The sequence below is a fragment of the Pyrgilauda ruficollis genome, unplaced genomic scaffold (genome assembly GCF_017590135.1).
Source record: "Pyrgilauda ruficollis isolate IOZ18807 unplaced genomic scaffold, ASM1759013v1 scaffold17, whole genome shotgun sequence".
NCBI classification, from domain to species: domain Eukaryota; kingdom Metazoa; phylum Chordata; class Aves; order Passeriformes; family Passeridae; genus Pyrgilauda; species Pyrgilauda ruficollis.
In genome coordinates this window covers 4,110,707-4,254,885 of record NW_024515875.1, presented here as the reverse complement: position 1 = coordinate 4,254,885, position 144,179 = coordinate 4,110,707, and the positions used below count along the sequence as shown (strand labels likewise).

At 40.5% G+C, this 144,179-nt stretch overlaps 4 protein-coding genes and 1 pseudogene across 11 annotated transcripts; all 5 read right to left on the bottom strand.

Moving 5' to 3' along the window:
* Nucleotides 1-19,220: 19,220 nt before the first annotated feature.
* Nucleotides 19,221-34,971, bottom strand: LOC121351588 (OX-2 membrane glycoprotein-like). 8 transcript variants are annotated; one of them, XR_005954804.1, is made up of 7 exons: nt 34,673-34,773; nt 34,417-34,521; nt 33,469-33,550; nt 32,374-32,700; nt 31,451-31,717; nt 29,515-29,680; nt 19,221-22,389 (listed from the first exon to the last, which is right to left on the bottom strand). XR_005954804.1 is itself a non-coding variant. In XM_041463861.1 (6 exons), exons 3-6 carry the CDS (start codon nt 33,524-33,526, stop codon nt 29,568-29,570), a joined length of 765 nt encoding a protein of 254 aa, XP_041319795.1. In that variant the 5' UTR covers nt 33,527-33,550; nt 34,417-34,521; nt 34,903-34,971; the 3' UTR covers nt 29,412-29,567. The 8 variants fall into 8 exon arrangements, 7 of the variants coding, with proteins under 7 accessions (XP_041319795.1, XP_041319799.1, XP_041319796.1 ...); XM_041463861.1 differs by lacking the exons at nt 19,221-22,389; nt 34,673-34,773 and adding an exon at nt 34,903-34,971 and having other exon boundaries at nt 29,412-29,680; XM_041463865.1 differs by lacking the exons at nt 19,221-22,389; nt 34,673-34,773 and adding an exon at nt 34,903-34,952 and having other exon boundaries at nt 29,412-29,680; nt 34,461-34,521.
* A 21,532-nt stretch (nt 34,972-56,503) lies between these two features.
* LOC121351526 (OX-2 membrane glycoprotein-like) lies at nt 56,504-64,561 on the bottom strand. The gene is given in 6 exon segments (XM_041463713.1): nt 56,504-56,532; nt 56,535-56,834; nt 57,390-57,701; nt 62,586-62,921; nt 64,416-64,495; nt 64,497-64,561. Coding segments are annotated over 6 exon segments (1,122 nt in total).
* Nucleotides 64,562-82,008: 17,447 nt separating this feature from the next.
* CUNH3orf52 (chromosome unknown C3orf52 homolog) lies at nt 82,009-91,331 on the bottom strand. The gene is made up of 6 exons (XM_041464107.1): nt 91,152-91,331; nt 86,958-87,081; nt 86,269-86,402; nt 85,373-85,443; nt 83,777-83,967; nt 82,009-82,136 (listed from the first exon to the last, which is right to left on the bottom strand). Exons 1-6 carry the CDS (start codon nt 91,329-91,331, stop codon nt 82,009-82,011), a joined length of 828 nt encoding a protein of 275 aa, XP_041320041.1.
* Nucleotides 91,332-94,708: 3,377 nt separating this feature from the next.
* On the bottom strand, nt 94,709-116,832 carry LOC121351602 (annotated as a pseudogene).
* Nucleotides 116,833-118,487: 1,655 nt separating this feature from the next.
* Nucleotides 118,488-143,717, bottom strand: TMPRSS7 (transmembrane serine protease 7). The gene is made up of 16 exons (XM_041463892.1): nt 143,691-143,717; nt 143,322-143,389; nt 142,131-142,324; nt 141,307-141,345; nt 137,466-137,694; nt 136,032-136,162; nt 134,706-134,818; nt 133,007-133,113; nt 128,158-128,294; nt 126,914-127,021; nt 126,193-126,303; nt 125,004-125,120; nt 122,913-123,090; nt 122,469-122,737; nt 121,203-121,339; nt 118,488-118,720 (listed from the first exon to the last, which is right to left on the bottom strand). The coding sequence occupies exons 1-16, from the start codon at nt 143,715-143,717 to the stop codon at nt 118,550-118,552; spliced, it is 2,136 nt and encodes a 711-aa protein (XP_041319826.1). The 3' UTR covers nt 118,488-118,549.
* Nucleotides 143,718-144,179: the final 462 nt, after the last annotated feature.

The following is a 144,179-nucleotide window of genomic DNA, read 5'->3' as shown; positions in this document are numbered from 1 at the left end:
GCACATCAAAACAATTTTACTGTAATTATCCATTTTCAAGTCTTTTCTCTAAGCTTAGGCTTCTTCATTACTCTGGTGTCAGTCAGAAGCCTTATCATCCAAAAAGTTATATTCCAAACAGAAACAGAATAATATTCTTATTAACAATGTCTCTGTTACTTCCTGTTTTTATGGACCCAGAAGAATTCCCTACAAGGATGAAAGTTGTCCCCTGCCCCATTCCTGCCTTGAGTCCTGGCTATGCCTGGCTACATAAAGCCAAGTCAGGGACCTTAACATCTTTTGTTTTGGTGAATCTCCAATTGCCAGAGGTCCCAATCCCTCCTTGCAACCTCCTAATAGGCTGCCTCATCTGCAGGGCTCACTTATACTTGGCTGTCCCAAACAAATGGTTAAACTAATTGACTTCTTTAGACTTTCTCAAAATAACATGTTTCTTTTGAATTTAATTTCTCTGTATTTTCTACTCCCAACCAGGTTTTTTTTCTGACAGATACAGTATTTCAAAACATATCTGTCTTTCCCTGTAGTTTCTTCTTCCTTCAGGAGGCAACTAATCCAATGTAAAAGACAGTATTGTTTGTCATATGGGATGTAACCAAGCCTCTTAAACCTGATCTTGTCATCTTCTCCCTGGAGCCCAGCTCTGGTGTGGGATTCATTCCACTCATTGCAGACAACTACACTGGTGTATTGTATCTGAGCAGGCACCAAAAGGCTCCACTGAGACTCATGGGAGAAAGATTAATCATATCTCAGAATCTGTGCACATCATAGTTACATGGACATTGGATAAATCACCACATCATCGTGATTAGCTGATTCACTCCTTGATTGGGAAGGAAGCCTTCCCATCCACAGAGTATGGATCCAGTGACTTTGCTATGAGCTTCACCAAGAGCACAAATTCCTTTCATCTGCTGTCATACATTTATTTTCTGTCTTCTGCAAGCCTCCTTTCCAACTGCTGTAAAAAACACCCACAAGGATCAATTAACGGCAGGTCTAGCACTGAGATCTGCTCACCTGATCTGTCTGCTGGGTCTGACATCCTTTGGATCTACATTCAGGACTGAAGATCCTCAACCCGTGTGAGTGTCCTACTACAACTGCCGACAAAAACTGAGCAGGAAGCAAAGCAACCATGAACCACAGCAGAAAGTATCTGTCAGCCCTTCAAACACAGAAGACTGGAAGCAACTGAAGCTACAGGGCTGATCTCAGGAGCTCAAAGCAGTGAGCAGGTAACACAAGGAAGGTCTCAGTGCAAGAGCTGGCACCCACTGCTCTGCAGTGCAGGTGAACAGAGCTGCTGCCTTCCTCCCTAACATCAAGGTGGCAGCAAAAAGAAATCCAACATTTGTGTGTACAAAAAATTTCAGGCCAGATCATAGGTGTCCTCTAATCCCTGTGGCATCTGAAGCAAGATACCAGATTTCTAAGTAAACATGGAAAAGTAGGGTGCTGCCTTCCCCTTCAGGGTAGGTCATTACAGGGTCTAACATTAGTTTTCATATCAAATGAAATGAGTATAAAGGCTAGTGGTGGCAAGAGGTTGAGTCCCAGTTTTCTGCTGCGCAGAAAAAATTGATTCTGTTTGTCCTGACCATTTTCTAGCATAAGCACCTTCTGAGGTTCTTGGTAAATGAGCCAGAAGGAAGAAAATTAATAATAATAGCAAGGAGTATTTTCATCATTTCATATTTGTCTAAGCAGAGAGCATTTGAGGGCAGCAGACATACCACGCAAGCTTTTGTATCCAGAATTAACCTCTTTCCATCATGGGACTTCCTTAAAATATCTGGGGGCAAGAATGTTAAATTTCATGGGATGATTTACTGTGAGACCAAGTCTGTTAAAATCACTGAAAGACAAACATTAGAAACCCTCATCCATCACTGTAGAGAGTAAAGGAAAAGTCAAGACTAAATCCGGAACTGCTACTTCTCCCCTTCTTCCTTAGATACATACAGGGCTGCTGGAAGAACCATCAAAGAGACATGTCTGTGAAGTCAGGAAAATACCAGGTCAGCCATTTAGGATATTCTCTCTTGCATGAATTGCAGAAATGAAGGAGGGCAGACAAGGAAGGAAGGGAATTTTACTCAAGTTTCACCCAGGAGATCAGTGCAAGCATGGAAAGAGCAGCTGTGTTAGTTTAATACAACCTGGCTTTTAGTGGGGGTGGAGAAAAAGCCACAGAGGCTGTTTCTGAGAGGGAAGCTCCTAGAAACTTCTCCTATGTCCAGCAGAGCCAGTCCCTGAAGGCTCTGACAATGGACATATTGGTTGGCCCAATCAGAGCAACACCTCTGTGAGCATGTATTTAAGAACGAAAAAATGTGTGCAAGCCCTCTTTCTTCCTCCGAGGAGAAGGGAGGAGGCCTCCAGGAGACCTTCTGGCACGGCTGGGAGGAGCCCATCCTGGCTCATCCCAGTGCCAGGAGCAGCCGTGTGGCCAGGGCGGCACAGCCAGGGCAGCTCAGCCAGAACTGCGCGGCTGCTGCCATCTCGGCATGACTTACAATGAACTTTATTTATTTAGCCACGTTTATCCAGAAAGGCAAGGGCAGCCAGTGCGGCCTGAGTGCGGCCAGCAGGGACCAGCAGTGATCAGCAGCGAAGGGCATGGCAATTCCCCAATGTAGAGCCCAGACGGGATCAACATTTCAGCACTGCAAAACTCCATATGAACTTTCCAATTGATAGAACTTGAGAACAAACGAACCTATGGACACCAATTCTCTCCCAAGTCAGAGAAAAGAAAAAGGTGAAGACATGTGAGGAGAACAATGTGGTGACGCTAAGGGCAAGGAAAAGGAGGGAGGAGGAGGTGCTCTGAGCATCAGAGCTGAGATTCTTCTGCAAGCTGTGGTGAGAACTACAGTACAACAAACAGTTTCACTGTAATTCATGAAGTGTGTGGGGAGATGTAGAGGTCTACCTGCAGCCTCTGACCATGACATAGCAGAAGAGACTCCTCTCCCTAAGCGAACAGAAGAAAGATTTTTAGAAGCGACTGTTGCAGCCGGAATAGCTGCTAGTTAAGTCCAGGGTAAGGAAGCAAAAAGAGCCTTTGCATAATATCCACACATGTTTAATTCAGCCACGTGGTAAGATGTTCAGGTCCAGGCGCACTCATGGGGAGGCTCCAGGTGTTTTCCTGCCCAGGGACCTGGGGGTTGACCTGGTCTCGGGGCAGTACAGATAAGGGTCAATCATGGAATAGGGAGGGGTGGCTCAGGGACATAGGAACAGGGTAAGGAACCAATGGGGTCTTAACAGCTTTTTGAGGGAAGCTTCTTGTGTCTCCTTAACTCAGGGGATGCCCCCCAGGGTCTCCACAGTGACAAACTGACGAAAAACCCTGCGTTTTTTGTCTCCCTGCGCTGTTGGTAAGAAAGAAAGGCTGGAGGGAGGGAGGGAAGGAAAGGTGTTCTAAAGGTTTATGTTAGATCTTATTATCCTCTTTTAATTCTAGTAATAAATTTTTCTTTCTGCCTTTTTAAGTTTTAAGCCTGTTTCGCCCTTAGAGTGTTTTCTCCTAATCCTTATCTCCCCCCATGAGTCTTTCAGATTTTTTCTTTCCCCTTCCTCTGCTCACCTATAGTAGAGGAGAATGAGTGAATGGTTTCTTGTGGGTGCCCACCTTCTAGCCAGTATCAAACCCCGACAGCAGCCAACTGTGTGTTTGCCAGTGTACACCTGGGATCTGAGCTGAGAAAGACTGCAGTGTGGAAACTTCCTCACTGTATTTACTATTCTAATCCTTATAAAATGCCTTATCCAAAGGACTGTCCCAGCAAGTACAGCTTTCCAGAGCCAGAAAAAACAGTTATTGCGCTTAAATATCACTTATGTCCCAAAGAACAGAAAACAAACATGACCTATTACAAGCCTCCAGAGAACTACAATTTGTCCAGATCTGGGGGAGGGAGACTATTCAAAATCAATTCTGATTTTTTTAAACAAGATATATACAATTAATCTCTGTAGAATTCTCACTTTTCTTTTTCTAAATATTTTTTTTTTCTTTTTGCTAGCTACTCCTTTTCCGTAAAAAGCTTTGCTTACTAGTTGTACAGGGTTAGATTTTCTTTAGGTTTTAATACTTTTTGTTTTGGTGTTATGAAAGAGTAGATACACTCTCTAGTAGCTTAGTCTGTTTCTTAAATACAGATAGACTTGTTTTAAAAATTGTCTATTATCATATGTACTCCCAGCATTATAGTTACCATGGAGAAAATTGCACATACTGAGAGGCTATCTTGACCTTTGAGTATTTTTCTTTCTTACAGAGCGTCATTCATTGGTGAGAGAAACTCAGACATCCACATTCCCACAGAAAAAGAGTGGCAGACAGTCAGAAACATTAATTGAGAGATGACCTTTGCAATCAGCCAAGCTAAAAATACTCATCCCTTATCCACACATTGCATTTGGGCCCCCTGAGCTTATGCTTGCTGGTTGTTAGGAAGCAAAGGCAGCAGTGTTTTATGGGGCTATCTCAGGCAGTGTCCCTGAGGTTAAGGACAGGTAAAGCTCACAGGAAGACTTGCAAGCTCTCATTAGGTTATCTGATCTGGCACACAGCTCTGGTGCAAGTTTTGATTTATTCCAAACTCATTCAGGGTTCACAAAACTCACAGAAACAAGTGAAGCTCTCTGCATTGGCAGCACTCAATGGGCACTCTTAGAGCAGATGGGAGCAATTGGCAGCTGGCAAGTCTTCCAATAAAAAACAGATCTAAATGATGAAGTTCTGATTTTCTTCTTAAAAATCAAGACTGTGTTGTGGCCCTCTCCAGAGAGGAAAGTCTACGATAAGGAGAAATAAACAATCTTAGTTACTTCTGAGACTGTCCAGAGCTTGCACAATTCTTTGGAATAATTAGCAGGCAGAGATGCCAAACAGAGGGCTTAATGTCCTTCCTTAAAAAAAAAAATTCTCCTACCATGTCATCTTGTTTTCCCTGAATTTGTTGAAATTTATTTATGTTTTTATTTATGTTTTGTTCCTGGCAGAAGGTTACGTTTGCAGTGGATGAAGGACTATTATCAGGGTTTGACACACAGAGAGCAATAACCTATAATTTTCACAAGCACATAGGTGTCTGTGTCACTCCATAATTTCTTTGCTATGTCCAGGCCACAGGCTCAGTCTCTGTCAACAGCCACAGAAAGAAAAGGGGAGTGCAGAAGGGCAAGTGGCCCCAGCAAGGCAGGAAGGGCATAGCCAGACCACAGTCACATGCCAACCTCTGGAATTCTGTTTGGACTGCCAATGTGCCAAACTGGCTCCAAGCACTTTAGGAGGGGGGAACAAAGATTTGAAAAGTATCAGGTGTATGAAAACAGCTATTTTATCTAAAGAAACACAAAAGGTGTTTGACAGCTCTGTTCAATAGTTTACACTGCAGCTCAGGTCAGTGGTACACGCCTGTAATGTTTAACGCAGTCATCTTAAATGATCCCTTTACTTTTTTCCATAGGAAAGCTTTACAAAGTTTGTCTCCTCTTAAGTTTCCCTAGAATGTTGATGGAAATGTTCAGGAAAAAAAATTACCCAATGAAAAATACCTTTTCTTTTCATATAAGTTGTTTTGATTTTAAAAGAATAAAACACATTTCTGCAAGACTGTAAAATGTCATTTCCTCTTTGTCTGAAGAGATGGTTTATTCTCTTCATTTGAAAATGCAGGTTTAATTCATGTGTGGCTTGATTTGACACCTACTAGAAATCAGCTAGCCCATTATCATATCAGTTGTTGCTTCATAAGTGGTTGTCTTGGTTAAGAAATGACAGGATGAGTTAAATAGTCCTTTTCTGACAGGCACAGAAATCTGCCGTCTTTATGCTGCCATCACTGTAAAATCATTGTCTATCTCCATGATGATTCATATTCCTTAAAGAAAGAGAACACAAAGGACCTGTTTGCAGGCTACTCATTTCCTGACTCTCTGCCAAGGCCCAACGCCCAGGGCCCCCAGGCTCCCATGTAACTCCAGAGGATTCTGCATATCCATGCCCTCTTCTTCTTCAGGAGAGATGAGAAGAACACAGGAAGAGATGGGCCTCTGAAACACAGAACACTCAGAGCAGTGAAAGTCACTGAAAAACACATCTTGAACATCAAAAGAGATGAGTCCTGTCCAGCCACCAGATGTGGGAGAGGCCCATGGAAAAATGCAGGTTGAGGCTATTGCTCATTCAGTCCACCCAAGGAGGCAAAGTTCAAACTACATGCATAAACTTTTCATTTTACAATTTCATGCCTTCTATTTACACATGGGGATAATGCTGGTTTCCCTGTTATTCATCCTGTTACCTGGGCAACACATTTCTTTTAGGATCTCATTTCCTCTTTTTAATTCAAGGGCAGATGGTGCTTCCTTTGGTTGTGTCTTTTTCATTCTTCATGCTTCAAACGGCCAATGCAGAAGAGGAATTCCTACACCCTTTGCCTGTGTTTTGCTTGATGCCCATTCCTCAGCAGGATCCTTGTTGCCAACGCCCATTAGGCTTGCCAGTAAAGTAACCAAAATCATAGTTCAAGAAATCACTTAGAAAAACATCACAGTCACTTAGAAAAAACATTGCCTTTCCTGATGCCCTCCATGAACTGCTTTGTAACAGCTCCCTGAGGGCAGCAGTCTTCCTCTTCAGCTCCCCAAATTATATTTTGGGCCTCACAGAGTATTTTGTGGCTTCACTGGTCCAAGCAAATCCAGGAAATGAAGTAAGTTGCAGCCAGAAGTGAAACGCATTTGCTTGCTACCTAACACCCAGGTTTGGATATTTTGAGCACAATTTTCAGGAAGTCCCCACTTCCCATGCAATTTAGCTACATACGCATTTTTGGGAATACAACGGAGTTTTGTCTTTAAAACAGTGGCTGCTTTAGATAGGATGTAGATAAGGGGATCTCTTTGTTGATTTCACTCAGCTTCAGACGAGGTCAGCCAAGAACTGCTACTCATATAATTATTTTTGGCCTTAAATTGATGCCAGTTGGCAAACTAGGACCTGGGGAGAACTAGCAGGGGTTTTGCTAAATACGTTAAAGTAAATAGAAATGAAGAATTTATCCTGGACTCTACTAATTCAGCAAAGAAAAGAATATAAAGGCTTGCAGAACATTTCAGAAAGTTTTGATACATAAATTTTGTTTCGTTTTAGTGAGGCTTTTCTATTTTCATGAAGAGCATTACATCCAGTTCTACATACTTTGTTGGTTATCTTTACTGGCACTGACATCTGTAAGATTGGATGGCCTCTTATCATGTCAAAATGGCAGGTTACACATGGGGCAGCCCAAATATGCATTCCCATAAAAAGAAGGATATTTTTTGTGGCTCTTCAAGATGGAACATATCACCAATCTCATCTGAACATCACACAGTAGTTTAATAACATGTTTGTTGCGGTGTGGTATCATGCCTTGCCTCAGTTACCCAGGTCCTTTCCCAGGTGTCAATCACCTTTCCTTTCCCCCACCCTGACTCCTGCTGGGCACTGTCTATCAACCCAGAAATTCCAGAGGACCGTCAAGTGATTGGCAGGTTCAAAGGATGCTCTCCACCCCCTGAGGGGCCATTGGCCCATCCAGGTGTCCCTCTCACCTGAGACCTGCCCGCCCTGTTCCTGGTTGGTGGTCCTTGGGTTCCTGCCCTCCCCTCTTCCCAGGGTAAAAGGACGAGCAGGCCACAAGGTCAAAGAGTTCTGTTGGAGCTGTTGCTACATTCAGGGCCATGTGGCCCAGAATAAAACCTCTGGATTAAAACCCTCCATCAGGACTGACTCCTTCCTTCACCATTTGCCTTAAAGCTTCTCCATCAGGGAAACCTGGGGAGCAGACCCTCTGCGAGAGGAGGTTCTGTCACGCCGCCACCGGAGCTCGGGCATGCCTGGACTTTTCCCCATGTGCTCAGCTGTGACTCATAGCTAGCCAAAGTGTCTCTGGGGTAAAAAACACCACAGTTGCCGCTATTTGGCTCAGCAGCAGGAGTCAAGGCACGTCCCCTTCAGTAATACTGGCACACTCCAATACATATTTCTGGCTAATAGGCAAGAAAATTCTCATGGGTAGCTGTGTAGAAGCAGAGGCAAAGAAATCATAGAACAGCTTGGGTTGGAAGAAACCCTATAGATAATCTTGTTCCAACCCCTCTGCCATGGGCACAGACACCTTCCACCAGACCAGGTTGGTATCCAGGTTGGTATACAGCCAGTCTTATAAAATTATTTATACTGGGCAAATTAATGAATACAGTCATGTAGGATCAACTTTGCACCTTTGAAGCCTGGTGCAAACTACACCACACACCTCTTCTGCAATACCACAGTGTAACACCCATCAGTGCCTACCACCCATCTTTGTATGAGCTGAACAATAGACCCAGGTAATGTAAAACCACAAAATGGACCATATGCAGCTATTTCACATGCCTGTAATTACTGAATATAATTCATGGCAGAAAAATTTACTCCATATCAAAGGTCTCAGAATTATCATTGAATAAGAAAGGAGACTTTGTGCCCTGCAACCACAGGCTCTACGTGAAATAGGCTATCAAGAAGGCTGAAGCTTGAATCCTCAAGCCTTTATCCCTTGAGCTAAGATGTGAATAGGTGATACATGCTATGCACGTGCTCTTACAGGAGCTACGGATGCATCCACAGGTTGGCCTAGAGAGTAAGATAACATCATTCAGCAAGAGAAGCAACACCCTCTGCCTCTTCCTCTCTGCTGACAGTAACAAATCTGGAGTCAGCCTGGGGACCCTGGCATTCTATTCTAACCTGCTGCAAGCCAAAGATACCAGGGTTTACATTTGCACTGGCAGATCTCTCTTCAATTAATATTCTATTTCACCAGCCCTCTAGGAGACTGTGTAGAGGGCACAAGGTATTCCAAACACAGACCAGTCCCTCTTTTTACTAAATACTACTTCTGGAAACAGAAGGCTGCCGGTTTGACAGCTATGTAAGTAGAATTAAGTTTACATTTTATTTAAATAAATACTTGCTGACAAGTATTTATGTAATAATAACAGCAGTAAATAATAACAGCAAGATGGTTACCAGTTGTAGAGACAGGTACATGCTTATAGCTAATTTTGGCAAAACACTGATATTCATGGATTTGGGACCTACTTAAGTGCAGACTTTCTCTGGAGTTTCCTGTAAGCTATCAATTTGACAATCTTTCCTGGAATATGTGTTTGATAATAGCAGCCCCATATGTATTGAGGTTGTCATTTTTCCTTTACTTTTGTTGGAGGAGAACTGAATGTAACTGCCCAAATTAGATGCTGACGTCCTTTGGGAATATGGATGTCGAACAACTTCCTGGACAGAAAATAGCAGAACAGTACAGTTCAGCTGGAAGGGATCTACAGTGATCATCTAGTCCAACTGCCTGACCAATTCAGCACTCATTGAAAAGCATGGTGTTAAGGACATTTTCCCAAATGCCTCAAACACTGCCAGGTTTGGTGCATCAACCACTACTCTAGGAAACCTGTTGCAGAGTTTGACCTCTTCATCAATAAAGAAGTACTTCCTAATGTCCAGTCTACATCTCCCCTGGAGCAGCTTTCAACCACTGTCCCGTGACTGAATATAAAGGAGAAGAGATCAGCACCCCTCTCTCCCCTCCCTCTCCTCAGGGAGGTGTAGAGAGCTATGAGGTCCCTTCTTAGCCTCCTTCCCTCCAAACTAGACAAAAACAAAAGTCTTAGCTGCTCCTTATAGGATGTATCTTCTTGCATCTCTGCCTCGCACATGAGACCTAACAAGGCACCACCCGGCTTACCCTGCAAAAGGTTTTCTAAAAGTCTGAGAATAGCTCAGCACTGTGCAGGAGCTTCGTATGAGGGAAGGGACTAGACCTAGTCAGATTCATTATCCCTGGAAAGAGGGATTTTCCACAGGTTTCTAACATATAGCCACTGTTCAGAGGCATCCCAGGGCATAAGTAAAATGAGATAACAGAGTACACACAGCATTGATGCTGCTCCAGGACTTCAGCACAGCTGCACTTATATAAGTGAAAGCAGAATGTGGTACTATACTACATGTCTGAAAACATTTCCCCTATTTTCCTAAAAACTGATTTATAATTATTTCCCGGAATGAACCTCATGAGTACTGGCACAAAACATTTCCTTCTTAATCTTCACAGCTTTTCAATTGTTCTCACTTAAAAAAGAAAATGGCAAAACATCTACATATCAGCAAAAAAACCAAACCAAAAAACCAAAAAAACCCAAAACCCAAAGTGAAACCAAAAGCAAACTGCAAAAAATAACAAGGAAAGTTACAGTTTATGACTTTTAATCACAGCTTCTCAATTCTGGAAGTGAAATGCTTTAATGCCATGTTTTTTTCTCTCATATGGACGGACTCATTCAGATAAAAGTCACTTGTGAAATACTAGGGAGTCTGCACTAGTTTCCTATATAATTATCTTTTCATCATGTTTACAGTAACAGGCTCTGGAAAAAATGGGGCTCAATCCCACTTTTTGGCCTTTTATTGTTAAAATAAATATTAAAACATTTCATATTTTAAATATTTAATATTGTACAAATATTGTAATTTTTTTTACAAATCCTCAGCTAAAGTGTTGATGGCATGCACTGGACTGACCACAACACTCACAGTATGATTGTTCATGGCTGAAAATAAATGGCATGAAGTCTTCCTTTGACCCATGTCTCCACACCCTTCTTCAGCTCAAAGCAAATATTTCCATTACAACCACACCAGCCTGAAACCCCCCATTAAAGATCTGCAGGCATCCGAGCAACACGTCCAAGACGTACGCAATCCACTGGGAGCCAAAATATGCACAGCTGGCTTATTCTCACTGCACTGTGTGTGGCCTTAGGGGACAACAAAAACAATAGCAAGTGAACAGTCAAAAGGGCCAACAAATTATAAAGTGGAAAAAAAAAATAGAGAGAGAATGTGAGTAGTGAAAAAAGTTAAGGCACAAGAACAGAGAATATACAGGATGGGGACAGAGAAAACCTGTCTTTGAATCTGAACCAGGAAAGTCACCACAGAAGTTCCTTTCCTACCCACATCAATGACCTGCTGCGGCTCTCACTCGCCCTTCCCTCCTAATCACTTCTTGCAACCTGAAACTCACATATGCACATTCTCTTCCACCTGGCAATTTTCAGACACCTTTTATGGATTCAAGTAGCGAAGGCTACAAAACAAGAAAATAGCTCAGTAAGCAACCCACACCCACATACACATCTGTCATCTGCCCTTCCTCAGCACTCTGCTTGTAGGAAATTAGTGGTAGCCACCAGAAACCTCTAGAAAAACAAAGGATGAGCATTAACCACTTCAAAAACTTTGCTGCAAGGCTGAGATGTTTCAGCCCTTCCTGTCTCTCTCTGGACTGGGTCATTGTATCAACAGCATTTCTCACAGGCAACAAGGCAAACTTGTGGTTGCACCCCTCCCTGCACAACTGCTTGGGAATGGAAAAATACTGTGAAGAAAGCAATCTAACCTTTCTCAGGATGTGGAAAAGCCAAGGTGTTGCTGGAAGCTAACTCCCCGGAGATTATGAATGAGAAAGAAAACACACACTCAAAATTAGGATTTAGTGAAAAATTGTAAGCACTACCCCCACAGGACAAAACAATTTTTCTTCCAAGTAAGGGCAGAAAAGTCATTCTTAGTACTTTTCTACACTACACTGCTTTATCATATGGAGAAAAAATAACATGAGAAACAAAATCTAAATCTCCACATTAATACCAAAAGATTTTTTTCCAGCATGAATTCACTGGATTTACTCAACTGGGTTATGTCACATCTCTTAGTATCACGTTTTCTATTTTCATATATTTTTCTCCCAGAAGACTCAGTGATCTGACTACTTCTCTAATGCCTACTAGGAAAGATTACCGGTGGAAGCTCTTGTCTAGGGAATAGGGCTATTTGAAGTCAAAGCTGGAGTCATCTCAGGATTTTATCACAGAAGTTGGCAAGGGCACAGTAAAGTACTAGTTGCATGCACGTATGTATGCATGTATGTTCATCTTGAAACAGAGGGCAATATATGACTACATGTACCCCAAGAAGAAATCTGGAGTATTCTTTAAGTTTTTCTGCAAGAATAAACCCCCAACATCTATATTTCCACATATTTCTATTTGATTCTATTAGCTAGAACTAATGACATATCTAGAACTAAAGTCATATAAACAGAAATTATCTTGTACACATGAGGATTTGTGTGGCTCTGGTTTGAGATGTTTTAGCACAGAAGCCATTAGCAAAACAACCTGGAAACAGGTGAGTTCACACAGGCAGCAAAAATCCTGTAGTCCTGTATCAGGTTTCTATAGGCATGTATTTTCCAGAGGGGCTCTCTCCTCCTGTACTTCAAATTGCAGCTGATCTCTGACTTGCACTCCCATCAAAATGTTCTCCATGACAGAAAGAGGTGGCCTCCTTCAACTCCTCTTCACAGAAGTAAACTCTCTCTCCCATACTCCTCTGTAATTCCCGTATTCATGTCTGCTGCCTGCTGTAGCTCCTCTCCTGCTCTACAGCCCAGTGCTGACGGCACCCCGTAGGACACAGGGCAGGCTCGGAGCCTCTCCTCTAAGCAGGGGCTTGGCTCCACCATCATGTGTCTGTCAGTGCTCACACTGGACACAGAGTCATGTGGAGATTGCTCTTGGCTCTTCCTTTAAGACAATTCTTCTTCAAGTCAGGTAAGAAGCAATTGCATTTCCACGTAGTTACTGGTTTGAGAATGCCACTGGGAAAAGAGATTAAAGCTTTTATGAATTCATATATTTGTTTTCTATTTTAATGAACCTCATTAACATTTATGATTCTTTCATATATTCATAATTTCATTTTTATATTCCATATTTTTATTAATCTCCCAGTGGCTTTGTCAAACCTCTACCTAAAGTCTCAGTGGCACTCTAAAACCTCTACCTAGTGTCTCAGAAAAGCTTACTTGGTTTGTTGCACATCTTAATCATTGCTCTCTATTCTCCCTCGACCGTAGTCTCTTATTTTCAACCAGAGCAGCAATTCAGAGTCTGAAGACATAGAATCTTACATTATTTAGGGTTGTTCACAAGCTATCTAACCCTCAGCATAAAAAATTTCACAGCAATTTATAAAGTTAAAATCAAACATTAAGGAACACTTTAACTAAAAGACTTATTAAACCTTGAAATACTTCTCTTGTAAGATATTTGTTTATTCCACAGAAAGAACTTCCCACCATTTCAGTGGGAACGGCAAAACCCCACAATTGTTTATACTTGCCCTATTTTTAGAAGCAAAAGTTCTGACAGTGAAGATGGTGAAGTAATACTTTCTTTTCTTAAGTCAACATTATTTACACTGTAATTACAAATACTGAATACACTCTTAATTTCAAAAATAGAATGCACCACATATATGTATGCCAGGAGAAAAAAATGCTTTCTAAGTAGCTAAATCATACCAAATCTGAACTAAAACAAACAGTGTTTTGGGAGTTATAAAAACAGACCCACTTTTCCAAATGTCTGCTTAGGGGAATTTGCTCTGAGAAACAGTCCAAGCCAATAACTTTCTCAAAAGGATGGATATAAATGCTTTTAAGTCTGAAACTCTCCCAAATATTTTGGCAGGAAAGGCTAACAAATGTCTACCAATATGACCAGTTAGAAATACAAAATTCTAACTACATGAAAGCTGTGCCTGCCCAAACCCACTCCATAATGGCAGGAATTGCGCACACACCATCCAAACAGCCACTATACACAGTGCAAGGAAACAAAGCAAGGATACTGAACTGAGCCTTCCTGTGCAACCCCAAGAGTGAAGTTAAACCATGGAGCAGAGAATTTACAGCTAATGTTAAATAATTTGTCATATTAATCACATAATGCAAATTAGGCCAATAGAAAGTAAGTTTATGCCTATGTTTTAGCACTTAACCCCTCAAATTGTCAGACTTTAAAAAGGTCATAACGAACAGAAGAAGCAATTGTGCAGTTTCCAGGAATGTCTTCCCTCTTATATTAAAGCATCAACCTTTCAACTAATACAGAAAAGTTTGAGAAGGGAAGATCTTGAAGCAGAAACCTCATTTTAAACACAAGGGAAAAACATCCTGACAATTGTTTTCAGGAAACCAGAAATCTCTTCCAGTTGATTCAATCAGCTGCTTACATAAAACATTTGTGATTTCCAAATATGATCTTTCTCAATGGCTCTGCCTTCCCTAGTTCTAGCATAAAAATTTTCCAAGGTGCCCATACAGTTTTCTAGGGTTATTTTTTACCCCAGGTTCTTCTGTTGGCTAGATTAACATGGAAAGCTGTGTAGAAGGGAGAGGGAAAATATCTGGGCTGCCAGCAGACACATTCCAAATTCCTACTGGGAATGAGATTATTCCCATAGATGGAAGTGCTACTCACATGACAAAAAATAAAAGCATAACAAGCCCTTTATATAGGCTGTGCGTAACAGCCTATATAAAGGGCTTATTATGCTTTTATCCCACAGCAGAGAGTTTAATCTTTCCCAAATTTAATATCAGATTAACATTTCTCACAGAAATTTGGTCTGCACAGCACAAACACAAATGTGTCCGAAGACTCAGAGTCCAGACCTCACATGATCCTGAACAGTCCCAAAAAGCACTTCACAGCAAATCCAACTGGGAGACCGTGGCAAAAACCTCAGCCTTGATAGTCAGACACGGCCATGCTGAGTAAGCTCTATGGCCTGATGCTGTATCCGTCACAGGGCTTTATGCCACCTCTGCTCCCTTACTGACTTGTAGGGGACAGGACCACACTGGAAGGATTTCCCCTCAATGCTTCTCATTCTTGGTAGACCATCAAATAGCTTCTATGTAAACCTTATGAAACCTTGTGTCTTTTCTCTTCCTTGACACTGGGATTTCTGCTCTTCCAGGGAAAACTCAACTTTTGCCTAGGAAGCAGCCAACTTAGTCAAGGAACTAAATTTCTTCAATTCCAATTTTTCAGTTGCTCATGTGGCCAGACTGACACTGTACAAACATTGCAGTTCTGACAGGCAGCCAAATCAAAGCGTGGCTGGGCAGTGCAGGCAGAGCAACAAGTCCTCTTTCCAGTGAAGCAAATAGGAAGAGGATTTCAGCTCATGATTACTACTAGAAGTTGAAATAAGATTTATCTCCTCTGGTGCCAAAATCAGTCTAGAAGGTAGGACTCTCAGCTGCAAATTAGGAAGAGATGGGAGTGAGAGAGGGGAACTGTTCACAACAAAAGAACCCTAGACAACAGCATACTTACCTGATGACAAATAACATTGTGACAAACTCCTTGAAAATTCTAAAATTAAAATATCAATCCCAGGAAGCACTAAATACCTAAGTGTAAAAATATTCCTGAATAATTAATCTGAGATGTTACTATCAACTCAGGCCAAACAGAACACATTTACCTTTGTTTGACTCAATTACAATCCTGTTCTTCCACACAGACAACAGCACAAGCAGCTACTTGACTCCAGGCGCATCACTTGGAGACAGAGCAGGACACATAAGCTCTCTCTCATCTCACCAGTGCAACCACTCTGTGCTGGGACACTCACAGCTGTCAGGGAAACACACCAGCTTTCTCTCACCCCAAGTCTTCTAATCTCTCATTCCCAACATTATGCCTTCCATGTTGTCCAAGAAAGTATTCTCTTGTGTTTCCATCAAAGCCTAATGAGTTCTCCTAGTTGCTGCTCTCATCATCACAGATTTCTCACTCCCACGTTAATTAGTCCAGAAAGGAAATAAGACTTACTAAGTGAATTTCAAAGTTATCACAGAATCACAGAACATTCTGAGTTGCAGGAAGCACCACACAAGGATCATCAAATCCAAGTCTCACGTGAACGGCCCATATGGGTATCGAGCCCTCCACCTTGGCTCCACTATCACCGTGCTCTAACTAACTGAGCCATGTTACCCCAGGCTGTGACACGATAAAGGACACCAGAGAATGCCAATATTTATTATCCCTAGATAGGATCAGTCAGCTGAAATAACCAGTTGCTTAACAAAAATCAAATTTAATGTATGCAACGGTTGTGAGAGTCTGCTTTCCTTTTACTCCATGATGAGACATTGACCATGTTACTCAGGCCCCCGGTTGCACATTTTCTTTTTCCGTACATTTTGATGGAATAATCATGCAGCCCAGCAAGGGAGGTGAACACGTCAGTGGGCTCCTCATGAGCTCCAGGCAGTGTGTGCCTAGGATCTGGGCTCTCTGGAGCTCCTGCAGACAGACAGGAGCAGGGACGTTCTCCCCAGGTCTGTATACTGGTGTCCATGTTGTCTTTCCTTGAGGGGCTGCCTCCTGGTTTGGAAACAAGTACAAGCTTTCACAGGAGCTATTTTCACTTTGTGGTTACTGTGAACCAGGAAGATGAAAACACCTTCCAGTGATGGAGAGACTGTTGTGAACACCTGAGTACCAGAGAGGGAAAGGGAAAATCAGATGGAGAGGGTATCCACATGAGCAAGAAAATAGCATGCTTCAGGCCAAGTCCTTTGCAAAGAAAAAGAATGATCAGGAAGGAACTTGTCTGGGACCAAGAGGAACAATAAATCAGGGAAGCCTAAAGAGCAAAGGGCAAAATCAGGAGGAAGTTGAAATCAAGATCACTTTAGGAGTGGATAAAATATAAATCATTTTCCCACTGTGTTTCCTTATCAAATTACATTAACAAACTCTTACAAAAACAGGCAACTTGTCTGATCCATACTTCATCAGCATACTTCATCAACCTGCTTAACCTCTCTTTTAAGTGAGAAGTGGGAAACTTTGTTTTGTCAACCACTACACCCAGATACACTGTTTTCCAGAAGTCATTTATCAGACTGCAATTAGTAAGGAAATATGTCTCCTCCTTTTCCTCTGCAGAAACCCAGATTAGTAAGGTTGGGCCTGCAATCCTGTTCTTTATTTTCCAGTTCTGTCTGTCCACTTCCTTCTCGCAAGGCAAAGTGACTCAAAGCACCAATTTCACTTTATTACCACCTCCCGGGATGCTCACTGAATATGGTCATCAAAAAACAATCAAAGTGCTTTCAACTTGAAGCTGCAAGACTTTTAAGCCTTTCTGGGTGAAAAAATACTGGTCATCAACATGCAAGTTCTTGTGCAGTGCGGATTCTGCCACTAAGTTCAATCCATCTTAAGGAAAAAAATCCAGACAAACCCCCACCATACATTCTCTTAGCTTCTAGCTTAACTTCTTTCCCTGACATCTTGTTATGCAACGGACTTTGAGTGCAGCTTTCACCATGCTTTCAAAGCAAACAGCATTTTAGTTAGCAGAGCAGCAGCTGGGAGACACAGAAGTGAAGCAGGCAGGCGCATGGCGTGAAATGATATGGAAAAGTCACCTAGAAGCATCCCAAGTCTACTTCTCAGACTTGGAAACTTGAAACAATGTGCAGAGGCAAAATTCATGGGTTGGTGAAGGATAAGGAAAAGATAAAGGATAAAAACACAAGCATGCATTCACTAGTTCAGAGGCAGCTGAAGCAGCTGCCTGACCTTGGGCTGGGTGGTCAGTGTGGCAAGGCAACAGGAAAACACTCAAAACATCCAAGGCAAAAAAGAAGTCATTCTCACAGTGTGATCAGAAGTGATTTTTTTTTTTCAAATTCTATCTTTTATAGGAACCAAGCTCTGCATATTGGAGGTTTGAAGACCCTCTCTGCATCCCTGTTACCTCTCACAGACACTTTACCTTCCTGTTCCTTATGTCAGCACAATTCAGAGTAATGACATCCTTGAGCACGTCAGGGATAAAATAACACAGACAGGAGACATCTGTAGGAACTAAACAATACACTGTGACTTGAAAACAAAAGCAAACATTTTGACAGGTTCTAAGGACCAGGCTGTTAGCCTAAAAAAGCAACCTTTTATCAATTTTACAGTGACTTTGAGGTTTCCCTGAGGAAACATGCTGTTTTGCGTATGTTTACATTTTGTGAAGTTAAGGGTGGCCAATCTACTCTTTCTAAGGCCACTTAACTGTGACACCGTACCTCAGCCCCAGCCTGAACCACCGCAGCCCAAACTGTTTGCTTGCTGCCCTGCTCTGTCAGCACAGCCCACCCTGCAGCTGGGGGCTTAAGGAGCAGTTGAGCCAGCTGTGCCAGGAGCTCCTGGGCCAGGCAAACAGCCCTCCTGCTCCTGCGCATGGAAAATGCTGCTCCTCTTCCTGTGGAAACCACAGCGTGCCCTGTACTGTGCTCAGGGCAGCAGCACTGCCGGCTCACTGCTTTCTGATCTGAGAGTGTCAGATTCTTAGAATCACAGAAGAATTTGGGTTGGAAGGGAGCTTTGAAGGCCATCCAGTCCAACCCCACCTGCAACGAGCAGGGACATCTTCCACTAGACCAGGATGCTCAGACCCCATCCAGCCTGACCTTGAATATTTCCAGGGATAGGGCATGCACCATCTCTCTTGGCAACTTGCTCCAGTGTTTTACCATTCTCATTATAAAATACTTCCTTATACATAATCTAAATTGACCCTCTTTTAGTTTAAAACTGTTATGCCTTGTTCTATAGCAATAAATTTCCAGGAGAAGGAACTACAATCTCCCATTGCTCAGGGTGAGTGAGGTATTGCAGCAACAAGACTTGCACCTTTGGCCAGCATCCAGGAGAAAGCTCCTCAGAAGCCACCACCAGCAACCATTTGTAACCTTGAGAAAATAAAAAATTCATGTTGCAATCTCTGGAAAACCTCTGGAAATCACCACCTATTGTATTTCACCAACAAATATAGCTCTGACAAGCACATCTAGGACACAGTCCCATGACATTCAGCTCCTCTAGGGATACAGTAGTATTGACACATCCTTTTAACTACACTCAAGTTTCTCATTCACACATTCACCACATCTTTTAAGAAGAAAAGTGCAAGTTGATGTCATGACAAACAAAAGTTATTGTGGCTTCACAATTGATCTCAAAAGGCCACATGTACTAAAGAGTACAGTGAGTCACTACTGCTTTTCCTAAAGTAATTAGTCATACACTTAGAGCTCATGAATAACAGCTTCTCTCTTTGATTTATAAAATCTCACAAGCACTGTGCTACAAATGAAAGAAATGATGCGGCCTTATGTTCAATTTTCTTTATTTGGCTTCTTTTTGTTCAAGGAAATACAGAAAACAAGACAGACAATATATCAATAGAACACATAACTTTAGATAAAAAATAATTAAGCAACACACGTGACACAGACAATAATTGTAAAAATACAGAATACACTGTTTTAATTGACTGAAGTTATTTTCAAATCTGAACTAAACTTCAGCTGCTGTGGTCAAAAATACTTCTGTAAATTTATCTCAAAAGTTTTGTTCAAAACCTTCTTTTAAAAAGAAAAATTAGCCCAAAACACCCTAAAAGCCCCATGAACTCCCATTTTCTGTTCAGGAAGGAAGCAAAATATAAATCAAAACTACTACAGCTTTCAATGACACATTTCTGGTATCTCAAACAAGTAGACAAAAAAAAAAAAAAAGGACCAGTTGGTGTTTTGGTTGGGTCAGATTTTTTTTTTCTTTAAATTAGAAAAAGTGAAAGGTACAAATAAATAATTCATATTGCATCTACAATAGTAGAGCAAACACGACCTCTCACATCCTCAGTAACTCAAGCAGACAGACACACTGAAGTTTTTACCAGTCTCTGTACAGGCAACAGCTCTAGAACCAGCAAAATACCTGCTCTGAGCACTGAGTCCTAAGTTTTAAATCTCCATTGTTGATTTTTCAGCTTGACAGTTGGTACCCTTAGTAAACATATGACATAAAAAGCACAGTCCAAAATTCTATGCACTCTGGTATGAAGGAGTATTTCAGATGCATGAACAAATGCTCATCAAAGCCAAAAGGAAAGACAATACTGTCAGTGATCCGGATACAATGACAAACATTCAAACAGAAACAAGACTGAGAAACACCTTAAACTCTAGCACTCATCAGCTGAACAAAAAATCACCCGAGGATCCCCTGCAGTCCTCTCATCTGTCTGTCCTGTCAGTAAAAATGGGCCACTGAGAAGGCACATCCAGGGGCAGACTTGCACTCAGCAATCTTTGCCCAGTGGGGCAGGCGCAGAGCCCCGTGAAGGTGTTCAGATGCTGCCATGGTTTATCCCCAGCCAGCAACTAAGCACCACTCAGCTGCCTGCACAGCCACCAGGAAGGAAGGGGACAGCCAGAAGGACAGCCTCATGAAGGGGCTGCCAGAACCCGGGCAGCTTACAGCTCCGGCACCACGCCAGGAGTGGGGAACTGTCTCGGTATGGGGATTCAACAGAGCAGAACCTTCAGAGCCACTTGCTCTAAGGTGCCAGACACAAGCCAGGACAGGGACCACGCAGAGGAGAAAGGAGGAGGCTCTCTGTCCTGAGCTTCCACAAGGAACGTTTAGCGCAAAGGAGCAGGACAGAAATCCTCCAACAGGGTTGTGCAAGCAGTTCTGTTCAGATACAAGTCAGGGGGTGGACACTAACAGCTAACAATAGGGAATTCTCAGGGCAGGAGTGACGGGATTACATCCAGCGTCTGGGACCAGTTGGGGCAGGAGGGTGGAGAGGATGGGTCACATGGGCCAATGGCGCTTCCAGGAGTAGCGGAATTTCAAAGGGGTGTTGCAGACAGGGATGGGATGGGCCCAAGGTTTAAGTGGCAGAAAAGCTTTGGGAATCAAGGGCTGGGTTGGCTTGACGGGCAGGGAAAGAGCTGGAACAAGGGGCAGGCAATGGTATAAGGGACAGCTTTGAGGGAGGGTAAAACCCAGGGGTAAACCAACTCAGGGAGAACATGGGGGTACAACAGAACACAAGGCATCAATAAAATAAATTCAAACCACAACGGCCTCATACTAATGTCTGTTAAGAAAATTAACTCTGTCCCAACCAAAACAAGCACAAGGCAGAAGGCATCTGGAGCCTTCCACCCCTCACAAAGATGAGGAGCTGCAGGGCAATGCCCAGGAGTGCTCCGCGCTCCTGAGCAGCCTGCTGCTGCCCAGCCATAGGGGGCCAAGCACCTGGAACTTGGAGCCTGGGAATGGCCGGATTGGCAGGCTTGGGCTGGCAGTGATGAGCAGCTTGGGACGGTGGGAGAGAAGCTCCAATCCAGCCTGGGACAGGAGCAGAATTAGGTCCCAGCTCCTAAGAATAGTGCAGTGTCTTTATCTGCTACCAGCAGCATGACAAATCAGTAAGCTCAGTCTCTGTAAGACTGCCAGCTGATATCATTGCAGCCACAGTGGTGACACGGGACAGTGAGCTCAGTGTGTGACATCCCACCCAATGAGGTCCAGCCATGGAATAATGGCTTTTGGCCAACTAAGCAATTTATCTGTGTTTAAAAATGGATGAAGACAGGGAAGACTACCTGGAACAGTGCATAAGATGAGCACAAAAACTATTGACAAAATCCACGCCTTTTGACAGCTGAGCAAAGAGTAGGATAGGGACAATGCTTCCACTACTGGTCTTTGTAACCACCTTCTCCTCACTTATATATTTAGCCTCATCAAACACATCCCAAAAAACCCAGAAAACACAGAAGAAAACACTCTAGGATTAGAAAAAAGTCAAATAAAGTAAATTACTTATATATTATACAAATTACTTACAATTCTTCTTTCCAAATTGTGGCTGCTACTGCCTTTATTTAGTCACCTGCTTGGAGACCTATTGCTCTTCCCCATAATTTTGCCAAATGCTGTGTGGTTCGAGTCCTGTGATTTTGAGTCCAGCAGATCTTTCCAGAGAAAAAGGAGCCATAACAACTAAGATGAGAGAAGAAAAACCATGACAGGAAGGGGGTGATGAACTCAAGAGTTGCTGCAAGTGAAATTGCAGACAGATGTTGGCAAAAATTAAATCCCTCCCTACTGCAAGAGCAATTAGGCACTGGAAGAGAATCCCCAGAGAGTCTGCAGAGCTTCTACCCATCGACATTTTCAAAACTCAGCTGGAAGAAGACAAATACATTTTGGCCAGCAGCAGCACCAAGAGAGAGTGGCATGGGTAAAGAAGGTTTTGCCTGACAAAATCTCCTGCTCTGCAGAACAGCAGACCAAGTGGTCCCTCCAGTCCTACATTTTAAGATTAAGGGCCTAGACCAGATAGCAAATGTTGTGTTAGTCATTTCAGTGATGAACTCAGCTTCCAGACAGGGCAGTGTATATGATGTCTTCTCCTTTTTTTGCTGCTTCTTTCCAGCCAGTCAAGTCACTATGTGCAATGCTGACTTCAGGATGCTAGCTTTTAATGATCTGGTAGATGGATGGAAATTCTCAGGGATCCTAGGAAACACAAAAACAACCCCAGGAAAGGATGAGTCATGGCCATTCTGTTGCTGTCTCAGGTTTTGCTTAGTGCATTTGCTGTTGGGACAGGAGGAAGAGAAATGCACAGCGGGGAAAGCGGGGAGCAACCCACCCTTTGGTAAACAACTTCCCTGCTTTTTTAATTCTGGAAATCACACATTCTGCAGAATTCAGAATGTGACATAAGGAATATACAAAACCCTGACATTATTTGTAAACTGTGAAAAGTAAACCAACTTTCCTCACTAGTAATAATACACCAATTATTAATTAACTCACATATATTGAGTATTTAAGTAATTTGATATTTCAGAATATCTTTTATATGTTTGAGATTCAGTCTACAACTCTACCTTTACATGGTTTTGAAGACAATAATAAAATATATGGCATCTTTACTTTTCATGTAGAGGAGCATGAAAGAGGTTCCTTATCTAATAACCCTTCATTCAGACAAAGTATTTTGTAAAGTACTTTGGAATTGAGTTTATAAGTAGTTCTTATCAAGTAAGTGAATGAAAAATAATGAGGCAACTATTCACATATTACAGGAATGCTATTCTCCCTTTCAGCTGCCAGCCATTTTATTTTCTTGTTATATACAAAGCCCTGTTGTTGGAATGAAAAAGGAGAAGGAAGGACCAGAAAATTACTTCGTAATGCAACATGAGCACAAATATGATGCACGGGATAGGAACTGTACTAGTCACATATACTAAAAGCCTCCCTGTTTGCAAAGAACGGGCTTTGTGTTCTAGTCACATAGCCTGTGCATCTGAATGCACAGGACAAACTCCAAGATATTTCCTACACCACTACCTTCATCCTGTCAATAGCACAACAGTATTGATTTAATCCTTCCAGACAAAAAACCCCAGCCATGGCCCAGGAGACCAGAATTCACCCATGTGGCCTCCCTCTCCTTCCTCCTCCTGCCACTCCCCTTTCCTGGCTCTTCTAAAGGAAGGCAGGATAAGGAGCATGCTTTTCCCAGAAAAACATGACAGGGAAAACAAACAAAACACCAGCCATCTCTGTCCTTCACAAAGAAAACAGACGGCACCAAAGCATGGAAAGTTTGCAAAGTGTGCCCGTCCTCCCTCTATATATGATACAGACCAGAGGGTACTGCCAGGCACATTTCTGTGAACAGAAAATTAGGTGTAATCACCAGGTAACAGAAGCTGTCTTAAAACAGTGTGTGATTAAATCCAGAAAACATCTTGAGTTGCAAAATATTTATGCTTGCATGAAACCTGATGGACAGCCTGACAGCAGAATTACCCTTTCATTGACATTTTTGTCATGAGGGTTGTTTGGTTTTTTAATTCCTCCCCTCAGTAGCTCTGTTTAGGTCTGCTTGTGTATACTGTTTTTACACTGTGGCATTTCTGGGTTTTGGGATTTTTGTTTGTTTGGTTGGCTTGGGTTTGGTGGTTTTTTTTGGTTTTTTTTTTTTTTTGGTTTAGTATTAAAAAGGGTAAAGGAATGATGCTGTTGTATATTCACTGCATAGTTTTTGCTATTTTTCAGTAATTCAAAATAGGACAAATATAATCTCCTACTCTCATTAAAGCCACACTTGAGAGGAAACCAAGGCTACTTTAGAATGAGCCTTGCCAGCTGGGATGTGACTGCCAGAAACCCATTCCTCTGTGAGCAGAGGAAGTATGTTATATCCATCTGCCTTAGGAAAGAAGGAGTTATATCTCGAGTTTATCATCTGAAAGTCTGGTATTTAGTGGGCTTCTCTGGAAATACTATTCTGAAAATTCTCCCAAAACCAAGCTGCTACTGTATTTTTCTCAACTACTGAGTCTCTCACTAATAAGAAAACCAGGTATCAAAGCAAACACTGGAGAAACATGCGAAGTCGTAAGATAAAATAAGAATTGTTGTCATTTTTAAGCTAGAGCTTAGAAACAGAGCCTTCCCCAAACTGAATACAGACTAGAGAATACTGCTATAATGACTCTTCCAGAATTAATTACTATGTTTACTATAAACAAAGAAATGTAAAATATAACCAAGTAGTTGTTCTTATAAATTTTCTCAAAAACTGGAATTCCTGCATAGTATGTATTTCCCAGCCTTCCAGGACATATTTGGCCACCAAAATTTGGGTTTCTCATATCCACATATTATAGCTGATCAGCCAAGCTGCTATTTTACATTTAACCAGACCTGATTCTGTACTATTTGTAACAACCATCAAATTCAAAAGGGAATCTTAAATCTTATAATATTCAATCAGGGAACATTAAATTCTTATTCAGGGTCTTCAGTGATCTCCAGCTTGTAACAAAGGGGTATTTTGAACCTGTTTTGGAGTACTTGTCTACCATATTAAGCACACTGAGTTTCAGCATTTCTTTGGAATACAGATAGTGGGTTGTGTTCAGACACAAACAGAATCGTAGAATCACTAAGGTTGGAAAAGACCTCCAAGATCATCAAGTCCAGCCTTTGACCAGATACCACCTTGTCAAGTAAACCATAGCACTAAGAGGTAAAGTCAATGCTGCTTACATCTGAGTTCCATAAAATCTCCATTTGAAGGAGAACCTGAACGTTTTGATTTCCAAACAAGAAAAACAGATTTCTATGCGGTTGCTTTCTGCAGAATGGAATTTTTAGTCTGGCCTACTCTCTTCTTCTATGACTTCAAGTTTTTTGCTTCCAGGTTAACCTATTCTGTTCAGCTTTCCTATCTATTCAGTATCATATCTGCTCAATTAGAAGCCCCAATTTTTTTCCCCTCTTGTTATAGTTTTTTTAAACATACGTATACTACTTGAATATTTCTGAATATTCACATGGCAAAACCTGCATAAGCTACCCAAGTGAGATTAATATACCAATTCCTAAAAACCAAACCAAATTAAAAAAAAAAAAAAAAGCCACCAAAAAAACCAACATTCTGGCCTTTATAAACATTTGTGAAGTAGTCCTTCCTCACAGGCTGCCACAAGCCTCCAGAAAAAATGTATGCGTGGAATTTTATCCCCCTGCAGACTGATACATCCTGAGAATTAATTATAGAGCTTTTTAATTGGCCAGGCTGAAATACGAGTATCCTGCAAGCCATGAAATAAGCAAGTGATGCTACGGAAAACATTCAAGTGAATACATATAAATGACAGGTAACTCACAGGAATTTATTCAGGCTAATAGCCTTTATTTTGCTTCTACCCAGGTACTTGGCTTCTTAACTGGACTGCTTTTATCTCAGTGTGGTCTACAGTTAAGCTTGATTAGCTGAGTAAGGAATGAAAGGATATAACTTTTTATCAGAGGAGCAGTATTTAACTTTTTATCAGATGAACACTATCAAGAAACTTCAGGCATGGGAGAATTTATGCCTGGTGATTTTTTTGCAGCCTGCTCATTGCACTTACATCGAATGATAGGCACAGCTGGGTTTGTCCGCCTACTTGGTAGAGGATGAGAGTTTTCCAAACCTGCGTGTCAGCACTTGCTACAAAGGCTGCTCAGTTTGATTCCAAATAAGTCACTTATCCACAAATGTTGTGAAGACACTTCACTGGGGACATTTTCAGGGAGAACCAAAATATATGTATGCTCTGTAACAGGTACACAAGGCAAATGCCTGAGGGATGGGACATTGACTTTCAGTCCCAGATACCTGGTTCCCAAGTATCTACCATAAAGAGGAAGGGAACAACAAAATAAAAGCAAAGCAAAACCTAACCATACTTTCAAATGCAAAAGCACTTTGAAGAAACTTTGTCAGAGAAGGCTCCCCAGCCACCCAGATAAAAAGCTACTGTTTTACTTTAAGAACTGAGTATCTTGCCAAGCCTGGAAAGGCTGTGCTTGTTATCTAGTGCAGAATGAAAAATACTGAAGCCCCAGACAGACCCTGGTATTCTCGAGCCAGTGCTATTAGCTCTCTGTTGTTAGCTCTCTCTTGTGGTGTTACAAACAGCACTTCCAAAAGTACATGCGTAGGTGCTGCTCCTCATTCCACCCAGTCTGAGGACAACAGAGGGTAAAACGAGAAAAGGGCTTTCTTTAAGATATTATTTGGGTGAACTAACTACAACCAATGCTTTAAAAAGCATAAACATATTTTACAGATGATCAAGGAAAAAACAAGTCACCACAAAACCAGACTAGGATCCAAAGTGAAGAAGTTTAGGGGATATCCTCATCATAGTACTTGTAGAGTGGTAACACACTGTAAGTACAGTGTTAAAAATTACTGTAACTCCACAGATATTCTTAGTATTCTAAGGATGCCCAGGAACGTGAAAGTGGAATCCTATACAAGATAAACTGTTAGTAACCCTTAGCCACCAGCAGAAAAGAGCATCCTAGGAGAGGGGAAAAAAAAATCAGACGGTGACAGAGTGATCAAACTGCACCACCACTGAAGTTTTACAGCAAACTAATTAATGATGCCTTCAGGGAAACAGGTGTAAATTAAAAAGACACACTACACATTTCACTTAGATGGTCACATAGGAAGGAATATGATCAGCTGGTTAAAATTTCTCTGGATAAAGTAATGCTGCCTTTATTCAAAACTGATCCAGGTCAGTGCAATACATTTTTGAAACTCAAGGCCAAAGAGCAACTGAAAAGATACTAACTATAGCTAATAAAAACTGGACTACATTGAAAGAACAGAGACTTACTGACTTTCAGCCTCACTGCAGAAATCACATCCTCGCATCACAGTTAAACAAAACCTATGAAAAATGGAAAGGAACACAAACAACTGATATCATTCAAATCCTGGTTTTCTTGATAAACTTTAATCCAACAAACACCCGCTACTAAACAATGCTCATCTAATTTATGTCCTCTGCTCCAGCAAACAGGGATTTACATTAAGTCTTGACCTTGTGACATGTTGGCATGTGTGTGGGGCCAGGAATCTTGACGTCTTCCCAGGCAGCAGGACATGAGACGCCATTTCTCTTGGAGACACAGAGGGACTTTGAGCCTTTAGCTAAGGAAAAAGAGACACAGTGCTTTCAGTTGAAACTGAAAGCACAGTGCTTTTCTGTGTCTTATGCTTTCCTTACAAGGCAGGGGAGGAGGATCTGTTCAGTTTCCCAAATAAGGGATACTGTAGGCTCTGTTGTTGTGCATCACAGCGGTGTCTCCACAGCAGTAAATCATGTCTTACATCACTCATGTCAGGGTACAAGGATACACTAAATGGCTTAGTGTTGCTATCTTATTGTAAAGGTTTTGTACTTTTTCGGCGATTTCTTATGGGCAGCTTTTCACAGCACTGACTCTTTTTTTTTTTTTTTTTTTTAGCACAGCTAACAAACTTTATTTAACTTCTGGATTAGCTAACTTACTCTTTTACAATACTTATCTTAATTGGATTTAGCTGTGGCCTATTAAGGGCAGGCCTGTTTTTAATTCTTGATAGTTAGCACAGCTGTAATTCCTTAGGGGTGATATTACCTTCATCACTATCTCTATTCTCCTACATTCCATCCATCTACAGCTTAGGGGTTCTAAGCCAAATACCTAGCATGTGGTGTAGGGTGTAAGAAACCTGCTGCCTGCTGAGGATGGCCCTGTTACAAATTATTGCTGAACCCACATGATGGCATTGCCCAGGGAACTACTAATATCCATGGGCCAGAATCATGCTAGGACATGTTAACATCCTCAGCCTACTCCAAACATGAACAACCTGGTCTTATAGAGCAGTGTTTCACTGAGTGGCACCGGTCCAGCTTCGGGCCCCAGCACAGACGCAGTATCCCATCTCATCTGCCATGCAATGAAGGGGCTTTAAAACACTGCAAAGCAGCACCTGTGCTTTCTGGCACTCTCTCCTCCTGGTCAGTCTCAGATCTGCTCCAGGGAGTGATCCCAAAGCTCTATTAGATCACCTCCATCTCAAGGTCTCTCCTTCACAATGTTCTTAGTACAAGCTCATTCGTGTTTGGAATGGTTGTTCTAGAATAAAGATACATTTTTATTGTAAGAATTTCACCTTTTTCTTCCGGTCCTTTAAAAAGCAGTATTTAAGAACAAACTTCTTGCACTTTAAATTCCAGGTTGGTCTGAAAATTCAACCAGAAATTTTATCTTCTGAGTTGTTTATAGGATCAATGAAAGCCTCACATACATTCTACAATTAAGACATTATATCTGGGGTGCAGCAAGTGTTCATTTCTCTTTCTTCTCAGTGGAGACTTTTATGTCTCTGGTAGCAGCAGATTCAATAGGTCAAACCCTCTTAATAGTAGATGCTGTAGATCTAAATTCACAATAGACAGGTGTGATACTCCTTGAAACATTTTTATATCATATTATTGCCCTAAAGCAGGTATATCGCCAGGAACTGAATAAATATGTGTTGGTGTTTCTAAATATATCAGTGGAATTTAAAGCCAGACATGGAATTTAGATTTAGTTAAACAACAGTGAAACCACCAATGACCATCAAATTTCTGTGATTTCTGAAGGTTATGGTGTCCCCCCTGTCACCCCCCACCCCCCAGTCTTTTCTGTTCATTATGTTACTACTAATTAAGACTAGAGAATTGAATTTATCCATGACCAGGTTATTACACACTCAGAGACATTACACTGATTGCAACTTCTCCTTAACTCATCATTAGGAAGCACACTCGTGCCAAATTGGAGCACACTTCTTCATCATATTACTGTTTGTCTTAAAAAATACAAAGACGGTGCCGTAACCAGTAGGAAGTGGTTCCCCTGAAGGGACATCACTCTCCATGAGTGGGTTCCTCACCAATGTTTACTTAATCTGCCAAAAATTATCTGAGCATACTACACTTTGTAGACTTCCAGGAAAATGTGAAAGATGAGCGAATTACTTCTGCTGAGACTGCTACTTCCAAGCAAAGAAAGAGCAGCATGTTCTGCTCTGCTTGGATCCTTCCCTCACAATTCTCAGCCTTGGACTGTCCCTTGGCAGTGGGAAAACAGCTCTTTAACTTACATGCAACTGAGGGAACCTTGAAAACTGTAAACATGTTACTATTATTATTTATTATTACTAAGTTGTCCAGTATGACACTCTCATACTCCCAAATGGTATCCCAACAAAGTCTTCTTCTCTGCAGATGATCAGACCTTATTATGGGCTCTAGGAAAACCACGTTTCCACACATTGGTGACTCAGCACTTCAACTCCTCCTGCACAGGATCTTCCTCCAGAACAGCATCATCAGAATCAGAACTATGATGACTACTAAAAGCACCACAATAATCACCAGCCAAAGCAATGATGATACCTCTTCTGTGAAAACAAAACAACAAAACATCCACAGCAAATTAATCTCATTGTGAAAAAAAGCAAAATGAGCCACAAGGATGTCTGATTAATGACAGTGGTTCCTCCAATATGGTCAAAGGTACTGCTAGGGTAAATGAAAGCAGCAATTGCTCAAAAGATAAAATAAACCTGTGTATCTTCAAAAACAAAGCTACTTGTCCACAGAAAATGTGAAGAAAAGATGTGCCTATGGCAAAGAACACTGCCATTCCTATACCTGATACAGTGACTGGCATACATACACAAGCAGAGCTTCATCTTAACACTTAACACTTTCAGAAGTTCTTTTGTTCACCCAGAATTTTATTATTCTTACTTTTAAACACTTAACACTGTTGAAAAGGCAACATCAATTTTAACAAAAAAAGACAGGCTATGTTTTGCTGCCTGCAAATAGCTCTACCCAACAGCTGAGTGTAAATGTTCCTCCCCGGTTAGACATTACCACTTCATTTGACTGCTATTAATCAAAAGGCTCATTTCAATGTTCACTGACATTAGCTGGAAAACTGCATGACTTGAAATTTATTTGACTCAAGCCAAAATGATCATGTCTTTTAACAAAGATATGTTGAACTATTCATTTGAACTTCTTGTCCTCTAAAATATATGATTGTTAAAACAGCCAGCTGTTAGCTGATTTTTTATCCACTTAGCAAGAAATAATAACAGTTATTTAGTTTTCTGGTTTTGAGCTATACATTTGCTTTTTAAAAGACCAAAACAAAAGAATACTGGAGGAAGGACAAAATTATTAGTACGCTTTTTCAGAATTGTAATGTAATTCAGAATTAAGAACTAAATTGCTTTTGAATGTTTAGAGAGCAGATATTAAAAATCAGATCCTGCTCTTTACTACTATTCCTGTAACAATCACTTCTTGAGCATGTAATTTCAGAATCAATCCACAGCTACGAGCTGCTTTTCCTGTCTTGCTAATTTACAAGTGGTCTTCAATTTAAGGCTCTGGATAAAGAGACACATGAATTTTAAAACACTCAAGTCAATGCTCCTGTATGAACTAAAAATGGTTCTTCAGCTTTTAATGTTTCAATTTCTTATCTGCAGAAACAGGGTGAATGTCTTTCCAGCAGAACAGAATGTTGTAAGATATTCAGATGTTACATTAATATATCTAAGATTTCTGTATAAACCAAACATAAGAATCTTCAACTGACCCCCCTCCCTGTATGCCTGAAAGTACTGTTCCTCTCTGACCATTACTGCAGTGGACATATGCCTTGGCAAAAAATCAGAGAAACTAAAACATCATGTACATATTATATACAACAAAACATGCAGTAAGTTGAACTGGAACATTTGATTCAGATACAGTTTGTTATGAATTTCAAAATTTCCGAGTTCATCAAGCAACCCATAGAGTTTATACTCTACTTATGGATATCAGCTGACATATTTATATTTATTTTTAAGCTGTTAAAAAAATTATGAAGGCCTACATGAAAACCTAAGTTCAACTTGCTGCACAATGGTGGATGCTGCATTGTGCCTCTAAACCCCATATCTCCCTAGCTGATTAGTCTGGCTTTTTTCCCCTCTTGGACGGGACTCCAGTATGTTACTACCTCAAAGGCAACAGTGGACACAAATAGGATTTCCTGACATATAAAAATCTCATTCCCTCCTCTTCCCAGAAGATTTCTATCCAAATATGCTATTGCAAAACATGGAAGCCAAGATAATGCTAACAAGTTGCTTGTACTTCTCACCTACCTCCTTTTATTTTCACCGGGATTTCAAATGTTTCATTTGTGTTGCTTACTCTGCAGATCAAATCCTGTGCACTGATGCTCTGAATATTGTAGATTTCCAGTTTACTGGTGATGGACACAATCCCGTTTTTGTGCTTGACTGTCTTCTGTGTAGGAGTAGAATTGAACAGGTTGCTCCAGGTGATGGTGGGCTCTGGGAGGCCATTAGCATTACAGATGACTATCACATGACCTTCAGAAATGTTGTGATGGACAGATACATTGAGACCTTCCAACACACAAATGAGACAAGTCATCACCACAGGGAGCACCTGGTCGGTCGTAAGCAGTAGTAGCAGCCTAACCATTACAAATCAGAGCAAAGCTTACTGGATTCACACTGAGCCCAATGGCAAGGAATGCAAGAAGAGTTCCTTGGGTCAGGTCCCCTCCATGACTCAATACTCCTTCCCCCATACTGAAGCAATATACCCCAAAGATTTCACTCAATCTAAAATCCAAGTATTAAAATAATCTGTAAAGTAAAACAATTTATTGGTCCTATCTCCTAATTCCCTATCAATGGTAGGGTTTGGGAGAGCAGCTCACAGCACTGGGATTGTACCTTGCACCAAAAGGGAACTCCAATGGGCAGTGTTGGTTTGCCCACATTGCAGCTGCAACTGATCAAAGACTTAAAAAGATTCCTCTCCTTGCTTTTCAGCTGCTACTCAAGGAGTAACAAACAACAGCCAAAACAACCACAATAATCTTGAATATGACCCACAGAGTTTTGCTCACAGCAGCAGTGCTCTGTTTCTACACCATGTTCCACCAAGGGATGCTCCTCCCATCACTGCAATTCTTGAATCTGCTCAAGGAAATAATGTGGGTGAGAAAACACCTCTTATTTCACTAGAGACATATCCCTGCAGAGAACCTCACCAAAAACACTCAGGCAGGTATTTCCTGAGACAGGACCAGAAGGGAAAACATTGAAGAGACACTTGTAACATCCTGAATCATCCATTCTAGTGTCCCAAAAAGTTATGCTTGTCTTGTTGAGTTCCAAACTTGTGAAATTCATTCTGTCTTCATAGGGCTTCTGAATCCTTAACCCGTTCGTTTCACTGTACGTAGCTATATTATCATGTAATTCTTCTGAGTCCTTTTGCCATGTCACTTGCAGAACATCCATGGGTTTTGTCAGGGCACAGCTCAGAGTCACACTGTCACCCATCCTCACTATTGTGTGTCCAGCCTGAGGAACCACTGCAATGACAGCAAACAGTTAATGAAATGGGCAGATATCACACACATTCAGAAGCCTAATGTTGATTCTAAGGCCTGGATTACCCACAAACACAACTCCTTCAGTTACATATTGTTTCTGTGGCTTTCCCCTACAAAGAAGTCCATCTCCTGCATGCTCCTAGGAATCAATGAAGTTATGTTGATTTACATTGGCTGAGGCTTTACCTTTCTTCTAAGCTACTTAAAAGACAAAAAGACTTACCAATTTTTGTACCCATATTTGCAGACTTCCCTAAAAGTTTTACTAAATCAGCTCATGACTTCCTATTCTCATCAAATACTCAATTTTTGTTTCCTAAGAGCTAGAGGAAGATTGAATGCATAAGAGAAGTACACACCAAGACATTATCAGAGAAGTAAACAGCAAAATGCCTTTAAAAGGCTTTCTTGTAGTTTTAGAGTTCACAGCACATTTGAGATGGAGGGAAGGAAGTCCTTTTGGGATGCCCCACTCTTGGAAGCTGTCAACTCAGGTTAACAATGGTGTCCAGTGTCACTGTAGATAGGGGATGCTTCTTGTCCTTCCCATCTCTAAATGCTGCTCTAGGAGGATTTGTGTCACAACTACCAGCTGCATGTCTCTGTCTCAGCTATGTAAGAATGTAAGTCAAGCAGCACCAGCAATCTGTATTTCAACTGTGTTTGTCTCTTACTCTGCTGAAGCCTCAGAAACCTGAAACCAGTTCCCCAAACAACTTCAAGCAGGTTTCAGGAAATTCAACTTACCATTTGCCTTTCCAAGCCCAGAATATGCCAAACACAAAACCAGAGCTTGTAAAGTCATTTTGGAAGAGAAAATCTGCTTTGCCTAAAGAAAAACAAGAAGAGATGACAGATCACCTTCTGGTGATATTGTAAATTCAGGGTGCAAAAATTAACAGTAGATTTTTCATGTGAAAAAGAATGTAGTTCTGGGGTCAGACAGCAAGACTTGACAAGTTTTACTGCCCTGTTTCCTACAACTGAATTGTAGACCTGCCTGAAACTGAAGTAGGTGTTATATTCAAGAGGATACATAATTTTGCAACAAATACCTCTGCAACACACTCTACCCACTGCTGAGTTTTTTTGTCAATGCCTGCAAAACTAGCTGAAGCATCTTGTGACCATCTTCTGTCAAGAACTTAAGCAAAGCCCAACCTTTTAAAGATTTTCACAACATTCAAAAAATAAAAGAGACAGTCAACTGAAAAGTATTTTCTATATTATACAGGTTAAAAAAGAAGGCTTAGTAAATAAATCAATAAATAAAAGGAAGAAAAAAGTATTTAAAAACAAATTGCCAACAAACGTGCATACACTCACAACCTGCATTTAAATTTTAAACACACTGTGCTAAAACAGCTCCTGATATAACTCTCCAGTAAGCAAGAACAAATAGAGACCAAGATGTTATATGTAGAATCAGGAAACAAGAACATATCAGCAACAAGCCCAATGAAAAAAAGTTTATGTAGTCAGATATTTGAGCACGGCTATAAGAAATCCAGCTGTTCCCACAAGCATGCAGAAATCAAGGGCCAGCAAGGGCAAGCAGAAGCTCCCGAGTCACAGAGTTGTTTATAAAGCAGGGGAAGATGCACCGCGCCTGCAGGCAAGCAGAGTTTTCAGTAACAACCCTTTGCTTCACTGCTTTAGTACCCATTAAAGCTCATAATGCACCATTGCACGTACCGGGGTAGCTACAAGAATTCACACAATGAGGAACGAGGCTATACCGTGTAGCTATACCGGGCACAGAAAGAAAGTCCCTTTAGGTCACAACTCCAGGCACGGGTGCTGCAGGGAGTGAGGAAACAAATACCAAAACGAACAGAAAAAGAAGAAGAAAAAAGAAAGAAAGAAAAAAAAAAAAAGAAAAAAGAAAAAAGGCGTTAAAGATTGGGGCAAGTAAAGCGCAAATGCTTTACTGCGCCTCCCAAAACCGCACCTCGGCGGGCTCCTGAGCCACAGGCTGTGCCGCTCCCGGGACAAACCGCCCCCCACCACTTTCTGGAAACCGCCCTTAACTTCAAAGAAACTTTCCCCCTACTGCCGTCACCCAGGTTTCGAAAGTCAGCTGCCGAGGTCCTCCCGGGCAGGAAGGGAGGACGGAGGAAGGAGCCGAGAGCCTCGGGCGGTGCCTCCAGGCTTCCGTCCTCCCGGCGGGGTCAGGCTTACCCGCGCCCGGCGCCCACGGCCCATCTCCGCCCGGAACCCTCCTCAGACACCGGAATGCGTCCGGGGAAGGCGCGGCAGGGATGGGTGCTCACGGCCAAGGAAACACGTGGAAACACGGGTATTCATAACAGCCCAGAAACAAATCATTTTAGGCTGTATCTCTTAAATAATTGGGAGTGGTCTTTTGCTTTCGCTGCTACCTTCCTGTTGGGTGGGGAGCAAAAGGGGCAGCAGGAGTGATACTGGACAATCTCTGTGCTGTTTTTGTGTTGTTAGATTAGCATCTTGCACTGATAAAACTACAACAGGGATAACTTATCAGGCTTTGTTGCAGGCTTGACAGAAACAACCCATTTCTATCTGGTTAGTTAGAAACAGCATTTTTAGTGATCAGTACAGGACATTCAGTGCCTGCTCTTTCTTCAGATGTTTCATACACAGGCACGCGTTCATACACTGCTCACACCACTTGCAATATTTATCTTGACAGACACTATTTTAAGTTATCATTGCTCACAGGAAAAATCAAACACCACAATTTCAACCCCTTGCCAGAATTAATTTACAAAGATGCCTACATAAACCCAGAAACTCATTCCTATTTAGGACACAGATGTGTGTGAATATTTGGAGCAATGCTACTGCGAAATACAAAGCTGTGTTTCGTGTCAGGTAAATACAGGCAATGTGTGTATCTGTGATTGTGATATGTGTGGAAACTGACCATGGGACAATTATAAAGACAATTCTAATAAATAACTGAGGAAGTAAAGCATGGAAGAAGGCCTTTGAACCTATCCTTTGTTTGCAATTATCCTTTATAAGTCTTAAGTTGATTTAGGAGCATTCGAATTAAAGCTTTAAGGATGTTGCTGTTTGACAGGAACTTTCTGCTTCTAGCTAAAAAGAGTTTTGCAAGAATAACCTTTTGAAGTATAATTTTAGAATGTTGGTTGTAGTAAGGATCTTTGAAACTATAGCTTTAGAATATATTAAAAGGAAACATACTTATCTTGACACCTTAACAAAATATTGAAAAGCAGCTTGAGAAAGGAAGGTGAACATCAACTCAAGGATTGATAGTTTCAACCAAGGGAAGCTGGACATCACTGCTATGAGATTTATAATCCTCGCAATTAAAAGGTGAACCCGCAGTGGAATCTGGACCTCACCAGCTGGGAGACTTTTTTCTTCTTTCGGAAGCTGGACCCCACCATCTGGGGATACTCTTTTCTGAGATAAATCCTGAGAAAAACTAAATCACAATAGTGTGTAGAATTGTGATGTAAAAATTGGGAATAGAAACTGCTGAGAAAGCTTACGAGTACCCCTATAAATACCTGTAAGCCCCAACTATCGGTGTGCAGTTGGAGGGAAAACTTCCCCTACTGTACCCAGCGCTGTATTGCTCATACTTTACCATATTAATTAACAAATTGATTGCTGCTTGAATATTGGCCTAGTCAAGCTTCCCATTTATAACACTACTATACTGTCTTAAGGAAGAAGGTGATGTTTGCATCTTTCCCAGGTCACCCCGGGCCCACCATGTGTTAACCTCGCCTGTCCTGCTGCTCTCAGTACCCTGGTGCACAAAGGAGAGCCTTTTGACCTGTAGAAATAGAAAGCTTCTGCTGTCCCCACCAGATTTGGCCCAGCTTGTGGCTGGGGTCTGGAGATCAGGGCAGTGTCTCTTCCAGGTGGGTAGAGCTGTACTTGGAGACACCTTCCCCACCACTGTGCTGGATTTAGTGCTGCTGCCTTTTCCCTCTGCCAGCTAACTAACCAAAGCCCCTTGGCTTTTCAACAAAATTTCAACTTGACCACTACCTTTATTTCTACCTTTCTTTTTATCTCTTAGGATAAATCACTATGTCTTAAATCACTTAAATTTCACTCCACCAGCCTTGCCCTTTTTGTTCCTTCTAAAACAGGCCAGCAACTAACCCACCAGTTGTTTGAGACTGATGTAATAACACTTCACACTCTTTTTGTTTTAATGACAAAAATGTCTTAGCAAGTTTCCTGTGCTCACGTGCCTTCACTATAGCTGAGGGGATTTTAGAGGGAAGTCCAGATAACTGCCCACTGCACAGATTAAAATAAATTTATCCAGCAGTGCCCTGTGCCATCAAAGCAACAAAAGGAGGGAAATCCCAGTGATATCTTCCTGCTCTTATTTCATGAAAATAAAGGGAACTTTGGAGGGATTTGAGTGATATATTACAGTAACTCACATCTACTGAGGTAGAAAATTGCCTGTATTTACGCAAATGTTATTACTTGTTCAGTGGGCTGGAGCAGCCTAGAGAAGAAAGAAGAAAATGATGAAAGGGTCTGGAAATCAAGAGGGCTGCTCCTTTGGAAGAGAGGGAATAAATTAGAGCTGAGCAGGGAAAGGATGATCCTGAAATAGTAGGCAAAGACCAGAGGTAACCTCAGGGCAGACAGAGGGAAATGAAAATACTCCAGCCAAACCAGCAATAGTGGAAGATTCAAATTATTTTTATATTTAGAGGAGAAAAAGGCACAAAAATCCCCTTCTGCCTTATTCTATGTTTGAATGTCAACTGTTTCTTTTTACAGGAACCTGGCTCACTCAACAATCTTTACCAAGCTTTACAAGGTTCTTTGTACGTTATGTTTTCTGGAGCTGGTGGTAGCCAAGGTGACGTGGACTCTCTGGTATTATAAATCCTTTGAAGTCACTGAGAAAGAGAGTAAGTAGAGAGCTCTTGTCCAAAAATTCAGAGAGGTCTTTGTTCATTTTTTAAAATTTATTTAACTGTAATACACCCTGTATGCTGGTGGAAGAAGCAATTTAAAATTCCTTCTGTCGCGAATGAGATTTATTCTTCATTCTTTCCTCTGCCTTCTGTGTGGACACATTTCACTGTTAATATATTTCTTCATTCTTCCCTTGATTTCTGGACTACTGACTTCTTATAAGCAGAGCCATGTGAACCACTAGCCAGCAAAAGCTGTACAGGCTTAAGGCAAATATATGATACAGCTGATCCAAGTTGTCATTACTTAACAGCAGAAAGGAAAAAAAAAAAAAAGGGCGAATGAAGTCAGTGACATAGATTCCAGTAAAACCAAACACAGGAGGTTGTACAGGATGTCTTCCAGAGGTTTATATTAGAACAACTGTTCTGCTGATTGAACTCCCTTCTGGCTCTGCTCACATCAATTAGCATATCCCTCTTAATCATCATGCTCAGGCAGTGCATCTTCAGGTTGCAAATGCTTATATGGATCTACTAGAAGGTCTAACCTGCTTCAGAGGATCTGCCACCAGCTGTCATTTTGCTGGTGATTCGACCACTTGATCACAGTCAAACCACATCTCTGTCTCTCAAGCTTACTTCTGTAAAACAAGGAAAGGTTAAATTGTTTAATTTAACCTTTAAAGGTTAAACGGTTAAAAGTTTGAGATCCTGCCAATTTCTCCAGTGCAAACTGCACAAGATTTCTCAGTAGGGAGAGTTAGACGTAGGTGGGGATAAAAGCACAAAAAATTTCTGGAGTCCATTTCAGTGTCAATTGTCCATGTATAAAGGGAGACTGGATTGAGGAAGAGGAGCACAAAGGGGAGACAAAGGCATGGAGTGGGTGTGGAATTGGAAAATTGGAAGAAGAAGAATGTGACCGTGGTAGTGAAAGTTTTAGTCCATAACAGGGCAGACGGGTGGGTGGCGGGAGAGCACACAGGTAGTGCAGTCCCTGCTGCAGCAGGTGGTAGGAGCTGAGGAATGCATAATTGTTAAGGTGTTGTATGTAGATTTGTTTTATGCGGGCACACACACACACACACACACACACAGAGTGTTACCTGTTATTAAGGGGTCCTTAAGTGATTTTATCTTTAGAGAAAAATGAAGAAAAAAACCTAGCAATACTGCTGGGCTTGTAGTATTGTGAAACGCTGTTTCCAATACAATGTGTTTTTTATAATGCTGCTGCTGTATAAAGTAGGGTTGTGGAAGAGAAGGGCCATGAGGGCCCATTACAGGGGGCCTCAAGGGGACAAGAGGGACTGAGAGAGTAGATAAGGTTGCAGCTGGGGACTTTCCTCTAGCTGCAGGCAGAATAGGCATAAATGATGAAGTTGATGGAAGGGTAGAAGAAAGGATTTTGGGTTTGGAAACTGATGAAGGGTTTAGTCCCATAGCACAAACTTGTAGGAAAGACCCAGAGAAAGTTGTGTAGCTATGTGATGATTGGATATGTTATTCCTAGGGATCTGAGTAAGTTGTTAGAAGCAGCATGGAACACATACAATAATTAGGAGCGAAAGCTGTGTTAGCAGAACAAAGCCCAATTGGGGGGGGGGGGGGGGGGGGTGGCATCATGGGAGAGAGACAGAGAAGGAATTGCAGGCACAGTTGTACCTGTTAGTTGTACCTCCCCCTGTTAGAAGACGTGTGATGGGGACTGGAGGTGTCATCCCCAGCTAAACCTGTGGGGATTACATTAATGCAGGGAATGACAAATGGAATTTCTTAGTAGATACTGGAGTGGTGTATTCAGTCTTAAATACGCCTAAAGGAAAATTTAGTCCGAAACAATTCATGTTGGTGTGACAGAGCAAAAAGAAAATTGGCCTTTCTTTCAGCATTAAAATTTGGAATTGGTAAATTGGTGTTAGCATATCAATTTCCTTATACACCTGAATGTCCCATACCAATAGTAGGAAGAGATGTGTTGACTAAATTAAATGCACAAATTATGTTTGAAAAAGAAAACATTCAAGTTTCTGGCCGCAGGCTCCTCTGTTACCATGCACTGGTTGGGTTTGTCCTGAGGCTGAGGGATTGGTGCAGCACTGCAGAGGCCTGTGCCAGCTCAGGTGAGCTGTTCTGTGGAAAGGCTTCACCTTGTAACTTAGCAGGGTACTTGCAGTTTAGGAGATTCGCTGTTTCACACGGGCAAAGAAGTCAACACCAGGAAAGAAAGGAGGCTAGCTGTCAAACTGCTGAGCCCCTTTCTAAAATGAACTGAGCCTGAATGCAGCAAAGCCTTTCAGGAATTGAAGCATGCTCTATTGACTTCGCCTGCACTGGGACTACTGGACTTGGTAAACCTTTTGAACTATTTATGCATGAAAAATTCCATTTGGCATTGGGGGTATTGACATAACAACTGGCATCCTAGAAGAGCAAAGGATAGTCAGCCTGCCTCAGGACAGTAGTAGCAGCAGTCCTCCAAATCCAGGAAGTAAAAAGAAAATTAACCATGGGGCAGCAGCTGACTGTTTTTGTGCCCTGTACAGTTGTAGTGATGTTGGAACAAAAAGAAGGACACTGGTCATCACCAAGCAGAATGTTAATGTACCAGACGGTACTGCTAGAACAAGGTGACATGGAATTAAAAGTAATTAACCTGGAGTTAAAAGTCACTAACCTGAATCCAGCAGTGTTAACAGCTGACTCATTATGAAAGGAACTGGCCCATGATTGTTTGCAGACCACTGAACAGGTATACTGTTGTTGAGATGACATACAGAACTTGGAAGACATGGATTGGGAACTCTTTGTGGACAGGAGCAGCTTTGTGAAAAATGGAATCCGAAACGCCAGTGGTAACTCAGCGTGACGTAACAGAAGCCAAAGCTATAACCCCCAACATATCACCTCAGAAAGTAGAACTGATTTAATTGACAAGACCATTGGAGCTCTCACAGAATAAGACTGTAAATATATGGACAGACTTAAAATTTGCTATTGGAGTGGTCCATGCCCATGGAACTGTTTGGAAAGAGAGAGCTGTTAACCTCCCAGGCATCTCCTGTGAAACATGGACAAATAATACAGAGATTGTTAGAGGGGGTGCAGCTACCTTGAAAGGTGGCATCAATGCTTTGTAAAGCTCATCAGTCTGGAAGACCCCAGTAAATACTGGAAATTGCCTGGCTGAAAAAGGAGCCAAGGAGGCCGCTGGTGGGTACGTCCTTTTGGTTTTACCTGAGAAATAACAGTATTTGGACAAGCAGGCTTCTGATTATCAGGCTAAGTATGAGAAATTGGCAGAACTGTTAGATGCTGACAAGAGTCCTGAAGGATGGTGGATTATATCCAGCAAACAAATCAAGATGCCCCAACACCTTATGAAGAAAATCTCAGGAGAAGGACATATGGTAACTCACTGAGGAATAGAGTTTATGGTAGAAGCAATGAAGCCTCAGGTTTTGAACACATAAATGACTGGTATCATAAAAAGCATTGTTAAAAAGTGCCAAACACTTAAAGAACAATGCACATCAAATTAGATAGCCTACACACACCTGTGACTGTTAAAAAAGGAAATTGTCTAGAAGACTGTTGGCAAATAGGTTTTGCTGAGCTGCCATGATAAAAGGGCCACAGGTATATATTGGTACTGGTACATACCTTTTCAGGATGGCCAGAAGTTTCTTCTTAGTGCGCTAACAAAGCTAGTACAGATTTGGTGAAGGAAATTGTCCTGAGGTTTGCAGTATCAATAAGAATGTCACCAGACAGAGGTTCACATCATTGCTGAAATAGCAAAAGCCCAGCTAAAATGTTAGGGGTAAAGTGGGGCTTGCACACTCCACCATGGAGACCTCAGTTGAGTGGGAAAGTAGGAGGTATGAACCAGCGTCTGACAGAATATATTCAATCCCATGGGCAGGTGTTGTCTTCTCTCCACAGATACATTTATTTTGCTGGCAGCATCCATGACACTGGACATCGCAGCTCATCCATACCAACCAGGAGGCTACCTCAAAACTTGGACTGAAGAGCCTCTCCAAGAAAAGTAGAAGGGACCATATCAAGTGCTGCTAACCATCAATACTAGGTGAAGGTGCAAGAAGTAGATTTGTGGCTCCCCAACTCACGATGGTTAAAACAACTCTTTGTATTTATTGTGCTGATCTTACTCATGCTCTTGATCACTTGTTGCAATACATACTGCTGTATAGGCTAGGCCAATACAGTAAGTGGATATGAGGCTTTGAAGAAATTATATTAAAGTCTCGAAGGGGCAATTTTTTTACCAAACAAGTATTTACCAAACAAGTATTATTATGAATAAACTGATGTTTATAATATGATTTGTTGTTATTAGGAATTAATTATTGTTGACTATGTAACCTAGCATACTGCTTGTATAATTTATTTCCCAGTTTTTGGTGACACAGTGTCTTGGTTTAAAAGACAAATGTCTGCCAAGGAAGGCGTGAGCCTTCCTGGAATGCAAAGATGGCCCCTCCTTCAAAATTACTGTAACTTCGAAATTACAGAGCTTTGAGGCAAAAATATAGGAAAGGAAATAACAGTTCTTTACTATAAAATATGTATGTGTGTAGATGTGTAAGACAGCAGAACAGACACCACCATAGAAACAGAAGTTTTGCACCTGCTGAGCGCCATGTTTCCCCTCTGGTGTAGTTATGACACAGCTGGCAGGGGACGAGACAGAGAGCGTACCATGGTCTCCTCAGCCGGCGCCGGGAGGGAAGGAAGAAAATTGCTCCTTTTGCAAACTCAGGGGCAGCGTTCGATCTCAGCACTACCAAGGAGCAGCTGGCAGAAGCAGGGGAAGCCGGAAGATTCGACCTTGGTGCCGAATTGCAGCGTAGCAGTGTCCTGGAGCCGAATGCACAACTATCCCACAGCACCGCGAGTGTCCCACAGCACCGCGCGACCGCTCCCTCTGCTCTGCAGAAACGGCAGAAAGGGGGGAAGGACTCTTCTCCCCACAGTGAAGTCTCGGGCAGAGCCCAAAACTTCTCACACAACATCCCCAGTGTTATAAATAAATATGTAATTGTTGGCTTTCGCTATGATATATTGGCTTTTACAAATTATTTTGCTGTAGTAGATTTTGTAATCTCTTTTTAACTGCTTTTAATATAGAATAATTTGTCAGCCTTTTATGGTTGCCGTAATCCCTGCGTAGATTGTATATTTTAGTGTGATAAAATATAGTTTAGGCTTTTGCAAAATATTAAAATAGAGGCTATGTGCTGTGTATTATAATATTAACTTTTGTGGAAGTAATTGTTGTGAAATAATAACTAATGCCTTTACTTTTGTAACTAACTAACCATAGTTAGCTAATATTGATTGAAAGTACTTGTAAAAATGGCTAAGATGTCTGTGTGATAAAATAACATTGAAAAGAACCAGGCAAATAGCACCAAAAGAGCAAGGAAGAATCTACCATTGACTCTTTGGCTATCAATAACTGTCAAATCACAAACCAGAGGACTGTGAGAAATGCTACTCTCTTCCAAAAATTTAGAAAGGTTTATAAAAACCTTATCAAAAACACAACAGAAGACTGAATAGAGAAAACACTGCTGCACCAGGAGCAAAGGATCTTTCCCACCATGTGCTCAACCAAACAATGGAGGTTTTGCCTTTTAACCCTTTAGCTCCTCCCAAAGTTCTGTCCATCGACTCCTTTGCTGTCCAGTGGTGGAGTTAACTTCCTTAAATCTTTATTGGAGGTCAGATGTTGTTGTGACAAGTCAACCCTCCCAAATGTCCCAAACCCAGGCTGTCCCCTGATAGTAAAACATAAACTAAATCTATAAAACTTCTCTAAACATATATACATCATGTTTGCCTTTTAATTGTAAGTCAATCATCGCATTACTCATCTATTACAGGACCTTCTGAGAAAATAAAATATAAGGCTCTCAAAGTCACATCTGCATTGTGCCACTGTAGTACGCTTACTGTACTCTTAAAACGATCAGGTCAGGGCTAAACTAAAGAATTCCCAGAATATGTGAACTCAGAGGAGTTATGCATAATCCTCATGAATATGCATTTGACCAATGCAATGAAAAAGTTTATAAGAAGAGTTGTTATAGTTAACTGTGTGCATCTGGATATGGCTACGCACACAGTGCCGTTACTTTTGCTTTATCCCTTACTAAATTAATTTTTAAAAGTGAGCCTTGTTTCTCACATCCAGCCTCCCAAACTGTGAGGGGGAGAGCCCATGCCCCTACTCAAAACTCCCAAACCCCTAAATGCTTCTGTTGGAATGCCAGAGGTACCAGACACCTCCCTTTGTGTCTTAATCGCTGTATATTCACTGAGAAAGCTGTCCCCTTCCCCTTCCAGCATCCTCCTGGTAAGATCAGGAGGAAATTCACTGAGAAACCTAAATCCAGCCCCCACAAGAAATATGGAGATGAGGCCACACCTTTTCCCTTGCTTCAGCAGTCTCCTAACCACTCAGCTGGAGTACCACTGGTTACTGTCTCACAGTACTGAGCCTGCATATTTTCTGTCCACGATTTCCACTTTCCTGTAAAAAAAGTGAACTTTGAAAAACAGTACTTAAACATCATCTTGTGTTATGTTTATACACATACATTTGATGGCTTCCAATCAAAACCACAATGGAAGAGCACACATGCATTGACGACAACCATGAAAAAATACACAGAAAAATTCTCTACAAAAAAAAAAAAAAAAAAGATAATGAACACTTAATTTCAGAAAACACTAATTTGAAGAATACCAAGTTGCAGCCCTCACTGTAACCCGCATGCATGCAACATAACAGATTTCAAGGCAAACTGAATTAGCATGAGATTTTCAGAACTTGAGGAATGATTGTCCTTTAATGCTGAGCAACTCTTGCTTAAAACATCACTTGAGATTAATTTCTAAAGGTCCCTTGGCCAAGAAGCCTGAGGTTACTTTCTAAAGGTCTATTCACCAAGAAGCTCAGCTGCATAAAATCCTGCTGTGTGAAGAGGCAGCCCTGGGCACAATTTGCCAGAGGAATTTGGGCAGTCTGGCACATCAAGGTGGTTGTGTGCACATTAGAAGGGAACATGTAGTGGCCCTATCATGAAATCTGTACCTTCCAAGTACCTCAGCCAATGGAGAGGGCAGAGGGTGATGAAGCCAGGAAATTAGGATAAAAAGGAGACTGTACTCTTCAACAATTTGAGACCCCAGGGGAACTGTCACATGGCCTTTCCCTTCATTTGAATAAAGTTATAGGACATCTCTGTCTTCTTTTGTTATGTGTATTATATGTCATTTGTGCTGATAGAATATATATAAAGGAATAAAATATAAAACCTTAAAATCACACTAGCAAGGGAAAAGGGGATTGCTTCACAGGGTGGCGAAACTGCAGCTGGCAGCTGAGGAGGAGGTACGTCATTAACACATGAAGTGAACCTAGCCCAGACAGGAGATGGGCGTTCTCGCTGGCAGGAACGAGAGAATGCCCAGTGATGATGGCCCATGAAGATGTTCATCTCAGACAGACGGGATCATCAAGGACGTACATCTGAATGCAGATTCGGTAACTGAAGAGTGGACACATCAGTTCCTGGACGAGATTTTGTCCAGCACAGGACAGAGAATAGAAGCAAGATGAATATGAAGAACCCTGAGGAGAGACAAAGGGACTACCACCCCGGGCAAGAAAAAGGGTATAAGAACGGACTCTGCCAAGCGGCATTCATGAACTGTGGGGGATTCGGTGCGATAGAGGCTGAATCCGTGTTCGCCCACCTTCGATCCTGGGGTCGGTGCTGTCCTTGATTCTTGGCTGTGGGACCGTGTATCAGTCGCGAATAAATTTCATTTTTATTTTTATTAAATTGGCTGGATCAATTTTTACCTGTAACAGACATAAACCTCATAAATCATTAATTAATCTGCACATCCTCTAGCAGTACACTGTCTTTTATTCATCACTGGCCAGTCTAGAAGTGTGGAGAACAGACTTGGGAATCTTTCCACATTCCTTTCCCTGACCCTTTGAAAGACCTCTTTCTCCAGGAAAGAAGAACTGATATCCAGTGCCCAAGTTCCTTCATCAGTCCCTTTTGTGAGAAACAACTGCTCACTTAGAAAATTTAAAAAAAATAATGTATTAAACCTTAACAAAAATACAACAAAGGACTACATAAGGAAAAAGTTACAGCGCTGGGAACAGCCCTTGTGGATACCACGTGGCCAGTTCGTCTTCAAGATGGATGTTCAGTCTTTTATACCCCTGGGGGTTGCATCAACCAGCCCTGGGCCCTCCCAAAGTCTGTCAGTCATCTCTTATTTGCCATTTATCAGTGGAGACTGCTTTCTTGTAACTTGATTGGAGATCAGATGTTGCCATGCTGCACCCCCTAAGCAACAAACTTTTCCATTCCCAACTGCCCCAGGTAAGGGACACACGTGCATGCCTTCTCTGTACCTGTCCTAGACAACCCCGGCTGTCTGATGGCAACAATACAGAGAGGGGGAAAAGGGAACTATGGGGAGAACAGAGGACATCTAAACTACAATAACATAACTATACATCACTAAAGCTTTTCTTAATATTCTTAATAGTTATCCTTTAAATGTGAGAGCCAGTCATCTCATTATCCATCTATAACACTTTCAACATCTCTTCCAGCAACCAAAGTCAGGGTCTGCTGCTAAACAACCCTGATAAAGTAATTTCATATCATGGATGATACGAAATGGTTGTAATGGTGGTTGTAATTTATTGATGTCAGAGATGGGGGTTGTTAGATACCAAGAGACTATTTGAAAGTCCAAAGAAGAAAAGCACAGTGCTGATGAGTTAATATTTTAATGGAAGACTGACTGGTGGTGTTTTCCTTTCAGGGAGTGGATTGGGGATCTCTCCAACTAGTGAATTGAAGAACTTAAATCCAACAGTAAAATTCTGTTAAATAGGGCCCGGATGTCTGTAACTCTTTGTTCTTATTGTCTCGTGTTGTCCTAATCCCAATTGTTCAAATTTTTATTACTCTATTACTAGTCTTATAACCATTTTATTACTATTAAACTTTTGAAATCTTAAAAACAAGTGATTGGTGTTTTTTACACTGCAGGTTCAAGTTCAGCTATTTCTTCATTTTCTTGGGCTTTTAATCTTGTTCTACTGACACTAAGTTAAATACAAATTTAAGTAAAAAAACCCCACATAAATTCTTTAGCTAACTAGGGCATGACTTCTTATAAAGTTCAGGGGACTTCGAGATTCTTGGCTAAATGAGATAGAATTCCTTTTCACTAGGTGCTTACCACAGACAGTGCTCTGCACTGAGGCTGCACTTGAAAAGCACATCTCTGAAACACCTCATGTAACTACACACAGAGGAAGGGAGGGAAGCTTTCCCAGATCAAGCCCTTGATCTTTTTTCTTCCTTTTTCCCCAAATACCAGTCATGGCCAAGTTCTGTTGGTCTTGGCCCATCCACAGCACAGTTCCTTCTGCCTGACTGCTTGTGAGACATCTAAGAGCGTCCTGGGACATGTACCCTACTGACTGGCTGGTCCGGCTCGGACCCTGCTGGCCCTCACAGGCTCACCCGTGCTCGCTCCGGGTGCCACACCAGGGACACGCAGGCCCTGACCCTGGCCCAGGCTGCTGGCTGACACGGCCTCTCTCGCTCAGGACACCAGGGACACGCAGGCCCTGACCCTGGCCCAGGCTGCTGGCTGACACGGCCTCTCTCGCTCAGGACACCAGGGACACGCAGGCCCTGACCCTGGCCCAGGCTGCTGGCTGACACGGCCTCTCTCGCTCAGGACTCCCTAGCTGCTGGCACCTGGGCACACAGGGCCTCTGCTTCTGGCCCAGCTGCTGATTGCAGGCCCCCCTACACACATGCACACCAGCTGGGGTGTCTCTCCCCCAAGAAAAGAGTTAGAAATGGAGTTTAATGAGAAGACATTTCCAGTGCCTCTTCTATGCCTTTGCACCTAAATAACTTCGACTAACTTTTCTGCTGCACCCTCCAGGGCAGGGGTGCAGAACATTAAGCAGTTTTTCCTGATCGCTGCTAGAGGGACACACGTTGTGTCATCCACCGGGTGTGGCCGTCCCATGCAGCAAAAACACGGCAGGACAGAGACCCCTAATGGAGGATGTGAATAATCACTTGGGTGTTTGTGTTACCTCGTTTCGGTAAGGGGTGTGTTGGTCTTTTGGTGTGTGCAGGCTCAGAGAGGCTGTCTCGCCTAGGTCTTGCTGTGAGCCTGTCTTCTTTGCAGGAGTTCTGGGTGCACTGTGTATCTTCTGCCTGGGAAGAAAAAACACACCGTCAATTAGTCACAGGATGCTTAGTGTATAGCCCTTGTCATTTAGAGTGAATTGTGCTACTTTAAAGATGCTGTTACTCGCTGGGTGGGTTTCCAGAATGCATATATAAAAATACCAAGAAGAAAGAGAAAAGCAAATTGCAAGGTGAACAGAGGCAAGACATCTCATTTGCAAGAAAAGGGAAACTATTCTTACTTGTTCCTTCTGCAGTTATTTAGGCTCATTACACAATATATCAAGACCAGTAAGAACAACGCAGTTGTTAATATTGATGTGATGATGACTGTGCTCTTCTGAACATCTGCAAAAAGAAATCAGTAAGTTCATACAGAACATGAAGTGATGCCAGTATGTTTCTGCTGTCCTCTTCCAGGGTCTAGGACCAAGAATGCAGCATTCAGAATTTTGTGCTCATTTATTCTTTGAAGGAAAGAAAGGAACAGTGTAGCAATATAACTGTATCAAAGATGAGGATTATTTTATGTGTTTAAATAAATACTGATAATGTCGCATGCTTTCCTGGTATCAGGTTGTATCAAAACCCAGAACTTTTGATCTATTTGTGTTTCTTTTTCTAAAATATGGTTTATCACAAGAGACGTGTCCCATCCTTCCTGACATATATCCTCCAGCGAGATAGTCTATGTGAAATGTTTTTCCCAGCATTTGTCTGCCAGGAGCCTGCTCTGCTGGTATCCCCCAGATGTGTGTACTGCTGCTCTACATAAATCATTCTGCAGAAGTGTAGACATACTGTGTATGCAGAAATGTAGATATTTATTCCATCTCTATATGCACACGTCCACCACACACATACACAAAGGCACCACAGGGAGGAATCTTCTGGAAGGTTTCAAATCCTCACATCTTCATCTAGCTTGAGATCTGACCTCACAGAAAGTTGTCTAGCAAGACCTGTGTAAGTACAAGCTGCCCTCTCACAATTGCACATCCTCCCCACGTGTTACACATCTCCACACAGCTGCAGCCCACCTTCCCTTCCTTTTTCCAGGTGAAGTGCCTTTATTTTCCTTCCTTGTGGGTGGTCGAGGAGGCAGAACAAGGCATGGAGGTGGCTGGCAGAGAAGGTAAGTCTGCTTGCCACCGTTACAGTTCCGTTGATGTTCTGGATGTGGTGTATTTGAGGCTCTCCTCCAGGTCTCTGTCACCCAGCCGTGTGATGCTGGGGGCAGACTTTCCTGTTGCTGAGCCCACTGCTGTGAGGAGATCCTCCGGGCAGGAGGGAACAGAATTCCACTGTGAGCTCAGAGATTGCTGGCAGCAAAAAGAGAAGATGCTTTTTACACTCTGTGGTGAGTTTACAGTCAAAGCTGGGTGGGTTTCTCTCTCTGTACAAGGCCTTCACTTCCCCTGAGGAAAGTGTTGCCTAGAAAATAGAAAGGATCTTCCAAAAAAAAGTTAAAGTGAATATAAAAGCAAATCTTTACTTGAAAGCTTTCAGGTACACAATATGGTGAAAACCACACGTGGTACAGTGATTCTACAATTTTTATAAGGCCAATTGATTAATATTCCTGTCATATACTGTTCAATACATCAAAAGGACAGTTGGTTAGGTAGTAATTCTGGTATGGCAATCTGGACACTATCCACCAAGGAGATGCTGCTGCATTGAAAATCTCTGTGTGGTGGATAGTATAATGACATCCCCACCTTCTGAGTACATCAGACCCAAACTGAGTGCCAGAAAGAGAGAAGGTGTTAGTGGAAAACTTTGGATGTTGAGGCATATCTCTTTGCTGAAGGAGCCATGATGGAACACATTGAAAATGCATCTGTAATAAGAGTCATCCTCAAGTGTGAGATTTTGGAGGGTGATAGTTGAGGCCTTTGGGGTTGCTCTAGTGAAAGACAGCTTCTTCTGAAATGACCTGTCAGCCTTAGCCCATGTATTGGGCTGTAGGTGGCCATGTTCTGGAAGGAAGTCCCATTTCTCTTCTGCCAGGTAACTTGCAAAACATTCATTGAGAGCAAGAAGTTGCAGTAGAAATTTGCCTCTCGCCCAAGGGCGGCTACGATGATGGTATCAGATCGGATGGGTTCCTTCAAAGCTAGGAAAAAAGCAAACCCCCAAACCAGGGCAGGAGGGAAAGCAATTGACTCAGGGACTCAATTTCATAGTGCTTTGAAACATCCAGTCACATTGTTCTCATCTTGTGGAGCACTGGAATAAGGAACTCCACCACGAGGCCATGGGGCATACCAGGAGACCTCAGACACCCTGTGTCACAGGTGGCCATCACATCTTTATCCTCTGCTGTACAATTCCATGGAGAGGAGGAAGGCAGCATGGGAACAGAGGGCAGGCAGGCTCTTTAGCAAGCACGGCAACCACCCAGCAAAAACAGCTCTTGCCCCCAAGAGCACTCCTGCTTCCCTCTTGCCAGCACCTGCAGGGCTGTGGGAGGCAGGGCAGCCCAGGGCACCGCAGCCAGGAGGCAGCACAAGGAGCTGCAGAGGGATATGCCCTGCTCCAGCCTCTCCCCAGAGGAGTGTGCGCCACCCGGACATGTACGCTGGAAATGCAAACCTGCTCCATCCCCTGTGCTGAGGAGTTCAGCAACACAACAAAGACAGGGAACATACAGGCAGATCATGTGGCTTGTGAGCAAAGTGCTCTGTGCTCTCTGTGACCAAGCCTTACCCAATTTGGCTGCAAGCCCAGCTTACTAGCTACTGTCCCAGTCACCAAGTTGTATATTTCAGTGAGCATAGTGTCTCTCTTCTTGCTAGGAAAGGTGGTGGTGTTCCAGAGTTAAGCTGGGGTGGGGAAAGGATTCTCCACTCACCCATCGCTGGTTCCAGTCACTGGCAGCCTCCACAGAGTAGCAGGTGGCAGATTTCAGCCCAGAAGAGCAGGGAGAAGATCACTGTGGGGCAAAGTAATTGCACAGAAAAGCTCATCCCTTTCCTCACTTCCCTCAGAGGGCAGCTGGGATGTCTAAAGGGACTACAGAAGATTTTGTCCTCTTTTTTCGGAGTGCTCTTCAGTGACCAATCAGCAGCACCATTGTCAATCATTGATCAACACTCATTGCCAGAGGTGAAACAGAACAGGAGCCACTTTGTTCTTTCTTCGATTTCCTTTCTCTCCATCAGCAAAGCCTGGTGATGTCCCTTGTTCACCCCATCCTGCCAGTCTCTGCTGTGAGCTATTGAAAGTATTTGTAACTCTCAAGGTGTGAATTTGCAGTCTTCCTGGTATGTATGGGAGGTGTCTGATGGAGAGGGAAGAAACAAGGGGACACAGGCCCCGACAGACCCTGCTCCCTTTCTCTTTGGCAGGAAAGGGATGGTGGGCAGGGAAGTGCTGCCTGTGGATCACTGCCTCTGAGGCTTGTCAGTCACCATGCAGGGTGGCAACGCTAGAGTCCTCTTTCCTCCCTTGGCACAGAGGAGTCACAAACAAGAGCAGGAGATGATTCTCCATCGGGAGGGCAGTGTGGAGATACCAGCAGGTGTCAGTGCTTTGCCACAACTCACAAGCAATCTACTTTACGAAAATAACTACATTCCTATAAACAAGGAAGGCTTAAGGCAAATTGATTTATTTAAACTGAAATGTAAGCGTGGGTGTTTAGGATGAGACACGGGCTTTCTGTAATTTATCTAAAGGATAATATCAAATAAAATATTCTGATTGGGAAAAAAAAAGAGTTGGTGGTTATTGTTTGTTTTGTTGTTTGGTTTTTTTTTACCAAGAAGTGTAGGGTTTTTTTCTGCAAAGTTTTCATCTTAGCCTCTCATGTACAATTTCAAGTGCTCTTTTATTAGACAAAGCTGCCTTTTCCTTGCGGTGGTTAAGGACCACAGCTTCTGACATATTATGAAATTTAAAACTCTGTATTGTATAGGGGTCTCAGACTGAGGATCCTTTCAGGCTTCCCAGAAATTTCAGGCAGCTTTTCTCAAAGTTGAGCAGACTGCAACAGAGTCCATCCACAAAGAGTTGGACTAGTATTCAGTGCTCCTTTCACACATAGCTTTATATGTCCTAAGGTGAAAGCAGCAGAGCTATGAGAAGGCCCTTTGTATGGCTTCCAAAAACATGAGCAATTTCTGGTGTACTGAGAGTAAAAACAAAAATACACGTGACTTGTATCTGGCTGGCTTGATAGTCTCATTTATAAAAGATAAAAATGCAATCAATTAGTGCAATTCTCTTGTTTCAGCTGATTTCCAAGGGCTCATTGCTGAAAACTGAATGAAAAACAATGGGTTATATTTTCTTCCATGTCTGATTTAATAAGAAAATTTACTGGTGTGGTATTTAGATGAATCATTCCCCCAGGGTCACACAAAAGAGAATTGATGAATGATGCTTTCAAAGGTCTATAACCAAAACAAAGTTTCTTTTCACTGAACAAACTTAGTCGCATGCCTCTGCCAGCATTGGTTTCAAAAGAAGAATATTTTTCCTATTTCAGCCAGTGCCTGTAAAATACCTAAGACAAACATTTGAGCTACTTTTCAAAGTCACATCTTCTGCCAGAGCTGTTGGGGTCAATTTGCTTGCATCTTACTGCTCTCTTAGAACCAGGAGCCCAGTATCTAGGCAGAGAAAAATACCAACATAATATACCTCTGAAATAGCTTGGCATGCCAGAACAGAAGCATGGACATTTTATACAGCCTGAAGAGACTTTATTTTATCTATCTCAACTGTTTAAAAGGATGCTTACATGAGTTAATATCTTAACCCAAACCGGCTAATGTCAGGGTCAAAGGATCCCAAAGTTGAGAGATGCAGGCTACATTTGCTTTATAAAGAGAGACACATAACTCAAAACCAGTTTTATCTAAGTAAGAGGCAAGCAGGAAGGTGGCATTCCCTCTTGCCCTTTTTCCATCAGTTAGGAGAAATTATACCCTGCATCAATACTAGTTGTCCTGAGGCTGGACAAAATGCAGTAGCACATAGTGGTCAAAGACGAGTTGGGTGAGACTGACAACTGCCCAGCTTCAAAACAGGCAAAAATCCTGAGCTTTTTTGTTTGTTTGTTTTTTATTTTTATGTTTTTGTGGTGGTAGTAGTAGTAGCTCAGAACATTCCTGTAGAATTTATTTTAAAAGTATGGTCTGCTTCCATTTACTTACAAAGTTAATCTGCTTCATATCCCTTGTATTGGAGCAGAAAAATAAAGCAGTCCACTTCACTTAAATTTGCTTGCATCCTAACAGTTTTATTTCTATTTCTTATTTCAAGCTCCGTACCAATTTCACCTACCACCTCCACCTACAGCCATGCAGGGCCACATCAAGAAAAAGGTGTTGGGGATCAAACCCACCCGTTTATTAAAATCACACATTTATTAAAACAAATACTAGGTATCTGTATAAACTGATTTGAATATAACTTCCAAGGAATTCTTACAAATTTTTAACAGAAGTAACTGGACAGACATGCACAAGCTAATTACAAAGAAATCTCATAACAGCAGTGAGGATGTTCATCATTTGTAATCAAACTTCTGATTCCCTCAGTCATGCTTTTGTTTGTTCCACAAAAGATGGTTTGTATCTATTTCATGTTCTTTTTTTGCCCCATAGCTATCAGCCACTTAATTATCCATAGTCTGTATTCTTGTATTCATTTCACTGCTATGTGAAATCAAACACCACAGCAGTAGCACAGAGGATTTTATGGTACTGCATCTTAGCAGATGGCTTTGTATAGCATGAAGGTAAGTACATGTATTGGTTTTAAGTGTTCTGTGACTGGATGTCATGTTCTCATTCTAATTTCGTGAATGAAAAATAAATCTTGTACAGAAATTTACTTGTAAGCCGTTGCATCCCTCATCCAGCTGCTGGATCAATCATGCTTATAATCAGAAACCTCTAAAAGCTCTAAACATTTCTCCATTCAGCTAAAAAGTAAAAGAAACTACAAATCCAGACATGAACAGATACTTTCATGACTCCAAGCCCTGCTTTCCCACACTTCAGACGATCAGCTTGTAGAAAACAATAAGAGATAATCACTACCATTTTCCTGGGTTTGAATAGATTTCTCACTGGCATTGTGCCTTTCTCTCTTCCCTCAGGAAATCCTTTTCTTTACCCATGTCTAAACTCCCCATTTCTGCAAGTGATTTTTTTTTAATTAAAAAGAAAAAAAACAACAAAACAAATAACAAAACCTCAGTCTAAACACTAGCAGAAACCTCATGTTAAAACTCAAACTGCTCTAAATTGCAAGTGCAGAGTTTGCAGAATGGCAAGGGCTATGGCCACACAGCCTGCTCAAGAAGGGTGCCAGGGGCTTTCCATCCCATTCCCACCCTCCACAAACCCAGGGGAAACTCTTCTTCCCCGGCCTCTTCCCTCATCGAGGAAGAAACGAAGCAGCAATGGTGGAAAAGTCTGGACAAACCATTGCTTCCTCCTCTGACAGTTAGGGGGCTATGGAGAAAAAACCCCAATTGTAACAGCTGCAGCCAGTTCCTCTTTCCCCTCACTCACCAACTGTGCTATTTCTAGGCATTAGGGGGGTTTAAAAGAAGTATTTTATAGCAAAAAACCAGGTTTACTCATTCTCAACTCACTTTCATATTAGTTCACTTGGCTTTTTGACTACGATTTAGTGATTCACGTGGGATGCCCATTTGAAATACATGGATGAGGAAAAACCAGATTGCATGCATTTATTCTGGGAAGCCAGAATGAGAGGAAGCAGCCTGCACTGGTGGCTTCCCACAAGACCAGCATGAGCCAGGTGGGCTCATTTCTCCTTCTCTAAGTCAAAGACTTCATGAGCATATATGCAATTCAGGGAATTACAGGAGATTACAGCTCAGATCTGACTCACTGCTTAGAAGCAAAGTGTAGTCAGAACAGGGAACACCCCTTGTCCTGCATTGGTTCTTATCTGCCCACATGGAAATAAATAAAGCACCCACCTCCTCAGGCCTACCAGCCTTTTGCTTCCCACTGCACTCACCTGCCACTACACCAGGACACAAACAAAATGCACCGGACAACCTACTAACCCTGCAACTACCCTTTTATTGCCCTGCTTCCTCCTGCAGCTCGGTGGGATGCCAGGAAACACAAGGCAGCTGTGATAGATCAGGTATATTAAGAAGGGGGCTGTGAAAAGCCCTGAGAAAGAAGGAAACATTTATGTGCCTTTTAAATTGCTTTCCAGGAGAGGTTACTGGAAATTGAACTTGGCACTTCCTCATGACTCTTGGCTTGAAGCCTGTTACTCCTGGTGCCTGGGTTATAAGTTCAGGCTGGCTGCAGTCTTGGCCTGATCTCTTGTGCCCTTTAGGGAACAAGTTCAACATCTGAAGTTCAGAGCAGTGTGCTGGGCTGTTCCACAGGTTTTCTATAGCCCAGCTCCTGGTAAGGGGCACATTTGGTCCATCAGCAACACTTTTCAAGCCAGCAGCCTTGCAAAATGTTGCCTTGTTTCAGACAATCCCCCATCCACTTTTGAGTTTGCAATGTTAAAATATCAAACAGTAATCAACAATGTTAAAAGGCCCAAAAATACATGAGTTCCACTATGCGTGGATGCAGCCAGCATGAGTTTCAAATAAATACTTTACATTTTTTTCTTATGAAACATAGTATTATAGCCTAATAAAATAATATATATATATATATTATAAATTGTCCCTTTTTATATTTATCTTGGAGAAAGTCACAGGAGGTTTTCTTGGAAGCTTGAGGTGCCATTTGAAGAGTTTCTCTCTTGCATGTGTAGTTCTCAGGTGTTCAGTGGCGCACCAAGGCTGTGGGACACTGCAGGAGCCCACCTGCTTGCAGCTCCGTACTGCCTGCACTTCTTGGCCTTGTTGCAGGCAGGAAGTACCTGAGGAAAGAGAGGTTGTTGTGTTTATCTCTTCAAAATATATGGATGTTTTAAGTGTGAGGGTAAAGATCCTGGATATTTGTATTGCCAAGTGAGTCCTTGCATCTCTTTGTGAGGGGAGACTAAAATTTTCCCCTTGCAATCCCACCAGCAGTCTTCAGGTTGGACCTAGAGGTGTACACTAAGACATAGGTTGCATTTCCTCCACTGCTTCTTTTTCTCCAAAATGTTCACCAGAATCCAGGGTGCACATGCTAGGTATGTACTGCAAGGAGGATGAGGAGACTTCACAAAACTGGGCTGTGATTTTCTGAAACTATGCCACTTCAGTTTATCTCCACCTCAAGCTTGTATCCTGCACTCTCTGCACTAGGATAGCCTTGGTGTACAAACAGCAGTGCCTCAGCCCACGCCCCACCGTGGCACCCTGGGCTTCCCTCACAGAGGCATGGTTTTCCTCTAAAACCACATTTTATTTGAGGCCCATCCTCAAAAGTTGCTACCTTCATGAGCTGCACTGGTTGTGCTGAGGGAGGTTATTTTAGGAGCTGCAGAAGACCCGTGCAAGGGTTTGGCCTCTGCTTACACAACTATTATGTGCACAAACATGATAGTAGAGTGATGCTCCCACTGCACAGTGAATGTTTTCCAGCTGCCAGCACTCTTGGGCGCATGTAGGCTGGCTATACACAATCAGGTTTCCCCTTCCCAGCTGTCTGGTGGGGGCTCATTCCTGTGTGCCACTCCAGCCCAGTTTCAGCCTGGCTTGGGCAGTGTGCAGGCAGCCCTGGTGTGGCTGGGCAGAGCCAGGTCATGGTATTGAACTCCAAGACCTGTGGGGGTGAATTTGGCAGCACCCTGAGGAAAGGCAGACCTACCCAGCAGGGCCAGGTTGGGTTTCTCTCTGGGTCATGTAGGTGCCTGAGGCAGCGGTAGAAGAGGCAGGTGAGAAGGAGAAGGGAGGTCAGGGGGACTAGGACCCCCAGTGCAATGGCAATGGCCAGTGCCATGCTGCTGTCTGGACCTGTAGGGAAAGCAGCAGGTACTCAGTTTGTGCATGAAGTAAAAAAAAAAAAAAAACCTGAAACCCATTTCAAGCATCCCTTGGCCATTCCCTGGGGTGAAATGGGGTGGATAAGAGCACTGGGAGAACATTCCAGCATGATGCACACAAGTGGCATTGCCAGCAGACCTGTGCTTGTTCTGATGTTAAGGTCAGGCATGTAGAACCCAGCCCCTCTGAGCTACCCAGTGCTTGGTACCAAGACAAACCATGTCTTGGTTTGTCACGTTACGTGACAGGGAACCCTGTCATAAATAGTCCTTCACAGAGACAGGGAGGCTGGGGCACATCATGGTGGGTAAGGGGACCTGAGGAGCAGTAAGACATTATGTGCCATTGGCCAGGGCATCTGGATGTTCCATGGCACCTCCTCCATCCCTCCCAAGCCCAGCCACAGCTGGTCTTCCAGGTGCCTTCCCCACCTTGCAACCCTCTGAGGAGTTTTCTGATTCTGCCCCAGGAGGTTCTTCCCAATTTCTGCCCTACTCCACAGCAGGAGCAGAGTTACATACTGACCCTGCTCCAGGCTGTCTGTGGGAAGGACCAGGGTCACATTTAGAGAAGGGTGTTGGATCATGCAGGTGATGGGGTACTCCTGAAGGATTTTGGAGTGGGTGTGGGTAAAATTACTGATGACAGTCACGGTCTGGTTGCTGAACTTTATGCGATACTCCCTTGGTTTCTGCTGCAGGATGCTGGGGAGGTGCCAGGTTATTTTTGGAGCTGGTTTCCCTGTTGCTGAGCAGCTCATCCCCACCATTTTCTCAGAGTCCTCAGCTTTGTCTGGAGTGGATATAAGCTTAGTTTCCACTCTGGGGTCCGAGATGGCTGTAAAAAACAAAAGTAACAACGACAAAAGTAACAAAGTTCATTAGTTTCTGCCTATGTTTGAGCAAAGAGCATCTGTATTTACAGTTATCTTGGAGGAAAAGATATCTACTCTTAGCTCCCCCTTCGCAAAGCCCCAGCAGTGACAAATAAATATGAAGGTGATCAGACAGCAGTCTGGAAGTGAAGAGCTGGACAACAGAAAGGGCAAAAGGGTGGAAGCATCTGTTTCAGTTCTGTTACTAGCAGCAGCCTCTCAGCTGAGAAGTGGTGATTATGTCTGAGTTAAAAGCAGAAGGCAGTGAAACTGTGAAGTCATATGTCCTTTTCTCTCTGAAAGAGCTGAACTGCTTAAATGAGTTAGAATTATTTCCCTTTAAAATTACCTGCAGGGTTGGCTTTACCGCTGTTTAGCATTTTTGCTGTTGAGGTGCGTAGAGTTGCAAATCAAAGGACTAAGTGCATCTATTTATGCAAGACAGTAATAGTGAATTTGTATGTGGTTACACCATGGGATTTCACCTGTGGAGGGTTTGTGATTGTACAACTTTGTTTCCTCTTGTAAATGGGTTTTGGATGTGTCATAGTATCACTCAAAACTATCATGAAAGATCACTTCTTTGAACACTCTCACTCCAGAACATTTGTGGATACTGTCACATTTAATTTTAGTCTGGAAAAAGGATGAACTACAGGCATCATTTATGCTAACTCACAAACAAGAAGCCTACTTATCCATTGGCATAAAATTAAAAATTAATAAAATCCCTTGGCATAAAATCATGCCATAATTTAGGTCAGAAGGGACTTTAGGAGAATGTCTAATTCAAGCCTCTGCTCAGTTTGATAAGGTCAGTTTTCACAGGCACAATATCTATAAAGGTGTGTAATTTGGGAGTGCAATCCATGGGTTTGTGCATGGCAGCTCACCAGCCTGCCTTCTACTTCAGTGCTGATGGAATAGGGGTCTAAATCACACTCTACTTCTAGGTCTCTGTTTCTGAGAATATTGCTTTTTTCAAGCATTTAAGTTCAGTGGCAATTCTACTTTCAATCAAGTCTGAATTACCATGAATGCCCTCTGTTTAAAAAAAGCATCCACTGCTATAATTAGTAGAACTCCATGTGTATATTACTACTTACATAAGAAAAATAACTGTGGTAAGAGCAATATGTATGCTAAAATTAATTTTTATCCCAACACTAGAACATACCTCTATAATTTAGCAATTCTGCTTTTAAATGAGCAAACAAAAGTTCTTTTCATTCTTCTTAGGAAAAATAACGATTTTTCCTTTTGTGAGGCAAACAAAGATTTGCCTGTAAGGTGTAGCAGATACTGCAAAAAGGGGAAAAGGAGCATGCCAGATGTGTAATGGCACATATAACCTCCTGATACAATTCCAGATGCACCTCAAAAAGTTGTCTGTGTCTTCCAAGCCATAACTGCTTAGAAGGTAGAAGCAAGACTTTGTATACCAACAATTTTGTTGCTTTTTGTTTGTTGTTTGATTTTTTTTACAAGCCTGACCTCATTTACTTACTATGGCTGTGCGAGCATAGAAAAAATAAACTTGTATTTCTCACTTTTTGCATCAACCATAGACAAAAACTCAACCAACAGAGTTGCTGAAACCTCTAAGAAAAAGAAGGAAAGTGTTTAGGGGGATTTCAGATGGAACATCTCAAAATCTCCCAGGTATGAAAAGACTAGTGTCACAAACAATTTATGTTTTGATTAATAAATTATCTCTGAACTTCTTTCACTCACGGGATGCATAAAAATAACATATCCACCCACAGCATTAACTTCAAATATTAGGTTGCAAAATTCACAAGCAATCACGGGGAGAAGCCACAGATGTTACCACAGAGGATGAAAAAAACTCAGTGTCTTGCCAGAAACACATGCACTCCGTGCCTGCTCTTCTTCTGACTAAGCAGTTCTCTCTTCTCACAATGGACCCCAATGAATGATCCTGTAGGGCTGAGCTTCTCTCTAGCAAATGTCTAGCAAATGTAATAGATGCACTGTCAAAACTTGTAAGTGCTTGCTTTTGCAGGAAAGACCTGCTACACTGTTTGCTAGTATGTGCTGGCTGTTCAGGTTTGATGCATACATTTAACTGCTTCTTTTGCCTTTCATCAAAATATTTGTTTCCAGTGAAAAAGTCTTCACCTGAGATATTGTGTGCCAGTACTTGCTTTAGTTTCTCTTGCAGATCAGTATTGCAGACGTTCCCAAATTTGAGCCCTGTCAGCATTCCCAAATATTTGAAAATAACTTAATCTGTAATGGCTTTCTGTAATTAGAGGAAATTAGGCACTGCTAAGCCTTTAAACATAAAAAGCATATAATGACCTGATTCATATGCTTTTTTATGTTTAAAGGCTTAGCAGTGGTGTTACAGAGAATTATAAAAGATTGTAGGAATCACAGTATGCCTCAAGATTACAGAATGCTTTTTCAAACCAAATGGGTGTTCACCAGCAGTACTGTGCCTTGGTTTCCCTGTCTCAGAAATTGCAATGGCATTTTTTCAGCTGGGCTCAAGACTTCCAGACAAATGTTGCCATCTACAGTGAAGGCAGGTGGTCTCCAAAGTCAGCACAGCAAATGTCCAGGGAATTTTGTGACTCAGCGAGTCTTGCCTGTCCTCATGTGGCACATTCCCTTCTCTCTATACCTCTCCCTCAATTCTCCTCCTGGATTTCATTCTCATCCTCTTTGACAATGAAGTTTGGCAAAATATTTCCAAAGTAAAATGAAGGGGGAACACAGCAGACTGCTCAAAAGAGACCCACTAAGCTTGCTTGAAACTATTCTGTTCTGAAATGGATTTTGCTACAGGGTAGGACATTTCTGCTTCTTCCTGGGTTTTCAGCCAGGCAGGTCTGACATCCTGCCAATCATATATGTTGTTTTTTTATTACAGTGTTGTATCTAGTTCTCACATGGTTTCACTTCCCCTCATCACGCGGCGATGGTGCCCATCCTGTCCCAGAACAGCCGCGCTTGCTAAGGCTGCAGTAATCGGGCAATTACCAGCTCGTAAACCCCCTGGTAGTCCCCTCTTGTGGGCAAAGACATGGCAGCGTTTAATTATCAACTGGTGACTTTGATTTGCTCACCCTGCCCTGAACCTCTGAGCCTTGGGAGATTCCTGCTGGCTTCACTCTCCCTCATGGCGCAACCTCTGGGCTTGTTCAGACAAGTTGTTCCCATTGTTAGGAATTAGGGTGTAAAGAGCAAGACTGTGGCTTTTAAGTAGCATCATATAAATTAGCTTCAATGCCATAACCATATATGAACTAAAACCTGCTGTCAAAGTGCCAAGTGCTCAGTTTGTTCATGGTGACCCTCCAGGGCTGGTTTGATACAGCGCATTACAGGAAGGCTACCATGACCTCGGTGAGGCAGCCTCTGGCAGTGACCTATGAGCCTACGAGAGAAGTTAAACCCTTCTCAGTTGATGCGTTTTCATCTGAGGCAGTAGAAAAACATCCCTTTTAGTTTTTTTTAGAATTAGTGCTCTGGTGGAGGATGAAACATAGCCAAAAGGTTGGTGAGTTTGGGAGAGACTTCCTCCACTTGGATAGAATAAAAAATCAAACCAAAACCCAAACCCAAAAGAAATCTCAATGTTTAGATTTATGTGATTAAAAGAATGAGATCCCTCTGCAAGGCACTTCCATGTTTTTCCTGTAATGTATAATCAGTGCTAACCCTCTGAATGACTCAGAACTGGCTTTCTTTAGGAATTTTCCTCTTCATATATGAAATACTGCAAGAATTTCTCCTCATTTCTCTTTTCTGCCCTAGTTTTCCCAAAATAGGTGGAAAAGAAATTTTGTTCCAGACTTGGTTTTCCCTTGTATTTTTCACCACCACCTCCTTTCCCCTATAAGTTAGGAACTTCCTTTCTCCACACAGAGGACTCCAGAGATGTGTGTGGTCATATGTATCCATGTCTTTGTCAGCAGAAGGTACTAGGAATAAACAAAATACTCTGCAGGGGTCATATCACCAGTGACAGGGCACAAACACTGATACTCATCACATGGAATATAATCTTTGGCCAGTTTCCCCACAGCAGTCTCATCCCTGAGAAAGCTAAGAGCCAACAGGGTGTTGTCAGAGCATGTTTAATGTCTCAGCTTTCTCAGCTGGACAAAACCAGCAGCTTTCCTCAAAAGATAAGCAGCTTGTTACTCTTAGTTATTTTGCGTTCATCTATTAGTCTATTAGTCTTTATTTCATGTTGCACTTGCAAGTTGATGATTTCATATGGAGGTGACAAATATTGCCATCTTTACTCATTATTTGTTTCAACTCTCTTCTTTAAGCTAGTTGATGCTGACCTGCTCAAGATATTCAGATATTCATGTGTCAAATCTCATGAGCTGTACAGTATTTCAGCCTTCCTTTTTCCTCTAGCTTCAAAATGAGCTTCCAGCTATTCTGGTAATGCATGTGCCTCTTTGTATTTTGAATACTGTGCAATTATTTACAACCAAATGCAAAGCAAGTAAAAAATTGTGTGATTTCCAGGATTAGGGGGTGAGAGCAGCGGTGAAAGGAAGCAGAGGAGCACGGGGCTCATGGCTGTGGCCAGGGAGCTGTCAGAACAGCACAGGGCCAGGGAAACTTGGAGGAAGTCATGAGTTACACATCAGTTTTGAATCTTGCTGTTGCTGACTTGAAAGGGAAGAAAATTAAAGAACTGTTGAATGCTGGTTTCCCATCAGAGGTAAAACCAGAGAGGAAGAGAGCCAGGGAGAACCATTTTTGCTGCATCAATGTAGCAATGTTAGGGAGGGTTTTTCACAGGAAAAATGACTTGGTCCTCAGATGAGCACCCATACAAAATCACAGTGGCTTACCATAAACATTGAGACACATCCTGCCAGTGACAGCCCCCGAGGGAAATGTGTTGAAGATGCATTTGTAGCATCCTTCATCTTGGAGGGTGACTCCATGAAGGGAGATGGCTGAGGCTTGTAACTCGCTGTGGGCAAAACTCATGTGGCTTACATAGGCCTTGGCTATTTTTTGGCCATTCATCGTACTGTAAGTTGCTATGTTGTCTTCAGCCCCATCCATCTCCTTCTGCCATGTCACCTGTATCACATCTTCTTTCGTGACTGACCGGCATGAAAAAGTAACATTTCCTCCCGCCTGGACTGACTGGACCTTTCTGTTTGTCACCTGCACAGAGGCTGGGGGAGAAGCAGATGCCACACTCAGCATTTCTCACACTCTTCTGCAGCCCAACCCCAGCAAAGGCCCCTGCAGCCCCTCACCTTCATTTCCAAGCAGAGCAACTCTGGAGGATTTCTCTATCCCTCCATCTAGGGAAAAGTTGAAAATGCAGCTTGAAAGAACTACCCAGAGAGTTTCACTGGGCCTGCCACCTCTCACACCAAGCATTTTGTTAGCCTGATAACTATGCTGCAGAGAGCACCACTGAGAAAGGCAGTTCTGGTGTTGGGAGCCACTGATTTGTCTTCTAGGAATCCTATCCCATGGGCACCCACAGAGAGATTCCCTAAACTTTCAGCCATGCTGACAACCAAACAGCTGTTGGCCCAATACCACCCTCTTAGCCCTCCTGTGGCAGGGGGTGTAGCAAATCAGTAAAAATGCTAAAAATTTTTATGTGTCTCACTATACATACATCATGTATTCACACTTGTCAGAGATTGGCAAGGATCAGAAAACTAGAAGAAAAAAGCAAGAAGGGTTCTCAGGGAGAACCTGAGGCAAACTACATCTGTCCTCTTATCTCAGCATTGAAGTCATGCTGCTGAGAAAGCGCTGCAGAAGAGACCCTACTGATGGCCCACAGGGAGAAAACTTGCACAGCATAAATGCCTTGGTATTAAAAGTCTCCAGGGAAAAAAAGAAAACAATCAGTCTCCTCTTCCAATTCATAGACATGAAAAAATTGTTAAGGGTACAGGCAAGGTGAAGCTGACAGCTCAGCTCAACAGTTCTCTTGGCATAGTAATTTTCAAAGTTTCTTTGTGCATGTCAGCATGGGAAGAGAGATATCAGCAGTAACAGTTGCAGCACTGAAAACATAATTCAATTTACAAGAAAGGGAAATATCTTTGCAGAGAAGGTGAGGCTCTCTGCAGTGCCCAGAGGTACACTAGGCTAACCCACTCAAGAAAGTGCTCTGAGATTCTGGCTGTGACCATAGCCAGGCAGATTTCCATCAAAGACCAAGAAGCCAGTCATCAAGCGGTGCCAGTCACTTTGCTTTCTGGATCTCAGCAGTGCCATAGACAGACTACAAACCATGATCATGGAAGCTAGTTTGAAACTAATTCAGCCTTTTCTACATGATTTTTAAATACAAAACCAGTAATACATCCATGCTTTTGGTGGCCTGAGCAGATACCTACAAGCATGGTTTGCCTGCTTTGTAATCTGCCCATCACAATACCTTTATACATCTCTCTGGAATTTATGGTGCAATGGTGCTAAATTAAGAAGTGGATGCTGTCAAGGCAAGCAGCAGTGACATGCCTGAGCCCAAGGTAAGTAGTATAGTGCCACAAGTGCCGTGTAATCACTGGGTTTGCTCCAGGAGGGTGCAAAGTGGGAACTGCAGCACCCAGCAGCATAGAAGGAGGCTGGCACAGCCACTGAGGTCCCTAACGCTGTTAGGATAATGACACAGACACCCAGACAGACAAGGGAGTTACCTGGAGCAGTGGTCCAGACGCAGGAGAGGAGCAGGCAAGTGACCATAATCATCTTAGCTGTGCGCTCAGAGAGACAAGCAATGCACTGAGTGCCACTTCCCCTTTCTTAAACACTTTGCTCTTACTCTAGGGACATTCCCCACCATGCAACTGCAGTAAATGGCACCTTGTGAAAACCTCCTGTTTCTGTGACAAAACTGACTTTTAGGGAACATGACAACAAACGTCAGAACCAGAAACTCAGGTTTTCCCAGCTGTGCTGCTAAGCAGACAGGGGTACTGGGTTTTTCACAAGCACTTTGTCCATAAGGTTGGGTTTTTCATAAGCCCCTAAATACAAGCACAGATTTTGAAACTGGCTCAGCACCCAGTATCTGTGGGTTGCAAGAGGAAAGGCCACCCTGGCTTTGACCTGAGCTCCAGGAAAGGGCGTGCTGCAATGAGTAGCACAAATGTCCTTATATGTAACGCAGAGTTAGGGGTCTGCACCCATCATGTAGGTCAGTGATGAGGTGATGAAAGACCCAGGACGTGCTGATGCTTCTGTAACACAACTCTTGCTTTAGGTTAAGGAGACCAAAGCAAGACAAGAGGTGGACTCTGGCCTAAGTCATGTGTTGTCTCGGGGAAAGAGCAGAGCCTGGGTCTCACGGCTCCTCCATTGAGGTTAGCTCCATCTCCAGAGGTCCACGATCCTTCCCCAGCCCTGTCCCTTAGAAAGACAGAGTTGCCTTTCACAAGCACATACTTTCTCCTCCACCATCACCTGACATGACATAAAAATAAGTCACACAACTTGTCTGAGTCATTGTTTTTGTGCCTTTTTGCTTTGTCATTGTTATGCCTGTGTTCCCCTTTCTGGTGTGGGTTGTGATCACTGCTGAAACCAGCCAAGCCCTCAGCCCATGGGTGGCTCTGCTGTGGCACAGTGGGGCAGCCATACTATGAGACCTCATTTGCTAATCAAACTTCTACTGGTAAATTGTGTTTCACATTTCTGATTTCTGATGAGGTGGCTTACATTTTTTGCAAATTATTACTACTACAAATGACTATGATTGCTAATAAAATGTTTTCCCTCAGTTGAATGGCCACACAGATTAGCCTCAAATTATGCAAATCAGTTACAAGCCAGCAGGCCCAAACCATAAAGTTACACAAAAAATTCTCAAACATGCTTTCACATTTATGATTCCTTTTCTCCTTAGTGGCAACTAATCTGAAAACAAAAGCAGCACAAGTATCAGTATTCCTCTAAAGAAACATTTTGGATGTGCTTTTGAGTAGGTTCAAGAATTCATTCCCATAAGTCTGAAAAATGCATTTGCTTCATACTATTGTCTTTTTCCTTTGAGATATCTTATTTTCCTTTCCTTGAGTTACTTGCATAGTTCCTGCAAAGTTTCTGGAAGGGCATTCTGGCCTGATGAAAATGTGAATCACTAATTAGCAATCACAAAAGCTGCACTTGATTTGAAAAAGAATTGCAAGCCCAACTGGTGTGTAGGAAATATTCTTATCAGCTTTAACTAACTTATTTTCTCTCAGCAACACTCTGATCTTCCAGAACCCGTAAAAACTGTGTGCTGCTAGAGGAAACACTTTTCAATGAAGAGCAAACTTTCAGTCTTAGCAAAGGACAGAGGTGGCCCTGCCAGTGGGAAAAATTTGTTTGCTTTAAGTTGTTATGGTATCCCTGGTGAGAAAGAGCTGTGTATGCTGGCTGCTCCTTCCAAGCTCTGCTTTTCCTCTGGCAGCTCCTGATGCCACAGGGAACCTGAGCCTGCAGGGACCTCCCTAACAGCCTTCATGAGTCAGTGTTTGCATGCACATCCAGCTGCTGCAGCATCTCTGTCAAACCACTCCCCTTTCTCCAGGGACCAGACAACACCAGCAGTTGATTAATCGCTTTAAACACAACATTTTACTCATAATGTGAGATCCATTAACGCAACCACTTATCTGAAATTTGTGAATGTATCTTTAAGTGCATGAATGGCTGCTCTGTTCATCTTTGCATAGACTTTTGGTGGATTACAGACCTTCTTCCTTGCCAGTAAAATGCCATGCTCTCCAGCTCCAGTTGCACAACGTCCTCATTTCTGAGAACTGGACACCATGCCTGAGCTTCAGTCACATTCCAAAGACAGTGAAAGCTTTGGGATAAATTAGGCGGAAGTAGTTCTGCAGCTACGGCTTGAAAAGCACAGTGATTTATATTATTTTCTTCCTTTCAGTTTCACCAGGATGTTCTCTTTTGTTCTGAGTAAATTTAAAAAAGGACATACAAGAATTGCACAGTCATGAAATGCCACCATTTCCCCACAGACCAAGTGACTAATGCCATTTATAATTCATATAGCTGAACTTCCAGAAAACATTGCCAAGGGAAGTCACTCAGGCACAATTATAGTCTAAAACACTGATTTGTCAACTACCAGGCTAAACCACTATTTTTCAGCCATCCAAGCCCAGGTTAACAACTGGATGTCTGCCTACCTTGTCAGAAGGATCCAGTGCCACCTCTCTAGACACTGCCTGTAAAGAGAACAAAACAGGTGGAGAGGGTTTCATTGACTCCTGAATTGCAGTGACTTTTGCAGGCTGGTTTCTCAGCTCTAATTGTAGGTAGCACTGTTGGGAAGCAGCTTGTCGAATGCAATTGAACAGGTCTGGAACTTTATAACATGTTTCAGTTGTGCCTGCATATGGTAAATAACTCTGCATCTCAGTTGAGTTTGGAGAGCTGCAGTACACTCAGGTAAGGACAGTAGCTGCCTCTACCAATGTTTGCTCCAGCCCCTGGCATAGCACCAGAGCAGGCTGTGGCAGTTCAAAGCCATGGGATGCTGCAGGACCTATGCTGCTCATTTGGGCAGGGTTACAGACGAATTGTTGTGTTTGTGCACCTGTTTCAGTTCAGAGCACACAAGGGTAATTTATACAGAGACACAGCTGTTTATCCTTGTGATGTTTGAACTGGAGGTATGTGATCTCTCTCCAAACTGGGCTCCCTCCCTCTGCTAATACCCTGGTGTTGGACTGCTTAGCAAAGTGCAAAACAGAAACAAAGGAGGGGGCTACTTAGCGGAGACCTAGCCCATGGTGGTGTACCTCTATCTGCAAAACTGTTCCACGTTCCCAGCCGGACATCCGTATCTCTTTGTTTTTATTGTCTCATATTGTCCTAATTTCAGTTGTCCAAACTTTATTATTCTGATTATATTCCTACTATTAAACTTTTAAAATTTCAAAAACAAGTGATTGGCGTTTTTCACACAGGGGACAGCACTTGTTCTTAGAATGTTCTGTTAACTGCCTGACACTTCTTACCTCTGAGGTTTGATGAAAGGGCTGCAGACACCTGAAGTCTTAAAGAGATTTTTTTTTTTTTTTCCGGCAATGTACAGCAATTACAATGTGTCAACTAAAACTTGCTTCCTCCCCAGCCAAAAAGATGTGCAAATTATATTTCTGGTTCTTCTGTTTTTCTTTCTTTGTAGCTTGGGAGAAAGAAAAAGGAATAAAAGTGTAATAGTTTTTTTTTAAAAGGACAAAATGAGACAAAGAAGCACAAAAAGAGTGCGCTGGGAAGCTTCAGTAGCAAAGGCTGTACTTCATTGTGGTTTGAAGTATACCATTCAGTTTGTCACAGCATTTCTCAGAAGCGCAAGATGGCTAGGCATGTGGTTTCCTCTTGTCAAAATAGCCATAAATTGCTATTTCAGACTACAGAACCTAGGGGGAGTCCATTCTGCAACACTTTAGTCACTTTGTGGAGGCCACCAGCTCTTCCCAGCACCCCAGGAAGCTACAGCACTCATCCATTCCACCTCTCTTCCTCTCCCACCCCCACTTACTAATGTTTGCCTGCAGTGGAGGCTTTGGGGTGGTTTTTGGTTTTTTTAGGTGCACAACATCTGACTGCTGCATCCACTTACAGTGAGATAACCTACTGCTTTGGTCACTGAGTTTCATTCTGTAAAACAGCCAGTACAGGAAACAATTCAGCCAGCAAGGAAACCACACCAAAACTGGCTACCAAAGGGTGCAGAGATCCAGTGGAAGGATGGGAAACTGTCTACCAAAAATAAGGTAAGCCCAATACCATTTTGCATTTAATTACTAAACAATAGGACTAAAAGTGATTCCAAAACAAATTATACCTGCATTGAATCAGCCTCAAGGGATCATGCAAGGTACCATGAGGATTTATTGATTAACAAAACATAATTTAGCAAGCAAATTAAGATAAGCAATATAGTTCTTAGTATGTCAAAGACTATTGCCTCAGGATGATGTTTTACAGAGGTGACATATGTAAGCTCCCAGCAGTGTGAGTCTGCTGAAGGCAGGAAGGGAGTCCATCTTGGTGAGGAACAAAAGGAACAGAGAATACTTGTCATCTGCTCCAAGTTTCCAGACAGGAAAACTACACTTAGAGGAGATTATCCTTGCTGTCCCTTATCTGTTGGTACCATGTCTCATAATATACTATATAACACTGTATAGAAATAGACTAAATTGTACAATATATTTAAATGCAGTACATGAGCTATGTGAGTATCCTATAGTGTTGTACAACAGTGATTAGGAATAGATTGTCTCCTAAGGAATGATATAGACAGAGGAGGATGCTCAACAGGAACCACCTAGGACAGGTCTTTTTTTTCCATTGTGTTCTTGATAGGTCAAAGAAAAGGTCATGCAACCTCTGAGTATTGCACCCTGACTGCTAGCTTGGTCTTGAGCTCAGATGAGGCACTCCATTGCAAAAATTCAATGTTCCTCTTGTTTGCAAGGAGAATGCATCTCTCGCATCTCTGCAGGCCTGTGACCAGATGTCTAAGTTGTGACCACATTACCTGGCCTTGAGGAAAATGCCAGAAGTCCCCAAAGCATGAAGCCCTGCTCTTCAGCAGCAGCTTGAGTCAAGGCAAACAAAATCCATGTGAAACTGGTGGGTCCTCACCTGTGGCAGCAAGGAGCAGTAATGAGCTGGTGTGCCTTAAGGGTCTCAGGTTCAGGCTCTCAGCTCCCAGGTTTGCTGAATCCCCACTGCTTTAAGTGGTCCTGACACCCTCACATGCGGAACTTGTGTCGCTTTTGAAATAATTCCTGAGTGCTTTTTAGGAGAGGGAATAAGAATGGAATTCTCTATAAGAATCTTGCGAGCAAGGTTTCTTTAAGGCAGATTTTTTTCTGCTAGCTTGATGGGACTGTGAAACCCATATCTGCCACAAAATACATCACTGGCATCGTGCTGTGCCCCAGTCTGTGCTCATGCAGCTGCACACCCTGTTTTGTTCACTTTCAAAAACTCCAACAAACCACTGTCAGGAGAAGTCATTCAGGGAGAGCATTGACTTGCTGCCCTTGCATGGCTGAGAGCAGCTGCAAATCGCCTCATTCCATCTGCTGCCGACAAGGCGTGTCAGCTTGGGGTGATTTCTGTGTAGCATATTTCTCCTCAGTCGTAGCTGCCCCATTACTGATGAAGCTGCAATTTTTGGTCTTTCAGAAAAAATCATAGACTTCACAGAAGTTCAGAGGGATAGAGAAATTATAAGGGTGGGGTTTTTTGGTTTGGTTTGGTTTGTTTTTTTTTCTCCAGGGAAACAGTCATTCCTATGCAGTGACTCAGCATCCTTGCAAAACTCTGGTGCTGCAGAGGTCAAGTCCTGGACACTGCTGCTCTCCAGGCAGTGTGAGAGGTAGAGACTGAAGGTCAGCTAGGAAAGGCTCCTCTGCTTCACAGCACAGGGCCAGCTCAGAGTCAGGCTAAAGGGAAAGCTCAGGTTTCAACACAAAGCTTTTATGTATCTCGTAAGGGGCAGACCATCCATATAAAATTTCTGAGGAATGAGGCTCATGCATTTGCATCATCCAGCTGTCAGCATCTCTCCTGAGTAACTTTAACTAGATGCAGAAAAAAAAATTGAAGTAGATGGGCACCTATAGGTGAGGGAGTGTCTATAAATCTTGGGAAAATTGGCAGCCAGTTGGAAGAAATATCCAAAATTATCACTCCAGCGAGACAGGCAGGCAAAGTTCATCAGATTAGTTAGTCCACGTGTAGTTGAGGGTAGGTGAGGACCAGCCGTGTCTGGTGGGGTCCAAGGGAGGAGGCTCCCGAGTCAATTACAGGGGTGGCAGGAATTAAAATGCACTGAAGAGACAGGGCATTGGGCTTTCTCTGCCAAGCAGCCAGCCACAGAGCAAGGATGGCGCTTTTTATTTGGTTGCATACAGGGAGTTTTGAGAGTTTGGCAGTTTTGTGTCAGAGGTGATGAGTTCAAGGAGTCAGGTAAGAATTGGATATTTTTGGAGGAAGGTCCAGCTCTTTCTGGACCAGCAACCTCTTGACACCAAGTTAGACAGAGACAACAGCTGCAGCCCTGAAGCCCTCCCTCCTGAAGACTGATGATGTCATGGCCACAGCAGGTCAGAGGAGCTTCATATTTCTGGAATCAGCATCAGCCCGTATTAAAGTGGTTCTGTGGGTGTCTGGTGACGTTGCCAGCAGCATCCCATTACCTCTGCCCAGGAAGTGTCCGTTCAGGGACAGAAACGGGTATCCACTGCCCCGTCTCTCAGCCCTTTGGTTTGAAGTAAATTCAGACAGAAGGCAGTCTTAGTTTCAGGTGTGCAAAGCAGGCAACACAAACTTGAGCTCTTAACAGCAGCTGCTGGGAGAAAATATTGCAGACCCTACCATTTTTCTGTGACTCTGCTGATTCCTCTGTAATTAATTTCTTGATGCTTTCCTTCTTCCTATACATCCCCATGTCTGCCATTTCATCCCTTCTGTTTGAAGTGTTTGCTTTTTAGAGGCATTTCTGTATTTGGTTTGATCACTTTGTGAGCATGACAGCCCTGTAACAGTTCATGCAGCTTCTCTGCAAAGTGCTAAGTGAAACTATGGAAAGAAAGAAAAGGAAATCTGCCTTTGTTCTCATTTTAATCACAGTCACATTTGTCCTCTTTCAGTTCTCAGACCATACCATGTATATTCCCTGCAGGACTACCCATGACTGACTAAATAAGAATTTATCTAAGAGTTATGCATCAGTTTACAGATCTAATTTACTATAGGAACATATGCAATTTATCTTTTGACAATCCAGGGAAAGAGCTAGCCAAACCCAACAGCTTTTTCCTGTGAGCAAGGGACTAAAAAATCAGAAGCCAACTGAATATAAACAAGAATAAGTTGAATAAATAGGCAGCAGAAACAAAAATACTTATATCAAACTCACAACATCTGACAGCTACAACAGGCTTCTAATGTGAGTTATGTGTATTATAAATACACATATACATATTTTGTTTTAAATGTTGTTCATAGGACTTCTATTGAATTGTATGAAATGGTCACACTGGCATCTCCAATTTAGCTAAGAATTTTATATCCAGTACAGGCAAAACACTATATATAGTTCAAAGAAAAACAGGCAAGTAACCTGGAATGAGGTAGTGTTACAGATTTATTTTTATACCCAGCTGTAATGAAAGCTATCTAAGTTCTCCAACTGAACAGAAAATTTGGAAGTTCACTAATATTTGCAAAATTTTCTGTTACTCTTGTAAGACCACCAGGGACATCTGCAGAAATAAATTATTCCAGGTGAGATGGGGAACTTAGGTAGTTTCTAAAATAAATGAGATCTGAGAGCACACATTTAGCAAGGAAAGTATCAACAGCAAAAAAGAATAGTGGCATTGCCTGTTTTTCTCAGTCCTGAGAAAGAAAAAAAATGCAAATAATCAATTAGAGACTGATTCATAATGTACCTCCACCAACATGCTGTGTGTAATCCCTAAATTCATATGACTTGGCACCTTTATATCCCTTAGCACATTCTTATTATATTTATAAATCTAGCATATAAGTATTAACACTTCATTGAAAAAATGTTTGTTAATTACTGGCCTTTTACAAGGGCAAAATTGTAAACTATAAGTAACAGTGCTCCCCCCAGAAAGCCTAGCTCTTATTACCAAGAAACTTGCTAACAGGAACCTGAACATAATGTAAAGACTCCTAACTTTGCCAAATAATTTCAGTATTAAACCTGCAAGGAAAGTCTTCTGCTTGAGCCAGCAAGGATTATTTCAACTGCTGGAGATCAGATCTGCTAGCCTTGCACTTACCCCCATGCATTTGCCCTTTCTGTCATACTATCATAATGTTTTTCTTCCTTTTGCTTTTTCCCAAGACATGCTAGAGGTCAGATTGATGTAGATCATTTGTGGGAGCATGAGACTGGTTCTTTCCTATCTCTTCACAGTATTTGCTGCTGATTCACCCACCTAGAGCTATTTAATATGTACAAGCCCGGTGTAGTGGTTTTGGTTAGTTAGTTTGAGATTTCTCACTTAATGCACTCAGGAGTGTGGTGGGTTCAGTGTTGGCTAATCACCAGTGCACTCACTTCCTGTAGTGAGGCAGGATCAGGAAAAAGGCAAAGTAGGCTCAAAACTTTAAAAGGGTATAAAGAAATATTTATTAACAGTAACTAAAGAAAGTGTAATAAGAATCAGAACAAAGAATACTTCTTTTCCTCCCACAACCTTTTCTTTCCCACTGACAAAGTAAAGAAACAAAACCTAACGTTTCAGTCAGTTTAGTACTTCTAGAGTAGTCTTTCTTCAGTTCACTTAGAACTGAAGAGAAGTCATTCTTTTTAATGTTATGGAGACTTTTCCACAAGAAAAAAAACCAGTTCTCTCGTGGCTCTCAATTTCCTCACAAATAGCAGCCGCCTGGGGAACCCTGCCATTGTGAAGTCTTTCCTATTTTCTGCAAGCTTTCCACAGCTGTGTTTATGGGCTGTGACAGCTTATGGGGTGCTGTTCAAAGGCAAAAGTTCTCATTATCTATCTCTAAAATCGTCTTTATCTCTGGGAACTGAGATCTGTTCTGATCTCCTCCTCCTCCTCCTCCTGGGGGCACAGGACCACTATTCTTCTCTGTTCAAATTTCTTACAGAACTATAGCTACTTTAACATCTGCTTACTTTAGCATGGAGGCCTTTGCTCAATATCAAATTGACCTTTTCATCTCCCCATAGCTTCCATGTGTGACAGGGAAACAGAGTCTTTTCTCTACAGCTCTACAAGAGGATTTTAGCTTATTACCTTATTACCTATTCCCAGACCAGAAAGAAAAGAAAGCTTTCCTTGAATTTTTCATCTTGAACATATGTTTTTCACAGAATTGTATACAGCTTCCCAGTAGTTCTACAGATTATCAATTACATGGAAGTTTGGTCATCACTTCCATAAATGCCTCCCATACAAAACCACCACACCCAAAAAGGCGGTTGCTCCTCCAATCCACAAATTTTGGTGCTGTACTGCCAGGATTCCCAGGGAATAAAGGCTGTCCTTCCCAGGAACAGCTAAATCCTGTAACACCTGCCAACAGCTGCTGCCTTCCATCCCTGGACTAATGATTTGTGCCTCTCCTACCCTGTGGGAGCCCCTGCTTCTGCAACCCCCAGAGCAGGGCTGGGTGCCTGCCAGGGGCTGCCTCCTGGGGAGAAAAGCAGCAGAGAAGCTGCATAAAGTGCCCTGTCCAAACAGCTGGAGAAGGAATCCGCCTACAGATTTACGTGTGCTCCTGGCTGGCAGCAGGAAGTGAGGACCATGAAGCCCCAGATCTGCCTGCTCACCTTTATTTCCATGCCCTAGGTGGAAAGTGCCCGTCTCCATCCAGAGAAAAAGATACTCCCACAAGCAAAGTAAGTAACAAAGCTGCTGGAGCTCCTCGGGAGTGGTGTGGCATGGCAGGAATGGGGACATGGGGGAGCTCTCTGTATCACTGAAGAGGCAGCTGGCAGGCACAGCCATGGGCAGCAGCCATAGCAAGGCATTTTGCATCCCAGTGGACAGAAACCTCCTGACATCCAGTGAGGAATATACCTGCCCTCTGATGTCCCGCTGTGCTGGATTGCTCGGGGGCTCTTTGGTCTTTTTTTTGTTTCCAGAGAAGGCGGCAGGACTGGGCAGCCATCCCCTCCAGCTACTGAGCCCCAGGAGCCTCAGCCACTGCCTTGCAGTGCCTCCTGCAATGGGACCCTTGGCCCTTGTGTGTCACTGCCAGACCCACAGGCCTGCAGGCGCCGTAGGAGAACCTCTGCTGTGCCCCTGCTTCTTCCCCTGCAAAGGAGGTGGAGGCTGCTGAAGCCAGCGGGCTGCCAGCACAGCACAGCCTACCTCTGCTCACACACCAGAGCCCGTTCCCCATGCACAAGCACTGCCTAGAAGTTTCTCTGAAAAGATGTCAGTATGAGGTGTTCTCCTAACAAATTGTTTCTTCATATTGAATATACAAATAGGGAAGACTCGATGATAGCCAGGATCACATGTGTTCATGTGCAGCAGGAGGTCTTGGGTTAGATTTAGGCTGCTGCCTTTTTCCTCTTGGGGGTAAAGCCATTCATGTAGCAAAGGTATAATACTTTTACCAGTTTCACAAGTTGCAGTATTAGCAAAAGCTCTCTTCTAGTTAGTCATCTACATTGGCAATTTCAAAGTAGAGTTAAGGCAGCACAATAATGTTTGAAAACACCATAAATTCTCTAAGATGGGAGCTTTAATGTAAAGAGTTTGATGTCTCTCCTGTCAGGTTGCAAAACAAGTAGGCTTAAAAAGCCCTGTTATCTTAAGCAAAAGTGAAAATTCAGCTCTGGAATTTTACAGGAGTAATGTGTTCAATCCACTTCATATTATGAACCAGCCAGACTGATAAAGACAAGGCTAGGAGAAAGCAGGACGTAAAATGACAGACCTCTGCCACTTAGATATTTATGGGACAGAGAGACAAATTTCCAGAAAAGCAGTGCCTCTGTGCCCCAGCACCCAGCCAGTGATCCCACGCAGAATTAAGGCTGCATGGATCATAAAGCTAATACACAGTCAGAAAGCAAGCTTTCATTTCTAAGACAGACATGTAAAACTGATTTAAGTTAATTAAATGAAACAAAAACAAAAGAAAAAACCAAGAAGATTGCACATCTAGGTTTAATTCAGGTCAGCGAGCAGTGCTGTGTGACACAAGTGTGTATAAACTAGAAACAAGATAAATCTCAAAAAGCCATCAGATGTATTTAGCTCTCAGACGTTCAACCCTTTTGCCTACTGTTGTCACACAAGTTTATGCTTTTGCACAGGCTATGTTCAGTCTGTGACTGAGTAAATCCTGTGCTGATGAAAATCCTTGTCTTGTGTTGCTACACCAGAGAATGACAATCACATGTGTTTTCTTCCTCTTTCCTCAGCACAGACCTTCAGCTATTCACCAGATACCATCAAGGTAAAGGCTAAAACTGATTTTCCCTCCCCCCATCCCCACCCTCTGGGGCAACTGAGTCCAAAACATCCACATATTAGACACACAAAGTGTCCATCATGTTCCTGCAGAAGAAAGAAAAGCCCATAATCAGACTGTTTGCTTAGGATGCAGAAAAACACCAGTTTAAGCCCAGGTACAAAATAAGTGTATGCACAAAAAACTGAAATGCAGCCCCATTCTTGGGCAGCCAGTGGCCAAACAGACTGCAGTACATACTCATAATTTCTGAGGCTGAGTGTAATGTTGTCTGGCCCAAATCAGACAATTCAGGGGACTGAATCTTGCCATGTTGTCTCAGTGAATGTCCTAAGCCACTGCACAACTTATGGCTGTAGGGGTGCTTCTCTCTCCTTCTCCTTCCCTTCTCCACTCAGCTTTTTGGTAGCCAGTCTCTTGACTACTGGCATGTTTCCCAAAAGTTTCAGTTTCAGCATGACATTTTCTAAAAAAGTCATTCAAATGGACTATTACCAACCAGGTTCAGTAATAAAGAAATCTTCAGCTGAAAAACAAAGGGAGATTTAATACTTTGAGGCTTAAAGGATTTTCGTTAATCTTTGCATTATAAAAAAAATGGCAATGTATCAACAAATGGCTAAGTCTCTGTTGGAAAAGAATAATGTTTCCCCTTCCAGTGTCTCACTGCCTCTAGAAGGAAGAAAAAAAAGAAAAAAAACCTCCACAAATCCAAACATACCCTTTCAGGCTGCACATTTAGTTTCTGATAAATCAGAAGAGAGCAAATGGTTGCATTGCAATGCAGGAAAGACTGGTAAGACAAACACACTGCCTGTTTATTTTACCTCCCTGCTTTGGGGTTAGATTTAGGAGTTCTGGCAATGCACCCCAGAGTAATTTAAGAGGTAACTCTATAACTTGGTGTCTGCCCTGCTTCTCTGCTCAAATTAATCATCCTGAAAGGCAGGGGTGGGGGAACAGCCACTTCTCAACTGTTGCATTTCACAGTCTTATGTGGTTGTTTTTCTGTGGTTGTTCGTGTGTATGAATGTGCTGAGCTCCGAGAGGCAGGAGCTGAGTATCTGTGGTTTGCTGCTTCTGCTTTGTAGACAGTGCATTTTAGCAAAGGGTAAATGAAGCTGCCTCTTGAGTCCCTGATGACAAGGAATCACCAGAAACCCTATGTACTGCAGAATGAAGTGCTTCCATTTAGCAGCCTGAGTTGGTTTTGTTTGGTTTTTGGGTTTTTTGAGATTTTTTTGGTTTTTATCTAGCAAAGATGACATCAGTAAAGCAAAAGTTGGTGCCCAGCAGATAAGTGGGTGTTTAGCAGAAAATTTTGAAGAAAGTGGGCAAGATGACAGAAAAGGATGTGATGAAGTGAGCTCATCATTTGTACCTGTGAGTGTAGGATTGACTGTGGGGGAAGAGGAGGTGGAACTGTAATGGGGAACCTGCCAAGTAACTGTCTGGTTTTGAGAGTTTTTAGTGTCCCAAGGAAAAGCTCCAGAGTGTGGTTTGAAAACAGCCATCGCAGGGATCTTAGTGCTATAAGAAAGATGCCCCTTCTGAGTGTTAAACTTGGCCTGTGAATAATGGAAGTTTTCGCACTTGCTCCATTGGTGTGTGGGATAAATCACACCACCTCTGCACTTTAGCCTCCCTACTGATAAGAGAAGGCTGCTGATAACAACCTTTCAAAACATGATGACTGGAAGGATTCTGGAAAATGTGACTCAGAGCAAGTCTTGGTTAGGCCTACGTGTTTGAAGGGACAAGAGATGCTCCAGACTTCACTCACTGGATTGAGAGCCATTCACACATGAAAATTAAAAGCCTAGCTGTTCTCATTTCACAGGTACATTAAGAGAAATACCGCTGTCCTTCCATCTTTACAATCATGGCTAGGGGAGGAGAGAGCTGTGCACTTGAAGATAAGCAAGTCTACACTGATTATTCTGCTCCTTAAAATTTCTGGAATTTCTACATCTCAAAACTTTATAAAGCCTCAAATCAAAAATGAGAATTTATTTTCACTGAAGTGTTCTCATGGTCAGGAAATCTTCCACGCAAAGCAGAATCTAAACAGACAATACGATTTGCGTAAACTTGGAACATTCAAGGCAAATTCTGCAGGAATTTTGTTTTAACATTGTCCTTCTTCTAGGCTTGAAAAATAAAAGCTAACCCTTTGGAGTTTTTAACCCATGAAACAGAGATCTCTGTTCCACTTAGAGAGTGTGGAAGGTAGCTACAAATGTCACCACAAAACCAGCAACACTCACTCGAAATATTGCCACTACCGCAGACAACAGAGGATACCGCTATAAAGCCAGTCGTTAATCGCTGGCTTCAGTACCCAGTGCACTCAAATCAAGAACATAAGGGCAAACAAATGTTTAACTTCTGTCTCCAAGTACCTCATCAGTGCACATTGGCCCTTTAGATTTAATGAGTCATCCTGCTAACTATTTAATGCACAATCACCCACAACCCATTAGCAAACACCTTCAGGAGGCAAAAGGAGGGACAAGTCTAAACAGAGTTAGGAAGGCATTTGCCAACACAATCTTACCTCCTCCTTCACTAATGGCTTTTCTTTCTCTTCCCTGTGTTCTCAAGGACAACATCAGGTGAGGGCTGCTGGGGAAGGAATTAGCCCTTACTTCATGTCTGGAGAGGCCAGGGCCCCTTCCAGGACAGTGCATCTCCTGGACAGCCACACACACACATGCACCTGGGTCTTCATTGCCGCCCAGACCCTACAGTCTCTCTGGCAGCTTGCCGTGACTCCTGTCCCTCCCTTTCTTCCTCTGTTTTCTTATGCTTTTTATTCTGCAAGTCACCCTGACTCCCCTTCCTCCAGTTCCTTCCCTAAACACCCCCTATTAAGTCTTGCTCAAATCTCAAATGCTCTCCCTTTGCACGATAAAATGTCCCATGAAACTCTCCCTTCTCACCCATCAGCTCCCATTCCCTGTTTGGGTGGATGTCACAGGGATGATCTGCCTCAGGGATGATCTCTCCCGGGACAGCCCTGAGGGGAGCCGGAGCCCAGTGCAGGCTGCCTGGCTCCATTGGCGCTGCTCTTCTCACCCATGAGCTTCCACTGTGTCAGCACGGCCAAGCAGGGCCGTGGGTTGTTGGGCTCTCCAGGTGTGCAGCCACAGCCTGGACAGCTGGGAAATGACTGTGGATTTACAAGCCTAACATTGCATGTATTAGTCAAATGCATGAGTACAGGCTATACCAGACCTGCTCACGCATCCAGACTTGTTCAGGGTATAACCACACTGAAGCCTTGCTCTTTCTCTCTTCCCCCTTTTCCCCCTCAGGAACACGTTGCCAAAAAAGATTCTACGAATTCTGGTGAACTTTGGTACTCGACTGTCAGCCATGATGTAAAACATGACATCTCTGTGATTGACAGCAATTATCAGACAGAATATGCACTTATCAGTGTGCCTGAGGGGAAGGCAAATGTCACCAGCCCTGAAGAGCACAGTGAATATGATGATGTCCTGGTAACTTAAAAGGTATTCTTTTGCCTGAGTGTGTGCAGCCATGATGACCATCCCTCTGCTGCCAGAGCTTCAAACAAATACCTCTCTCGTTACCAAACTTACTCATTAGACTACGTCTGCCAATCATTTACTGTGAGACAAACCTGTCCATGAACAGCTGATCAGAGACAGAAACATGGACTGGGTAGAGGACTTGACAATTAAACCAGGAGGAATCAGTAGCAACTGCCATCATATGACAATGTTCCCCTATAGAAAATTAGGTGCTGCAATATTTTAAGCAACTGAGGCTGTACATTTTTCTGGACTTTTAGACTTTTTTTAAAGGGGCCTTAAAGAACTACTGCTATAAATCTCAAAAATGCAATAATAACAGGGTTTTTCTGTTTGTTTGGAGAATGTTTCATGTTTTAAATGTAAGTATAAACCTTGTGTTAGATGCACTTACTGTTGTCCAAAATTTCTCTGACATGCTTGATTTGTACCATTATACAATGCACAGTTTTTATAAAGAACTCATTTCTCAAATTCCCCCCCCCCCTTCTAATGTAATACTACTTAGCATGAAGTCTTAAAGTTGGAATTAAATAAAAAGCCCCAAAACAATAAAATGCACACAAAACAAATATTACACCCATGAGAATACTGTTGATACTGATGCTGATAACTGCCTCTCAGTGGCAGAAGTCCAGGTGCTGCTTCCATGACACAAAGCTTCCACAGCTCGCTCCTGCTGAAGTCTCCAGTTTGGCCTAATGCTGGAGTGTCACCACCTCACAGTCCAGCCCCGCCTCTGTAAGCAGTCTGGACATGTGTGAAGGACTGAAACCAGGTATTCAGCTGTTTACCAGAGCTCACAAAGTGATTATGTGTCTGTGTTCTTGCTTAAGCAGGTTTTTTCACTCGCTCCATTTCTGTAACAAAACAGTATGGAAGAAGATGCTGAACAGCGTTTCTGATTTTAAGTCTTCCTTTGTATGTGATTGCTGGCTGCAGCCCTGGCTTTATGGTGCAGTGCCTTTGTGACTCCCACATGCCATTTCCATGCTGGGGATGGTCCCATGGGCAAGTGCACAGAGCAGTGGATGGACACACTGCCAGATGTGCAGGTATCACTGCTGTGGCAGGCAGCTGAGTCTGCCCAAAACTCATACTGGCTGCTGTGGCTACACAGATGACACCAGCCATAGGATCTTAAAGGGCTGATTGTACACTCCACAAGCTGCTTTTTAACAATGTCTCAGTTGTCCCAGTCATTATTATCCTCATTCCTTCTATTAAAATTAATATTGATCATTCATACAAAATATTGTGGTGTAATAATGTGCTTTTAAATTATTTTTTAATTATTACTTGATGTAATAATGTGCTTTCACACTGCTGTGTCTCTAATGGATTGAGTCATAATTAATTCACTTTTTAATTTTTTTACATGATCAATTTACCTCACCGATATATAGCCAGAAACTACTTTTTTTTTGACACTTCCTTCAGTGAGAGTTCAAATCCTGACTGGATGCAGTCTGTAAAGTCAGACATTTTCTGTTGAATATCACATCTTACTACAGCTCCACCTCTTTCTTTCCTGTGAAGTTCTGGGGTAAATGTACGGACACAAAGGAGGATGGCTGGGAAAAAAATGAATGCTTGACTCCTTTCTCAACTCTTAATACCTATATAAGTATCACCACAAAGAAGTTAAATCATTATATTATTTTTCAGTTCCTAGAATCAAGATACAGAAGTGTTCAAGGAAAGGATCAGGTGTCTCAGTGAGAGCAATAAGATTGAGCAGCATCTCAACAGCAATTTATTTCTTTGCTGCTGGTACTTTCATAGCATGCTGCTTTTGGGACAAGCCATATAAACCATGATGTTTATCCTTCCCCAGCATAAGAATCAAAAGGAATCTCTCTTCTACATGTATGCTGCAAAGATTATTACAGCAAGAGAAATTATAGTTCCTGTATCTTAAAATCCAAGAGAGAATCAGAAGAAGTTGCAAATATGAGAGTCATGCAAACTACTAATTTGATCCAGAACATTTCTCAAACTCAGTTTAAATGCATACAACAACAACAGCTATGGGTTTGAGCGTACAGCTCTGTCAGACATGCTTCATACAGCCCGGCATTTAGAATTCCGATGGCTATTTTCCAATTCACGCAGTTGAAAGACCAGAGTTGCTAAAGAATGAAAACAGTCACTTTAATAGCAAAAAATAAATAATTTAATGCACAATAGCATTGTCAGATTACTCCTTAAATAAACTAGTAATATTAGAAAGAGAAAAGAATTTTCCATTACATATTTCTTACAATACAAAATGCTTCTTAAAATACAAGTTCTATCCAACAGTACTAACATTTATAAGACTACAAATAAATGACAAGATGCAATTCACTCACATGGTAGTGAATATGTTCCATTCTGCATAAAGTTAATGCTTAACTTTTACGTTATAGCCAGTTACTGTCTGTAACTTTTGTGCCACTCTGGCCTGTCTTCTGCTCCAGCACCATCCTCTTGGCACTGATTCATCTCCTCTGGTCTCTCATCAACAAGAACAGCTGTTTACTGCCTTATTAAGGCAAATATCTTACATCTGTTCATTTTTATCCCCAGTGCTAGGCAGGAACTATAATTAAGGATATAGACTTACAAATTTTCAGATTTACAAAACCAGGTAAAGTATCTGTCTATTCACTAGTAGCAGTAGCTAACTGTAAAAGCACACTGCTAATTCGACCCTTTAAATATTCCTGTGACATTCAGCTTTGTTAGTGAATGAGACATGTCTCTTCGTGCTGTTGCTTTCTTCTTTCATATTGCACACTGAAGACGAGAAAAATAGAGCAAAGAGCACCTTATCCAAGGAGGCTGTAGGAAGAATAAGGAAATTATGAGAGCTGAAGCATTCTTAAGAAGCTAGTGCAAAGGCCTTGCATGTAATTAAAGAATACAAATACACACAAAACATATATATATATATATATATGTGTGTATGTATGTATTTAGGTTTTATAAGGAAAGAGCAAGTAAATGTGACATTTTTTTGGAGGGAAAAAAAGTAACAGAGATGAGTTTGAGTGGAAGTGAGCATTGAGGATGAAGCTGTACAGATTATTTTGTATAAACCAAGAGAAGAAGAAAGGAGTCACGTGCAAGACTGCTTTCAAAGCTCATGCAGAACATTCAGATTTAATCATAAGTCAAGGCAAAGCAGAGCTTTCAAAGTCAACAGAGCATGCATCAAATACATTATTTTCTCAAGGGTGAAATGGATTACTGAGATATAGGAGAAGGAGGTAGTGGTGCTATAGCAATACAACACTGTCATAAATATACCACATTTTTATTTACAGTATTGCACCACAGGCCGTATTTATAGGACAACAATTTTAGAAGTGCTTCTACCTAATGAATAGTTCCCTGCCCTGGGATTACTTATAGATAGGGAATCGCATCTCTTCTAGGTGGTGATGAAGATGAGGAATCTTTCCATAATTTCTCTGAAAGTTAAAACAGTACTATATTAATATTAAAATGAAACTTTAAATAGTTATTTCAACATATTATTTCCTGTCTCCTTTTACACTACTTTTTCTAAGAATCCTGTCAATATATAAGGAACAAAATGCTTCTAAAAATTGGAACTCATGACCTGTTGATCTCTTGTCCCTTGGTAAGAGTCCCAAGAAAAACCAATATGAGTTAATTGCAAACCTTATTTACCTACGCTGCAATGCTGAATTGTTAGCCTAGGATTATTCTAAAAGCACATAGGTGTGGCTCAGTAAATTGGCACTGGGGGGAGGCAGCTCCATGCATTGTTTTTAGTATAGGTTCAAAGCTCATGGGACTTTTATATGGGCATTTCTATCAGGACAAATATAAATGCATTGGAATCACCATCTAGTTGCTGGTAGTCATTGGAATCACTGCCTAGAAAACCTGGAAGAATGAACATTTGCTTCCTTTAAAGGTATTTCTGTACATAATAAATTTTCCAGAAAATGAAAGACAAAAATCAGGACTCTTTTTCATCCCTTAGATTAAAATTTGTTTTGTTAGCATTCAAAACCAAATGTACAATAAGGAGAAATGTTTTTAATTATTTCTCTCGCCATTATGGTACACATACATACAAGGAGAATTTTTCTGTGCAGATAAAATGCAATATTAGGTCAGAAAAGTTTGGTTGGAGCCCACAGCTAACCAGTCTCATCACTATTCCCTTTCTCATCAAAGGATCAAACAGTCCTACGTTTTAAGTTAAGCATATCAAGACTTTCTGAAAGCTATTTAAAGAATAGCTTAAAGCTATTCTTAAAATATTCTGAAAGCTTATATTTAAGAATATTTTAAAATATTCTTAATACTGTTATGCAATATATATATACTAATGCAAATTATATATACTAATGAATCTCAATATCTTTCTAGAAATATTTCCCTCCTTTCCCATAAATACTTCTGGTCTTTGTAAAGAAACAGTTTCTCTAAGGTACAGCACTTACATGTGAGAGAAGTCGGGTTGAGCTTTAACCTGTCACATTCAGATGTCCCAGGATTAAGAGTATCTTCATCATAAATATTTTGACGTAAAATGTTCCTTATAAAATCTGGGTTCATACTGTTTTCCATAAATCCCTCTGTTGATGGTGGTACAGAAAACACTAGCTGATAAATTACAGTGGAGCTTTCATTACTGAAAAACAAAGTCAAGGATGAATGTCTTCAAGTATCAACAGGACCTTTTCTTCTTCCTATTTGAAAGACTGACTTTTCATGTCAGTGTTGGGATGGATTTTTTTTTTTTAAAAACCCAACATTTCCCCAAGAAGAGCATTATGAAAGAAAACTGTCAAAGATGCCAGTTTCTGCCTCACCCTCCCTTCTCAGAACAGCTCTTGAAACTGGGTACGTACTTGAAGCCAGCCACGGACATGTTTTCAAATGCACAAGGGGCAATTGGACGTGTGTTCTAATGGGATGCACTTTTCAGTACTGGTGGTTCACAAGAAGCTACTGATAAGAGGTGTTGCAATATCCTGTGCATAGTTTCACTAGAAACCTGTAGGAAGGTTTGTTTTCCTGCTAGCAGTATCTGGGACCACGCAGCTGTGCTCCTGACTCAGCTCTGGGGTGGATTACACAAACCAGTGAACTGGAGACCATCTGTGGAGATTTCACTTTTTGTGACTACAATTCAACAGCTATCTTCTGTACTCACAGAATTCAAAACATTTTCAAAAAGTACTTGAATGGGGGAAAATAAAAGGAAAGAAAGAGAGGGAGACAACAAGAGAGAGACATCAAAGAGGCAGAGAGAGTTATTAGCTACTCAATGTATGCGCAGAACTACAGCTTTGTACTTGATGGTCTAAATCATAGTTATACCCATAAGGCTAAGGAGCTACAGTTCACTGTTAACAAAGCTGGCATGCCCAAGGCTGGCAGGGCAAGGGAGCTTATTCCTCAAGGGAGCAAAGTGCCTTCATGACTGCCACTTGCCACATTGCAACGTGGCTGGTCCTCTGTCATTGCTATCTCAAAGGACCTGGGACTTTGCAAAACTACTTCCCTTGATTTTTTCCTGTCTTTCTAAATTCTTTTGTAAGAGTTCTTTTTCAGAAGTCCTTGGGAAAGCTCTCTGTTTTCCCTTGCCTTCTTGCTATCTCTCCATGACAGGAGACATGTAAATTCCTCTTGCCTTTATCCATTTTGGGAACAAAATTATTCTCTCCTGCCTATGAACCCTGTTTTATATATTTAAGATTATTTAAACTACATCAATCTTAAGCATCTCCAGCTATTAATTTCCCTTTTAATAAATATCCTTGAATGTGTTTATTAAGGGCTGCAATTGGAACCAAAGATAACAGAGATGATACTTCACAGCAACAATATGTTCCTGTCATTATATAATTTTAGCAGCATTTACCATTTACACCAGATGATCCTTTGACCAGTTTTCACTGCCTATACACATAATTTTCCCCTAACAACCCATTTTTCAGAGATTTAAATATTGTACATATTTACATAAGCAAATGTATGTTTCATCAAAAGCCTGTAATTTTCAGATAACTTTGGTGACAGAAATTGCTTACCTGAAAGAAATCACCTGAGCTGACCTAAAGTAACGTCCTAAAGCTGGAGATGAGTTGTAGACCTCTGTTAGCTGAGAGAGAGAGAGAAAAAATGTTTCTTCTATTCAATCTTTTTTGTCCTCACAAATTAAAAAAAAACCAAAAAAACACAGCAAATAATTCTTACAAAGTGCTTTAAGGAGCACAAAAACAGGTGCTGAAGGTCAAATAACAGCAAATATCTGCCCTGGAAATGGTAGAGAGACATTTAAATTTCACAGACAAGTTAATTGTACATTTGAGTGATTGCTGTGTAACCTTAACACAATGGAGGCACTCAAGGTGAACTAAGAGCATGTGCTCATGCTGCCATGTGCAAATAATGCTGTTAGGTTTGGGATCTAATTAGTACCAAAAGGCTTTTCTAACTCTTACTTTGTGGGGGGGAGGGTCTCTGTCTTGAGATTGCCTTCCCACCATGTCCAAATGATCTTTGCCATGTATGCTGAGCATATTTCAGCTGTAACTCAGAGCTGTGCTGGCTCAGCAGAAATCATCGCTATAAACCCAGGCTGTAATCATGTACTCATAAGAGAATGCAGCACACAGGATGTTTAGCCCCTATTATGCTTAGATGACTTTCACAGGCCTCTCCTAAATTATTCAATAATTCTGTGAAAAAGGTGAAGACAATGTCTTAACAAATGGTCAAATTTAGGGGGAAAAAAAAATCAACACTTTCTTGTGCTTAAAAGCAGACTTTTTTTTTTTTTTTCCCTAGATTGTGACTTTAAAACGTACAACACATTTTATTTGTGGACTTGGAAATGACTGCGTTGCTACACAGAGAAACAGAAACTTAAAAGGCAAAACACTGAAGCAGAATCAACTTTGCCAAGAATCACATAAACACTTACCCTCTTAGTAATGTCCTCAGAGGAGAAGTGTGAGAGACCACACATTAACTCCAATGTTCCTGAAAAATTGTGAAAATTTCCATTGCTTAGTAATTCATCAGGATCCCAGTAGTCATCCTCATCTGTGTAAACATCTAATAATCAAAAAGAGATAGAAAGGGGAGAAAAAAGTTTCAGATAGCTGAAGTATTGAAAAACAAGCCTCTTGACATTCTCCAGGGTGGCTTTCTCATAGATTTCTTAGGTAAGGACTGAATGGGAAAGACAGAAAAAGTCACCTGAAAAAGTGACAGCACCTGGAGGTCAATCACCCACCTCCATTAGCAAAAGTCATCTGCTCTGGGAGTCTGACAGGCAATGATACCATGGGACCTAAGTCATCCATGGCACTTGTTCCAACATTACAAACATCATTTGCATCCTCATATCCAAATTTCTTCTTGTGATATTTTCTCACTTAGCTACAAACTTGAATTGTCACCTGATCAGGATACAAGTTGCTTGCTGCCTGATAAGATAAAAGCATTCACAACAACTACTGAACTACAGTACCACCCTCTGCAGTCTGTATCCCAGTTCCTTCAGCAGTTTACTGAAGGACATTAAAGGATGTTATTGTTGCATTTGTCTTCTATTAGAGTGCACATATTGCATGTTTGTATTACTGTAAGCAAGAGCGAGATACTTACTAGAATAAAGAATTAGGCTGATGAGAATGACCAGGAAGATCACTAGAAATATTGTAGATATAACCATCCATAGTTTACACTTCCAGAAAACTACATTCCTGCATGATTTCCAGGGATCTCTCTCCTAGGTATAAAAGAGAAGGGCATATTGATTAATCAAATAAGGCAGGAAAAGATATTGAAGGATGTCTCTGCTGTCACATTTAGAAACAAAACCCCCACATAGATGGGAGAGCCTCATTGGTAAGCAATGCCCTACATCAGGGGTTCCCAGCCTTGACTATTGCTGCAGGAGAAAATGTAGTCCTAGAGAAGGTAAAGGACGTTCACTTGAGAGAGACCATTCCCCTTTGTGCAGGAGTTCTAACTCTTGAATGGCCCATAAAGCTAAAGTACTGCAAAGGTGATTTCTTGGCTCCACGTTTTGTTTGTTTTTTTTTTTTTAACTATGTGAATTAAATTTGCATATTCCACAAGCTCTCCTTTTAATGTTTTTCATCTCTCCCAACTGAAAAAGGTGTCTCTGGAGGTATTTCCAAAATCATTCACCTCTGCAGCGTTGATGATGTCAACCTGCATAGCTTCTGAATGCCAGCATCCAATGCAAAGGCAATGCTATTCAATAGATAGTATTGTGTTAAACCCTCCATAAAATAATCGAGACTTTTATAGCTGACTTACTTTTTCTTCAGAAGATTGGAAACTTGAAGGCTATTGAGTGTACTTAACAGAAAGTTTAATGCAAATCTCACCTGTTCTATGAGGTCAAAAGCAAACTTCACCCAAAAAAATTGTGCATGTATGTACCTTCATATGGGAGAGAAAGGACAATACCTTGCCTGTTATTTAACTTTTAATAAGATTGAAAACCATGACAGAAATTAGTCTTTTAATGAGTTAATCCAGCAGGATGAATATTAAAAAAAAAAAAAAAAAAAAAAAAAAAAAAAAAAAAGGTGAGGAAAAAAACCAGCAAGCTTAGGTGATGGTCAAAACCGGTAACTTCATCTGTTTTGTTCCACAGCCAGAAGAATCAGAAGACTGAAGCAAGGCTTGAATGCATAAGCAGACCATGCTGTCTTTTTAATTACTCCTCTCCCTCCCTCTCCATCCACCATAAAGGTAGTAATAAAGTCTATGTCCTTTTTGTCACCAGTACCAGGAAAAGCATATGCTGTAGGTTGTCTGGGCCACCCACACACATGCAGATTGGCAGGAACCAGCTGCTGCTGGAGGCACTAATCCAGGTTTTCTTCCTTTACTTTTTGAACTTTCTAAGAACACAGAATAACAGAGAGGCTTTCACTGAATTTACTGAATTGAGCAGCTGGCTAAAAGTTTCTATGTGCCCACCCAGGGACACCAGTTCTCGGGATCTCCTCTGGTCACGATGACCCCGAGATATATCAAAAGTCTCTTTTCCCCAACCCTGCTGTCGAAGAAGGAGTCAGAAGTCTTCGGCTGTTGTTCTCAAGGTGGTTTATTATTTCTTATCTAAAACTTTTTCTGCCTGGCCTGCCGAGGTCCGTTCAGCAGGTCAGTCTGAGGCATACTGCACTGCCCTAAGGTGGAGCTATCTCTTTATACTAAAAACTATGTGTACTTTATTTACAGTTATTGTCCAATACCTATCATCTATGTTGGACGGTGTACTTCTACTTTAAACCAATCAACCAGAAGATGGAGGCTAGGAAGAAGAAGGAAGAAGAACAGGACAATGCCCAAATTCCTCCATCTTGTCCCCTAGACCCCCATAGTAAAATTCTTCAAAATTCCACCTTTCACCCTGTGACAACTACTGTTATGCTACTTAAACTTTTGTGACTTGTAATTCTTCATATAAAGTTGGTAATTTGCTCCATGGGTTGAGATCGAATTCCCAAGTGTCTTTGTCTTCCTGCTAGGGTCTCCGAGCCCCTGCCAGGATTTTGAACCATCCAGGGCACCCAGAGGGATGTCCTGCGTTCTGACAGTGGCAGGGAACAGGGAGAGAAAACAGACACACAGAGAAACAGCTTACAAGGAAGATTCCTTCAGGAACAGAGGCAGAAAAAGCAAAGCACTCTCTGTAGAAACCTCTGCACACAGAACTTTGCTCTACTGGAGAATGAAAGGCAAACACGGAGTATGGTTTTGTTTACAGCATACTTTCAGCTGTCATCACATTTACTTTTTTTAAATTTGATTTTTAAAATATTTTAGAAGTATTAATTTCAATTTAAGACTTAACACTAGTGTATAGTTTTGTATTTTAAAAATTTTAGAAGCCACTACTGCTTAGAGTGCAACTATGAAATCAGCCATAGCCCCATCAGCTGAGACAGGCAGCTGCCAAGACCAAGTTTTGATTGAGCTACCACATGTTTAGACTATCTCAAAATACAACTCTTAATCACATATAGCAAACTGGCTTGATCCCAAGAAAACATTCCGCTCCACAACTAGTTCAGCACCTTCCAAACTTTGCCCATAGGTCAGGGAGAAGCAACAGCAGCCGAGAAATTCTCTCCCTGGTGGGCAGGGCAGCTCTGATTAACCTGCCAGCTGAGCAGAAAGCAGAGCATGGTTACTTCCAGCAGTCTGTATACGATGGGGTGAAAAATGCCAATCATTTGTTTTTAAAATGTTACAGGTTTAATAGTAATAAAATGGTTACAAAAATAGCAATATAATTAGAGTAATAAAAATTTGGACAATTTGGATTAGACAATATGAGACAATAAAAAGAAAGAGTTACGGACAGTCTGAGTACCTCTTTCTGGGCAAAATAAGCCGGAAAAGGGACACATGTTAACAGAAGATTAACCCTTAAGAAAACCAGCCTGTTGCATATTCATACATGATGCATAACTCCATTCAAACAAAGGATTCTGCCTGGTCAGTGTCAGCTTCTTCCTCTTAATCCTAACAGCATCTTCAAGGCTGAGCAAGGCAGGAAGAAGTTAGTTTCTTCTGATAAGAGAGCAATAAATTCTTTTTCTCTGAAAGATTAAGGTGTCCTGTGGCTGCTATCTCAGTGCAAGTCCTCTTTTTTAAAAAAGTATCTTACATAGCATAGTTTCTATTTTAACATTAGGTTATAATCTAAAACTATATTTAACACACTACTTAAGAAAATTAATACAGCATAACTTTCTAACATAACACATATAATATTTATTTTAATATTTGCAAAAAGCCAATCATAAAATACGCATTTTACAGACGGGAAGCCCCTTGCTATAATCAGCACAAAGAGACCTCAAATAAAAACTCAGTTCTGGAAAGGGGAAGGATAAACCCAAGAGTAAGGTTTCTCAAGACAGTCCAGCAGTCCTAGCTCCCCCTGTCTCCTCCCCTCTCCGCTGCTCCTCTTTGCACCTCCCGGAATGTGTCTGGCCCTGCAGAGAGCTGATTCAGCTTTCCAGAGCACAGGAGAAGGAACTGACCCCTGGCACAAGAGAGCAAAGGGGCTCCCCTAAGGAAGCAGTGAAGTCACAGGAGAGGGAAGGGAAGGGAAGGGAAGGGAAGGGACTGGCGGTGTGTCAGGCAGACAGCTCCCGGTGCGGTCAGCCGTGCCCACAGAAAAGCGGGAAACATCTTGGCACCGCCACAAATACTCCTGCAGTAAGTAGTGAAATTCACTGTACAGCAGTCACGTGTGACTGTTATTCCTCTGCCAGAATTAGTCTGTTCTGTAGCTTTAAACTAGGGACTAGGAGCTACCTCCTTAGGAGTCACATGCTGACCTTAACTGAGGGTTTGGAGTGTTCTATGAACACAAATTCATAATGGTTAGCAACTGAAAATTACTCAGAGATAAAGAGAATACAGCATGCTCTGTTTGAGGACATCTTATTTTTGCTTGGCAGCACTGTTTCCTGGTTAACTTCTACTGAAGGAAAGCCTGGTTTTAAAACTTATTTCACCTTTTTTCTGGTTTTGAGCCCAATTCCACTGATAGCACATTAGAAGATAAAACAAAATTCAGAGAACCAATTACAGTTTCACTTTCCAAATTAAAAAGCTTAAAATCCCACTCTCAGAACACTTAATTGATAAGGAAAAAGAATGATATTTAACAGTTTTTTAGCCTCTTTACCTCAAACAGCAAATTAAATCACCCCTACAAAATGTTCTGTCATTTGTGTCATTTCTCTTGCTGTGTAGTATTTCCCCCACTGGAAGGATCAAATGACCAAATGAAATTCCTACCTTTCTTGTTTGAGCATTTAGGGGCTTGTCATGATCAGTCTCACTTTCCTCCACCTTATGTTCCTGTAATTCAATAATCTCATGCTCCTGAGCAGAGCTGTGCCTTTTCATTGCTTCTGTCTCAGAAGAGGGTCCTCTGCGAAGACCTCTGTCTCTGAAGTGAGCACGGAGCCAGCTCATTTCCTTCTTGTTTCAGCTGCAATTATGGTCAGTAGTAGCTCTGACACGGGGCTGGAAACAGGAAGAGTGAGGATAGCGTTCATAGGAGAGGTCTCAAAATACTGTTCTTCCAAGGAATTCCCCTAATTTAAGTCAGCTGCCCTAGCTGCAGAGAAAGGGAAGGCAGAGGAAGTATTGATTTGCATAGCTGTGAGAACTCTGACTCTCAGCTGTGCAATACTAGGTTTTCCAGTTTGTCTACCTGCCTGTACCAGCCCTTGACAAGCAAGTGACTAAACCTTCAGCAATGCTAAAGGACGATTTTGAAAGGAACCAGTGTTTTCTCTGCTGCTGTCAGCCAAAACAATAAAATGTTATTACTGTTATCCATGCAGCTAAACAGATGCGGTGCTGAACAGCACGAACAGAGTAAAAGTTCATAGAGCATGTTGTTTGCTTAGGCTGGGACTCTGTCAACACTTGTGATTCTAGTCTCCCTCTGTAGTCAATAAAGAAATGAACACTAATGACCTTTGTGCTGTAAATTATTCTCCCTCTAGCTATTATACTGCCTAAAATCATATCTGGTGTTACAGAAGCATTTATGTCCTTCAACATACTATCCAATCCAAACCTGAGAAGCTGCTTTCAGGTAAAAAAACCCCAGAGGACATAGATAAATAGAAGAGAAAGATGGCCTTAAATTTCAACCTGTGCTCTACAGGACATGCTTTTATGAAACAACCGTGGTGATTCAGTCTGTGCTAGCTTCCCACACGCACTCTCGTGTGCACTTGGAGTCACTCACAACAGCTTACTGTAGCCAGGGACTGATTACGACCCCACCCTCCTAAATATCCTTGATCCTACCTCATCTTATTTCTCCTGTTCACATTCCATCCCCATGTTTCTCCTTCCTTCCCACAGAGCATCTCTCTCCCCTCTGATTCAAAAGGTCTGGGCAGGTAGCTGGTAACCACACTCTTCCTCACTCTTTTGTCCCAGCACAGGGAGTATCATGCATTAAGAACCAAACACAGCCTCTCTCCCCAATCCCCTTTCCTGCTGCCACTCACAGCACGACTCCTTTTTCCTGCCAAAAACTCAGAGTGCTCTCCCCTCGTCCCACCACTCCAATTTTCTCTTTGTGCAACTCACCTTGCTTCTTCTGCTGCCTGAAGCACACCCAGGGTTTGCATTCCTGATGTCACGTCACACCCATCCAGGCAAAGGTACTCCATGAAAGTGAGCATGTCTTAGGTTTATTCCACAAGTAAAAAGAAATACAAATTGTCTACCCCACATGTTTTGGTTGTGAGAATCTTTAAAACTCTGGAGGACTGAAGGTAAAACTGAGCAGTCATCAAGATCAGAACATGTATCTGGATCCACAAAACCTTACTTGGGTCATCTTACACTAGAAAAGCCTTTATCTGGTTCTCACTACTCCTGCTGGATATCAGGTTCAATTATTCAATTTCTACTCACAGTAGACCTTCCTGCTAGATTGTCTGAAATCAAAACTGTTCCTCTAAGACAAAGAGTTAATGATTATAGACTTCTTGCCATGCAAAGGCCAAAGTCCTTATTTTATTTTATGTATTTATAAACTGCTTGAAGTCTTTCTTTCATCTGGGGGGATCTAACTTCCACACTTGTTGCATTTCTTCTATGTGCAATTCTGACCATTTAGCTTTACAAATCAGGAAAGTCCAAGGCACCAATGCAGTTCTGATCGCACCTGGAGTTTAGAGTTTCGGAGGCACATCCAAACAAATAAAACATAGCCCCTTGCAGTTTTAGCACATTTATTAAAAAGGAAGATGTGAATAATTGAGTAAAGAAACAACCCTCCTAATATACAGGGTTTGAATATAGCTTATGCTGTAAGTTTGACACAAGCTGGGGCAAGGTGCCCAACAGGAGAAAGGAAGGAAAAGCAATAACAGTATTAGAAAGAGCAATCTCACTGCATGCAGATTACAGTGCTAGCTCTTTTCAACATTTTCCCCACATGCTGCCAAGGTAGGACTAACATTAAACAAAGATCACATACTTATGTACTGCAGAGTAAGTGTGCTGTGTGGACAGCAATAAAAGGTGTTCAAACTGCCAGCTTCATCTTTTAAATATATATATTAAAGGTGAAAGCTAAACACTTCCAAATATCGAGCACAGCTTAAAGACAATCTAAATGGTCTTAAGGCCATCCAGACAATTCTTTTATTAAGCTAAGAACTAGTATTCTGAAGTCCCATAAACAGCTTTGGAAACCTTAAATTGGCTAGATTTGGAGTGATAAGCTCATCAGGAGATTATAAAACCTAGATTTACTACCAGGGTTAAAGGAATGTTGCTGTCATTTCTTATTTTACTTTCTTTGAGCCCAAGGATGCATCCAACCACATAAATCCATTTTCCTTCTATGTCATTTCAATTTAGTATGGCCTTGTGGTCACAGCCCAGAAAGATACACACACAAAAAAAAAAAAAAAAAAAAAAAAAAAAAAAATTCCTGAGCCTGAAACTCTGCTTATTGTGGACCAAGAACAGGACAAAAATAATCCTAACCTACCAGGAACATGCTAAAAATTCACAATGGATGCCAGAGCCAGAGCTGGAGGAGTACACCTGTAACATATTGCAAATATTAAATCCTACATTTGGTTCAAATTCTGAAGAGAATTTAAGAGAGCATTATAATTTCCTTTTGAATGAATTACAACTCATTCATTCCTTCCTTTTATTTAGACATCATCCAAAGAACCGAAATTATACTCTTCCAGTTACTTAATGAAAATTTCTTGCATCCTAGCATTTTTTGAGCTATATATCTGGTATTTTTAAGAAAACACAGTGGAGACCCCAAAATTTATAGCCCAGAAAGTAAAAGTCATGCAGTCACACATAACTAGAAAGAATTAATCTCAGCTTTGTACACAATACACTATTTATATTTTTGAGAACTATAAAATAATTATTTATGTTTAGAATCCTGTAACATTCTTAAAGAGTTGAATATATATGGCATGTGGCCATTTTTACCCAGATATGCATATGTGGAAACAAATATAGATAACAAGGGATAAGGAAGGAGAGAAGGATTACAAAGGAGGTATGGCTGGATTTTTATTACAGGTTATAATCCATTTTATTTTGTTTTTAAGGCCGTGCTGTTTCTGCACATAGCCATAAGGAAGATAAATCATAAAGAACCTGAAGTTCCTCTGAGGCTGAACAGTTATTGCTAGATGAACCACAAGTGATAGTTTCTTCATTAAAAAAATGCATCCTTTCACCAAGGCACAGTCAGTGGCATTTTCGTGTTGTATCATCAAATTGGCTATAGCAGGAAGCAGCTTTCACACAGAGGTGATCTGCATTTTGTCCTTGGCTCATCAGTGTGTATTCCGATGGATCCAGTCATAAAGTGCTGTCACCTTGGTGTACATACCAGGACGATTGTGCTGAGCACACCCTTCACCCCAGCTCATGATGCCAGCAAGATACTATCTATTGCCCTTCCCTGTGCAGGCCAAGGGACCTCCAGAATCCCCCTAAAATGAAGGAAGTCCAACCATTAGTGCACACACACAGAGCACTGTAACAAAAAATAGGTTATTTAAGAGCAGTAAATACCTGCCCCTCTTTTTCTCAAATTAAAACTTAATATTAATTAAAACTTACTTCTGGATATAATGTACTCAGCCAGATGCCATATTTATTCAATTGTTTTAAATTGCGGATGTAGCACACTTACCAATATAAAACCAATGGCAGAAGCAGTTTATAAAATTACTCCTTGATAATTTCCCATTACAGGGTTCATAGAATAACTCATCACAGCCCAAATAGGGAGAGAAGAAGACAGGGATGGAAATAGGGAATTCTACTACAATTTGAAATAGGGAATTCTACTGCAATTTGAAATCTACTATAAATTGTTCACAGGTTGAAGGCAGATCTCTTATACTGGGTGTTAAATAGGAACAGAAAGATACCACAAACCCCAAATAATAAAAAAAATCCAACAAACCAAAACCCAACAAACAAACCAGGCACAATTAAGTATTATCAGCAATTTTATAATCCGGACTGAGTCTACAGTAGACTACTTTGTTGAGGCAGAAGAAGGAACAAAGACTAAGGAATGTGCAAATAAGAACAGGTTTCTTAAATGGAGCATGCAGGTTTGCACAGCAGTGTAGAAAAATAAAAAATTCCATTCAATTCAGTTCACCAGATCAAAGTGCATTTGAGCCCATCAATGGTTTTTTTGCCTTTCATTACTTTAACCTTCTCTGACCTAGTCTGTTGATAGAACTCTGGGCAATTACAGTGCAGCTCCTTTCTGCAGCTGTTCCTAACGCACACAAGGCAGTCAGCAGCCTCCAAATTGACCCTGGGACAATTTGAGCCCCCAGCTGGAGCCAAAACATGTAAGAGGTCAGGAGAAAGCCATGTACTGAGGAAAGAGTAATAACAGAAAGCTTTCATCACCCAACCAAACAAAATTATCTGTTATGGTGGTACAAAATTATCATGAGATAAGAGAAGAAGCCAGAGTTCTTCCTTTCTCACAGGCTGCTGTCATACTAGAAATGTCGATAATCCAAGAGACTGATGTCAAAGTGACTTGGGAAAGGAGGCTCAACCAATTACTCAGCGAGTTCTGAAAGAACAAAGGGGGTGTATACCACTAGGGAAAGGAAGGATCCTAAGAAGAGCCAAGATCAAAGAACACCCTAGAGTGATAAGAAAACAGAATGAAAGGTGTTTGGAAGCTTCACATAACTTGTGCAACATGTGCACAGCTTACATGTCCAGGAAGGAGTAAAAGAGAACAGGACCCTCACAAGTCTCAAAGCAGGTTTAGGGTGTTGTGGGGCTTTCCTGAGTTCCCAGTGTCGTTCCTCTCTAGCACTGTACAGGAAACACATACTATATATTACATAATATATACTAGTGACAGGAAGAAGGGGGGGGGGGGGGGGGGGAGAAAAACAACCCCCCAAAAAAGCAAAGATGCTACCCAGACTAAGAACTTAAAGATCCAAAGGGCCAACATGCTAGAACTCAGACCAACATGCTAGAACTCAGACGCAGCATATCATGCTGGGAAATGGCCAGTATGCTATACAGCTGAATTGGTTAAAAATGCCCATCTAAAAATTCAAGAGCATTTCTTATGCAACATATTTTTTGGAGGAACACCACCCCTCTAACATATTTTAGCAAAACAATTCCAAGGTCAAAGTTTGCAGACAAACTCTACGTAGTGTTAATAAAAATAATAATTAATTTAATTAGGTCTTTGACACTATAAGGAAATTCTACAAATAGTCTATTGTGTTAAAGAAGTTTGACCCATCATGAGCTACAATCTTGCAAAAGTTATCCTATTGCATTAAAATAATAAAATTTATATATTACACAAAATTTGTACCAAATTGCCTCAGTCTAATAGTCAGTAGCAAATTTCTATCCCCTTTATGTGGTACTGGTATAAAAAACATGTTTGTAAAGTTGATATTCATCATCAGAAGTCTGAACACTAATGAAGTACACAACCAGTGTGCTAGGAGAAAGAAGGCAGAGTCAGGACAGGGAAGTATGACCAAAAAGCCGTTTCTGATTGTGTGTGTAAACAAGATGGGGTTTATAACTTACACTACTGTGATGTAGTCACAATTTGTAATTATATATATGAATGAATGTTTGAAATTAAAAAGCACTATTGCAGCTGCAGTTCCAAAACCTAGCTTAGCTTTTACTTTTGTATTTCTTTGCAACTGTAACAATACAATACTCATCATACTTTTACAGTATTTTAGCAATTCCAAACCCAGATATTAAAAAAGATAAAAAGAAATTAATACAAATATTAATTTGTGCAATTCACAGGTGGACCTTTTATTGCAGATAATTCCTTTTATCTTTATTTTTTTGTTCTCTGGTATGAAATATAACTGTTGAAGAAGAAAATTCTTCTCGACACATTTTATCCCTTGCGTTTCCAAAATGATATTTCTCAAGAGAGTCAGAGATTATCCACGATGAATTTTCTTCCTTATTTTGGGGGACTTTTAGTTGCCATGTTAAATTAATCATAAACTCACACTCAATAAAAAAGAAAAACCAAAAACAAAAACCCAAACAACAACAAAAAAAACCAACACACCACACAAACAACCTAAAACTGAAGAGTTTTCCAATGAAAGCAAACATTCCTTTGTAGATTTCCTACAGTTCCAGATTACCTGGCATGCATCAACACCAGTTGATGAGTTTCCCAGCACACAGCACACGTGAAGTAATAAAATCATCATAAGCTTGTTGCAAACACTTTGGTTAATCATTCTCACTTGAGCTTCCTGCAGTGTTTTGGCAAGATGACCTAGAAAAAAATACAGAAGGTATTGCAGAGGTAAAGGTGGCACAAATTTCTTATAGAGATACCAATTATCAAAACAAAAGAGAATTGCTTCCAACTGAAAATCTACCCAACTAATGACAGCAGAGTAATTTCCTTCCCTTCAAATGGTGCCTGCCCTAATTTTTGAAAGCTGCATTGTTCACACTACCCAATAACCTTAGATGTTCCAATGCACCACCTTTCCATTTCCCTAGCCTTTATGCCTATGACCTTATTCTGCCAGAAAGTAGTAAAAATGCCATGCAAATTGTAAGATAAGACTGCACACAGGGTGACTAAATTTGAATGCCATTTCAAATTATGCCTGAAGATTTTGCTATTTTTTAAACCATGGCTGTGCTCCAAACAACATCCCAGTCCTACAAAATGCAATCTCTATATTTTTTTTCATCCTCTTAGTTCTAGAGAAGAAACTGGAATAAAGCTGAGTGTGGAAAGACAAATAATTTTTACAAAACCCCAAAGAACAGTCTGTAACTCACAAATGATGCTAAGACTTTAATTCTGCACTATGGTATTGACATAAGGTGCCCTTGTGAGCTAAATATTCTGATACCTCTGATGTGCTGAGATGCTGCTCAAGCCCAGGTTTCAAGCTACTTAATGCTGAGACAGGGAAAGGATCCTTCAGGCTCCCTTGCCACCCCTCTCTAACTTAGCGTGCTTTTTTTCTGCCTCCCCACTGCAGCTGGCTGCTCCAAGCTACACCGAGCCTCTTCCTGAGGCCTTTGATTAAGATGGAGAAAATGAAAGATCCTCCACATTTTTTTTGCAATTGCAATTATTGCTGCTTATTGGCCCTATGTTGTCAATCAAATTCTTTCTCTGCAGTAGTTGCAAGTTACTGATCTCTTTACTTGCAAGGTTCTATTCATCAGATTAAATGAGTCATGAACATGAAAATGGGCACATTTTTATAAATCTATAATAATCTGCTTTTCAAAGATCTGTGAAACCTGAGTATGCATTTTGTCACTTTTCACTTGCTATCCAAGCAACCATTCAGAATTCTCAGACTGTTGCTAAGGAGATCTTTTCTAGCTTTTTATAGATACACTAAAGAAACATCATGGGTTTTGGTTTTTTTTTTTTTTTTTTTGCTTGCAAGTACAAATGTTCCATTGTTAGAGTTTAAAATTAAGCCAAACTTGCAAAAAGCATATCCAGGAAATGAACATACTATTTTCTTCTATGGCTCCCCAGCCAGTTACGTAGCAGACAGTTCCATAAAGACTCCAGAGGTGCTGGGTAAACAAATGGGCTGTACCAGCTCACTGAAGAGTACAGGTGTCTCCATTTCCAACAGGGCAATGTCATAGTCTGAGATAGTTTGTTCATACTGTGGGTGGGCAATAATCCTTATGGTTGATCTCATGGCTACATGATTGCTCTTTTCATTTATGGTATGTGAGCCCATATACGCTCTCCATCCCATTGGAACAGAGTATCTGTAAAAAAAAAAAAAAAAAGGTGGTTTTAGAACATCCCACTGGAAAGCAAGGCAATGTTAGTTCACTCCATTTTAACTACTTTTCAGTGTTTGAGGACATTCATCAAAACCATAGTGCATGGAGTGGAATATGGCTTTAGAAGATAGATGCACTCTAGTCTCTGTCTGCTAAAACATTAAACGTTGTTTTTACTTGCTATTATGAAATTAATTAATTTCCTGGACCAAATCCTTGCTATGCATCATGCTTTGGAACTTATAAAAGCATATTCTTAAACTCTATCTCCTCCTTAACACACGTAGGAGGTATGCATTTTCAATTTCCACTACCTAAACTGAACACCGATGAGGTTTTCACTCATTGATCAATATATAGGACATGTATTGGGATAAAAGGCCATAGTTCTACTCAGAAAACTCCTGCCTTTTGAAAAGAAGAGGAAAAAAAAAAAAAGGTGTTTACCCTACATCTAAAAGAACAGTGTTCTGTCATGCAGGATTTACTGACAATGGAAGCAGAAGAATAACTTCAAAAACTGAAGACTTCTGAAGCCAGCAGACAACACCAAGTGTTTATGTAGTGAGGTCATGTCACCAAGTTATTACCTGGATCAACTCATCTAGACAAGGAATAGCTTCTACAAATTACTGAAAGCACCTTTGTAAGGTTATTAAACTGCACATACTCTAGAACAGTATAATTTCCTCATGCCTTGCAGAATCAGAATCCAGGAAGCAATGGGCAGCAGATATGAGCCACCTGTTGGAGATCACAGATGTGCCACACACGTGGCCACGTGCCCCCATCTGTAAACTTGCTTGCCAAGGTCACTTCTCAGCTCTTGCATCTTCACCTCCAATGATTCTGTTTTTTCTAAGCTGGTGTCTTTCACAAGCTAACAGGAATAATTTAACAAATTAGTAAAAAGCCCACCAGTTAATTCACTTTGCAATGCTTGACACAAACTTTTACCCTTAGACCTTACTGTGCAATTGGTAAAAAGGTGAGTACTTGCCCATTTTCACTCAATGGGCAGGTCAGATATAAAGCAGTCATTGTCTATCTTCTTGTGTAGCTTTCTGAAGAGTTGAATAACTCAAAAAGCGGTTAAGCACAATTTAAAAGTTCACTTGAATAATTCTTATCTCTATTCCCTCCTTACAAACAGAGCTTGACTGCATTTCATTTAGCTCAAAAAGCAGCAAGACCTACCAGCTTATCTAGGAAGTGCATTGCTTGAAATAAGTCATCACAGGTGGAATGGATGAGCTGATTGAAAAGAAACAGTGCAAAATTCAAGACAGACATTTGCATACAGTGTTACCAGGAAATTAATTTTTAAAATGAATATTTGATTTAACAAATTCTTAGTCCAATAATGCATAAGAATAACACAAATTGCTGATTTAGTTTCCCAAGTAACTAACAAATTTTAAAATAAATGTTACCACACCACAGATCATTTAATCTGATCCATCTGTACAGTCTCTTTTCCCATCACACTCAGGATTTGGTTTCAGCAAGGATTTTTCATTGAGGCATTTGTATGCATAAGAGGAACAACTTTTGTAGACTAAAATAGAGAGAAGATAGTGTCACATGTTTGGAGTCATGCTTTCAAATTATTAACAACACCTTGCACATTCAGCAAGTTGTTCAAAGCTACACATTCTAGTCTGCTTGAAGTAGTAGTCTGTATATTAGTGTAAACTGGTCCCTCTGTGGAGAAGGGACAGGGGAATGATCCACTCTAATTAATGATCACACTAATTTCAGTCTCCACTGTCCCTGAGAAAAAAAGAAGACCTTCCAACTGTCTGCACTTCCATTTTACACAACTCTGATCTGAGTAAGTGTGGCTTTTCAGATCTGTTCTTTTGCCTTCACCAGCACCACTGGCATTACAAATCATAAATATTCACAGCATCTTTTCATTTTTAAGTGAAATTAAGAAAACTGCAGAAGAGTTTTATACCTCCCTTCCATAAGTTTCTAAGGACTATCACAGTTTACTATGTGAGAATCCTGATAGATCTCAGCAATTGGCTTCCATTACTATTATTCTTATTACCAGTTGTACAAGGACCTCTAAACAGTGCGAGGAAGGTTTTTTTCAAAAAATATTTACTCCTGGCTACCCCAAGATTGAAAGCAAGACAAAAATTACGTAAGCAAAATGCAGCAAGTCACTAGGGAGCCATTGGTGGTATCAGCAATGTCCACAACCATTGAGGATCTACAGTAAAAAGACAATAAATGTGGCAAAAGTCCACAGTCCACTATGTCCCTCTTCCTTAAATTATGTGGTACTGATCTGGCAGCATTTGGGGGGAAAGTGCTCTTCCAGCAGGATCACCAGCAAAATGTGGTTTGGTTTTCTTACTAAAATCCCTGTTATCTTGGAATTTTCTTGATTAATTGTCTAAACTCTCCAAAAACCTAGTTTTAGTCTACATGATTTATATTCACTATTATGAAACTTTTACTTTGTGCCATGAAAAAAAAACATCTAGAAACAACTCATATAACTGTTAAAATATGCATATTCCTGCTTCTGTCTTCTACCATCTTTAGGAAAATACCTAAAATTACATACGTACAGCAGTTGTTTTCCTTACTGTCCTGCCCACAGCTGTCATCATCTTTACAAGACTTATACTTGTGAGGTGTACACTTCCCATTACCACAGTTCAATTGTTCTGGATTACAACCTGAAGAAAAATGGTCTGTAAATTTCTAATACAAACAGCAGACCAACAGCCACATGCTACACTCCCTACTAGATGTCAGTTGGATGTTTCTGTGCCATTTCTGTCAGACATTTATCTACCTTGGTTTTGGTAGTATCCAGTGACAGAGAGACTTGTGCTGTACTCTCTGGCCTTGGATTACCTTCTGGTCACTGTTTCTGGCATCTTTTGAATGTTCCCTGTCTTCTTTGACACGCAGCACCCAATTTAGGTACAGTACTCTAGGTGAAGCCTTCCCACTGGCAATCGAGAAGGTGTTTTCAAATTCTTGTCTTACATCTTAGTGTGACACTTAAAAAAGCTCAGAACAAAGACAACCAACCAATAAAACATCAAATACAAACAAAACTCACTGAGTATTTTTGACTCACAAGCCAGCTTTTGAACAACAATCATTCCCCCAGCTGTTCTTCCGCAAAAAAAAGCAACTTAGCCAATCCACATGTCTATTTAATTATCTTCATTCAGATCTTCACACAATCACAGAATATTCTGAATTGAAAGGGACCCACAAAGATCAACTTTACAGTTCAGCTCCTGGCCCTGCACAGCACCCAAAACACCCCCAAGAGTCACACCCTGTGCCTGAGAGCATTGTCCAAATGCTTCCTGAGCCCTGGCAGCCTTGGGGCTGTGGCCACTGCCCTGGGGAGCCTGTTCCAGTGACCAGTCACCCTCTGGATGAAGAACCTTTTCCTAATATTGAACCTAATCTTGCCCTGACACAACTTCAGACCATTCCCTCAGGAGTGTCACTGGCCACCAGAGAGCAGAATCAGAGAGCTGCCCCTCCTGTTCCCCTCGCGAGGAAGCTGTAACTGCAGTGAGGTCTCCCCTCAGTCTCCTCCTGGCTGAACAGACCAACTGACCTCAGCTTCCCCTCAAGGCCCTTCACCATCTTTGTTACTCCCCTGTGGACACTCTCTCATAGATTAATATTTTTTATATTGTGGTGCCCAAAACTGCCCCCAGCACTCGAGATGAGGCTGCCCCAGTGCAGAGCAGAGCGGGGCAGTTCCCTCCCTCACCTGGGTGGCAATGCTGTGCCTGATGCACCCCAGGACACCACTGGCCCTCCTGGCTGCCAGGGCACTGCTGACTCATATTCTTGTTTTTATTTTTCTCCATTTATATTCTACAGCCTTTCAGGACCACTTACAAATACATCCCTCTTAAATACATCCACTTTCTATTGTGTAACACTTTTCTATTTCATAAGCACCTACTCTAATCCATAATTTAGATCATGAACAAAAATTATGTGACGATCCGTAACAATATTGGCAGAATGACATTAAAAATATCCTTCCTCTTTGGCAATGAGTCTTGGCCAATTGTTCTGTGGAAACAATTTCCTGTATTTTTTTCTCCCCACATTTTCTTTACTTATTGATAAGCTTGTCACATAAAACAATGTCAAAGTACAATTTATCTATTTATCCTCTCACAGCAGGGAACTAAAACAAAATTTTAAATCTCCATGCTGGTTTTAATATTCTTTTCATTATTTACAAATAGCTTACTTTGGCTACTTCTTGTGCATTTTTTTCCTTTGGAAGGTTAGTTTATAAAGATTGGTATAAAATTCCCTCTTGATTTTTCTGTTCTCCCACTCTTTAAAGAGACACATTACACAGCCTCTCTTCCACACTTTTACATCTTCACCCACATGCTTCATGTGATCTTAAAGATTGCCAGCAGTAGTTTAGAGATAATTTCAACTCATCTCTCAACTTTGTGGAAGAAACTCTTTACAGAAAACAACAAGCAAGAAATAATTGCTCTACCCCCAGTCCAATTCATCACTACCATCCGGGCAGCCTTTCCAGCCTTCAAACTGATTTCTTGAAGGAATGCACATTCTGTCTGCATATCTAAGGACAAGCTAGAAAAATAAGAAATCAATGACACTAGAAATATTGACACAGTCTAAATGCAGTAAAGCAGGACTCTACCATGAAGAAATATTAAAATTATTATTAAAAATTAAAGTTTGTGTCATTTGTAAAATAAATTGAATATTTTTTTAAAAACCCCACTTGGCACAATCTGTCAAAGATTTTTATCAAGCAGTCTGAATTAAATGAGTCACCTAAATATACTTAGCAAATTGAATTCACATTTATTGCCTCTCCTCTAAGGGTTGAAAGTCATTCACCATAGATACATAACTACTGATAGGAAGCATTTCTTTAATTTGTTAAGGGAATGTATTTAATACAGGAAAAGCAAAAGGAAAATAATATCAAAACTAGGCATTCTCTTTACTATTACAGATACATATTTCCTGAAATTAAAATTCTGAACAAATTAATATCTGTGATGCTACACTCAATGTCTGATGTGAATAAGTGCTTTATCAAACACTTGCCAAAACTTGCAGTCTCGTATGCAACAGCCCTTGACCAAGAATTTCTTTCACATTCACATAAACGAACTACTAGTTAGTTAGTTTAGATGGTAAGTTGTTTCTTTACAATATTAAAAAAATGTTTGTTCTCTTTGACTCTTTCAGATGTGCAAGAAAAAAAAAAAAAGTCTCTGAAAGACTAAGGAGCTCAAACCACTCCTCTTTCTGCCCAAGTGAAGTAAAATGACATTTTCTCCCATTTAGCACCACAGGCAAATTAAGAGCTACATCAGATTGAAGAACTATTTGTCCCACAGTTGTCTAATCAGTTCCAATCTGGAGTAAATTAGTCCTCTTCACTGCCTTGCATGTGATGTCAGTGGGAGGAAAGCACACACCACCCAGCCAGCACAAGCTCAAAGCAGGAGTGTCTGCATTTTCTTGTCACCTCTCCCTGGAGTCATGCAGCTGATGGCTGGCATTTGCTTTCCAGGTCAGCTCAGAGCAGAGCCTGTGATTTTTTTTGTGTCTTTAGTGCTTTGATAGGCACCCAACAATGGGGAAAAAACTAACCTCAGGTGGATGACTGCAGGTACTTAAGATAGGAGAAAACATGAATTTTTTTTTTTTCCTTCTCCTATTACTACTGCTGCAGGCAAGGCCAGTGCTCTCAAACCACGCTGGTATCTCAGACAGCATTCCCCAAACTACTGCATCAACTTGATACTGACACATGACAGCCATTCCACTCCCTCCTGATTGTGGCTAAGGACTGATTAAATAACTTTGAGCCATCTGCTTGCTGCCTCAGTGCTAGGAGCAGAGCACACAGATGCACACAATAAAGGCAGTGGATTTTGTTAAAAAAGATATTCCTAGACTTAGACTCTTAACCATTTTTGAGGCAGAAACCAAAGTAACCACAGAATTAAGAATAGTTGGTAACTTTTTCTGGTAGAAAGAGACCCACATTGGTGGAAGAAGAAATCACTGAAAATTTGTGTCTTATAGAATGACTGACCACAAAAGGTGCAATTTATTTAGAGTGAAAGGCCATGAAACACAAATCTTTACCAGTAACCTTAAAACTTAAATGCTTCTATGTCAACAATGAACAGAACTGCATTCTGACAAGCAAGCTGAGGGTTTGAAGAGGCTTCTCAAAATGAACTGATCTCGTGACATCATAGAGAACTTTAGCTACCTAGACATCAGTTGGGTAAAAAAACCCCAGCCATTTAAAAAATCTGAAGTTGCATCTTTTCTAAGAAATGTTACAAGTAAATATGTGTATGTCCTAAAAATTCCCCAAAATCTAACATTGGAAGACCCCCAAAATCTAACATTGATCCAGAAGTGCATAGGCTGTGGAGTTAGGAAAAGGCCCATAAAAACCCCCAGATTTCTGCAACATCTTCTAGCAAGGGGTCCTCTTTGACTGCCATAAAACTTAAATAGTTTGTCTAAACCTGGAAACTGATCTAGATCACCTTGAGCTGTGATTTTAGAGAGAAGATTAGGTATTCATGGTTAACTTTGGCTGGCAGAAGAGTCATGCTTAGAGGCCCTCTGCCATTCTATGTTCATGAAGCCGCTTGGCTATTTTAAGGTGTCAGAAAAGTGCCATATAGTAGATCTACAGAAACTGAGAAATTTTACTCCCCATTTTACAGAATTGTTGATAAAAGTTAGAAAAAAAGTACTAGCTTCTAAATACATCTTATGTACAAATTTGTAGCTCTGTTTGGTCCAAAAGCCATAACATAACCAAAGACATAACATTTTACACATTTGTCCCCTGCAATAAGGTTAAGAAAATAAGCAGGTTGAGTTGTATGCAATTGGTCTGTCAAGCAGGGTTTCTGAAAGGTTTATCCTTAAAAATTAAATTGTGTGCTTAATAACTTACGGTCTGTGTGACTGAAAGCTTTGTATTCAATATAAAACCCTCTGTGGGTGACCAGCTCATCAGAATGGAAGCTGATTGCAAGAGATTAGCCATATTTCTGTTGTTTTCTGAAAGAGCTTTACAGTATCTAGCAAGGCAAAAGTGAGAAATATTAATTTCTTACCAAACTGACCACTACCATCCATCCATGTCTCCTTTTACTGAGTGGTAGTGATGTCAAAAAGCTTTAAGATAATGCAAGAAGGATCAGCTGTATTTTGGTGTTAAAAACTGCCCAACAAAAGTTTTGGAAAGCCTATTTATGAATATCTCCCACTCTGCAACTTTTTTGGGATTAGCAGACTTTGAAACAAAATACAGCAAGATGATCAATATCAGGGTCTACCTTATAAACACAAACTGCTTCAACCATGCTTGATTTCAGATTGCCCATTTAGGTTTCCAAACCCAAAAGTTCCACATCCAGGAAAGGATTCAGCCAAATCCAACAGCTGTTGCTTGTTTCAATATGCTCCTTCCAAGAGATTAATTTCTCTGAATAGCATTATTTTTAGTGTTTGTGTAACAATTGCAATCACTGAAGAGCAAATGGTAAAGAAAATGAAACTTCTGATTACACAAACTCTTCACCCACACCAAGACCACAGACAAGAATTTACAATTCAGCTGCAGCTGCATAAAATTCTGTCATTTTCTACTTTATTGTTCTAAGGGGAACAAAGGAAAAAGTAAATATTTGTAAGAAAAAAACCCAGGATGCTTAAATGTGCAGAACTTCAAAGTGCAAAGCAATATGTCAGAAAATAATATATTTACTCACCTAACTCCATCAATTTCTAGCCAGTCTTTATTACATTTACTGGACCCTGGACACTTCTCTTGAATTTGTATTACAAGAATTTTTATTGAGAATTTGTAGCCAGGCAATGGTGCCTAAAAAATCAAAAGATAAAAACCCTGACATGCATTCACAAAATGAAAATAGCCTTTGCTTCCAAGTTGTTCTACCTATTACTGGATTGAAAGTACTGTTTTTCTGTTATTGAAATTAGCGTCTCTGAAGAGACAAAAAACTTTGCTAATTTAAACATCTGTAGAAGTCTTTTGGACCCAACTTTGGCTAGACTGTGCCTGATGAAGGAGTGTAAGCCTTTCTGCAGCCAGCATGAAGCACTATGTCTGAGGTTCATGCTAGGTTTGTAATGCCCTGTGTTTCTCTTCTGCACAGACATGAGAGTTTTGTCCTACAAGCTGCTAATAATACTGTGAAAGGTATAAAGTTATATAAATGGAAAGCCTTCTTTACCAAGGAAACTAAAAAAGTAGTTAAATGCTGAATGGAACAATAGACTGACACATTAGGCAGTTGGTAGAAGTCATGAGCAGATTTGAAGTCTTGCCAAAGGACTTGCTTGAAATTCAGAGGTGAATTTCTGAGCCAGAGAAGGTCCTGGCTCTGCAGAATTCAGGGAAATACCCTGTGGTATCCATCATGTGAGGCATGATTTACATGACCATTTTTTCTTTTTGACATAGAAGAAAAGCTCTGATTATTATTAATTTTCTCTGGCTGCTGGGATTTGTCATCTTACACATTAATTTGTTGCTGTCACAAATAATGCTCAAACTTCTGGAAGTTGGCAATATTTCCCTCCCATAGTTGGCACCTGTATATAGGACAGGAAAGAAATGCGCGCCTGAGAAGAAGTCAGGTTCAGTGGTTTCACTAGGTTTTCTGTGTTTCATCCACATCAAAAGCCATTTCTCCCAGTTTTGTATCTACATAAGATAAAGAAAAGTCATCAGTACTCAGAAGAGTTCCCAGCACTTACCTTGGTGATCCAGCTACAGTCAGTGTTTGGTGGGTAGTAACTTGGGTAATAAGGAGAACTCAGTGTCCCATTCCAGGAAATATATTAACCACCACATACTAGGAGAGAAATACATCAGCAAGGAGCACAGTTATCTCAGCTGTACGGAAGTGCAGTCTTCTCTATGGACAGAGTTAGAAGAATACATTGTGACAGCATTCAACTCACATTTTTCCTGTATTAACTGAAAATCACTTAACTTCCACCTCCACATAAAACTGAATTTCTCTTTTTTTTGGATGAAATTACAACTAAGGGTAAGTACAAAAAAGCCTCTGACTGAAGTTTTTCTTTTTTAAAAAAGCATTCTTTCATGGTAAGTGAAAGAAGCAACCAGATTTGGATGCAACAAACCTCCTCCTTCCAATTTACTTCTGACTTTTCTGTAGGTATTTTCAAAATTAAAAAGCAATTAGCCCAATGAAGTGATAACTGATTAATTTCATGTAAACAAGGAAGTTTGTGTATCAATTCTCAGTTTGAAAATGCCATATTTGAATAAATGCTTTGAGGTTTTGTTTTCTACCAAAGACTCTTTTAGATATCCAGTCCTTAGTGCTTTTGGTTCCCTTTAGGTAACATTGTGAATGCAAATATGAACATAACAGAAAATAAGATAATTCTGAAATTAAAAAAATCTTGTAGCAAAACCTGGGCTAAGTGTAATTTGAAATGCCCATCCTCAGAACAATAAAGCCATTTTAATTAGTAATGTGCATGGATAAGTATTTGGATAAGCCGCATGAAGAGAGACATAAGCTGAAATGTGGCAGCTTTGGAGGGGTTTGTCCTCAGTGACTTGTTCCACATGTTAAAAAATAGTCACTTGCTTCGTTGTCAAAACTCTTTCACTTATACCTTACGAAATAACTGTGGCTAAACTTGATTCTGTGAAGCCCCTTCATCTCTTCTAAAATTAGTACTACAATTTAGCATTACTCAAAATATTTCACCCCACAGCACTCATGTAAAATCTATAGTACTCCATAGGTTTGGAATGTAGGTCTTAGGTTTGGAACACATTTTTCTTATTCAGTTAACTACACTGAACAATGCATTCAGAAAATGAACAAAGATGAACTAGAAGTGTTTGCTCTTTTCCATTTTCTTTAAGCACACATTCCATCATCTGTGGATACATTGCCAAAACTGACAAAGATAGCTGCTCTGTCACTGAGGCTATCTATCTTTGCCCAGACAGATAGTGCCTGTAGCTTTCTGTCTGTCTGCTTCCCTGCCACTACTCGGTGTTACCCATGCAATGACTGGCAAGTAAGGCTTCAGTAGTTATCAGGAAGACAAAATCTCCCAGACCAAAGGATGTTCTCTCTTCTTTGTTCAATTCTGAGTCTTTTGTAAAGTGGATCTCAATGATAATTCCCTGCTTTATATGCCAACATTCTCTCCCCCAGATATAGTAAAGGCAATATCAACTTTTTTAGAGGCAAAACCAGTAATAAGTGTGCTCCCATCAGATGCTTGTTTCTATTAACTACGTACTGATTTTAGGAACAGCTTGAAAGTGAGCTTTTAATATGTTGCTTTCTCTTCTTTGGTCCAATCAGAAGGTAAGCAACATCACATTACTTGATGAAGTTAAATGCACATCAGAAGGAGTCCAGGCCCCAGGCCCACACTATCTGGAAGTTGGAAGGTTACAAAAAAAATGCATAAAAAAAAAATCCCAAAACATTTCCCAAATTCCTGTCATCTTTGCTGGGAAACTGGGCAGAAGTAACACTGATCTGGGCATCTGTGTCACAGAAGCATTCCCTTGGCTACCACTGCCCTTTTATTCTTCCACCCAGCTGATAGCACACAGGATGCTTCCCAGCACTGGTGCTTAGTCACTGTGCGTGTACATCACCGTTGTCTGCTTAACAAGTGCCCTGGAGTTTCTGTACCTATAGAAGCATCAGAAAGGCAATGCCAGATTATGTTACTTCAGTGGTGATAGTGGCACTGAGAAGCAGAGGTTAGGAATGAAAAGGCAACAAGTGCCAGTGCAGCAGTGTTAAGCAGTGTCTGTGCAACAGATAAACCCAAAACATTTTCAATCTATCCATGTTCATCCTGGTTTTGTGTCACAAATGCTACCACACAAAGTGTGAAGCTCCGTGCTTGGCAACTGTTACTTCCTGTTGTTCTTTTACTTGTAATGTGAGATGCTGTTTCTTGCATCTGTAATTCACTCTTATGATTATTCCATTTTGCAACCTGCATCATATTTTGGACTTTTTTCATTTATTTATAACTCAATAATCTTTGTCGATCACTTCCAACTCAGAATATTTTGTGATATCTGTGAATCTATACATTACAAATTTCTAACAGGTTTCTCTTTTTCTATGCACAGCAAATGAAAACAATTAAGCTTAGACCTCACAGTAACAGATTATTTCCATCACAGCCCTGCATCAAGTTATTTGATGTAACTAAGGTCCAGATTGGCAGCATTAAAATAAATTTTTTTAACCTTAAATTAAAAGTAGTTGTCTTCTGCTTTAGCAGGCTATTCCTTTCACACGTTTGAAGTGAGGTACTAGGGAATGAATCTCTGCTTTGCCTCTCCTGCAGACATTATTAAATCCTTTCTATCATAATAGCTGACAAAACATTTATAAAATAACAATTTAAGTACTCTCCACGTTGCCATGTGGAAATATTTCAGCATCAACCCAGTGGACAGCCTGGCTTATCTTCTATCTGTACCTTCTGTCACAGTGTCATCAGAAAAGCAAGGCAAGCAATGAGAAGAGTTGCCCACGTGAGATACTTACTCTCACAGCACACCTCTTCATCTCAGCTTGAGCATGTTTTAGGATTTGTCACTGAGCAGATTTATTACTGCAGTTTACAGAAACTGGAGAGAATCAGTTCAGTCACCATGTGTGACCCTGGACCTCAGCATCAGGGAATAATGGCTACCCTAGTTACTGGGTGTCACAGTTATTGGACATACTGTTACTATTAGTTCTAGTATGTATCCTAAGTATGTCACTAGGCTGACCCAAGCACAGAACTATTAGACATACGCAAAACAACACATTTTTTAGGGTGGCAGTGAAAGCAACCAAAAAAGTCCAATTTTTTTCTGAGGTACCATCAGGCTTTTAACATAATTTCAGTCACCAACTTCTGTTTTGGTTCTTTAATAGGCAGACATCAATGCACATTCTTGAATTTTGTCTTACAGCTTACTGCATCAATGTTCTCTGAATGTGTTACATCAGACGCCTGTGTTGGTCTTGCTGACTTCCAGGTGTGTTCATGCTCATGGCCAGCTCTACATTTGCGGTTCCTAAAAAGCTGAGCCAGTGTCAATAATGCACAATGAAGTAACAATTGCAGCAATAACCCATAATAAGTAGCAGAACAAATGTAGGCCCACATCAGGAACAGTATTATCCTTGTTAAGCTACAGTTTGAGAGTAACTCCTTACAAAAACCTTGTGTCCATTCCATGCCAACAATGGCAATCTGTTGTGTCTTGTTGCATAGAGAGCAATTAATAGAGCCGAAGAGGACCTCCTACTCAATTGAGTTAAAGCACTCCTAAACAAGTGAAGATTCCTAGCTGAATCCTCATGCCCAGCTAACCTCTTTCTGAAAGTTCCTAAAATTTAAGTAAAGTTCCCCTCTTGAAACCATCCATCCTCAAATCCTATAACTTGTTTATTTATTTGGTTGAGGAAGACAGATTCCTTGAACTCAAACATGAAATTTGACTCTGAAAAGTAGGAGTAACCACTCAAATTTAAATATCATCTGAACTCACTTATGCAAATAGACTACAGTGACTCCGAGGATGGAGCCTTCCAACCCCCTACTATGAGCAGGAATTCAGCTGTGACTGGACTGCCATAAAACATACATTTTCTGAAAGTAATAGAATATAATACTCTAAAATAAAGTCTGTATGTTTTTGAGTTATGAGAGTAATTTTATGGAAAGGAACCCGTTGGAATTAGTCATAGTGTAGAATAAACCTTACAGAAATTTGTAACAGCTTCCCTAGGGAGAGGTTCATGGCACCAAGCTTGTCAGAGTTCAAGGAACATATGGACAATGCTCTTAATCAGATGGTTTGGTTTTATGTAGTCCTCTGATGAGCAGGGAGTTGGACTTGAAAAATCTTATCAGTCCCTTTCAACTTTATTAGAAGATCTTTTTATTATGCCAAATTTAAATTAAGTTGTATTTCAAATCTCACATTTTATCCATCTGGTACAGTTTCAGAGAATTTCTGTACAGCTCAATAAAGTATCTTTGCTCTGTATCTTACCTTGTAATGAACTTGTTCTGCAGTGGAAGAAGGAAATAATATGCTGACAAGTGGTGTGATGCACAGCTCTCTGGAGTGACACCACACACAGTGATAACTACCAGTCTCACCACGTAATTAGAAGGAACTTGCAGTCTCCATTGATAAAAATACCTTTTGGGATTCATCAGAGTTAAAGCCCTGTTGTTACCTGGCTTGGCATACAGGTCAAAGGATACTGCTACAAAATAGAGTGCAGATCAGTATGCAGAAACTGTTAGATTGAAAGATAAGTTCTTGGATAAGATTTCAGACAAGGTAGAAACAATCATCTACCCACATTTCTTGACTCCTCTATTCCCTTTTTTGCTCTTACGTTTACAGCTCTGTTCCCTTTTCCCCATCAGACTGCATCACCTTCTCCTGCTCTGGCCAAGGGAGTACAAAGCCTCACTATCATGACGAGAAGCTGATTCAGCTGCAATTGCTACAATATCTGCCTCACACCTACTGCTTCCTTTGCCATTTTCTCTTCTTCCTTCTCCATGCAATGAGAACACTAAGTACCTGAAGACAAATCTTGAGATGCACTTCTTATGAAGAAATCGGGCAAAGTAAATTAAAGCTCTACATTATCTGACTGACCACTAACAACAAAAAAACCAAATTGTCTAATCAAAAGCCAAATTATGTACAATTTCTTAGAGGTTTTGTTGGGTGGGTTTTTTTTGTTTGCTTGTTTGTTTTGTCTTTGGTTTTGTTTTTTTTTAAGAAATGGCAAAAATAGGAGCCACAGCTTCATTTGAAACACAAGGAATGGAGATTCCATAGCCTAGTTTACTTCATAAGCCCTACAGATATAAGAATAACTCAAAAAATGCCATTTTTCTATCACAGGATTCCACTCCCCCTCAAAGTGGTATCACTTGGGATTGAAGCATAATTACCTGATCTTAGCATCACATCATATTCTGTGGAATCTGAAACAGAAATGTGATAATTATCAGCTATACAAGCCAAAGACAAGAAATGAAGAGAGAAAACTAAACAGAATAGGTATTAAACGACAGGTACATTGATACAAAAAAGCTCCATTATAACAAGATCAAAATCTTCCTTCCCAGAACTGAACAAGGGAACTGCTTGTTTACTACAGACTTCTTTTTGTTCCACTGGGGTTGATTTTTTAAGAGAAGCAACCATATCTTGTGGTGCCCAGAATGTATTCCAGAAGTAAGCTTGCAGCCCAGATTCTCCTTCACTGTGAAAGGAAAAAAAAATTCACTATAAGTACAGTCTAATTACTATTTCGGACATGGTTTTCACTGGTCTGCATTTTTGGCTGGCACAGTTTCATAGCCAGCTGCACCTCTGTGCCTGATAGCTGCTGCTAAACATGGTGACAAAAAGATCTTGTTTAACAATTATTTTTATACAGTAAAACTATTTTTGGCATATGCAGCTTAACCAGCTACACACTGAGACTGAAAATCACACCTTGAAATCCCTCAAAAGTTTTTATGAAATGGGATGTTACCATCCCTGCTGTATAATTATACAGCATAACATAACATTAACATATAACAGCTCCAGACACATTGCAATTAATTTTTTAATGGAAGCGAGCACCATACAATGACACGATTTTATGTTTGCACTTTGATCATTTCACACAATTTTTGTTGAAATAAAGAATCCTTGAGCATACACATCCAAGTTATTACTTCAGTGATTCCACCACAATCCTTTTGAAATCGCCTGTGCACTGACCCTTCAGGGTTTTCAGAAACTACCAGGATTGTAATAACCTGCTGCTCAATGGATTTACATTTCTTACCAGGAGCTCAAAGTGTTTTGCCCCAAATTATATAAGGATTTGTTTTCAGACATTGAAAGAGAACTTCATTTGAATGGATAAAATAAGATCCTGCAAGAGCTGAATTATTTCAAAAAATTAAAATTAGATTAATAGACAACAAAACAACCCATAGACTCAGAACAATTAATCAGACTTCATTTGTCTCACCAATTCTACAGAGCATGACAGAAGTCACACTATTAGCTTAGATCATATCCTTAAATGCATTTCTGTATTTTTAAATTCTCTTACAGAGATGTGCATTTTCTTCTAGATAGCAAATTTAAAATGCATTAAAGAAAAAGAGGAAAACACAGCTGAATATTTCAAATTTCTACCATATGCTGAAACAGCACCTACCTGAAAGCAGCCACTACAGACTTCAAGTAGTACTTTCCCAAGAAGGAAGACTCATATTTCTGCCAACTGACAATGAAATAGTAGTAAAAGAAAATGTAAAATTATATTTTAGTGCCAACATAATCTCTAATGCTATAAAGTGCTTGTCTTTTTCATTCTTTCCTCTTCCTCACCACCCTTCCCCACATTACAAGCACTGTCCATAATTCTCACAAAATTCATCAAATAAGGATCATAAATGTGCATTAAATTCCACTAAAAATTTGCTTTTTCACATCACATTTCAAGGCCATTGAGACAGTTCTTGATAATTAGTTGTGAAGAAAGTCTTTATGAATACATTTATATTTTTGTTTCAGTCTTTAAACTTCCAGTATCACCAGTTTGTATTGGCTATGCACAAAGCAGCTTTGAGACACCAGATTAGTCCTTTTGGGAAATACAAGCTAACAGAAAACAGCTTTGTCTTCAAAACTGCTGTCCTAGGAAACAGTACTGATCTCACAAATTGAAACTCATAAGAAGGGCAAGAAAGCAAGCACTGTTGTGAGTGATAAGGAAAATTTAAGAAGTGAAGCATTGAATTGGAGGTAAAATTAAAAAGAAAAAGGAAAATGTAGAAAGAAGAGTGTTTGAATAAAGTAAAATAAAATAAAACCCACTCTCCTATTTCCTTCAAGACAAGTAATTTGTCCATAACCCTGAAACCTTATTACCTAGAAAATATTGATCTTAGTCTAAGGCACACAGTCTCATCTGTCTAGCTGCATTTTTAAATCTGAAAACTGCCAAGGTTCTTCCTAGCTTTAAATGTACTATTTCCAAGGGAAATAAAAAATGGCTACCCCAAGTCTTCTCCTCATTCCCAACTGCTTCTGTATAAATATTTACAAAATATTTCTCTACTTATGTGGAAACTTACATAATTTTGGATTGGGTTGGCTTGCAGGATGAACTTCTGTGATGTTAGATCATTGAGGTCATTTGTATAAGTCAAATTAGGAATTGCTACACTTCCACCAATACAAATAAAGGAAAAAGCTGGAGTTGAGAAAAAAGAAAAAAAAAAAAGATAAAAAATTAGCACATCTAATAATGTCACAGAGCAAGATGCGTGCAGAATTTTGTGCTTGTCCTTGGCATTTGCAGGTATTAGCTCTTAAGGCAAACACGAAGTAATGACTAGAGCACTGAGTCAGTTCCACTGACAGAGTAGTGCCCAGCAGGAAAGAAAAGGAAGGAGATAAAGGTTTGGGCAGACATTTCTACTAGGAAGATTACATGGTTAAGTTTCCAGTTTTTTTGCAGTACTCTCCTCCTGAAGAAGCATGGCTTTAATGGCTATGTGTTGACATTTGGGAAAGTACATAAACAATTTAGGTACCCATTCTCTTTTTAAAGAAAGTGAAGAGAAAATAGACAAAGAATTCATATAGGTACCTGCAAAAGATAACACTTAATACCAATAATGACGGTATTCACGAGCAGTGACAAAAAATAATTAGCGATAAAATACACACGTTCAATGTTCTTGTGCAACTACTCACTGCTAATTATTGTGTATTTTGTTGCTTTAGCAAAGATATTAATGAGAAGGGAAAGTCAGTAGTAGCACACATTACATGCTCAGCTGCTTATTGCAGAGCTTTTCACAGTGTGAAACATCCATCCCACCTAGTCCACGCTGGGGAGTAACACTCACAGAGTGAGTAGTGCAGAACTAGCACGATTGCGGTAACTGTTAAAGAAACTGTAGGTAATATTCCTAGAAGACATCTCCTCCACAAACACAATTTCATCCACTTGAAGAAACAATACTTTTGGCACAAACCTCCTTGGTAGGATGGGCAGTAGCAAACATGCAGACTTTCCTAGAGAAAGACCATGGATGGCATCAGTTAGTACGGAAAAAGAAGAGCTATTGTATAATATTTTGGTGTATTTACTCTCATAGTTTTAAAGCGGTTAAAAGTGAGATAAGATCTTTCATGTTATCAGCTACATCACACATGAAACCCTCATCTCTCTTGGCTATTTCCTTTTTGTAAGCATCTCAATCTGGGAAAGGGTAGGGGGAATTTTTATCACTTTAGTTAAGAGCAATTTATGAAGGACGGGGGTCAGTGGACACAGGAATAGACAGAGATAATTTATTTACTGTGTTCCTACTACAAAGCTTAGCTGGGGGTTCTTACCTGCTCTACAGCCTGTTCAGCATCTGAAGCTGGAGTGCTGTACACAGAAATCCATCCGGAGGGAGAAGCCTGCAGCATGATGCTGTGACAAATGCCTTTTGACAAAGCTAGCAACAACACCCTAAATGAACCCCATTTCTTAAACAGAATAGCTGCTCTCCCCACTGCACACACTGGGCTTCTCTTATTTCACCTTTGCCATACTGCTTGAATCAGGAGCCAGCTGATCTGCAGTCAAAGAAGGTGGACAGGAAAAGGTATCATCACTGTAACTCTTTGTTGTGACAGGCTAAGTAGGATATGGATCCCATCATTTGAAAATAGATCACTTCTTTCAGAAATACAGGACTAGGGAAATCATTTATGACACAATGCAAAGGACATGCAACCAATTTACAGATAAAAGGTTCCAGGGCAATATAAATGAGGAAACTTCTAATAAACACCCTGGGGAACTCATAGAAATATCTGTAAGAGAGGAGAAATGCTCAGTTCTACATGTCACCTTAGTTTTCCAGCTTGAAGATGGTACCACAGAATAAATGCGGTAAATAAATTGCAAACCAATTTATGTTCACATTTCCTGTTTGAAAGGAAAAGTAGCTTTAAGTCAACAAAACATCAAGTTCAGTGCATTCTGCCTATAAAATAAGAAAATCAAAGATGTTTGTTGGGAAATAACATATTTGATACATGTTGAAAGGGAGAGCAAAAAGAACAGAATCTAGAAAAGCAAAAGGAGATGAAGAAATCTCAGCCCCAGAAAAATCATACAAAGAGAACAAACAAATCTGAACAGTTCACACAGAGATTGCAAGAGGGATTAATTGGAAGGCAATCCTCACAGCTCAGAAATTCAAACTACAGCTGCAGACAGATGGCTTTGTTCAAGTCCTCTAGTTTTCAACAGCCTGTCTCTGCTACACATACAGAACCTGCTGACTGACACTTTGCTCCTTCCTTCATGGAAAAGACCAAAAAAACCCCAGAAAAAGGCCTAGAGGAAAGAAACCCACTTTTGCATAAATATTATATCAGGACCTTTTAGAAACACTGGGTTTATTACATCAAGGACAAGATCATTGCAATAACACACATCACCATGTTTATTCGTCTTGATAAGGTTGCCTGAAGCTCGAGAATTCAAATTCTTAGGTGGATGAACTTGAAAATAAAGAAATGAAAGCAGAAAATAAAAGTTAGTAGCTCCAAATCATGCAGTCAATTAAAATGAAAGCAGGAGAAGGAATAAGCATGCAATAAATCACTTATAGCAGCAGAATTTTTGATCTTCAAAAATTAGGGCCCTATGGATTTGAAAGGATTGAGTTCACTTTTTTACAGTGTCTTCTCTCCCTTTCTCCTTGTCAGCTGTCCTTGGTGGAAGAGGTAGCAAAAGCAGTATTTGCCAGAGTGCAAACAGTTCACTGCTTCTTCACTGTTACTTCTGTATTGGCTGCACACATCTCAGAAGAAATGATGAGTAAGCCTCAAGCTCTCTGTTTACACAATCAATTGTATCTTCAGCACCTGCACTTAGTCGGTGCCTTGAAAATGAAGTTTATTGTTGCACCTCCCCCCATGTCTCCAGACATCTGCATGGAACAACCACCACAAAGAACAGCATCCTCCTTTTTCACCAAAGCTCAAAACTCTGGTATTTATTACCCCCATATGTGAGTTCCAGAATCAGCAATAGACATGCAAAGAAATTCCACCAGTGAACAATTCCTCCAAATATAGTTTTAATGAAGATATCCAGGACATGTTTTATTCCAAGAAAATAGTTTTCAAGTTACAAGACTGAAGGCACATATTTGTGTATCCATGGTGCAAAATTTGACACTCTTGTGTAGACACCTGGGAAATTTGGTCTTCCACATCCATAACCCCAGCTCACAATGCCAGTCAAAAACCATTTTCCACCTCCATTGCTTTGACAAGACAGTGGTCCACCGGAATCGCCCTAAAAATAATGTATTGAGTTATATGTGTTTACAAGATGAATTATGAAAACTGGGGGAAAATACACAGGAGATATTTTGCATAATTCCAGTGATTATATTTTCATATTCACATAGTTCAAACAATTGATAGGGTTTTTTCAAGTAGATGGCATTGCCCAGTTTTACCAAAGTTTGCTCTTTCACAAGAGAGAAGGTAATTCTCACGCTTTAAAGACACTAATAAAGATATTACTTTGCATGGACTACATTTGACATTCACTTTTTTTCCCTAACCTTACACTTACAGCTAAACCCCAAATCTGCTACTTAACATGCATGTACTTTCATAGGTTACACACTAAAACTCAAAAAATAGTAAGCTTTAAAAATTATTTTTAAATAAAATAAGATAAATACAATAAAGTATTTAATAATTGTATGACTTATTTCAAATTAAAGATAAATGGGAACAGATGGAATCCCTTAATTGTTTTGTGTTGGGGTTTTTCTTGATTTTTTTTAAGAAGGAAAAAGAGCTTAAGGATTGTCCTCTGGTATTGTAAAAGCAGGCGACCCCTCGACAGGGGAAGAATGATGCGCACCTGACTCCATGATATCAGAAAGTTAATTAATTACTTTAGTATACTGTACTATATTAAACAGATACATATTATACTATATCATACTTGCTATTAACTTCTACTAACTGTTACTCCTGAAAACTCGTGACTCTCTGCCTGAGAGTCCTGACCCACACACATGGATCCAAGTGGTCACCTCGGGAAAACAATCTCCAGAATACATTCCACTTGTGCACAAACACAGGAACAGCAAATAAGATAGGAATTGTTTTGATCATTCTTTTCTCTGCTTCTCCAGGAAAAAACCTGAGAGAGAATTATGTCTCTCTGTCCAGAGAATATGAATGCCACACTCTGGTAGATACTAGTCAGCATATAATGTTTAGGGGCCCATAATGTCTTTGTAATTAGAGCAGTTAAAATGAAGTCTGTTCTAGACTTCAAAATTTATTACAGGATCTCATAATGCTGTAATACAGGACAAAGCAACTAGGAGTCTTCCTTTACAGGGTGTTCTTTTAGAAATACATTGGCAGAGCATCAGGTATAAAACAATTTTTGCCACCATTTGGGGAAATTTCTTTGGACCAAGCTGATACTTCCCTGTAAGACTCTGCTGTACACAAAGCATGTCTGAAAAAGACATCCAGTGCCAAAGTAAATTTTACCAAAATATTGCGTGCAAGAAACAACTTCTAAAAGCAAAAGGTGCATTTGGAAAAATTCAGATGTTTTGCAAGAGAAGTGCCTTCTTTCTAGACAAATATTTTCTTAGAGCTAGAAAATTATTTTGCCTTCACTTTATAGGTTGTTGGGATATGCAGGTTGGAAGGGACCACTTCCAAGGTGCTAAGGTGCCACCTACTCCTCAAAGTAGGATTACATTGACTTGCCTCAAAAAAGATTAAGAATTTAGAAGACTTTTTTTTCCTTTCATGACAAATAAGACTTCACATTTAGAGAGTAAAATTTGCAAGTTTTTTCCTTCATTTCTAGAACAAAAGTAGAACACCAGCACTTTTCACAAATTTGATTACCTCTAACAACTGCCAGACAGACACAGATCATTTGCCTCTACAAAAATGCAGCCAAAATGATATAGCCCTGGCTATATCTTGAGCAGCCATAAACAAATTTTCAAGTTATTGAAAACAATACATAATGTCAATGGCCTCACTAACCTCTACAAAACAGCTGGAGCATTATACTCCCTCAGCCATTTTAGGCTCATCATTTTTATGTAGATCAGTGAAAGCTATAACATCTTGAAGATTCCAGATCTCCATCATAAAAAAATTTGTTTTATTATTATTTCAGCAGTAAATGTACTACTGTTTTAGCAGTAAATAGGTATGGCTTATATAAGTTCAGTATAATACAATATGGCATATAAGATCTGTAATATTAAGTATCTTACAGATATATACAGCGTATCTATAGGGTGTTACTACTTTTCACTAGAAGTAAATTCAGTACTTCACATTTATCATCTCTCAGTTTTCCAGATCAGAAATATCTTATATTTGCAAATTTAGGCCTGTCTGCATCTCATTATACAGTCTTGTAGTTCCAAATTGGAGGGGAGGGATCCTGAAAAGACACAAGCTACTTTCTCAGTTTTGTTCTTCAGCTGAGAGCCTATTATGCTGAAAATTGCCTGATTTCAATTTGTTATTGGGACTTGCAATTTGATTGGCTCTTGATCTGCAACTGAAATTTAGTGAATGTTACTCATGCACATAAAGCAGCAGAACTCTGAAATCACCCATGGAAGAGGTTTGCTGACAGACAATTCTTATATTGTTCTTTTTCAGAACTGAAACATATTGACCACAAAGTGGTCTGCCAGTCAACTTTACACCTCCTCATGAAGCAATGAAAGACCAGATAAGCTCTTTGCAAAGATTGCTGAGGTACATACTTTACACCCGTCTCTTTTCCCAGTCAATAGCCCAGCACAAAACATCCTAGCTGTGATAATCCCGTATGTGGAATGACAGAACGTCTGGTCAATAATTTCTACCTCTGCTTTCTGAAGAACTGCTGAACCTTCATCATCTGGAAAACAAATTCAGAGCAGAGTGATTCAACAGAGCTTAGCATTTTACTCATCTATTGAAATACAAAAGAAGAAGTCTTCAGAAAATATCCACAGATACTTTTGACCATTGAGTTATTCCAGATTCCAAACTACTAACTGCAGCAGAGCAGAAAGCCTCTTCAAACTATCAGACAATTGTTTAATGTGATCTGGGTTCTTCAGACACACCAAATACAATGGCGTAATCACTAGGATTGGCCAAAAAGCTTTTTCTTTTTCTTTGTTTTTTTTTTTTTTTTCCCCAAAATGTCTCAAGATTTCTGCATTTGCTCTCATTTTATTTCAAAAATGAAACAGAATTTTACAAAGATATTTAGATCGTCACACGATAGATTTGCAGTGAGGGCAGTGTATCTGAAGGAGCCAAATTCAAGCTTAAGATTTTAAGTCAGTTTCAGAATGCAAATTCTCACAGCATAAAGAACCAATTTCCACATTTGCTTCTTTCTGTCTGAAAGATTTGGTGAAACGCCTCTTTTTTGTAAGATATATACTTTAATAATAACAGAATTAACCTAAAGTTTCCCCTCCTTTCCATACAGCAGACCCAATCTCATCACCAGGTGATCCTTTCAAAATCTGGTTATAGCCAAAAAGCCCTCACTGACAGATTCAAATATGCAAGCACTGGTTTACCTAATGAAGCTTTATTTTAGGATTTGATAAAGCTAGTATGTAATACAGTATACTTTGAAATGAAAAGATTGATTTGGCACTTGTATCACAGAAGTTGACAAAGGGAATAGTGGGAAACAGGAAAAAAATACACCGTCCCATTTTTTTTTTTTTGAGGCATTACATTTATCTCTCAAATAACCAGCTTCTTAATTTTAAATATGATTAACCAGCAGTCCAAAGAGAGAAACCACACCATATGTCCCACACCTCCAAGGAGAACAGAGGAGAAAGACAAGCCTGTGATATTTTGGTGTAAGTAGCTCCCTACACTAACAACACAATATGGAAGACATTCAGATCCATGGGACCAGAAGGAAATTTCCTGAGTGTATGAAGGTATGTGCACACTGCCCCAGCTGTGAAGGCTCCTGGGAACAAAATCGGCTCAATGGAAGGGACAAAACTTACCTGCTTCCTGCTTTTGGCCCCAACCTGTTATCCAGCACTTGTCCCCGCTGCGGGCTTTGTGGGAAGAGGGAGGCAGGCAGATGGGCTGTATGAGGTGGCCCACAGTGTCCGGCCAGGGCGTGCTCAGCTGCAGCAGCGCGATGTCGTAGTCGTAGTTCCTGCTGTTGTAATACTCATGCACTACGATGCGCCGCACCGCGGACACAAACGTAGCATGGCCCTGCATCTGCATGCCCAGGTGGGCACGCCATGCTCTGGGGTCAGCCAGCCTGGGCGGGAGCAAACAGAGAAGTTGTGTCTTAAAAAAGTACCTCAAAGCATCCACTAACAGCAGGGCTGGGAAAAGCAGAGTACAGCACCTCCACGCAATTCAGACTCTGGAACCTAAAGCCACTTGTGGCTTCTGGCCTTATTTGGAACAGACATAGAGGGAAGACTGCTTACTTGCTCCCTTGAAAGCAGTGGGCTGCAGACACAAGCCATTCTTTTGATATCACTGATGCTCCACAGTAAGCAGCTCCCACAAAATGAAGGCTGACCTGCCAGGGCCATTCACCCTCCTCAGTGTTTGAGCCACCCACAATCCGAGAGATGAGGCTGCTGATCTTGCTACTGCCGCAGCCTGCAAGAGACATATCAGGTTATAATCCCCATGTCCCCTACTTTCCTTTAATGAGGGGGCTTCCCACACATGGCATGAAAGAATATTGCACTTTAAAATATTTTGAAATCTGTTTAATTCCCCTGTTATAATAATAAAACTTCTCTCTTTGGCTACTCTATCAATTAAATCAGAGATGACTCCATAAAAAGGCACCAGTCTGGAAATTTTACTAAGTCCCTTTTCTAGCTCTGCTACAGAAATTAACCCCAAATATTTCTTGTGTCAGAAATGTCAAAGGATCCATTGATTTAATAAGCTTCACAATGAATATATACAAATAGGTAAAACCTCATCTCTTTTTAATACTGCCAATCCCGACCTGAAAAGAGATCAACCAGAAAGAAGTTCAATGTCATCAAAACACTCCTTGCCAAAACAGTGGGAATGATACAAGAAAAATGTACATGGAGATTGGACATTTATTTGACAAACAAGGTGGTACAATCATTATTTTGTTTGGAAATGACTGATTGACAATGTATATTACTAACAGGTGAAGGAATCACGTCTCATCAGCACAAAAATCTGAACTCTTAATTTGAAAAGCAAGGAAGAAAGACCCTTCTGTAGAGCCTCCTGTCCATCCCTGGTGCTTGCACATCTGCTCAGGAGTTTTAGTCCCACAGTCCCACACACAGGTGTTAATATTTCTGGATCCTTTCCTGAACACATCCAGAAAGTTGAATGCAGCTATAATGTTTCCAAATAAAAATAGGCATATGGCTATGCTCTTAAGACAACCTACTGGATCCAAGGTAAGTGCTGACAGATTTGTCATACAGGCAGCAATCCAGACACAGATGAGGGCCAGGGAAAATCCTATAATGGTTTGGTTTGGAAAGGGAGTTTAAAGATCATCTAGTTGCAACCTCCCCTGCCATGGGCAGGGACACATTCCCACTAATCCAGATTGCTCAGGGTTCTATCCAGCCTGGCCTTGAACAATTTTGGTGATGAGGCTTCTCTGGGCAACTTCTGCCAGGGCCTCACCACCCTCACAGTGGAGAATTTCTTCCTTATATCTAATTTAAATCTACCCATTTTTATTATAAAGCCATTCCTCCTTGTTCTGTCATTACATGTCCTTGTGAAAAGTCCCTCTCCAGTTCTCCTGTAGGCCCCTTTAGGTACTGGAAGGTGCTAAGAGCCTTCTTCCTAAAGCTGTCTCTTCTCCAGGTTAAACAACCCCAGCTGTCTCAGTCTGTCTTCATAGAGCCCTTTGGACTCGTTCCAACACATCCATGTTATGTAATATACTTGAGACCATTCAGTTTAAGCAACTAATCCTAACCCCACTTTTATTGCTATTGCAGTGACAATCTGTTTGCTTTACATCAAAACAATCTTAAAAGGTTGTACAGAGGTTACTTTAGGAAGATTTAAGAGTAGAACCTGACTTGATGCTATGATGTATTGGGGTCTTCACCATCTGGAAGAGTCAGAGAAGTGAAAAGTTTGTGGTTTTTTTCTCATTGCAGCTGTATCACTCCGGAAGTCCAAATACAGTTCAACTTCAATGAAGTGCTTGGCATTGCTGCAGACAACAAAAGTTGCTTCCTCCCCAGCTAACCAAGTTTACTCTGTAATTAACCCTGCTGCCCTAATCCTCAGCACAGCTGAAATAAGCAGTACAGCTTTCTAAGGTTCCCCATAACTGTAAACCCACCCTCCCACAGGAACTTGGCAAGTTCTGAAACCAGATCTGAGGTAAACTGATAGGTGATCATTACCCAACCATCACAGAGAGAATGCAATAAAAATTCAGTACCTGCAGCCCAACTTCCACCCACTCCAAAAGAAGGAAGAAATAAAGGTCTTCATTGTGTAAAAAGTTCAAAGTTCAAAAAGATTAATATTTGAAAGGAACTTACTGCAGCTGCTTTCATCACTTCCATCAACACAGTCCACAGTCCCATCACACCTTGCATATTGTTTCCTAATGCAAATGTTATTCCTGCACTTGAATGTGTGGCTGGTGCAGGGAATACCTGAAATAGTTGTGAGGAAAAAAACCCAAAACAAATATTGGCTCAGCTTAATACACAAAGACATGTCTGCACAGACAGAAAATGTACATATATTAATAGGTAGGAAGTAATATGACAAAAAAAGCACTTTGGTGAGGATGGCTTAACCTCTAAACAGAATAAACTATTCAAATAGAACTGCATCTGTACTTGGGTGTGCATTTACTTGGACAAGTCCAAACAAAGATTTATTCCCTTCCTTTCCCACAGCACTAACACATACAGATATAATAGTGAAAATTAGATGTAGAGTGTAAGGATAGCAAGAGAAAACATCTAGTACTCTGGACAGGAGCTCTCCTTTGTATTTCAGTATTAAATGTGAAATGAAAGATTGCAGTGAAAGCAGCTTTATTAACTGTATCCAGTAAAACAGCAACCCCCAAAACTCAGCATTTTCCTGTTTCCCTGTGCCTTGCAATAAATGCACTGAAACCCAATCCAATTTCTCTTGTCAATGCATAGAAGTGTCCTGTAATCATTTAAACAGACTGCCTTGTGGAAGGGGTCAAAAAGTTATCTTTTAAAAATTTACTTGCAGCACTTTTCACTTGTGCTCCCTTTCATAAGTCCCTTTCGTATGTCACAGCATCCATTTACTCTAAAAAGTTCAAGAAGGTTCTGATTCAAAACTTTCATTTGCCTAATGCCAAATGTACAGCTTCTTCTCATTTTAATAGTTATTTTACAGATGGTAAAATGGATCCAGGAATTAATTTGCACAAATTATGCTGTAAGGAGATAAATCTCAGATTCGATTCTAAATCCCTAGATCCCCATCATGCACCTGAAGTACTTAATTCTTCTGTCAGTATTTTGCAGAAATAGATGTTCATGAGCTTATTAAAAAGAAATAGTTTAAAATCTATAACAGCTTGTTTCTAAGTGTATCAGAAGAATTAAATGGAATTATATAGCCCAACTGAGATTTGACAGTGCCTCTTAACCTTTTAAATGCAGCATCCAGAATTCAGGTCAGGAATAGAGAGATGACAAAAGAGAGGAAAAAAGTTATTCAGGAGAGCAGCCTTACTGTGGGTGCAGTTCTGCTCATCATTTCCATTCTCACAATCACTTACTCCATTGCAGGCAAGCGAGTTGTCCTGTATTGCAAAGCTGGAGTTACAGTTCCACTCAGGGACAACTTAAAAAATATAAGCCAAATCAGGTACAGAAGCATTCCTGTAAGTGCTAACAGATTCCCTTCTGACTATGTCTGGATACAACATTCATTCCTTCAAGGATGGGCAATACAAGGAAATACATTCCAATACAAGGATGGGCATTGGTGCCATTTTATACATGGAGAAAATAGAACACAGAGGAGTTCAGTGAGTGCCCCAGGTGGTGATGCTTAGTATCACTCTCATCTACTCTATGAACCCCTTTTTGTTGTTCCCCCACAAAAATAAAATAACTCATATCAAAATGGCACAGAACTTCATTAATAATTGCCAGCTTTTATCACATATGAAAATATATCCTACTACAGCTATTAATGCACATCTAATTTCTTCCTCCTGCTCTCCAGTGCCATATCTTCTTTATTCTCGGTTTTGTCCCTTTCCAATTAACTATGAATGAAGCATTCAAGAGACTGACAGATAGTCTGTACCCAACATACAAAGGAAGCTGAAAACATCTTTTGTTATTCCCATTAAAAAATTTCACCTTGCTTCAGCTGCCTTCTAAGATTAGAGAATACATTCACTTTTTTTTTTTCCAGTCAAGATCTCTAATAAGTGAATACAAACCACAAGAGAGTTCATCACTTTCATCGAAGCAGTTGTTTATGCCATCGCAGCGCTGCATCTGCTGGATGCATAAGCCAGTAGAACACTTGAAATGCCCAGGTGGACATGCTGGAGGTTAAAAAGGAAAAAAAAAAAAGACAAAAACAAAACAACAAAAAAACCAAGCAACCAAACCTCAAAATTTCTTTTTCACAAATATTTCCAGCTTGTTTCGATTTACACTCGCTAAGCTGCTCCAAGGAATTATAAAATTGATCCCAATTTAATAGTCTGTATACATTGCCAGGACTTAAATTGAATTCAAATGTTGAAAACTGGGATTTAAAGAAGAGGAAAAAAATATCTCTAAAGTTCTAATTCAGCTGTTCCTGGAATATGTACCACAGGCTGTCTAGGGCTGGAACAAATAAGCCAGTGTTTTATGGTGCAACACAAGACTGCTTAGAAGGCCATCTTTGTTTTAAAGGACAGTCTCACTTCCAATAACCAAAGTTTGCAGCACTTTGCAACTTTGCTAAATAACCTGCATTGAGGTGGTGTATGAACTGCATAATTCTGCCTTATAAACTAAAATCATCAAATTTCTCCTCTTTTTACATACTCTACATATATACACTAAATAAAGTTCCTCTAATGTGACAATAACTATGTCTAGAAAACACTGCTTCTCTACCACCTTAAAAAGAATATATAAGACAAACACAGGTGAAAAAGTACCAATAAAGTTGTATGTTTCAGGACTGGAAAAAACTCAGTGTCTCAGAGTTTCTCAACTTTTTGAGCTGTTTTTTCAGCACAGATTTCAGATTTGCAAACACTGTATATAAATACATGGAAACACTGAAATAAGCAGGTGGTTATTTGGTACTCTTTTCATTACCTGTAAGCCTTATAGCAATAGAAACACTACAAACAAAATCTTGGGGGTTAAAACAAACAGGAACAGCAGACTTCAACTGACTGCACCACGGTCACACAGGAAGCTTTGAGGACTGTGGGGAAGAGAACAGTGTGCTTGCAGGAAAACAGAGCATGCTGCACATGCCCACAAACTTTAGATACACAGCCTAGAAAAGGTTCTTTGTTTGATAGTCATCTGACTTAGAGAGATTAGAAAAGAAAATGAACTGAAACCCAACAGGTAATTTCCTGCATAAACTTAATTAAGTCCTATGGACCCAAAAAATGCTACTTCACAGATCTGAAATGCCAAGAAAGCTTGAAAGATATAAAATGCATCTTACGTTGGCCGATGTTATAGCTGCCATATTCCACCAGCAAGGGCTTCTCAGAGACCTTTGAACTGCACTGCAGCTCCACGCTGACAGCAGGACTTGTAATGTGGAACACTGTTTGGTGATCGACATAGTAACCACAGTACCTGAAAGTGTCCAGGCAAGTTCTAGAGCAGCCTTCACAGGAAAACTGCCTTACATACAATTTAAATGTCAACACCACTGAAATTCAGAAATACAGTCAGCAGCCATACTTTAATTAAGAACCAAAATCAAAAATATTTCTCAGTAGTTACCCAGCCTTCATCCACCCTTAACATAGTGGAAATTTACTTCTGAATGTCACAACTTCAAATAAATAGTCCTTAAAAAAAATGCTTTGGGTGCACACCTACTTTAAATTGCTGTTTTAGCAAAGAGGTTCCTTGGACTTCTGCCTAGGCGTCACTTGATTCAGAGAAACCTAAATGCTTTCTGATGCCAGCAAACATTTAATCCATCCACTGTTAATGAATTCCTAATGTTCCTTTCATCAAATATGCCAATCCCTACCAGAGGATTGGGGGTGGGCAACAAAAAACCTAGATTAAAAAGAAAACAAAGAAGAAAAAAACAAACCCCAAAGCAAAAAAAAAAAAAAACAACCCACAACCAAACAAAGCCTCTTTGACAGGGAAAGGGAAAGGTTGTTGGATCATTATTAAAAAAATTGAGGAAGTTTTAAAGGTAGCAAATCAATGAACATCAACAGTACAAGTTTTTCTAGAAGTAAAAATAAAGACTCCCTCCTCTACTCAACAAAAATACCTCAAAAATGCAACACTTAAAAGAAAAACATCTGGCTTTAATATTCCTGGCAAAATCAAAGTACATATGAATCTTAAGTAGATTTAAGAGCACAGCAGCTCTTGATTCAACACAGCACAGCTGTATTGGCACACACACTTATTTGACAGCAGTACAAGGTCACTCACTGACAACAAAATGAACACAAAGAACAAAAGAAAAAAAAATGAATTGTTGTATTGCTAAATGGAGCAGTGGACTATTAGCCAGAAGTAAATATTCCCCTTGTGTATTTTTCCACATCAAGCATTGTACCAGGACTACTCTTCATGTCACCGAATGGAGAAAAACTGGTCAGTGATTTCCATGTGAACAGATGTTGCCTCAGTGTCCTGAGCATCCCAGTGAGGTCTGCCAAAGGGAATGGACACATTCATATGTTTTCATGTACACCCTATTTCACTCTACTAAAATCAAACATCTTGTCAACAGATCTAGGAGATTCTGTTCCAGCAATATAAAAAATAAAGGAAGAAAACAATCAAAAAAAAAATAAGACTTCTCTTTGACATCCTGAAAGCAGATGCAAAAATTCAAGTTCATTTTACAGCTTCATACTATGGGAAAATTAATTGTACAAGAAGCCCCAAAAAAAGAAGCAAGCAAACAAATCCTCAAAACCCCAAAAAACCAAAACAAAATCCAAAAACAAACCCACCAAAAAAACCAACACCACCAAACAACAACAAAAACCAAAAAAAAAAAAAACCCCAAAAAAATCCCCCAAAACAACCACAAAAAAACCCAAAAACAAACAAAAACCCTGCAACAAAACAAAAAAAAACAACCAATCAAACAAACAAACAACCCCACACACAAACCTCCAAAAAACCCACAAACCACTGTCTTGGGTTACAGTGTAAGGTGTAACCAAAGGTTGGTATTTCTACTGCCATCTACATGAGCTGTTAAAATGAGAGGAGCAGTGTTTCTTTACCTTCTCCTTGACTCAGCCCTGATAACTCCCTCCTGGCAAGCAGTCGCCAATCTGAGGGGGCCAACTCTGCTCATGGACCATCAAGGGCTCCCCAGAATGACTCACAGAATTACATTATCCCATTGTGGAATTCCCTGCCCTGAGGGATGTACCAAACAGTCCTGCCTGTATATAATTTAGGGGTTGGGACACCACAATGCCATCACTTGATACCCAGAGGACAAGAGCTCTTGACAGCCACTGCTGGATCTCCAAAGAAAGACTTTCACAGGATCACTGCTTTCACTTTTCACAGGATCACCGCTTCAACAAGACTGTATCCTCCTCCAACGGGACTGCAGTCGCCATTTAATCGGACTGCTACTACCACCCTGACCAACAGCTCATATTCTGACTTTCTCTGTTTAAGCCAGTGTTTCTGTACTATTGCCTTTATTCCAATTTTCCTATTAAATTGTAGGTCTGACTTGGAAGCTCTTGCAGAATATTTTGTTAATTCCTCCTGCTGGTTTGCCTTCAAACCAGTACACCCACCCATCAAATCTATCACTGCTGAGTGCAGACTTCCTATGACAGGAAGTCTAATTGTCACCAATTTTAGTGTTCGTCACCAATGCTCCCAACCTAAAACAGCCTGTCAAAGTGCACAGCAAAATGCTGTTACCAATCTGATTCCCTTCAACTAGCTCACAGACATTTTCTACATTTCTTGTTCTCTCAATGGCTTACACAGTCTTCCTTCCAACAAACCGTAGTAACAACAAAAAAAAAACCCAAACAAACAAAAAGCCACAAACAAGCAAATGCTGAAGTCTGCACTGACCTCTTCTTAGACAAATAAAACAAATTAATCTCACCAAAAGCACAGGAAATTACTGCCCAACTGTGGAAAAGCTGAAACAGGTACACCATCTTTACACAGTAAGAAAGGCCATATGCTCGTGGGATTGCTAAAACAAAGCTACAGGCCCTCAGGAGCCTTTTGCTGGTGTTTTACTCGTCATATATTCAGGTCCAGGGCAAATGGAAGTTGCAAAGAACCATCTGTAACTCTGTGCCATTGCTCCAGAGAGAAACTGATTAAGGGGATCCTGTCCCATATGTTGCAGAAGTGACTGGAATAGTTTTTCAGGGGATGAGCAGATACATGCATGCTGTAGCAAAAACAAGGGGATATTGCACTAACAGTTTTAAGACAAATAAAGCACTTCTGTGTTCACATAAACCTCTAGTAGTCTGTTCATAAGGCACTCACTGGTGTTCCTGCCTCTGAGAATTTCAAGTAAGAAGTTCATCAGCTGTAACTTCTTTGACAAGGGAGTGAAGAATTGTATGTCCACTGGAAGAAAGACAAGTAAGAACTACATGGTTGTGCTCAGTGTCTCTGGTTAGAGAAAGCTGTCCCTAGAGGTCTGATGGAACCTTATCTGCACCACCTGCTTGGTCACAGTGTTTACTAATATCAGTATCCCAAAGGTTCTTAACCATTTTTACCTAAGATAAGAGAATAAACATCCCATAGGCTGCAACTGCAAGAGTCTGAAAAATTGTGGTCCCCTGCCTGCACCCTGCCCCCTCCCCCCCCCTTTCATTAACAATTAAAATTTGGAAAACAAAATAAAACATCACCATGTTTCATGCTTGAAATAATATTTTTTTTCTCCTTCAAAAGTAAATATAGGACAGAAAATCAGAAGTTCAAAAGCCTTATTTTCAATGAAAAACACACTCAAAGGAAGGCTTGCCTGGGTCTACTACTATAGCCAGCAACTTGCAGCAGAAAGCAGGAGCATGTGTTCCTGTGCAGTAGTTCAGAAGTAACCCTGAGTGCACTTCTAAGAATCACACCACAGCATTTGATTCTGAGGAACACATAATTGGTAAGTTTGTCAAAAAGCTGCTCATATTCTTTCAGGATTCTCTGTCAGAGAATTACTCAGTATGATCCTATTATAATTTTTTCCTCCAGATTTTGCCTTTGTTTTTTATCTCAGCCATTCCAAATATCACAAATCTTTCAACTTCTTTTGTAAAAAGACCACCAAAAAACCAACCACACAAATACACTACGTGTGGTGTGTTTCGATGGGTGTTTTTATGCACTTATCTAGTCCAGTAACCAATTCCATCAAGGCACCGTTGTAGGAGATTCAAACTGAATTTTCACTCTATAAATACAACATGCTATTGAAGAACAGATGAAGCTTTTTCTTCTCTCTGTAATTCTTTCCATTGTACTCTTTAAGGGCCTAAGTTACTTAGTTCCAGTAGTGAGTTCAGAAAGTCAAGTTTCAAGACTAATATTACTCAGGTTTCCATTTGAACAAAGTTTAAGAAAAAAAATGGGATGTTTTAAATCTAGCCTTGCCTCATCATCCAGTATTCCAAAAATAACTTCAAAACTGAGGAAGGCATGGATGGAAAATATGCTGGGAAAGCAGCAATATCTTAATTAAAAAACAGCAGCAATATTTTAATAAAAAATACTTCAGAAACACAGTGGTTCCTTGAAAGCCACTTTGTGCAGTTTCTCTTTCAAGAGCCAATGACTGGAATGAGGAAGCAGTTATAGTTCTATTCCCAGTCATCTCATTGCAATGGCTTTCACCAAGAAAGATTCGCTGTCCTCTTGAGCAATCATAGAATTAAGTTACACGTAAAAGGGCTTTAAACAGACCTTGTTTAATGGCCCCAGAAAACACAGATTTATTTTAGAGTTCACAGGACATCCAACTCTTTCTATTTGTCTCTCTCCAGAGAGTACCAAAGACTCTTGTCTTCATTTTTCTGGTACTTTTCAGTAGAATATATACACACACACACATATATATATTCATATATATATACACATATATACATACATGTAAATATATATATACACATACACACACACACATATACACATATATATACAGGTTTTATAAGGATTATTACATCATCAGCTAAAATGAAAGAATGGTAGGACACCCCAGTGAATTACTTCTGTCCTTGTGGAAGCTTTCTGAGTGAGCTGCAGTAGTAATGGGATGGTTTATCTTGGTACCATTACATTAATAATCTATGCAGAGTACTTACATGCGTTCATTAATTTTCCACCATCCTCGTTCACAGCCTTTAATATTCTTCTCACTAATGGTATAGTTATGGAACTTCAGAGCTATACCAAGGTTCTTCTGTGGAGTCTGTTGTGAGCAAGAAAGATAGTGCAAGCAGTCTTCTTTTTCCTTTTGTGGGCATAGACACAAAAGTCTATAAACGTATTTCAGGAATTACGGAGCTTGGCATTGCCACACCCTGGGAGCTGTGCTGGCTTCACCAGCTCAACAGCCAGTACTTTACACGCTTGCCAGCTATTCAGTCCTGAGTCAAGGGCTGGCACAGGCCCACCACAGCTGCAGGCTTTCTCTCCCTCTTGCCAATAGTTTTCTCATCTTTAGAGAGCCACTGGCCATAGAAAGCGGCTTTAGTATCAAGATCAAAGCACTCAAACACAACCAAAGGTACTTGTGTAGGGACACAAAGCCCAGAGGATTTTTAGAGTTAATATACTGCCTGGAATACTTGTGTCACATTTGTAATGCTAGCAGCTACTTCTACCGCATTATTATAGTCTTCTGCTAGGACCTGCTCAGCCATGCATTCTTTAGTATTTTACAAAACATTTCTAAACCCAGCAAAATCACAAGTCTTCATACTTAATTGGAAATTCCTTTTGTAAAAGGAATGGAACTTTTTGCACAGCAAGGCAGTGTTCATTTAAAAAGAAGGGCTGATTCAGGGCAAAAAAAAAAAACCAGAAATGGAAATTTTTCTCCCTCTCTCTTGCAGAAAATATAACTTGGGAAATGAGCAAAGTTTCAATATTGCACAAAAATACAACAGTGAAAATGAAACTTTTTTGAGCAATAAACCTTTCTATCAGAAGTCCAGGATGAACTGAAGACTGTAAATTTAGCTCCCCAAAAATCACCTTATTATTCTAGAAGAGGAAGAGGCTGTAGGTTATGGCTAGCTGGACTTAATTTATATTGTTGTTATTCATCATGGTCAGTCACTAGCTTAATAAGTCATGAGTACCATAAGCAGAAAGATGGGTAAAAAGTGGATCTTGTCACATCCATTGCTACATTCCATAGAGAGGAAAACACTGAAGGGCAAAGCCTAAGTTGGAGACCTTATTTTAGCACTAATAAGAAAACACTCATGTCAGAGAAAACAGAAGTACTTTAAAACAACATCAACTTTCAGCAATTTGCTTTCAGGAGAGTACATGAAAAGATGCAGCAAAAGTATACCAAATTAAACAAACAGCACAGGATTGTGCTGATTTGACAGACCATTCTAAAGACAAATTAAAAGTATTAGGCATATGAAAAGATACCAGAGAAGTGGCAGTAATAACTAGGTTAGGTTTTTTTACATATTTTTCATTCAGATTTCTGGGGGTGGGAGGAGAGGAGTTAAAAACAGTCAAGTTTTACATTGCCTGCCATGAAGTAATTCTGCAGGTTTAACATCAAAACTTATCCTAACTCTTCACCTTTGTAATAGGACAGCTTCAGTACTATATTTGCTTCCTTAGAAACAAGTGCACAGAAAGAGAAAAAATGGATACAAAATATCTGAGCACAGCCAGCTATTCAGCAATGCCATTTCTATAAACTACTACATTTGTGAGGATGCAGGTTACTGCCAATTCAATCACTTCTGCTTTACTTAAGCTCTATGTGGCCAAAACACACAGCAGTGCCTAAGAGAGAGAGAATCATGCTACCTGGAAGTTCCATGTACACAGGCATTTTGGAGGATAATAGCTTGGGTAATATGGACTTGTGATTCTCCCTTCATAGCCAGTTTCCTCTTTTGTCACTATTGCTTTTCCACACCCTAGGGAAAAAAAGAGGCAAAATTTGGCAAACCTTGATATACTTTCAGTAAAACTATTCAGTCAGCTAAAGCATCCAAATTTATCAGAAGTCTGTCACTTCAAAGCTGGGCAGGTCAGGAATTATATTTAGCCAGATTCAAGTTGTAAAAAGAGACCCTTCCCAATAATGCACACAGAAGACAAAGTATGTAAAGATCCAGGGATGAGTGCTGGTCTCTTCAGGACCAGAAGAACACACTGTAAAGTTTATCTATGTTATTTCACTGAAGACAGTTTTGCAAACAAGAATATCAATATATCCACACTGCAGTACTACACAGGGACCTCTAGTCTTAGAAAGCAGCCAGTTAGAAGTTAAATGGAAACATACTAAATGAATCAGCGTCCTGGAAACCAAAATTTTCTTGGATGACATCTCAATGGATTTACAGAATTCATTAAAGATGAACTCACACACACAGAGAAACAAACAAAGAAAACTTAGACTTGAACTTAAAGAAAACCAACCAACCAACCCACAGCCCACACAGAATAGAACTTGAAGTTAGATATTATGGAGAATTTATCACATGTTTTTATGATGGTATATTAATGCTTAATTACTGTCAACGTGAAAAGTATGCAGCATCTTTTTGAGCAGCTTGAATTTCCTTGCACTGAGTCGTGTGAGATTTTTTCTTGTGCCATTAGCACAATATTCCTTGCACTATTTGTGATTATGATCTCAGCATTTCTTAACTATTAAAGCAATAAAGTCATGCGCTTGATGCACAAACTTTACAGACTCTTTTGTGCTCCTGAGGGGGCAGGGACTGATAGCAAATTCAGAAAAAGCAACTGAAGTTTTATTTTCTGAAAGCAGTTATTAGTGCTGCCATCCTGCCACTTCTAACATGATCCTGGAGTCCCAAGGCAGAAGGGAGACCACTGCTACACCTGAAATAACAGCCCCATCTACTGGCACACTGCAGTCCTCTCCAACTGAATTCAGAGCTGCTTCCAGCCTCTTGTCTTCATACTTCACAACTAGTCTGATGGATTACATTACTCAATAGGAGTGAAGCAGAGGAGATGAAGGGGAGACAGGCACCTGTAAAAAGAAGAAACTCAGATACAGGAATCATTTTTCCATAGTCAGAAACATGACAGACACTTCAGGATCTTAGAAGAAATAATGTAATTAACACACATCCAAACACAGAACAAACCTACTTTCTTGTGTAATGACCTCAAAATAGCCGTGGAATTCTTTTTGCTCCTTTACTTGTGCTGCCTTAAATATTACCAGCATGAGATTGTTTGTGGACACAAGTGACACCAATGAATCAGCTGGTTCACAGGCTCTGAGGGGGAAGAAAGAAGAGCAAATACATAAGCAATCACTTAAAAAGCAAAAAGCTTCACACATTACTCTCACTCTATGCATAAATTTTCCACTGGTTCAGATCTTACCTACTTCAAAGTACAGTCAAATCTCCATGCTCTTGAGCAAAAATGTACCTGTTACAAGGGCAGTTAGAAACTCAATACTGGAAAGTCTTCTTCTTACAAAAATGAAGGAAATTGCATGAAAAATAATATGGAATGTTTAACTCTATGAGATAATGACTTTCAGCCTTCACTCCCAGTAAAAATGAATGAAGGCAAAATTAACAAAAAGAAAGATAAATCTTATTTTATTAAACCAACAGTTTTATCTTCTTGTTGGATAGTGGGAAAGACAAGAAAGTTATTCTTCAAGTCAGAAATTAGCAAATCAATTAGTCTCATTAAAAAAAAAAAAATTCCTTTCCATATGCATTACCTAGCAGACATCTTCAGTCCTCTACAAATACTAACAGGTAAGTGAACACCGTCCAATTCAATTGGAGATACAGATTAGTACAGGACAGCTCTCAAAAAGCACTGAAAAGCCAATGCTCTGGTTTTGAGGCTTATACACAGACTGAAATGCCAGAGCAAAGGGTTTCAGGCGTGAAAATTCTGAGCTTTGGTCTACTTCATGGAGGTAGTGTTGTTTCCTTTTGACTTACAGAGTCCTATCGAATAATCATCAGGGATTTTAAAGAAAAAGTCCCTAAACAAATAACGGATCATTTAAGAGAGAGAAGAAAAAGAAAAAAAGTGATAGTCCACATCCCTCAACCATCACAGCTTCAAGTCAAGATTTTTATAACCCTCTAAACAAATAGAGCAGATAAAAAAAGCACTGAACTAGTGAGTGCCAGTAAGTGAAAATCACAAGACTTAGTTCTAGGACTTCAGTCTTTATCTGAAAAGCACTAATCTTAATAGAGAATAGCTTGCTTAAGGGAGGAAATTTTGACATTCTCTTTCAGTCAGCATCTGTTTTCTGATAAGAAACAGAAAGTTTTGCCCAGTAACATGTGAATTTTTCATAGTTCTGTTGCTAGGTGAAGATGCATTCCAGTTGAAAAAAAAGAGGAAAAAAATAGAAGAAAATTTTTCCTTTTATTAACAAGACAACTTATCCAAGAAATTTTAATTTGTCAGGTGTTATGTGAATAATACATGAAAATCAGAGCAATTTTAACAAAACCAAACTAAACAAAAAATGAAGATGATAGGTCTTTAGAAAAAAACCCAAAATTTGTCAATTAATTCTTAGTAGAAATTTATACTCACCGGTAGAGTACCTTATCTTTGATTGGCATCAGAGAGTCATAAATGGTGAGCGAGTCAGTGATGCAGTTATCTGCTTCAATCTGAAGGGATACTATGGAAAAGCGGACAATGTGGCCCACAGAGGCAATAAGCTTAAAATAGCAGATTGTTCCCTCTGAGGTAGCTTCAGTATCCAGAGGAAAGTGCTCATGTAGTCGGTCAGCATAGAGATCATACATGCAATTTGTTCCTGTGAAAACGTCACATTTTCAACACTGGACGCAATCACTCCAAAACTCCTAAGTCCACATGGCATTAAAACAAAAAGCCCTAAAACTTGTGTTAAACTAAAGCAAAATATGAAAGCATATCTAACTTAGAAAACAAAGTAATAATAGAATTATAGAGTGGTTTGGGTTGTAAGAGATCATCTAGTTCCAAACTCTCTGCCATGACGGGGATACCTTCCACTCAACCAGATTCCCAGATCCCCATCCAGCCCAGCCTCAGACACTTCCAAAGGACATCTACATATTTTCTGGCAACCACCCTTACAGCAAAGATTTTTTTCCTACCCTAAAACCTACCCTTTTTCAGGTTAAAGTCATTCCCTTTTGACCTTGCGAAGCCTCCCTTTCTGGCTGTCTGTGTCACTCACTGTTTTCATCTTAGTTACCACTCTGTGGTCCAAGAACAGCCTATTTATAACAAGCACAGAGCATGGCCAACAGTGCTATTGCCGGGGTATTTTCTTGCAGGGTATTTGCATTAAAGCAGTGCCATTTTGTACAATTTGCAGTTAAAATTCTGTGCAGTCTCTAGAGTAGAAATTACTTAATTCTTCACTGGGACATACTCATCTACTTTCAATGCATAAGTGTACTGCTTGCCCCTATGGTCATTAGGATATTTAAAATACATAAAACAAAATCAAAGGAAAAATGCAGTTGCATGTCTGAATCCCCCCAGCTTTTTTTATTGATGTCAACAAAAATGTCAAGGTTCTCAATGTTTTATCATGAAACAAACTAGAAGTGCTAGCAACAAATTCAGATTCACCAAGTCCTTCAGTTTGGAAGGGATGCTAGGAGTTTTCTTGCTCAGCATTCTGCTCAAAGCAGGATCAACATGAATTCAGACCAGGACTTTGTTCTGCCCAGTCTTGAAAATTTTTGCAGTGCTAGAAATCACCATTAGAAAAGGAAACACTGTGAAATAAAAATTATGCAATCTAGCCTACACAACATTTATTTAAAAAGGGTAAAAATTTGTGTCATAATTTAGACAAGGATAAGAAGAATATTACCTTACTTGCATCCAGTTTTCCAATTAAGCTGAAACAACTGCAATTTCCAAATGAAATATATCGAGGTCTTTATTTCAATTCAATATTGCAGCTAGCAGTCAGCAAAAAGCTTAGAGAATTTTTGTTTGGTCATTTCTAAAACTCTTGGCATACCTCTTTAATTTGTGAGATGAAAGAAAAATGCAAATTAGGGAGAATAAGATCAAAAGTGAATATTTGCCTTAATTTCTGCCTATTACAAACATAAGTCTCTGAAATAGTTACCACCATGGAACATCAATTACAGCACTGTGAAAGTTTACTACCAATTGTTGACTCAAATTAAATGTTGACCTTTTAACTAGTAGCTAATCAAGACAGGAAGTGGCAGGCTTTGTCCAACTTCCACTTCTAAATTACAATCTTGAAACTATGATTGAATGTAACATGAAATTAATGCTATGAATGTTTATGAACAATCTGTAAGGGTCACATCCCATTTAAATGAATTACAGTTAAAACTATTAAAAGCTTTGTTTAAGCAATTGTTCCTCCTTCTTCCTTGTTCTTATCTCTTCCCAACAACATTATTTTTATAATAGTTATTTGTGCTTATCTAGTCACCCTTAGCAGAGCCAACTTTGATCATAATTTCTAAAATTATATGTAACTACAATTATTTCTACTAAGTAATTAATAACGGGATGAACTTGCTGCTGCTATGGAGTACAGTCAAGAAATTCAGAGCTGACTCAAATAGTTCAAGCACGCTGGCTTGAAACCAAAGCTGGATAAAGTCTTTACCCAAGCAAACCCAGCATAATCAGATATGGATGTCTACAAGTCCCTTCTCCAGCACCATTCTTCAATAAATCTGCACTCCAGTCTGTGCCTGAACCAACCACTGGGTTCATCTCCACACCCAAAGTTAACTCCATTGCTCTCAAAAGACAGCCTGCCAATGCTGATTTGTTTCTGATTTGTTTGTGCTGCTGCATGTTCATTTTTACCTCTGCATCATATTCCACAGTCCTAAACAAACACAGCCAAAGAATCCCAACAAACAAAATTGCACCAGTATAAGATTCTCAAGTACTGTGGCCATCCATGCTGTTTATCCCCAGGAAGTTCATCACATACCCATTCCACACTTCCTACAGACACCAGCTGACACCTGTGGGTGCCTATACAAAGTCTCTGAAAGACATCTAGAACATGGCAGGTCATCCTTCTCCCTCTGTGTAAAAGACATCATGCAAGTCCTAAAAAGCCATAGCAACAATATTTGTGTTGCATTCTTCTTAATTTCTTCTGTTTTAGGGGCTGCATTCTGGAATAAATTGGAACCAAGTTCCAATTGTGCTAACTTCTCCACCCTGGAAATGGGAAATGAAATCGCTATGCAAGTAAACACCAATACATAAAACTCTTTATAGAAATAAAACGCACATTACTGAGATGCGATAGAAACCAATATTGTTATGCTTTGCAGTTTAATTTGGGAGGCTTTTAATAAATGAATGCTGTAGCAACTTGACTTCAGTGTTTTGAAATTATGGGCTCTTAGCAATATAAACATTGCAAACCCTGGACCATGTTCTGTGACCTGAAGTCCGCCTGTGGACCTCAGAACTAGCAGAGTTTGACTTGGCTGCATGGCAAAAGTAGTTGTTGGATTCTGAAAAAAAATATGAAAGCTGAAACCTTTGCAAGGTAACAAAAGTGAAAAATCTCAGGTAGAAGTGCAACAAAATGTCTCAGGAAAGAAAAATACAAACATGGAAAATGGGCTATAAAGCCCTTGAAAAACCAAAACAGTGTGACTTCTCAAGATGAAGAGTCAGTCTGTGTCAAGTAGCAAGGGAGGACAGCATATCCCCAGCTGATTGATAACTGCTGGCCTAACAGAGTCTTAGCAGGTGTCTCCATCAGAGGTGCAGTACTATTGCTCAGCCTAGTAGCACCTTTTTTCTAGGTACCTACTCCATGTACTAGTGAAGGTAGATGTACTGTACTTTTGACCTGCTTATTCAGTGCTTTGCACACTGGAAAAGAACCATTCTGGGAGGTTTACAACATGAAACCAAGCAGGTGTACAAATAGTGTCTCCCACAACCCCGGCAAAACTCAACTGCCTAAAGTAATTACTGTTAGGGAATTCATTCAAAAGAATAACTCTCCATTAACCTTGGAGAAAAGGGAGTTAAGGTGGATAAAGGACAGACAAAAGCATGGACAACACATGCTCTTGTTCAGCATATTAAATTCATTACTGTCCAGTTAAGAAAAGGTTAATCTGCTGGTCAACACAATGAGTAGCAAACACCTGATTTAGTTCATTTCCTACTATGTCACCAGGTGCATCTAAAAATTTACTGGGCAGATTAAAGATAGATAGTTCCTGTATTTGTTACATGCAAGATTCTTGGTCATCCTTTTAGTAAGTCAGGACTTAAATGCCAAGGCTGAATTTAGCCCTCTTAAATTAACACTGAACAGTATCTAAGTCCAAGTTATGAAATAAAAGCTTTGCTCTCCACCACTCCACTGGAAGAGGCTGCCAAAAAGTTGAATTACCTGCTCCCGTTGTTGACCAATAATCTGACCGAAGACCTGCTGCATAGAAAAAGAGTTGTGTGAGTGTTTTTGTTTGCCTGAAATCCAGAATTCAGGGTTTAATTCAACGACACCTCAGTCCTAACACTGAACACACAGGACAAAACACTTTTCCCAGTGAGGGGGTTGCCCTAGCCCCCTTCATTTCTGAAAATTCTGCAAGCAGCTTTTGAGGTGAGGCAAGAAGAGACTGCATGGCAATTAAGCAGTGAAAGTCAGTTGAAGGACTGAGACAGAGGTACCCTGGATGTCGTTTTCTGGCTGATGTCCTTAGAATGGAAAATCATTAAACATTTTGTAGCTTCACACATTAAATATGCTTGAATCACAGGTTGTGAGTTTGTTTCCCAGACAGGAAGGGCACAAGAGTTATTTAACAAATGGGCACCTTGATAATCTGTTCTTGAATCTTTAATAAAGGAGTGATAACAGTCTCATTTTAAATTAAGTGATCCACCTTAACCCTTCATGTTTTTATGCTTTTAAAATCACAGACTAACCCAAATCTGCCGACAAATGTATCCATTTTACCTCCTGATTATGAACATAAGCACTCCCAATACAGCAAGTTTGGCAATCACTGCTTACAAGGACAATTTGTGCCTTGATTTGACCTCAAATCTCATTCTTATTTTTCTTCCCAGTTTTTTTCTTCTATTCCAATTTTAATAATAGAAGCCAGAGATGTAGGATCAAGATTTTAGTTTATTTATAGAATTTTCTAATTCAAAGTAAAAACATTTGTTTCATGAAGTATTTCCTCAAGGATGTGTTCTAGTACTAACCACTTAGGACAATGGAATCCATGTCGACTGCAAGGCCCTGAAGACTTCCCACCGAAGTCCGGTTAATGATACTTGTCTGAATGGAATCCTTTAAAATGGCAGCCACACAATCCTCACACAGCACTTGCCCCTTCGCCTGTGGTACCACAAATACGATCCAGAAATGAATAAGAAGGCCTCCATTGTTGTTGTTACTGAAATAAAGAGCTCAGGTTATCACCCTGTTGGAAGTCCTCTGAAGACTAGACTTAGCCCAAGGTTTTGAAGCACAAATTCAGAAGTGCATGGCTTTTTTCCATATTTATATTTACCTTAACCCAATGAATGTATATTTTCCCCTTAAAGAAAGAAACAAACAAGACAAATCCCAAAACACACTCTTCACATCCAGCTGGGAATATTCAGTAGGCTGATTTCCTGAGGGCTCCTAACTATGGAGATCTATGGAAATCACATTGTCTATGCATGAATTAGAGCTGGACTATTTCCTAAAGATCAAAACAGAAATAGTAGAACAGAAACAGTAGAATTATCATCTCCAGAAATGCAGAGCTCTGCAGTGGTATGTATCTCACCCTGGAATGTGTGTTGCAGTATGTAGGAAATGATTCCTAGACTACTTAGGTAACACATTAGAGGCCATGTATGATCACACTAATCTCTACTTCCTTAGTGGGGAGAAAGACCTTTGAATCAAACACAGCCTAAAACCCTCCAGTTTCTGAACCAAAACTGTATTTGGTTCTTCTAACATTAGCTGCAAACATTAATATAAGAGTAAGAATACCTTATTGCATAGATTTCCTACTTCTTAAGTAGAAAATGTTTTTATTCCAGTAACATTACTCACAAAATATGTGCAATTTAATCAGTAACACAGAGCTGTGCTCCAATAGCATGTTTAAGTGGTTAAACTTCTACATGAGCCAAAGGATCACCAAACCTTTTCACTGAAATTATTTTTGTTCATCTTGCATTGTATTTCTGGCAGACAAGGAACTGTTTATATGACTTTAGTTTGCCCTTACTTTTGTTAAGTGGATTGGTATAGGTTATATACCTATTGTGCTACCAGTTCAAGTACATAGCAAAGACATTGAATTATAATTATTAAAAATAAGCTTGTTTTGTGGGCTTATTACATTATCTACTGCTGAGCAGAAAAGCAATTACTTTAACCACAGTTTTTACCTGACTTCTGAGACAGTGGACTGCTTGTAAAATTTGGAGAAAGAAGAAGTTGTGTATACCAAGTTAATCTGAAAGACAAAGTATAAAGATTTAGCATTCTTAAAACCAGTCACATCTAGAGATGCCACATGTCTAGGCTTTTCTAGGAACAACCTATTTTCCACCAAGATTACGGAACATTCACACACTTCCAGACATACATCAGCCAAGCCAGGCAGAATAGGAGATGAACAGACCCGCTCTTCAATGCATCTGTAACAAATCCAGTATTCCCAGGAAACATCAAATCTTCTGCCCATGGCCAGCTGGCATATACAATAATGCTCTTTCCATATAAATGAATTTTGACAACAGTTGAACATCCTTCACCCAGAAAATCCCAAACACAGAGGGCATCCCTATCTAGGTGCTAAAACTTAAGGCCAAACTTCAAAAAATGCTCACACACTCACAACACTTTTTTTGGTGTTGTTACTAAGGTGCAGTGAAGCAGATACCAGAGCTTTGCCCACAGAATCATAGAAAGACTGAGATAGCAAAGGGCCTCTGGAGAGCATCTAGTCCAATCCCATGCTCAAAGCAGGGTCGACTATACCACGTTGCTCAGGGCCATTTCCAGTTGATTACCTTCAAGAATGGAGACTCCACACCTTCCCTAGATGAGAACCCCAGTGCTTGATTCCCCTCACAGCTAAGGAATTTATTTTTTTTAATGTGCCCATTGAATTTTTTGCACTTTGATTCCTTTGTGTCTATTTTCTTCATCAACAGCTTAGTATTAATATATTTCTTTCCAATACACACAGTGTAAAACATGGAGAAGCAAAATCTCTGCCTGTTCCCTGCTGAAGGACTGCC

What these genes read in the sequence shown, in the direction of transcription:
- LOC121351588 (XM_041463861.1), bottom strand. Translation starts at nt 33,526, where the DNA reads ATGACTTTACAAGCTCTGGTTTTGTGTTTGGCATATTCTGGGCTTGGA. An exon ending in TACCTGCCTGAGTGTTTTTG is followed by an intron (nt 31,718 to 32,373) that starts GTGAGGTTCTCT and finishes GTGTGTTGGAAG; the next exon opens with GTCTCAATGTATCTGTCCAT. An exon ending in CCCGGTGAAAATAAAAGGAG is followed by an intron (nt 29,681 to 31,450) that starts GTAGGTGAGAAG and finishes TTGTTTTCACAG; the next exon opens with AAGAGGTATCATCATTGCTT.
- CUNH3orf52 (XM_041464107.1), bottom strand. Translation starts at nt 91,331, where the DNA reads ATGAGCTGGCTCCGTGCTCACTTCAGAGACAGAGGTCTTCGCAGAGGA. An exon ending in CAGCCTAATTCTTTATTCTA is followed by an intron (nt 86,403 to 86,957) that starts GTAAGTATCTCG and finishes TTTGATTATTAG; the next exon opens with ATGTTTACACAGATGAGGAT. An exon ending in CAACCCGACTTCTCTCACAT is followed by an intron (nt 82,137 to 83,776) that starts GTAAGTGCTGTA and finishes TTCTTCCTACAG; the next exon opens with CCTCCTTGGATAAGGTGCTC.
- TMPRSS7 (XM_041463892.1), bottom strand. Translation starts at nt 143,717, where the DNA reads ATGCCCTCTGTGTTTGGGATTTTCTGG. An exon ending in TGGAAAATTAATGAACGCAT is followed by an intron (nt 128,295 to 133,006) that starts GTAAGTACTCTG and finishes GGACACTTTCAG; the next exon opens with GTACTGTGGTTACTATGTCG. An exon ending in TGAGCAGAACTGCACCCACA is followed by an intron (nt 125,121 to 126,192) that starts GTAAGGCTGCTC and finishes CAACTATTTCAG; the next exon opens with GTATTCCCTGCACCAGCCAC.